The sequence below is a fragment of the Mustela nigripes genome, chromosome 2 (genome assembly GCF_022355385.1).
Source record: "Mustela nigripes isolate SB6536 chromosome 2, MUSNIG.SB6536, whole genome shotgun sequence".
Taxonomy (NCBI): Eukaryota; Metazoa; Chordata; class Mammalia; order Carnivora; family Mustelidae; genus Mustela; species Mustela nigripes.
The window spans coordinates 211,575,432-211,719,610 of NC_081558.1; the positions used below are offsets into that span (position 1 = coordinate 211,575,432).

Sequence of the window (144,179 nt, forward strand, 5' to 3'; positions counted from 1 at the left end):
CCTGCTAAGGATGCATGACTCTTCTGGAATCTTCACTCTGGCTGGTTGGAATTCACGTGCACTGTGTCAGCTCTGGAAACATTTTTACATACAGATACCTGGTATTTCCTTGCCTTTTGGAGTTTCACTGTACATGCATATGGCTAAGTTTTCAGCAACAGATTCAAGGGGACTCTTCAGATTTCTAGAGTTCTTTCTCTATGCATCTTTCTCTTCTCCAATATTCTAAATCTCAAATTCCAGCCACTTTTATTTTGTTCAATTTTCTATTTGTTTTTGAAAGGAAGGCAAGTCTGGTACCAATTGCCCCCTTCATGGATACGAATAGAAGTTCCTAAACAATATTTTAAAAATTTGTATCTTTCATTATCTGTAATTATAAACCCCATGAGGACATACATGTTGATCTGTAAACAAAAATCTGGGATATGTTTAGGCTTAATGTGTAAAACACTTTAATTTCTTCTTTTTTAAGATTATTTTTTTATTTGAGAGAGAGAGAGAACATGAGTTGGGGGGTGGGGCGGAAGAAGAGGGAGAACCAGACTCCCAGCTGAGCAGGTTGTTCAATGCAGGGTTTGATCCCAAGACCCTCAGATCATGACCTGAGCTGAAGGCAGACAGACGCTTAACCAACTGAGCCACCCAGGCACCCTTACAACACTTTAATTTCTTTATAATATATCTATTATACTTCTGAAAAGGGGAGATGATAAATCACGAGAACAATCACAGAAAAATGGAAGCTTAATGGAGACCAAAGAAACCATGAGAAAAAATGTGATTTCATTTATTTTTATTAAAGATTTTTTATTTATTTGACAAACAGAGATCACAAGTAGTCAGAGAGAGGGGGTGGGAAGCAGTCTCCCCACTGAGCAGAGAGCCTGATGCAGGGCTCGATCCCAGGACCCTGGGATCCTGACCTGAGCCAAAGGCAGAGGCTTTAACCCACTGAGTCACCCAGGCGCCCCTGTGATATCGTTTGTAATTGAGGTGAAAATAACAAACATGCCCCTGGATGGCTCATTTGGTTAAGTGTCTGCCTCTGGCCCAGGTCATTATCCCAGAGTCCTGGGATCGAGCCCCACATTGGGCTCCCTGTTCAGTGTGGAGCCTGCTTCTCTCTCTCCCTCTGCCCCTCCCCCCTACTCATACTCTTTCTCTAATAAATAAATAAAATCTTTAGAAAAAGAAAATAACAAACATACAATTCACAAATGAACACTACCTTATTTATATTTCTTAAATTTAAAATTTGAAAAAAACAAATTTTCTTGTGTCAAACAATTGATTTAAGTCAAGAGGTTAAAGAATACATGGCAGGTGTTTAAAGATTATTTGTTATTTTGTAATACTGCTTAGCAAAAAGGCACACCACAGAAAATTCAGTTATGATGGAGCCAAGCCAGGTTTTAGGCTTATTTAGTGTTCCTTGCTTGTTTCAACCTGATTCATGGACAACAAGTTTTTTGTTTATCTCCCTGAGTCATAAATATTTTGTATCCTTAGCTTCCATTGTGAGGAAAGAACAGAAATGGGTAACATGGAGCCTGAACAAGCAAAGGATTATTAGACCATGTGATTGGCATTACCGTTTTTCTTTAAATGAGACGATTCCCACATATCTGATTTCATTCATTTCTGAATCATAGAAAGCTTATATAATTTTGTTCCCACATTTCTCCTTTTTTTAGATTTGTATTTTATTGCTTTTCTGTTTTCTTTTTTAAAATTTTTTCTGTGCTCCCAGATTCATTGTTTATAGACCACAATTCTCTTAACACAGAGAACTTAAGACCCTTTAGCTTTCACAGATGCTATGCTTTTTACCCTTTTCACTACGTATCTTAAAACAATGGCTTATAAGTAGTATTCCTTAATAGAAATGTTTCATAAATGAAGAAACTAATGAGGCTGACTTTTTTTTTTTTTCATGAGTTTACTGGCTACATGCTTTTTTTCCTTTGGTGAATTGTCTATTCAGATCTTGACCTATTTTCTTTTGGGGTGTTCATTTTTTTTTTTTTTTTTTTTTACTGATCTGTAGGAGTATTTTATATGTTAATGATATTAATACATTTAAAGTCACTATGTCATAAATATTTTTCCTAATTTGTCTTTTCTCTTTTAACTTTCAGAAAATTTTTATGTACTGAAGGTTTATCATTAACATTTTTGCTGATGACTTTTGTCCCTGATGTTATATTGTAAAAGTTTCACCATATGCAAGTTCTATTTTATCTATATCTCCTTTTTTTAAGGTTTTAATTTAAATTCCAGTGAATTAACATACAGTGTGGTAGTAGTTTCATGTGTGGGTTTTTCACTTAGTATATCTTGTGGTATTACTAGGTCATTATTTACTTTCAGATTTTTATACCTTTGGAATTTACTTCCCTTTGAGGCGACTAGTGCCAATATAATTTCTAACACAACGTAAAATTTTCATTTCATTTGCACCCGGTTTGAAGTGACATTTTTACTTAGTGTTCCTTGCTTATCTCATATACTAAATTATTTATACACCTGAGTCCAATTATGGCTTTTATATTTGTTAAACTGACTCTTAAAAAATTATTTATTTGTTTTTAAAGATTTTATTTATTCATTTGAGACAGAGAGATACATAGAGAAGATGAGCAGGGGAGGGGCAGAGGGAAAGGGAGAAACAGACTCCCTGCTGAACTGGGAGCCCGACACGGGGCTTGATTCCAGGACCTGGAGAACATGACCTGAGCCAAAGGCAGACGTTTAACCACATGAGCCAACCAGGCGCCTGGACCTGTCATTTTTGACATAACTACCATGCTGTTATAATTTTATACTTTTATTTTTTTTAAGATTTTATTTATTTATTTGACAGGGAGATCACAAGTAGGCAGAGAAGCAGGCAGAGAGAGAGGGAAGCAGGCTCCCCACTGAGCAGAGAGTCTGATGTGGGGCTCCATCCCAGGACCCTGAGATCATGACCTGAGCTGAAGGCAGAGGCTTAACCCACTGAGCCACCCAGGTGCCCCAGTTTTATACTTTTAAATATAATTTATTATCTGGTTTGGTTTTACCTTTTATTCTCTCCTTCATTTAAAAAATGTTACTGAATACTCTAGCATACTTATTTTTCTATATAAACTTAAGAGCCAAAGAAAATATTACATTAAGATTTATATTAGAATAATGGGATGCCTGGGCGGCTCAGTTGGTTAAACATCTGCCTTAGGCCCAGGTCGTGATCCAGGATCATGATGCTGAGGAGGAGTCTTGCATCGAGCTCCTTGCTCAGTGGGGAGCCTGCTTCTCCCTCTGCCTGCTGCTCCTGCTGCTTGTGCACTCACTCTCTCTCACACAAATAACTAAATAAAATATTTAAAATATTATATTAGAATAAGGTTAAGTATTAAAATTTTTAAATTAATTTGGTCACTGATATTTTTACAACTGAGACTTCCTATATGTTATAATTTTAAGAAGTATTCCTAAATAATGTTACATAGATTTCTTTAAAAAGGTCTTACATGTTTCTTATTAATAATTTAATTTTGTCAATGTTTACCTCTATTTTTTTGGAAAGCTATCTTTGTGTATTTATAATGGGCTATCTTATTGAATTGCCTTTACAATTATAATCTTTTTAAATTCAATTGATTTTCTGGGATTTCCAGAAAATTCAAAATTTAATTTAAAATTTAAATTTAAAATTAAATTTAAAAAAATTTAAAATTTTCCATTTTTAAATAATGTCTGCTAATAATGATAACTTTTTATATTTTCCTTTGCAATGTTCATACCTAGTGCAAGGAACAGAAACTCACTCAGATTAGCTCAAGTAGAAAACTAAGTAATTTTTTAAAAAGATTTTATTTATTTATTTGACAGAGAGGGAGTACAAGTAGGCGGAGTGGAAGGCAGAGGAAGAGGGAAAAGCAGGCTCCCTGCCAAGCAGGGAACCCGACATGGGGCTTGATCCCAGGATCCTCGGACCATGACCCAAGCTGAAGGCAGCCGCTCAACTGACTGAGCCACCCAGGCACCCCCAAAACAAAGGAATTTGTAAGGATACATTCAGACAGGAAGGCAAAAGCTATTTGGATCCAAGGAAGTCTAGAGACTTCTATCTTCTGTGCCCACTCCCTCAGTCCCCTTGGTCTCCTGTGGGCTATGCAAAAGTATCTACATCCCTTTCCCTAAGCATGAACCTACAGAAGGGCTCCAGCATTGACTTAACACCAGGTCACCTGGTACTGCCCTCCTGGGCTTTCCTAGTTCAAGTACCTGGTCCAATCAGTTCAATCCAGATTAAAAGGGGTTGTTTTGTTATAAGCACATGTAACCATCACTAAGAGGCTTCCTAGTCTATCTAGTGAACAACTCCTTTTTAAAAAATCTTACTGCATTGGTCAAAACTTCAACAGAAAAAAGATACCCTCTTGCTCTAAAAATTATCAAGATATCCCCAACACTTTGTTATACAGAGTATTTCCTAATAATTTTTATAAATCCATTTAATTACATTTTTAGAATTCTGTATTTCCCTAGTTTAAAAAGTTTTTAAAAATCAAAATAGATGTCTTGTATAACTGGTCTTTTGAATATATTAATATAGACACAAAAATCCTGAGCAGAATACTATCAAACCAAATCCAGCAACATATGAAAAGGATTATACACCTCTGACAAGTGAAACTTGTCCCAAGGCTGACTTAATATTTGAAAATCAATTAATGTAATATACTTTAGTAATAGAATAAAGGGCATTTCCCACAAGACCATTTAAATAGATGCATAAAAATCATCAGACAAAATACAACACCCTTGCATAATAAAAATACTCAACAAACTAGCTTTATAAGGGAACTTCCTCAAGCCCATGAGAGCATCTATGAAAACCCCACATTTTAACATCATACTTAATGGCGAAAGACTGAAATGTTTCTCCCAAGATCAGGAACAAGACAAGGATGTCTACTCTCATTATGTGTATTTAACATTTACTAGAGGAGCTAGCCAAGGCAATTAAGTAAGAAAAAGAAATAAAAGACAAAATTTGAAAGGAAAAAGTAAAACTATTTGCAGATGTCATGATCTTGTATATAGAAAATCCCAGGGAATCTACAAAAACAAAAACTTCACAAATGTATTAGCATTTAAATAGCCTATTTTAGTAATTAACCTATTAGTAAATAATGTCAGCAAGGTTGCTGGATACAAAACAATATATAGAAATCAACCATATTCTATACACTAGTATAGTGTACACTGTAGTGTACTATAGTACACTAGTAATGAACAACCTGATATTAGGAAAACAATTCCACTTACAATAGCATCAAACATAATGAAATATTGGGGAACCTGTGTAGCTCATTTGGTTGAGTGTCTGACTCATGATTTCAGCTCAGATCATGACCTCAGGGTGGTAAGATCAAGTCCTGTGTCAGGCTTCCTACCCTCAGCAGGGAGTCTTCCCTCCTTCGCCTCTCCCTTTGGTCCTCCCTGCACTCACACTCTCTCTAAAATAAATAAATACTTTAAAAAAAAAAGATATTTATTTATTTATTTATTTATTTGAGAGAGAGAGAGAGATCACAAGTAGGCAGAGAGGCAGGCAGAGAGAGAGGGAGAAGCAGGCTCCCTGCTGAGCAGAGAGCCCAATGCAGGGCTCGATCCCAGGACCTTGAAATCATGACCTGAGCCGAAGGTAGAGGCTTAACCCACTGAGCCACCCAGGTGCCCCAATAAATAAATCTTTTAAAAATAATGAAATACTTAGAAATAAATTTAACAAAAGAACAGGAAGACTTGTACAGTGAAAAGTATAAAACATTGTTGAAAGAAAAACGGGGTCTAAATCAATGCAAAGACATCTCATGGTCATGGATAGGAAAACTTGATATTACTATGATGATAATACTCCCCAAACTGATCTACAGATTCAATGTAATTCTTACCAAAACCCTAGGTAACTTTTTTGCAGAAACTGAAAAGCTGATCCTCAAATGCATTTGGAAATGCAGAAGACCCCAAACAATTTAAAAACTGAAAATAGAAGTTATAGGACTCACCGTTCACAATTTCAGGACTTACTGCAAAGCTACAGTAACCCAAGACAATATGGTACTGATATATGAATAGACATATCGACTAATGGAAAAGAATCCAGGATCCAGAAACCCAAATATTTATTGTTGATTGACTGTTTACCAGGGTGCCAACACAATTCAATGGGGGAAATAATAGTGTTTTTTGACAAATGGTGCTGGGACAATGGGATACCCAGACATAGTAGGATGAGGTTAGATCTCTACTTCACACCAGGCAAAAAAATTAGCTCAAAATTGTTCAGAGACATAAATCTAACAGCTAAAACTATACATGTCTTGGGAAAAAAAGCCACTGGAGTAAATCTTCATGGCCTTTGGATCCCAGGCAGTAGGTAGGTCCTTAGATATGATACCAAAACTCAAACAAGAGAAGAAAAAACAAACTGGACTACATCAAATTTTAAAACTTTCATGCTGCAAATTATGTATTAAGATGGTGAAAACACAGCCCACAGGATGGGGGAAAATACTTGCAAACCATATATCTGAAAAGGGATTTGTAAACAATGTACAAAGAACTCTCATAACTCAATAAGAAATATAATCCAATTAAAAATGGGCAAAAGATCTGAATAGACATTTCTCCAAAGATGACATACAAATGGCCACTAGGCACATTAAAAGATGCTCAATATCATTTGTCTTTAGAGAAATGAAAACCAACATCAAAATGAGATACCACTTCATACCCACTTGGACGAGTACAGTAAAAGAGACAGACCATAGTAAGTGGTGATGAGGATGTGGAGAAATCAGAACCCCGATGGGATTACTGGTGGGAACGTAAGATGGTGCAGCCGCTTGGGAAAGAGTCTGGCAGTTCCTCAAAAGATTAAACAGAGTCATATGACCCTGAACTTCTATCCCTGGACGATCTAAGAAGAGTAGAAACATATGTCCACACAGAAGTATGCATGCATATGAGTGTTCATAGAAGCATTTTTCTTAACTGCCAGAAAGTGGAAACAGTTCAAATGCTTGTCAACCGATGAATAAACACAATATGGTATAGCTGTGCAATAAAATGATATTGGGCAATAAAAAGTAATGAGCTACTGACCCACACTGCAATATGGATGAACCTCAACCACATTATGTGAAGTCCAAGAAGTCAGTCATGAAAGGCCACATAATAAATGATTCTATTTATACGAAATGCCTAGAATAAGCAAATGTTTGGAGAAGGAAGGTAGATTACTGGTTTCACGGGGCTGAAAGTGACTGACTGCTGATAGGTTCAGGGTTTCTATAAGATTGAAGAAATGTTCTAAATTAAGATTGTGGTGATGGTTCCACAATTCTATGAGTATACTAACAACTGTGAAATCATACAATGTGAATGGATCAATTTTACGGTAAATTATATCTCAATAAAGATGTTAACAGAAAGAATACTTATCTTTTGGATATGACATAATCTATGTGATTCTCTCCTTTTGTATATGTTGGAAATTTCCAAAATAAAAAGTTAAAATATATGCCTTATGGCATCCATCAAGATGGTTTCCTTCAGGGCGCCTAGGTGGCTCAGTACGTTAAGCATCTGCCTTCGGCTCAGGTCATGGTCTCAAGGTCCTGGAATTGAGTCCCGTGTTGGGCTCTCTGCTCAGCGGGGAGCCTGCTTTCCCCCCTCCCTGCCTGCCTCCTGCCTACTTGGATCTCTGTCAAATAAATAAAATATATATTTTTTAAAAGATGGTTTCCTTCCACCCACTAATGTGATAAGATTTCCTAGTGTTGAACTGCCTTTTCTTACCCCACTCCCCCACCACTTTATGGTCATGACATATTGGTTTTTTAATACAATGAGAAATCAACTTGTATTGGTAAGTGATATAGGGTTATGGGCTTTTTCCTACTGTCAATGTTCAGTTTTCCCTTCTTGTAAAACTTCTGGTATTTCTCATTTAGCTACATGACCACACAGAGTAATGTGTTTCTTGTTTCTCTGCCGCTGCTTGTGGCCACATGTTTCTGATGATCAGATATAGGCAGAAGTGTCATACGGCAGTTCTAGAAACCATCCTTAATAGAGCGAGCACCTGGCCTGCGCCTTTTCTCACCTTCCCTCCGTCGTGCTTGCTGGGACACAGAGTAATGGCTGCAGCTACTGTTACTGCCTTACACCGTGAAGACGTGGTGGCACCGCAAGCCAGAAGTGGGCCGGATCGCTGAGGCCATCATGGCTCTGTGCTGACCAGCCAGCTCTGGGCTACCTGCCTGTGGATGTTTACGTGAGTCTTAGTTAAGTCCCTCCAACCGTAGGGCTCCCTCCCTCCCTCACAGCTAAATCTAATTCCACCTGCTACGTTGGACTTTGATATTAGGGCTACACTGGCTTTATAAAATACACTGGGAGCTTTTCAACTTGAGCAGAAACAAAGAGCAGAACTATCCCGATCCTTGAAGCTGTGATAGAAACCCGGTATACAACCATCTCAACCCGGCACCTTTTTAGTGCCATTTCTTTGCCATTTTTTTCTCAGTTTCTTCCCAAGGCTATCGTTTTATTCAGGTAGGCTATATTTTCTGGAGTCACTTTGCGTTTTATAAAAGTTTGCAAATTTATTAACACGGGAGGTACATACTGCAATATAACTTATCAGGCTTTTTATCTGACGTAGTTCCTGGTCTTATGTATTTTTCTCTCCTTGTGTTTAGTTTGTTCTATTAAAGATGTGTCAAATGAACCAGTCTTTTCAAAGTACCAACTCATGGACTTACAAATTTAACAACAGTTTTGCTTTCATATCAGTTAATTACTGATTTTATCATCATTCTTATTTTGTTATACTTTTCTAGATATTTGGGTGCCCAGCTCATTAGTTTTCATTCTCTCCAGTATAATAATAAAAACACGTAAGGCTGTGAATTAGCCTCTGACTGCAGCACTGGCCACAACACAAAGCTCTTTGCCATATAGAAATGTTCATTTTCATCAAATTTTAAAAGGTCTGCAAATGAAGTTTTGGTTTCCTTTGTGAAGAATGTTATAAAATTTAAGGGGGGGGGTACCTGGGTGGCTCAGTCAGTTAAGTGTCTGCCTTTGGCTCAGGTCATGATCCGAGGGTCCTGGGATTCAGTCCCATTTTGGGCTCCCTGCCCTGCTCTCCCTCTGCCTCTCTCTCTCTCTCTCATGAATAAATAAAATGTTTTAAAAAACTTACAAGTTGGGGAGTCTGGGTGGCTCAGTGGGTTAAGCCTCTGCCTTTGGCTCGGGTCGTGATCTCGGGGTCCTGGGATTGAGCCCCACATTGGGCTCTCTGCTCTCTACTCCCCCCCTCTCTCTGCCTGCCTCTCTGCCTACTTGTGATCTCTCTCCTCTGTCAAATAAATAAATAAAATTAAAAAAAAATTTACAAGTGGTTATACTGAATTTGATTTTCCCATTGGTATTAATTTCTCACTTTATTGCAATATGGTAGACTATGTGGCTTGGGCAGTTTCTACTTGTTAAAATTTTACTGAGACTGTCTTTCTTTTTCGGAAGAACATAGAACTGATTTTTGCAAATTTTCCATGGATTAAAAAAAATATGTATTTTCTGTAAGATATAAAGGAAGATGGTGGTAAGCACTTTAGGAAGTAAATGCTCATCTCTTAACATGTTTCTCTTTTTATGTACTGGATTCTAAATTGGGGTTTTAAGCACCTGGGTGACTCAGTGTGTTAAAGCCTCTGCCTTTGGCTCAGGTCATGATCCCAGGGTCCTGGAATCGAGCCCCGCATCGGGCTCTCTGCTCAGCAGGGAGACTGCTTCCCCCTCCCCCCCACCCCGACTACTTGTGATTTCTGTCAAATAAATAAAATCTTTAAAAAAAAATGAATACTTGATTTTATTTTTCTGCTTTTTTCCTACCATCTTCCCAGACCTAACGTGAGCGCATCCTTTTCTCAGTGCACCAGGATACGGTATGTCGAGGGTGCTGGCCCGGCCTCCACGTGGCCCAGTCAGTGGTTGCTCATCTGAAACAGGAAGCTGGTCTCATCCCATCACTTAAGATCCAGAGATGATGGTTTCGAAGCTCTAGTCCTTGTCCCCCAAATGGCAACCCCCAAGAAAAGAAGTGACTACATCTCACCTCGTGGGCCCTCACTGAACAAACCCTGCGTCAGGGAACTCCAGCTTCCTGCCCCGTCTAGACATTGTCAAGGGAACCAAACAGAGGCGAGGCGTCACTGGAGGAAGTGACAGTGGACACTGATCAAAGGCAAATGAGACATTTTGGTGTTTTCTGCTCCTTTGGTCTTGGTCAAGCAGGTGCTCCTCCAGATGCGACAGGAGTTTCACGGGCCCAGGTGCAATGTCTTCATACTTTTCTAAGTACTTACGCCCTCCAGAGTAGTTCTTATATGTTGCGTGCAATGCTTTGGAAGGACTGGCTGAAACCCTCACGACACTTAGAATCCTGTCTACGCGGACGGGGTGGAAGGTGTCCCCATTTTACCAGCAACATTTACAGGAAGAAACAGTGGGCATCAGGGGCCTCCCTGAGTCTTCATTCCCGCTTGCCCTTACTCCCTCATTTGACTGCACTTGTGTTAAGTGCAGTTGGATCAACCTTGAGTCTACAAATTGGGTGCCCTTAGGTTTCTTAGTGAAGTCACGTTCTCTGGATATTTCAGCCACTCAGACAGTCTGGACCATGAATAGTCTTTGGTGGTCACAGTGGAGAAGACACCGATGCAGGAGACTCAGTCTCACCTCCACTTTGTAGACCCACAGCCGTAACTTTTTTCTACTCATGCCTTCCCTCCACAGAGCACTTCCCCAAGCAGTTGTGCTACTTTTGTGGATTTTCACCTCCACACCCCGAGCTCCGACATCCATTAGCTTGGATGAAACTTACCATGTTTCCACACAGAATGTTCTCCGAGCTCGTGAACCACCAGTGGGAATTATGAAGACCGGCTCTGACAGCAGTGGTTCCTGAAGGAGCGTGGCTGCCCCAGGAACAAGATCACGCACACCTTGGGCAATGGCTGTCTATTCCAATTCTCCCCTGGTATGGGAAGTTGGGCCTGTTCGGGGGTATCAGGCCAGGGAGTCAGCAGAGCACTGTGGCTTGGGCAGGTCACATCTTCCCTGTGCCAGAGCTTGCCTAGCTGTGAAGTAGGGATAACAAAACCCCCTCAGAAGGCTACTGTGAGGTCATTACTAAAGGACATTCTAGTGGCCTGAGCTGGTCTAGAACATTCCCTGATATTTTCACTTTCCTTAAAGGAACTGAGGATTAGACTATGATTTACCTTGGACTTTTGGGTCTTTAAACACTCACCTTGTTCCTAGGCTGCATCCAGCTGCAAACGATTTCCTGTTCTATGATTTCGTCTTCCTGTGATTCCCCACACCAAAGCCAAGGCAGTCGCTGTGAACACAGGTGGCCCTGGGCTCCCAACAGCTACGGTGGCATGGCCAACGTGTGATGGTGAAACAGGGGGTGACAAGCAGGAAAGCATGTCGCCGACACAGCCAAGTGAAGCCCAAATGAAGCGGGGCGAGGGCATCCTGGGCTTTGGTGCCCGTAAAACCTGGCCACACTGAGCGAGCTCGCTGGGACCGCGGGCAGGTGCGTGCCCACATGGACTGGTGCCTCCCATCGACGACGATCCTGTCCGCGGTAATGCGGGTACCGTTCCCTCCTCACAGCATTCCCACAGTCCTGGGACATGTGCCCTTAGAACAGGGCCGGATCCCAAACAACTAGGAATGTTCTTGTAGTTCTCACTTTCACTGGGCCCAAAGCCGGAGATGGCACCTCGGAACCGCCAGGGTCAGCTCCCGAGCCGGGCAGCGCATGGCCCATCCCCCGAACCCCAGGACGTCCCGTGAGCCCAGTGCAGCTCTTCTCTCCAAACGAAGGATCGAGAAGGGAGACACCACAGTTGTCTTCTCGGGACTTATTCGCAGTATGGATACTTATCTCCGGGAAAACCAAGAACATGGGTTTTTTAAATTGCCTGACTAGTACCAGTGGAAACAGCCCATTTTCCTTCCACTAGAGTCCGGGACGTTCTTCTGGGTCCAGCTCAGTCCTGTGGCCACCAGACAGGGGTCGGTGGTGGCTGCAGGGAGCACTGGACCTACACCCACCCTGGCACTTGGCCAGCTGGATCCAGCAAGGTTCTGGACCCCTGAGAGTCATGAAGTCCCTTCTCGGCCCAGCGGATGGTCATGAAGACGGGAGGAGTTGTTCCCTTGTAGAACACATGTTCTACACACACGTGTACGTCAGGCTCTACGAGGCACTAGGCCCCGGTTTGGTTCTGGGCTGCCAAGACCCCCAGTAATCCGGTGGCTCAAGACAAGGCCCTCCCTTCTCTCTCCTGTGACAACCCAGGGCAGGAGGTGAGCTATTCTGCTTACACATGGTGGGAGTGGGGGTGGGGGTGTCCCGCTGCGCTGTCATCCCCGACGGCACCGAGCTCCGGCGCCGGCCAGGCCAGGACGCCGGCCTCCTCCTGGTCCAGCCGTGCCAAGGGGCCCCTGTCCTTGTCACAGGACCACACCCAGCCCCACAGGAGTCGGAAGTAAGTCCCTAACCGGAGGGCCATGGGTCACAGAAGCACAGCCTCATTTGGGAGAAAGAAGGGGGCATCTGAAAGGGATCGTGGGACCCCACATTGGAGCGACCCGTCGCAGCCCCGTCCTCGCCCGCGTGCGGATGTGATCCCAGCCCCGAAGTGTTAAGACACCATTCAGACTCGGACTCGAGACCGCGAGCAGCAGTGAGGACGCGGAAGGGAGACCAGGGTTCCGCTGCCACCAGCCACGGGGCCGGCGGGCTCAGGCCACCAACTGCGCAAATTCTGGCACAAACGCTTCTGCTTTTCTACATCTGATTTCTGATTTGCCTCTTGCCTTTACTCCGGAACGGACGCCCCGGCCGAGCGCGGGAGCCAGGCCCCGCGTCTGCGGGAGCTCTGACAGCCCAAGGGGGCGGCTGCCTACGGGGCACTTCCCGAACACGGCAGAGTCACACGGAGTCACGCTTCAGACCCCTCCCTGCCCCTCCCCGCTCCTCCCCGTCCTCTTGCTCACATGGGAGAACCCGGCAACCCTGAGCCTCCGACAGTGGATGGTCCCCAGCCCCGGCCACACAGCCGGACATCTGTGATCTCCTTAACCCCCGACGGGAGGGACTGGCCAAGAAGGGGCAGCAAATGGCAGCCTGAGCCCCTCGTCTGGGCCACTCAGGACCGAATGACACGAAGGCGAGAGCACCACGGCGCCGGCGGGTCTCCAGTTAACAGCTGCGCCCTGAGAGCACTCGTCCTATTTATATCCGTAAAAGCGCTTTACTGAAGAAGTGATACAGCAATGTACCTCCCAAACCTTTGCTCAAAATTCTTATTTAGCTTTTTTTTAATCATTAAAACTGATTTCTACCTTTGAAACGCCCCACAGAGTACGGCCTCTCTGTCTCCCGATACTCTGAACACATCATCAAAGACAGATCACTGCTGACGTCCGGGGACCATAAAAGGAGATTTATAGACCAGGAACGTATTCTCCGGGAGCCAGACTAGAAATGACCCCGTGAGTAAGTTGTATCGGTTTCACTGGTGAAGCCCCGCGACAAAGCAGGGCCTGCGTCAGGTTGGTTTGCCCTCCGCGTCACATGTCACCAGATGCGGTCCCAGGGCGATGGCAGCACGGCCAAGCGTGGGGGCGCGGGAGGGACATTGGCCCGGCCACCTTGCTCAGGGCTGCCCGGGGAGAGGGACTGTCGGGGAAGGCCAGGTGGCGTGCAAAGCTCACAGCTTATTCCTGAGGCCGCGGCCACTGTGGACCAACCGGATCAGACGGAGGAAACGCGCTGCAACAGGCTCTCCGCACACTGTGAGCCCTGGTGGCTTCACCTCGGGGGACAGGCCACGCCACTCAGAACCCACCACCAGCAACAGGTCCCCCTGTGACAGCCAGGAACGCTCTGTTCCGGTTCCCTCGATGTCCTGGAGTCATCACGAAAACCGTGATAGAAGAACTACAGAACAGAGTGGAAAACGCCACACGGTTCCAGCGGACGCCGCCCGGCAGCCCTCCTTGGACGGTGCCTACAGACGTCATAGACAACCGTCGGCTTGTCACTGTCCCCCACACAGCCGCTTTCTGCTAGGGCTCTTAGCGACACCCACTGGCCCGTGCCGAGGGTTCCCTTTGCCCCCAGACCCTCACTTCCCAGCCAAGTGCTGCCGCGGTCACAGTTTTACTGCTCCTTAACAGGCCCGGTGGGCCGGGAGTCCGAGGAAATCGTGCTTTCTGTGAACCGATCTCGCCACCCACAGTTAGGAGGTCCTGATGCACTGTCCGGACCAGGTCTGATGAGACGCGCCCCACCGGAAGCGGAAGCCTCGGGGAGATGACGAACACCAGATGATTGTACTGAGGGGTCGGATTCATTTCTGATACAGAATCACCTCGAAAATAAGCCTATGCTGCTGGCTTCGGCTCCCATGAGCGCTGGCTACCCACGGCATGTCCGCTCGGCCTCGCTGGCTGTCCACACCGCCTGCTCCTGGGCTACACCCTGCAGAGCTTCAGCGGAAAGTTCTCCGTGATGAGGTGATCCGCGTGAAGCAGCACAACGATGTTGACCTCAAATTCTGAGAAGAGAAAGAACGAGCGTTAGGCTGACCCGGCCCGGCGGCCGATACCCCGTGCCCACTGCGCTGCGGGGGGCTCCGAGAGGAGGCGGCACGTCCGTGGTCCGTCACCCCAGGCTTCCAGAGGAACCAGCGAGGACGGGGCACTGGCCTCTGAGCACCCCTGGTGCACTTGCTCTGAGGAAACGTGTCTCCTTGCCTTGCGAGAGGAAGGGGGTCTGCTTCCCAAGGACACCTCATTGTCCTCCGTCTTTACTAGAATCTTCTAAAATTCCTTCTGTTCTTTCATACTCTTGCTTTATTTTTCCACTTGTTACTTTCTTTCTTTTTTTTTTTAAAAGATTTTATTTGTTTGACAGAGAGACACACAGCAAGAGAGGGAGCACAAGCAGGGGGAGTGGGAGAGGGAGGAGGAGGTTTCCCACTGAGCAGAGAGCCCGATGTGGGGCTCGATCCCAGGACCCGGAGATCATGACCTGAGCCGAAGGCAGATGCGTCAGGACTGAGCCACCCAGGCGCCCCCAGCTGTGACAGTTCTTACTGAAAGAACCTCTCCCTCTCCCCCTGCTTGTGCTCTCTTTCCCTGTCAAATAAATAAGTAAAATCTTTAAGAAAAAAAAAAAAAAAAAGAAAGAAAATGACCGAGACATCCTAAGCTGGTGGAACTGTGGCCTTCGCGATGGTCGCGCGGGCCCTGGACTGTGGCGCTGCGTCTCTGCTCAGACGCCGCCCGTCCGACGAGCCTCCCTGACCCGCGCGCTCCCCGCTGCCTCGCTCTGCAGCGTGACTGTCCCTGCCCCAGCCGCGCCGACAGGGTGGCGCTGTCTCCGGTGGCTTCTCGGGGAGCTTCTGTTGCGCGACCCGGGGACCGAGTGCCCTGCGCTGAGCCAGCCCCAAGCAGACCGGCCTGTCCGCCTCGGGGGCGCTCGGGGGCCCCACGCTCCCGGGCGAATGGGGCGGGCCCGCGGGCGCGGGGAGCTGGCGCGCTTACCCACTTTGAAGTTGGTGGTCTCCAGCGTGGGGCAGGTGAAGAGCCGGGGGAACACCATGTGGATGGGCACGGAGAGGCTCCGACACACATCCCCGTCGGCGATCTGGATGTTCTGAATCTCCGTGGCGTCGCGGGCGTAGCCTTCTGCACACCCTGCGGGAGGCAGCGCGCACGGTGCGGTCGGAGAACAGGGACCCTCCCCACGGCCCCATCGGTCAACAGGCCGCTGGTGACACCTCTGCCATCTGCTCCACGGGATCTAGGGCTCCCTCCCCTCCACGTCTCACTTTCTCAGACGCTTCTTGGAATCGAGGGGCGCCCCCCCCATGTCCCCCCACGGGCCACCCTTACCGCAGGTCTCCACGCGGACCAGCTGCAGCTCTATGCTCTTGATGGCAGCCTCCGAGCTCTCGACCACCAGCTCCCCGGTCAGCGGCTGCGTGATGACACAGTTGGTGGAGTTGAGGTGCCCTCTGATGAGAAATTTGGGGAGCAAGGCTCTCTGGAACGAGACAAGGGACGGGGGGGAATGGAAGGTGCCAAGGGAGCTCACTCCAGAGGCAGTCATTGGGTACAAAGAAAAACTAAAAACAAAGTTGGGCAATTTTTATAAAACCCGCTGGGCCCCTGTTTTACAAAATGGTAAAAAGGTACAATAGTCCTTATATCTCCTGTCAAGTTGATGAACAGACTGAATTATTCAACAACCGCCTGCAGACACCCGGCGCCGACGCTGCCTGGCGGAACAGCCAGCTCCCCTAGAGCCGTCCCGACTGCCTGGGTCAGATCTGGAAGCTCCTTCTCACCAAGCGACACGACCTAGAAACTCCTGAGCAAGCTGCCAGCAGTGTTTACAGGGAACCGGTCACACACACCCCAAAAATGTCTTAAAAGAGAATCAACTGAAAAATGCTCCCAATTAAACAATTCTGAAAAGCTAAGATTCTTCCTTTTATTTCAAGAACATTTAGAGAGAACAATTCTCATCAGTGCTTGACTAAGACCTTCTAGACCTTTCCCCTGTACACCTAGGAACCTGGTCACGGTTAGATGATGATGTTTTTGTGGGACACGGATCTGAGGCATCAGAGGCAACTGTTCTAGCACACGTCGCCCAGCTGGTCCCACGTGACAAAGCTATGTCAGAGTTTAAAACACCACCATCTCACAGAAGCAAAATGTGGCCACAAATGTGAGCCACAGATGTAATTTAAAATTTTCTAATAGCTATTTTTTTTAAGATTTTTATTTTTTTATTTATTTGACAGAGAGATTGAGATCACAAGTAGGCAGAGAGGCAGGCAGAGAGATGGGGGGAAGCAGGCTCCCTTCTAAGCAGAGAGCCCGGTTCAGGGCTGGATCCCAGGACCCTGAGATCATGACCTGAGCCAAAGGCAGACGCTCAATCCACTGAGCCACCCAGGCGCCCCTAGTAGCTGTATTTTAGAAAGTAAAAGGAAACAGCTAAAATCAACCAATATATCCTAAATACCACTTCCACATGTGATCAATATTAAAACATTACGCTTATATTCTCTTCCTCTTTGAAACCCAGTCAGCACCTTACACCTATGGCTCAGCTCGGCTCCGACCAGCCACACCTCGAGGGCCAGTGGTCACTGTGGCTGGTGTTTGCCCATCGTCGGCTCTGGGACTGGAGAGCAGGGAGCTCTGTACCTCATGGCCCCAGAAGCAGAGAGGTCTTGATTCAAGTCAAAGAGAAAAGTCTGGATTCAAGACAAAGTTCTAACAACAATGAAAAAGTAAAGTAGCTATTTGTTTAGAAAAATAAAAAGCAGTTGCAATCTATATTAAAATTCTTTTAGGCAACTGGTGAGAAAGAAAACTTTCAATATCCGGCCGAAGATCCTGACTGAACATTCAATTCACCCTCTCCTCCCAGGGCGTAATGTTAACATAGACAAATAAACTACGCCAAGAAAGTCCATTAGGGTCGCCACGAGGAAACACCCCAGTGAAGAGTTTCTGTGCATGAAAGTGCTCAGGGAGGCTCCCAAGAGCTCAGGGGATCATGCCTTGAGGTTGGGGGCACAAGAGTGTCCCCAGCAGGGGGCAGCCCTGAGATCAGGAGTGGCGCCCACCCAGGGAAGGAGCAGTCACCGAGGGGGGCACGAGTGGCCTCTGGAGTCAGCACGTGCCCAGGCTGCCACCACAGCTTTCCTCAAGGCAACTCCCCCGCCAGGACACTCCCAAAGCAGGTTGGGCAAGGCAGGGCAAGTGTCCGCAGTCATTTACAGCCACAACGCAAGGTGACGCCCTCACCCCCAAAGCTGAGCTACCAGCACACCCCAAAAGAAAGCCCACAGGGTCAAACACATGTTCCCCAGCAGCAAAGCTCTTGTCAGAGTGCGTTCATAACCAGAAGTCATTCGGGCTAAGGACAGACACTCTAGTCAACAAGGCCATACGTATTCGATCTTCATCTATAATTATAAGCTGGCAACCAAGAATCAACAAACAGCTGAGAAAAAAAAAACAAACCCTCTGCAAACAGAATAACCAGCCCTAGAGAGAGACGAAGGGCTGTGCATCTGCAGTAAAAGAAGGGGCTATCTTGGAAAAGAAACCACTTGGAGATGAATGATGCTCTTGCTGAGGGAAACATGTCAACAGTCGGGCGACACACCAACCAGAGAGTAAACAAGTGAGCTCAAAGACTGTGCCAAGATTCTCCTTGAAGCCTCTGAGAAACAATGAGAGAAGTTCACAGAGCTGAAGGAAAGATGGCAGGCACACTGACTAATTAAACACCCAAATCTGGCAAGGGCTTTGAAATTCCAGAATGGTAAGGATGGGGGGGGGGTGCTGGAATTTTCTGGGCTGGGGGGAAAGGAGAAGGAGGAGAAACAGGAGCTCACAAATATTTGGGGATCAGATCATCAGTATCACAAGGTACCAGAAAACCAGGGAGCTCCTCTCCCAAGTTCAAAGGGCAAATGAAATTGAAGCCAGAAGCTTCCACCTACCTAGACAAACCAGGGTTCAGTGTGAGAGCAAAGACAGGTGTCTATTAGACACTCAAGGATGTAAGTTCACTCCTCATCCTTTCAGAAAGAATGATTCTAGGATGTGCTCCAGAGGCACAAAAAAATACACTGAAGAAAGAAAAGAAGGTAAGAGAAAGCAGAGGAGAGCAATGACCACGGTGAAACTTGCAGTAATTCAGTGTTGGCTAAATCATGACTGTTTACTTCGGGCAACTACGAAAAATCATTTCTAAGCCAACAGAGGCTTCATACTGGGAAAAATAAAACAGATAAACTGGAACTTAGATTTCAGACCATTTCAACAAACAAGAGGGGTATGGTGGGAGGAAAATGCAAAAATGACTTGATACCCAAGGGAAGAACTGGGCCACGGGGCGTCCGCGGGACGCAGCGGCTAAGCGGATACCCAGGCCCGCAGAGCCAAGGGGAGCCGTACCTCTTTGACGTTCTGCAGGGTTTCAGGTGTAATGGTGAAGTCCACGGGACTCGGGGTCAACTTCCCCTTCTGAGGCTAAAACAGGAGGCAAAATCCAAATCAGCTGCTTGAAGCCAAGAGCCCCACAGGCCAAACTCCCCTTTCCCCTTCTGGAGAAACAAAGGGCAGCATAATGAACTGGGAAGGACTTAGTACTAGACGCAGGTCGTGTGGGGTCCAAATGCACAGTTTTGCCAAAAATCTACATTGTGTTCTTTGTCAAATTTCTTCATCCCCTGTGACTCAGTTTCCTCATCTGTAAAATGAGGGGACTGCTAAAAAAAATAAGATAAAATTAAAAAAATAAAAATAAAATGCTTTCTTAAAAATCTCTTGGGGCCCTTTTGGGTCCAGAAATGAAAAGTTAGACCTAAGAACCGAGAGTAGCATTCATGGAAGGTATTTATTTTAAACCCCTCCCTTAGAACAAGAGCTGACACTGAACTAGCATGATGACCGAATCAGGTACTGTCCCTGTCACTGGTCCCATTTCTCAGACACGGACAGTGAGGCGCGGCGAGCTCCCATGGCTTTCTCCGGTGGTTGAGCCGAGATTCAAACCCAGGTGGTCCGGCTCCAACACCTGTGCAGTTAGCCACTCAGCTGTCCACCTGGAAGGCCCGCTCCTCTAAACTAGAAACGTTACCATAATTACGAACGATGGTCCTCGCCACATCACGTAACCACAGAAGCCACCTGGGCGGCCAAGCGTCACCAGGGCCTGCCTGGTGTGGCGCGCTCGGGTGCCGGGACCCATAGGCCGGGGGCCGCGGTGGAGGAAAGGCACCGGCCAACCCACCGAGTTTACTCATTTACCGAAGCACATTCTACAGCATTCTTCTTCACAGGTTCTTGAACACACGCTTTGGGGGACACATTCTTCCTTACAGCATTTAAAGGAATATTTGAGTTGGCAACTGGAGATCACACACGGTTTGGCCTTCTCTGAAATCATTCACAAAGAACAGGCTTCTTGGGAGGCTCTGTGTTGTCGGTAAGCTGTTGAGAGGGGGCCCTGGGACCTCTGCCCCTGCTGCGTACCCTGAGCTGGCCCCGGGGTGGGGGGCCTCCAGTCCTGAGTGGGCTGTGGGCCCTGGGTCGGGGGCCATGGGTTGTCCTCAGCTGTGCCTCGCCAGGGAGAGAGAGGCCTCCCCCACTTGCTGGTCAGCAGGGTCCAGAAATGAAAAATTAGTCCTAAGAACCAAGAGTAGCATTCTCGGAAGGTATTTACTTGGGGCCCAGCTCTGGACAGGGAGCTGAACTTGGGCTCACTCTCCTTCGCAAAGTTAGAGGCTCTTTTTGCTGAAAACCTAAAAGGGTGTGTCTCTTCTCGGGACTAATCCACATGAAAAAAACTTTTTTCCCTTCAGTTTCAAGACCCTTCATAAAAAATGGAAAATACCTAAATCACATCACTTCCAAAAAAGATAATTATTTTTAATATTTTACATGTTTGTCACTAAAAGAAACAATGAAATACAGTAATTATTATTAGTAAGAGGAAAACTATAAATGTCGGAAGTCCCAAAAAGTCACAAAAATGATGCAAATAAAGGACATCAGTGATTTTGCCAATCTTATCCACCGGAGACGTAATCTCCCATTTTTCCTGAACCATTACTAAAAGACACCCGTGGACATTCTGTAACAGTGTAAAAGAAATCCAACTGCAAATATTCCACAAACACCAACCTACCTCACCAGAGAGCTCTGGAGAAGCCCCACTTCCTAAGGCCCATGGCAAAGACTATGGGACCCGTGTGGGGTCCCCAGGTCGCTGAGCCCGACTCAATGCCAACGAAGCTGTAGGCCACACCGGGTACATGACCCAAGGAAAGCCAGTGGCTCTTGTGTCTGTCCAATCTGGATGGCACCTCAGACACAGCCTGCAGCCTCACGGCACCATACACACATCCAGTCTCTGTTCACCTGGGCACCTCCAGGAACCCCAGTCTGGCTCTCTCCTGTCCCCAAACTGCTCAGAATTAAATCAAAGGCAGATGGACCACATTCTGAGTCCAGGTGGCTCTTCAAGGAGGGAACCAGGCTGCAGCCCGAGAGAGAGGGGGCAGGCCAGCCCCGAACCAGAGGTGTGGGCTACAGCCCCGGGAGGGCAGGGCAAGGCCCGGCAGCTGCTCTGATACCGGACCTGGAAAGCCAGGGGACACAAAAGAGGGGAATCCAGTGTGGTGGACATCTGTCACCACGTGACGCACCTGGGGCAGGCGCTGCCCGTCACTGCTAATTTCTGCACGATGACCGAGTCGTCGAGCAGATGGGCTGCAGAACGAAGTCTCTACCTTGAATTCACCCTGGGTCGCCTACAGCCGTGGCGAGGGGGGCCCCATTCAGCTGACATGCGAAAGTGATTTTTTTTTTTTTTTTCAAAAGTATCCCTCTGGCTTTTCCAGCAGTCCACTGCAGGGGTTCCTGGTCGGGCGGCTCCTAGAGACACACAGCTCTCCTCCAAATTGCAACTCAAGCCTCAGCCTCCTTATATGTTTGGCTTATTCATCCTTTAGTTCTTTTTTTTTTTTTTTTAAAGATTTTATTTGACAGAGAGAGATCACAAGTAGGCAGAGAGGCAGGCAGAGAGAGAGAGAGAGAGAGAGGGGAGGAAGCAGGCTCCCTGCGAAGCAGAGAGCCCGATGTGGGACTCGATCCCAGGACCCTGAGATCACGACCCGAGCCGAAGGCAGCGGCCCAACCCACTGAGCCACCCAGGCGCCCCCTGAAAGTGATTTTTTAAGAACATTCTGTCACGGGAAGATGTGAGCAGAAGGTGTTGGGGGAGGCAACCACCCTGGCCCCAGGTGTCCCCACTGTCCTTGTCGGGCAGAACAGGACTGTGGGGCTCTGACCATTCTTCAGCGGGGCCGGGCCATGGCTCTGGGCTGCGTTTGCCGCAGCAACCGTGAGGAGGGGTGTGTCTCTCTGAAGCAGACTTGCTCTCTGCTCACTTGCTCTGAGGGGGGCTCCCAGCCTGGTGCTCCTCGGCTGAGGCACGAGCCCCCCAGGGGGGTTCTGGGCCTTGGGGAACGAGGCACACGCCGATGCTGGTGCTCTGACCCGGCCCGGAGAAACAAGGTCCCTCGTGCCCCACCTGGGAGTCTCTTTCCCCAGCAGCCACGACACGGCACCAGGCTGACGTGTCAGCTTTGAATTGGGGTCAGACACCAGACCCTACAGAAGATTCCTGTGATCAAGCACGGAGCCCCCCAAATACAGCTTACAGCAGAGTGAACGATGAATTCGCAGGTCTTGGTCAAGTCCTTGGCCAGCAGAGACCGCCGCATGTCACAGCGCAGGGTGTACTGCAGGGAGAAGTCGGAGAAGACATCACATTAGTGTGACCTGCTTTCATTGTGGAATTATATTCGGAGAGACAAGGAAGTCAACGTACTTTAGGGAAACTTGGTCCAATTACCGTGTTGTTTGAAATTAATATATTTAATAGGGGGAGCCAATGCTCACATGAAGGCATTTCTACAAAAAGACCAAAACTAAGAACACTTAAGGTGGTTCCGCAGCCTAGTCCCACAGTTGGACCCACCGGTACAAAGGCACAGTCTTAGCTGTAACCCAGGGAGAGAGCGGGGGGCGGGGGCCCGTGGGGGGGCACAGAGCAGAAAGAACACGGCCACAGAAGCGAAAGCCAGCTCCAATCCGGTGACCTGTCTCACTGCGCGAGCCCTGGGCGGATGAGGCAACTCGTGTGGCCTTCGGCCTCCTGCCCTGTAGCAGGGGGACGTTATGCTTCAGCAAGAGCCAAGCGAGATGCTCGCTGCGTGCTGGGCACTCAGCAGGGCGTCTGGCGGAGAGCAAGCAGCTCTCGGTAAAGCGGCAGCTACTTTGTCATTAGGACGAGAAAGCGCTCAGGAAGGACCGGGAGCCCCAGGACCGCATCCGGCATTTCACGGAGCAAGGTAAGGCAGGCGGCACCACACTAGCTTCTAACCTGGCTGTGTTCAGTCTCTCTGCCATCCCCGTGCTCGTTTTCTGAACAAGCCACTGCCGGCGTACCACACCCCCCAGCCTGCCCCGGGGAGAGCCGGCAGCCCCAGAGCTAAGGGCTCTGACCTAGGACTGCTCCTTCACACTCCTGTCTGTGGACCGACAGACTGATTGGTAACAAAATTCTATAGTGCCATCACGGTCTTAATGCTAGCCTTCCAAAAAAAAAAAAAAAAAAAAAAAAAATCACATAACCCATACTGAATAAAGTTAGCTGTTTTTTTTTATCATCCAGGGAAAACTTCAGAATTCTGTTAAAAATGATTTCTGTATCTGGGACTAAATGCATGGTTAAATCAAGAAGCTACATTATTATGAACAAACTAATACATTATATGAGAAGTTACTAGACATTTAAGGTACCATCAGGAGATTAAAACACTTTTTTAAAAAAATATTTATTTATTTATTTTGGAAAACACTTTTTAAACAGAAACATTCCTTGTCTGCAAGGACCTTTTCATATATACACACACACACATATATACACATATATGCATACATACATACACATACATATATATATATACACACACACACCTATATATATATATATATATATATATATATATACATATATATACATATACACCCTTCTGAGATTTCTACCTGGTCTCCCCAACCTAACAGGCTCAGTGAGGCCTGGTGCTGTCAGATCCGTACAGGCATGTGTGCATACAGGTGTGTGTGCACGCAGGTGTGTGTGCACACAGGTGTGTGCACGCGCAGTACGTCTATGTAGGTGTGTATGCACGGATGTGTTTCGCCGTTCTTCTGCACAGCTCCCATGCTGTCTGGCACGGGCGACATTCTGTTCAGGCTTGCCTGGTGTCTCGGATTCTTGTCCCGGGGGGAACTTCCCCTTCCTCGTTTTTCAGTCTCAGGGGTTTGGCGGGGCTGACCCCCTCCTCCCCGAGCCCTCCTGGGCAGAGCTGCTCCAGGTACTGTTGGGAAGGGTTCTCTCCACCGAAGGAGCCGGCCCAGGAGATGGTAAGCCTGAGGCGGCTTAGCCCTACCAAGGCCAGGAAGAGGTCTAGAAGAGAGCCCTAGAATGAAAGAGGTCTGCACAGAAAGCTGAGCTGGACCCGAACCCAGCTTTGGCTTCCCCTTCCCTGGAGCCGCTAGCTCTGTGGTCCGTGATACTCTTTTTAGGCTAAGTCAGTTTGAGCTGGATTTCTACAACTAGCAAAGGAGTGAGAACAACAGGCATCAACTTCTGGTTACAAAATGTTTCTGAGCACGGAAGCCACCATCAGTCATCCAGGGCAGCTGCTAAGTGACGGTGGGGAGAAAGGTGGCCAGAGAGGAACACGCTGGCATTCTGTTCCACGAGTGACGTGAGTTCTCTCGCATGTACCATCTCAGTGGATTCTAAGGATGGTCGCTGATGCAGCCACTTGGCAAATACATCCTCGGGGCATTCTACATGCCTGGCACTGTGCTAACGAAGCGTTCAAGCCAAGATCTCATTCATCTCCTAGGAGGAGAGGTCATGAAGGCTGGTCGGGGTCACAGAGGTGGGATTTCAACTGACACCTGCCAATTGCCAAAACCAGGCTCTGAATCCTTACGCAATACTGGGACTCAGGCCCGGATCTGCCTGCTGCGAAGTCCTAGATCTTTTCATTTTATCGTGATCTTGCCCAGCGGCTAAGGAGGAACTCGGGGGTGGGAGGTCAAAGGGGGTCAGGACGGACAGACCGAGCAGGGCGCCAGGAGGAGGTACAGACAGGATTGGATCTTAGGACCGTCCGTAAGCACGAGGCCAACAGAAAGAAGAAGGAAGAAGCACGTCAGCAGACGCAAAGCAGACTTCTAGAAAGGATATTCGCAACTGTGACGAAGAATGACTAGCATCTGGACACATTAATTCTGAAATACAATTCTGCAGACAAGTTGCGACTGCTGTAATGTTGGGTTACAGTATAAAGCCTTGCTACTATGGCCGCAAGACTAGAACAAACTAAGATAATTTGCCTCCGATTTACGTAACTTGTAAAAGCAAAGGTATTTGCACAAAGGGCAGCTGGGAGAAGCAGGCTGCTTCTGGTGCACGCGATCTAATCACAAAGGCAAGAAACAAACACAACGTGCCCGGGAAGAACAGGACCAACCAGCACCAAGCCTCCACCTACAGAGTGACAAGGAAACCCAGACCCTGCGAGCTGGAAATGTAATACTCACTATGCCTTAAATCCTTTTTTCTGTCTTAAGGTTTTTACCATTTTTACATTATGTTACTACAATACAATTCAAACCATCCCTGTAAAATGTCTTGGCGCCCACATCATTTGAGGAAGAGGATGTTACTGGGTTTAGCAACACTTTCTGTCCCAAGTAATGCACCTGTGAATCTTCAGGGAAAGCACAGCAAGCAAGGGTGGGGGGTGGGGGGGAACGCCCCGTGGGACCCCTGCCGAGGCCAGCCCTGTGATCCCACAGTCACCGTCTAAAACTAGAAGGCTAGCAAAAGACCCTTCTAGAAACTGAATGAATGAATCAATGAATGAAACATAGATTTTTTTAAAACCACCATCCTGGTTTCTCTCTAGAGGTATATTTTCAAGGAGCCCCTGGCTGGCTCAGCAGGTGAAGCACGTGACTCTTGGTCTTGGGGTTACGAGTTCGAGCCCCATACTGGGTGCAGAGTTTACTGAAAAATAAAATCTTTGAAAAAGAAGCATGTTTTCTCAAAAGGAGCAATAACAAATGTGAATACAACTGGGAATGAGAAGGTATTTGAGAATTTTTGTTAATCTGGATAGGCGTGAAAATGCCAGCGTTGACTACATGGGAGAATGTCCCCACTTTCTGGAGACAGATATTGACATAGCTCATGATTCTGTAACTGACTTTGAAATGACTCAGGAAAGATAAACACAGATGAAACAAAAATGGTGAAATTCTAATAAATGCTGAATCTAGGTGATAAGCTCTTCTAAATCAGAGGTTAGGATGAGAAGAAATCTCTTCATCTTTAGGAATCTGTGAGATATCTGGGGGGCAGGTAGAGAATTCTAGGTTGTAGCACTCTGAATTAACCCTACAGGGGTGAAACCCGATGACCAGAACAAAGGTTGGGTCTGGGTGACCATACACTGTACTGAAGAATTCGCCACCTGCTAGCCCTCCCGACAGCATTGTAAAGCATTTCCAGTTTACACACAACCAGGCAGGATGCAGGTACACGGCTTTTTATGCACAGTGGACTCTTAACAATGTGGGGTGAGGGGTACCGGTCCCCGCACAGTCAAAAATCCATGTACAACTTGTGACTTCCCAAAAACTGACTACTGAGAGCCTGTTCTTGCCCAGAAGCCCGACGGGTAACACCAACAGTCGATTACCAGGTGTTTTGTATGTTGTATGTGTCACACACAGTATCCTTCCAAGAAAGTAAGCTAGAGAGAAGAAAACCACAAGGAAGAGAAAATACATCTGCACTCTAGAAGATCCAGGGAAAGGGACCCGCACAGTTCAAACCCATGTTGTTCAAGGGTCAACTGCACATCTGCATGCCCTCCTTGGCAATATTTGGAAAAGGATGAGATTTCCAATTTGATTTAAAAAAAAAAAAAAAGACTTTTTAAAAAAAGCAATCTCTGCACCCAACGTGGGGCTGGAACCCACAACCCTGAGATCAAGAGTCACGGGTTCTGCTGACTAAACCAGCTAGACGCCCCTCCAATTTGATTTGAAACAAATTAATTTCTTCTCTCCTTTTTTGAAGACTTTATTTGATAGAGAGAGAGAGATCACAAGTAGGCAGAGAGGCAGGCAAAGAGAGAGGAGGAAGCAGGTTCCCCGCTGAGCAGAGGGACCGATGCGGGGCTCGATCCCAGGACTCTGGGATCATGACTCGAGCTGAAGCAGAGGCTCTAACCCACTGAACCACCCAGGCACCCCGAAACAAATTAATTTCTTAACAAGAACAATGAGCACAGGAGGAAAGCACAAGGATGACCAGTGAAACCCGAATGGTAGTCTTGCCGGTTTCTCATGAACATCCGGATGCTCATGTTATTAAATAAACAGTATTGAAGAGCTACGGTGTCGGGAAAGCAAGGCGATGCTGCTTCTGGAGAGAGAATAAGTATGATGTTCGAATGAGACGTTTGAGATGCCGGCAGTCCTGCTAAGAAGGCATGCTGCCGGGAAGGACTGCGGTGAGGGCACCGGGCCGTACGCGGACCTGGGAAGCTGGTCGTTCCTGTCACTTCCTGGGCGCTGTCCAAAGCCCTCAGTGTTCAGATTGCCTGAAACAGGTGCACCCAGGACGCAGGACTAGATGTGCTTTTTCGGGCCAGAAAGACAGCGCCTGCCGTGCAGGATGTCAGGCGGCCTGTGCGTCTGCTCACCCCATCTTGCCGGCGCTGCGCAGCCCTCGCACGCACACAAACCTTGAGTTGAAACTCTCCCAAGTGTTTCGGGGATCTGTATTTTTGGAGGCAGGGGAATGGTCTCCTGCCGAGACCAAATTATCAGCGACAACTTCATCAATCAGGAAACTTCCCAACTTTCCGCCCTGCTGCACGTACGCAAGACAAAATGGTTTTGTCTCGCGCGGCAAGGGGAACCCTGCAAAGCTGGTATCACAAAAGTCCCTTTCTTTCCACTGAATAGAGGAGAGGCTCTCTCTCGCCCGCTCACTCTGAGTCATGACTCCGCGCTGTGGCGCAGACAATAGCGGCTGTGAAAGGCGGCCTGGGCCGGCGGAGGGAGACAGGAAGTCATAAATTCGCTTCCCCTCATTTACAAGGTTTGTTCAATAAAGAATACAAGCCTATGTCAGAGTAGTAGCCTTTGGATATCTAACAAAGAGATATTTATACGTTTCAAATAGACAGCGCGGGTGCCCTAGAGGAGCGCGGGCCTAGCTGTCCCCGAACATTGACAGCACCCCTCGTGGTGCCAACGTGGCCAGAACAGGGGCCCCAAGGAAACAACAGAATTTTTTAGAAGAAGCTCTAGCCGGGGTCCTCCGGGGGTTCCTATCCAAAATAATGGCCACACATAAAATGCGTTCTGCGAAGCAAAATGAGAAATCAAAACAGAAAGTGCACGGGCGGTCTTGGCATAATTACAGTATTAAACTCTTGGGTCCATCTATTAATTCTGCCGCCAAAGATAGACGGAGCCGTTTTTGCAGAAGCCAGGCCAGGAGATCCATGGCACGGGATTGGGAAACTCTCACCTGAATGTTGACAAACACGCCGTGGTAAGTCTCGTACAGAACTTTGTTGCCCTTCACGTGCAGAGGAAATTCAAAAGGAATTTCTGTTTTGCCGCTGGGAAATTTCCCTGGCTTCACCATTTCGATGGTGCTGTTGATAATCTGGATAGGCTGTGAAGAAAAAGCAGTTCGATCTATCAGCACGCACTTCGGATGCATTGCCCAATCACCCTGTCTATTAATGATCTCCCAAAAGACAGGCACCTCGGGCCCTTGGAGCTGACCCGGCCCATGCCCTGGCCGGCCCAGGGCTGAGTCTGTGGCTCAGGACCCGGTGGGCTCGAGTTTCTGGCACAATTACGGTTTGTTCACAGTACCAGATGCTTAGGTGTTTGGTGCACATCCAAAGCCATATTGCCTATCCTTTCCCCCAAAAGCTCATTTGCTGTCCTAACAATGCTCCTGCCAGGCACCCCTCCCTTCAGAATGAAGCAGCAGGCGCCGCACAGTCAAGGTGCTGGGCCAGGAGGGCCACCGCCGGAACCCGGGGGTCCTCACCAGCCCGTGGGTGCTTTGGACCCCATCCGCGGGGAGGAGTGAGCCCGTCCTCGGCCCTGTGCGCCTCCGGGGTCCACTGGGACCCACCCAAAGGCAGCTCTCACCCCTCAACTAGTTCCCGTATTCAAAGCCTCAGAAAATCTACCACTTCTGAAGTGAGTCTCTGAGTGCTTCTGGAAGAAAACAGGGAGACGGGGAAGGCCCTGAGTCTGAATGTGGTTCCTGAGAACCTTTCTTTCCTCTGACCTTCGTCCCCCTCGAAACTCACAGTTAATATGGCCCTCCGGAAAAGGTATAGAAAAAAAAAAGTATAGAAGAAGAGTTTATATTCTGGAACACATACCTCTACCCAAAATGACAAAAAGGAGGAAAGGCCACGGCTCTATCTGAGTCTTACTGGAGTGTCAACTCCAAGAGCTGCTGCGTGCACCGTCCCAGCAACGGTTTTGCTTTTGGAAGGGCAGTGCCAGAAGCCACAGGCACTTCTCAGAAGGGCTCTGTTCTCTTTAAAGGCTGAGTTTAGTGCACTTACAGTTCTCCTAATCCTATCTTATAGGAATAAAAACAGGCAGACTTGCAATAGAATATAATCAGAGGGAAAATATCTGAATATTTCTGCAGTTTGATCAGCAAGTATTATAAGCAGGACCACCACTAGGCCTTGCAAAACACCCACAGGTAAAAATAAAGCCAGAAAACAAGTAAAAACAACCACACGCATCGGGATAACGAACTAAAAATGTGCAACGTCAGCACTCTTACCTTAACGGAATTATAGAAAGCCTCGAACACTCCCACGCTCTTGGCACTGAGCTGGAGGTTCACGCTCCCTTCCACTGTCAAAGACACTCCCTGGTGCTGGATTGAGTCCTTCCCAGATATGACCACCACGCCCGAGAGCACTTCCTAGGAGAGCAGAGATAGCAGTCAAATTAAGACGTTTTTGCATTCACCTTATTTATGAGCAGAAGTAGGTCATCTTATGGAGCACTTTGTTCAAAGGTACAGAGAGTCACTGAGCCACGTAGTACAGACCAGAGACCCGGACGCTGGGATGGAACAGCCTCAGGGAGGAACCGAGGGTGTAGGGCAGGGCCAGACCCTGGGGGAGCACTAGGGCGAGTGGGCAGCGGATCTCAGGCATCGCCACCTGCCCCATAAATGTCTGATTCCACAAAAGGCAAGGAGCTGGGTCAGAGGCAAAAGGCAGATTCATCGCCCCACTGCACACAACGATGTGGAATGACCTCTTCAGAAAGAATACAATAAAATCCTTTCCTTTGGGTTCTTTCTCAGTTATGCTAAAATGTCTAAGGATTTTCTTTTTTTAATTTATTTTTGATTTTAAAGATCTTATTTATTTATTTGACAAAGACAAAGGCAGCAAGAGAGGGAACACAAGCAGGGGGAGTGGGAGAAGGAGTAGAAGGCTTTCCACAGAGCAGGGAGCCCGGTGCAGGGCTCGATCCCAGGACCCTGGGATCGTGTCCTGAACCACCCAGGAGTCCCATGACTACGTGTTTTCAAGTGCATAACGTAACCCAACTACTGGCCCGGTCCTCTCTCTGCCAAGGAAGCCTCACTGAGGAGGGGTCTAGAGCTTGTCCACGGAACCCGCGAGGGCACCCCACCACTTTTGCTAAGTCTTCCCCGTCTCTCCACAGCCCGGGTCACTCTGCAGACACTCAAGCCCAGATTTCCCCAGGTCACAAGTCATTTAGGAAAGATTTCACAACAGATCATCTATTCATCTATCTGAAGATAATTACAGAGTCACAGAATATGGACATTATCCTCTCTCCTGGATGGCAGTCTCTTCCTGTCACCGATTTGCTATGGGGGGTTTGGGGTGGAGAAGGAAGTTCAGGAAGACAGCAGTGTCCTCCAGAGCGGAAAGAGAATCCATAGTAAATTCAAACAACATGTTTGTGAAATGACCTTCAGAAGTGGAGCACGACTGCTGTCAAACAGTAATACGATGGCAGAACATTACTGACAACCAAACCAAAAACAAAAACAGCAAAATTAAAAGGGGCCTGCAGATCCAGGCATTAAAAAACCATCTGTCCTATTGGTGTTTAAATCTTTTTATTTCCTCTAGTCATCCAGTGAAAAAACTTTTACCAAGTTCTCACAGTATGAGGAATTTGGGGAGCAGGGAATAGTCTATGTCCCTTAAATGTGCTAAGTATTTTGTCTTTGTTTCCTACTCCCCCATAAAAAAGTGCATAAACAAATTTAAATGAAAATTCCTCTGAAATAATTTGACTTTTAAACTTAATTAATTAATTAATTCTATTACTTCTTGTATAACCCAAATTAAATAGAAGTCTAATTTTTAAAAAATTTAAATTCACTAGTATATTTTTAAAAATTTACTTGACCAGTGTGTCCCAGAATAAAATGAGGCAAAACAATTGCCACGAACTTTATCACTTGTGCAACACAGCAGCACTCGGGACACTCTGCTCCTATCTAATCATATTTTCAGTTAATCTCACGGGAGCAGGCTCCGGGCTGACCACTGACTGGCACATTATAGCCCTGACATCAATACCACCTTTCCTTCTCTGCTACCCATGGCATAAAAAGGAAGCAGAGTAGCCGGGAAGGAAGCAGAGTAAATAGTTTATGACTCAGGGGACTCTTTTGTCATTCTTTGATTCGATTAAGAAAGAGTAAGCAGAGGGGCGCCTGGGTGGCTCAGTCAGTTGAGCATCTGCCTTTGGCTCAGGTCATGATCCTGGGGTCCTGGGATCGAGCCCCGTATTGGGCTCCCCCTGCTTCTACCTCTCCCTCTGCCCATCACTCCCCCTGCTTGTGCATGCTCTCTCTCTCTTACTCTGTCAAATAAGTAAAATATTTTAAAAAGAAAGAATATAGCAGAAATACGTCATTAATAAAGTATTTGTTGGTCAGTCTGGCAGGTCTGTTCAATCCCCACCAACAAAAGAGGGAAACGGAATTTATCCAAGTGTAGTCCAAGGAAGCAAGCTACAGAATTCCTTCTTCTTCTTTATTTATTTACTTATTTATTTTTAAGAAACAGAAGATAGTTCAACAAAGAGGTAAGGCTCATAGTGACAGGAACCAATTCTTTTATTTGTTTTTCATGGAAAGATAACTGACATATAACACCTTATTAGTTGTAGGCACCCCAGACAATGCTTGATTAACTCTGGCAAAGGAGCACAGATGAGCTTGAATAACTAAAACTAGGGGAAAATTCAAGGCCTCGCAGAGAATGTGCCCCCCCCCCCCGACTTATGTCCAGAACTCGCAACACGGAGAAGGATGATGCTGATATATCACCCAATGTCCTTAGCAGTGGTCGCTCATGGACTCAGGCATGGGAGCAAACCCCAGATTTTGATGCACAAAATCACATGCACAGGTGCTAATTTTTGGAAGAGAACTGGCTGTCGTCACAGCATCAAGGGGGCCCTGGGCCTGAGAAAGGCCAAGAAATGCAGGCTTGAGTGCTGCGGGCCCCACACTTGCACGCGTGGAGAAGACTCGAGGGGACAGACCCTGCTTTAGCTGGCACAGCTCCGCTGACGGGGACTCATGGCCATGCCATCAGCCACAGTGGCACAGCACAGATGTCCACGGCCACCGCAGGCTGGACACCTGCCCCTCTGTGAGGTGACATGCTGCACCCCAGCTCGACTCTGGCCCAGAGAAGCCAGGTCTGGAGAAAGGCCTAGAACAGCTGTCTTGAGCCGCACACGAAAGCTCAGGCCGGAACAAGCTCCGAGAAGGTAGTGATCACACCCATCTCAGCCACACTGAATTTCTGGGCACAAACTACCCCAAGTCCATTCAGACACTTCATTCTTCTCGAAGGGAAAAAGGCCACTACCAAACAACACAAACTTTTTCTTTTGTGTTCCCTGGAATGAAATACCAAACCCGTAATTTGGACTCTGGGTTTGAAGATGGTGGCGTCAAGTCAGCATCCCTGCTCCAGCTTCCTGGAAGTCGCCCAAAAGAATAAGAACTAAAACCCACAGACTCCATTTTTGGTGAAGCAAGGAGACAGGGGAGGACCATGCCAAGGAGGAAGGGCTGCCGAGGAGCGAAGACCCCGCAGGGGCACACAGCAGAAGCTGAAACAAGGCCCCGCGGCTGTGGAACTCCGCTTCTGGAGGGTGAGGGCACCCCTGGGAGCAGCAGCCCTGGTCGCCAGCTTGGTTGGAGCTGTCGGGGGGTCTACGCGGGAAGCAGGCAGCCCATCCCACTGCGAAACCTTCCCCAGCAAATGAACAGTAAAGGATGAAGAAACTCACACATCAAACCTCAGCCAGCCTGGCCGAGGGATAAATTCAAGGCCTACAAGAAGAGATATAACTGATGTGAACGTGAGTGAGGGAGGGACGAGAGAAAAATCCAAGCAGCAGAGGATGAATCCACACAAGACAGATCATGTCGCTCTTCTACCTCAAGGGACTTTATGGCGCTCCCCATCTCACTCAGGGTAAAGGCCAAAGTCATTTCTACAAAGGGGTTCCACCCCTCCTTTGACCAGTCTGGCCTCATCTCTTAACCTTCCCCCTCAGTCACTTCATTTCACTCCTTCCTTCCTCCCTGGCACCCCTCCGAGTTTCTTAGGTGCCTGCAAATTCCAGCCTCAGAGCATTTGCACATTTCTTCCCTCAACCTGGATGCTCGTCCTGCAGGTACCCACATGGCGTGTGACAAAAATTATCTTCCTCGAGCCTTCCTAGAGCTCTTTTTCAACCAAGCCTTGACTTCTGGACTTCCACGTTCATCTCTGCATGGTCCAACTGTAGCAAGAATTCTGCTAGTTGCTTTAGCTGGCCCCCATATCTGATCACCCTTGCTTGGGTTTCTCATCCTCCCCCAGTGCCCCATTTGAGGTTGTCACCTGGCCTGCCTTCAGCAAGAATCCTGTTGGGTTGGTTTAGCCAGAATCCGCTCTTAGACTTTGAGCCCAATGTCTCTTCTCTGTAATTTTCCACACACTGACGCATCCTTGCCTGTACTCAGAGCTGAGACTCCCTGCTTGGCGGGGAGTCTGCTTCTCCCTCCCCCTCTGCCCCTACCCCCAATTCATGCTTGTGCTCTCTCTCTTTCTAATAAATAAAATCTTAAATACTGAAAGGGTAAATGTATCAGGAATGGTCAAGAAAAGGACAGATTTTAGTAAAATTATTCTACCTCGAAAAAGAAAGAATCCTTTAGGAGTCAGGCCAAAAGATAACTCACTCACCAAAGGGGAGAAAAACCAGACATTTCCATAGCAAGACACAATTCAAAATGAAGGTACAGCAATGCCCATTATGCTCAATGAACACAGCGTGATCACAGAATTTTATACCCACCTAAACAGTCACTCTACTATAAAGGAGTTTTAAATGTGCAGAAATAAATCCCAAGCAGTGCTGTGTGAAAATCCTCCTCGAGGAATTTACTATATAGTGGACTATAAGCATCCATGGGATGGCTAGAAAAACTGTTTAAAAAAAAAAAAAAAACTACTTGTAAAGACTGAATCCATTTAACTCTAATAAGACAAGGAGATACGTGATGATGATGGTAGGAGAAAAGAATGCAAAATACAAGGCCCCAACAGTGTAGAAATGACTGAAGTAATAATGCTAGCTGGGAAAGGAAGGGAGCGAGAATGTGGGAGGTAGCACAATGAACCTGCTTCCCCCCAACACACACCTCTCACAGCTGCGGCTGACAAATACTCCATGAAAACCATGCTCTCCAGGGTGCCTGGCTGGCTCGGTTGGAGCAGCATGTGATTCTTGATCCCGGGGTCATGACTTCGAGCCTCATGCAGGTGTACAGATTACTTAAATAAATAAATAAACTTAAAAAGAAAAAAGACAACCCATGCTCCCCAATTCGGCAGCCACTAGCTATATGTGGTTATTTAAACTCAAATTTATATTAAATAAAATTTAAGTTCAGCCCCTCAGTTGTATCAGCCACATATTCAAGTGCTTAAAAACCACTTTCTTGCCAGTGGCTATCACAACAGACGGCAGATAAACAGGACCTGCACATCACCGCGGAGAGCTGTACTGGACAGTCCTGATCTAAAGTTAACAAATCAAATCACAGAGTTCAAATAAACTTCACAAAGGTGAATACCAGAAAAGGTGGTATTTGTAAGTAACTTAGACGCGTTGGGAGAAGAGAAGAAAGGAAGAAGGAAAGAAGAGGAAATGCAGTGATTTCATCATTGCTCTCAGGAGGGGGTTAATAACTAACATCTAAAACAGAGCAGATGTAGGGCATAATAAAAAGTTGTGAGGGTAACAATTATAACAAATAAAACTCCAAAGTATTAGAAAATCATATAAACAGCATAAAGCCAAGCAAAGAAGGCTGGAGAGAGGAAGAAGTTTTAAAAGCTACTTAAAAAAACCATCCCCTCAAGTGACACCAAAGCAGCAGCGACAGAAGTAATGCCAAACACATGTCATATTAATGAATGGGCTAAATTAACATCTATCAGAAACAGACATTGAGATTCTATCTCAAAGCAAAACCCAGTTTTCTGTTGTATGACAGAGAAGCACCTACAAGAAGAAGAAAGGCTAAGCAAAGGACCAGGAAGCGAGGGCGAAGCAATCAATCGCAGGCTGTAATCTTCACATCGGACCAGGCTGAGTTCAGCGCAGGAAGGACGGAAGGAGACAAAGGAGGCACTGTGCCGTTCCCAGCAGCTCCATCGCGGTGAGGACCCGCGGCGTGATTCCCAGCGACCGAGGAGCGTGGCACTGACATCTGAACGCAGAAACCACAGGGGACACCAGGAGAAACTGAGGAAAACACATCCAGTGCACGAGATGTTAATTTACCCCCTTAGCTCAGTACAGATAAAAGGACAAGAAGGAGCAAAGATATAAAGGACTTCCGTGACATGTCAATTACGTATGACTAATCGGCGCAGGTGGAACCCCCCCCCCCCCACTCCGGCGGGGCTACACTCCTTTTTGTGTCCATGGTTCATGCACAAAAATTGACCAGGCTGGCCCGTAAATAAGTTCAACAGTTCTTTTTTTTAGGGAAAAAAATAGCAAAGCAAGTTATTCAACTAATCAAGAATAAAGAAAGAGGAAAGCACACATAAATTTCCAAAATAAGAAATAAGAGGGAAATATCAGAGATCTAGAGGAAATTAAAAGAATAAAAGAATGCGTTGTTCAGCTGCATGTGAGTCAATGTGAAAAGTTGAAGGAGTGAGTTATTCTAAGAAAATATAATTAACCTAAACTAACCATAAAGGAATCATGAAACCTAAGCAAATTGGTCACTGCAGAAAAAATAGAGAAATTTGAAAGTAAGTCCTGCACCATACCCAGAGAGCTTCAGAGATCATCCCCAAATATGTAAAGAACAGAAAATTCCAATATTAAACTACTCCAAAACAGACAAAGGAAGGAACTTCTTTAAAAAAATAAATAAATAAACCAAATCACGGGGCACCTAGGTGGCTCAGCTGGTTAAGTGTCTGCCTTCAGCTCAGGTCATGATCCCGGAGCCCCAGGATTGGGGCTCCCTGTTCAGTGGGAGGCTGCTTCTCCCTCTCCTTCTGCTCCCCTGCTCCTGCTCTCTCATTCTCCATCGCAAATAAATAATAATCAAATCTTTCTTAAAAAATTAAAATTAGGGGCGCCTGGGGGGCTCAGTAGGTTAAAGCCTCTGCCTTCAGCTCAGGTCATGATCCCAGGGTCCTGGGATCGAGCTCCGGATCGAGCTCCGCATTGGGCTCTCTGCTCAGCAGGGAGCCTGCTTCCTCCTCTCTCTCTGTGATCTCTGTCTGTCAAATAAATAAATAGAATCTTTTTAAAAATAAATAAATAAATAAAATTAAAAATTAAAAGTTAAAAAATAAAGCAAATATAATAATAACACCAAAAGACAAAACCTATACACATACCCATTTCCACAGAAAGCTAGACTTTTCTCACTTATAAATGTCAATGCAAAGGTCCTATATAAAATATTAACACATACAACCTAGGAACAACTTAAAGGAATAACACACCATAATCCCATGGGATTTAGTACGGGAAAGAATGGATAGCTCAATTATTAAGAAAAACTATTAATACAACTCACTATATTAATAGCTCTCCAGAGAAAAATCATAGTCGTCTCTAGAGATGCTGAAAAGTCAGTTGCTAAAATGTAATATCCATTCTTCATAAAATTCTCAGTAACATAAGGATACTTCCTCAACGTGACAAAACAGATCAATCTTTCCCAAAAGCCAGCATCAAACTTGATGGGAATTGAGATACACTACATTTAAATCAAGAATAAGGATGAACCCTGTCACCACTATTAATGGACTGTAAGTACTAGTTAATGTAATGAAACTAGAGAAATAGTAAGAAAATTGAAAAGGAGAAAGTAAAATGGTCATTATCTGTAGGTCATACGACTGTATGCCTGAAAGAACCCATGAGAGTTCACTGAAGACTATCAACACGAAGGGGATAGCAGGAAGACAGCTGGTATAAAATTAATGCACAGAAATTAATAAGGCATCATGTACAAAACAATGAGAAAACAGTTTGAAAGAAAAGTCTTAATTTTCAAAAGCAACTGAAAGTTAAAATATCATAAATTAACGGGAAATGACCAAAACACTGATAAGACAAAAAATTTTAAAACATAGCTGAGGGGCACAAAACAAATGGAAAGCCATACCATGTTTCTTTCTTTTTTTTTTTTTTTTTAAGATTTTATTTATTTATTTGAGAGAGAATGAGTGAGAGAGAGCATGAGAGAGGAGGTCAGAGGAAGAAGCAGACTCCCCAAGGAGCTGGGAGCCCGATGTGGGACTCGATCCTGGAAGTCCGGGATCATGACCCGAGCTGAAGGCAGTCGCTCAACCAACTGAGCCACCCAGGCGCCCCCATACCATGTTTTTTAATACAGGGTTTTTTTGTTTGTTTGTTTTTTGTTTAGATTTTATTTATTTGAAAGTGAGAGAGAGAGAGCGAGAAAGCATGGGCAGGCTCCCCACTGAGCAGGGACCCCCCCCCACCCAAGGAAGGGCTCCACCCCAGGACCCTAAGATCATGACCTGAGCTGAATTAACCAACTGAGCCACCCAGGCGGCCCTGAATACAAAGTTTTAACACCCTTAGTGTGTCTACCTTCCTTAAGTTAAATAAAATCTTAAAAAAAGGTGGGGGGGGGGTCGCCTGGATGGCTCAGTGGGTTAAAGTTAAGTCTATAAAGATAATAGAATCCTAAAGAAAATAATTCTTTGGGGGGCTATGTGGAGGGATGATATAGACCAGATAAATGGATTTGAAAATTCTTATAGAATAGTCAATGAATGTTGAAGAGAAGAGGAAGGAGACTAGCTCTGTAAGATATGACATCACCACGATAATTTACAACGTGTGGTGCAGGGCACGTGCAGCGTGAGAGGTCAACAGAACAAAATGGAGGAGTCCCGAAATAGACCCAGATAGTAGGAGAATTTAACAGGTGATAAAAGTAGCATTTTAAATCCAGAGGAAAAGAGGGAAGAGTCACTAAATGATACTGGAAAACTGGCCAGAGAACTGGAAAAAAATAAAATAAAAATTAAGTGGGAGCCATACTGCAAGCCTTCGTACATGGGGACTTCACAATGTGTCAAAGACTTCAATATTTTTACACAAACAACCAAAATGTTAGAAGAAACCATTCGGGATAGCTTTTATCATACCCAAGTGACTCACAACTCTGAATAAATAAATACTACTACAAATACAATGCCAAATTAAGTTTGTTTCTTAAAAGTGATCAGGAGTTAAAAAAAAAAAAAAGTGATCAGGAGTGATATCACTTATATAAATGTTAAACCAGGGAATTTGTGCAACTCAGTGTAACAGGCAAATATGAAAATATGCCCAATCTCAAGAATAATATGAAAAATAACAACTAAAACTATCATACCTATCAGATTACCAAAGACTAAAATATTTGAGGATATTGTGTTAGGGGAGGTGGCTACGGGCACTCTAAGATGTTTCCGGCAGGAGTCTGGAATACCATGACCTTGTAAATAACATCTGGCGATACCAAAGGCATTTTACAAACACCTGGGCCCAGCAATTCCATTTTAGGAATTTTCCTCAAATATACTGGTACAGGTGAAACGACTTATGAACACGGTTATTCAGGACAATGCTGTTTGTAGTAACAAGACTGTAAACAACCTAAATTCCAACAATGGAAAATGGTGGTTCTTCCCTTGAATGATTTCCTGAAGATCGTTCACATTAGTACATACATGTTCTTTTTTTTTTTTTTTAATTTTACTTATTTATTTGACAGAGAGAGAGACCACAAGTGGGCAGAGAGTCAGGCAGAGAGAGTGGGAGAAGCAGGCTCCCCGCTGAGCAGAGAGCCCAATGCAGGGCTCGATCCCAGGACCCTGGGATCATGACCTGAGCCGAAGGCAGAGGCTTAACCCACTGAGCCGCGCAGGTGCTCCCACGTTCTTTTTTTTTTAAGGCTGCATATTACATCACTGTGGGAAAAAAATGTTGCCATTTGTACATATTTAATACTTATACATGCATAAAATATCTTTGGCAGGAATCACAAGAAACTGATAGCTTTTGGTTACCCCATGGAGAGGACCATGATGGATGGTGAGGGGTAGATGTGTCCATCTTAAAACTAATGAATTTAAGCCATGTGAACTGATTAACTATTAACATAATACATAATAAATCAACTATAAAGTAAGATTAATTCCAGAATGGGCGGCCTCTGGACCTAAATGTACAAGGATCTAAGTGCTTTAAATTCTGATAACCCAAGGGCATATTGCTCACCTTGGGAAAAGATCTAAAGACTGTGCTAGAAAGTCCCATTTCCGGGGATTATCTCTTGCTTTGGACTTGAACACAACTGCTGAAGAAGCAAAAGCCTCTTACTTAATGCCTCAGCCGTTCTCTCTCCAATGTCTCTCCTTTCTGATGGTCCCAGCAGCACGAGAGCTATCACTGTTCCCAAGAATCCCCTGCATTCCCAAACAAGTCCCTCCTTCCTAACACTGGGCCAGTACTCAGAACCACCTGGGATCCTCCCATAGTTGGTCTGGAGATCCTGTACACCAAGAGTGGGGTGCCCCTCCATATATCCACAGAGAAATCAAATGCACAACAAAATCACAAGATAAATCAGTGATCTGGGCAGGAAACCAAAAGTTAGACTAACTAATTGCTAAGACAACTGTTGAAAGACTAGTCTTTCTTAGTTGCACTCAAAAGATCCGTTTTGGTTGGAAAACAGAAATCAGAATCATTAGAGGGATTTCAACTTGTTAGGTACCCCCATCCAGCTCACAATTCTGTATCACAATTGTTTTCTGTCTTGTTTGAAAAAGAGAACAAATCATCACCAGATATTTTTCCACATAGTCAATAATGGCCAATAGTATGTGGTGTTTACTGAAACTTCCAGAAAGGAGAAATTTGAAGAGACTGTGTCATCTCCAATCTGTCACTGAAATCCATAATGGTACTTAACAATCCCACTCCTAGATTTTAGTCAAGTGAAATGAAAGATTATGTCCACACAAAAAATCTGTACGCAAACGTTTCTAGTAGCTTTATTCCAAATCACCCGAATGTCCTTCAACAGGTGCACGGCCGAACACACAGTGATACATTCATACCAGAGAAGACAACTCAGCAACAGAACATAACAAACTAGTGATACGCGCAACAATCTGAGAGTATCAAAGGCATTATGCCATGCGGTAAGGCCAGATTCAAAAGGCTACTTATTATATAATCACAGTTATGCTACTCACAAGATACTATGGAAAAGGACAGCCAGACTGACTGAAAGTCGATCAGAAATTGCCAGTGACTAGGAGGGGCGGAGGATGGGGGGAAAGCAGACTATAGGGGACACAGGGAATTCGGGAGGGTCAGAACTGTTCCACATCTGGACTGTGGTGGTGGTTATGGTCTCCAAAGAGCTCTACACTGGAGAGTAATCTATTGTGTGTGATAGCCTCGATTCAGAAACCTACAGAGATAATCAAGTATGGCAGGAAATACGGTCATCCTACTTTCTTGGTGACAGGGTCACAGTCTGAAAGTGGCTAATATTTAAGTAAAAATCTATGAAAAGCAATCAGTTTGCTAGCAATGGAACTGTAACAAAATACTGAGATCCTGATTTTGTTTGGCTTACGTATGCATGCCGCCAAAACAGCAGGCATAATAGCAACACTGTTCCCGGTACTAGGGACAGGGCAGGGGACAAAAGAGACAAAGCTGCTGCTCTCAGGGGCTTACATTTTATTTATTATTTATTTATTTATTTATTTAGGGAGAGAATGAGCATGACTGGGGTTGGGGGAAGAGGGCTAGACAGAGAATCCCAAGCAGCCCTTGTGCTGAGTGTGAAGGCCGACGTGGGGCTCAGTCTCACAACCCTGAGATCACGACCTGAGCTGAAACCAAGATTCGGATGGATGCTTAACTGCCTGAGCCCCCCCAGTGTCCCAGGGGTTCACATTTCAGTCCTGCATTCTGACGCTGTTCTACTATGGTGAAAGACAGCAGGTTTCTTCTAGGTATAGCACAGTGTAAGTACAGGTGCAAATACTAAGTAAAACGAACCAACAAAATTCATGGCAATTGTCCAATGTAGGTATCTCTGAAATTTCTAGTTCTGAAACTTTCTTCAGAGTCTGCGAAAGAAATCTGAGCCCTGAGTGAAAGTTTAGAAGGGGCAAAATAAGATTGCCCAATACTAGTCACAAAAAAAACTTTTTTTTTTTTTAAGACTTATTTATTTGAGATCTAATGAGCAAGACAACACGAGCAGTTGTGGGGTTGGGGGAGGGGAGGGCAGAGGGAGAAGTAGGGGACGCCCTGCTGAGCAGGGAGCCCAATCCTAGGACTTCGGGATCGTGACCTGAGCGGAAGGCAGACACTTTATCGACTGAGCCACCCAGGCGTCCCAAAAGTAAAACTTTTAAAAGTAAATATGTAGTCTTTTGCGTGGGAGTGTTACATTAGGTTCCTGGTGTGCTGTGTGGTTGCAGGGCTTGGATACTACCTATTGGTAAAACTGCGAGTTAACAGAGATTACTGGATTTCAGATTTTAATAACATAAAACTCATGGAAAGTTTGGAACGCTGACATTTGTTTGAACTACTGGTGTAAGTGAATGTGAGGACTCGGGACTGTAAACCGAGAGTTTTGGGGAGCTCCAATTACAGGAGGCTGGGAGCTGCCCTAATTATATGCCAAAGTAATGACCGTGGAACACAGGAAGTTGGCCAAAGAAAATGCTTTGAATAGCCAGCCCACTTACATAATGAACAACTCCAACAGCCACCGAACTGAATCCCGGTCAGAGTGAGCTCACGTATGAAAAACCGCAGATCACCAAGTCCAAGGCAGAGCCTGCGCCCAGAGGTGAGTGGAGCAAGGCCCATGGGGCTGCTGACAGGCAGGCGCGGGACCAGAGAGCACAGGGCCGACCGTGCTCCCCAGCGCGGCAGCGGTCTCTGCTCCAGGCGGCCCAGTGGCGCCCGGGCACCCTGCCCATGGCGGGCATCCTGCCCATGGGGACCCCAGGACCAGACTGTGGGAGGCTGGGAATGTCCAGTGCCAATTCTCAGGCACACTCATGGAGCAGTGAAGGAGGGGGTCACTCCTTCCTATTACTCAAATTCTCTCGGCAAGTGAAAACATGGACATTTTTTAAATCTGAAAAGTATGGTCAAATTAACACTACCAACCATTTTTTTAAAAAAAAGATTTTATTTATTTATTTGACAGACAGAGATCACAAGTAGGCAGAGAGGCAGCAGAGAGAGAGGAGGAAGCAGGCTCCCTGCTGAGCAGAGAGCTCTATGCGGGGTTCGATCCCAGGACCCGGGGATCATGACCTGAGCTGAAGGCAGAGGCTTTAACCCACTGAGCCACCCAGGCAACCCCGCCTTTTTTTTAAAGAACACTACCAGATCGTTTTAAAATTTAAGTGTTTCTTTCCTGATTTTTTTTTTAAGAAAAAAAAATTTTTTTTTTTAAATTTTATTTATTTACTTGAGAGAGAATGAGTGAGAGAGAGCATGAGAGAGGAGAAGGTCAGAGGGAGAAGCAGACTCCCCAAGGAGCTGGGAGCCTGATGCGGGACTCGATCCTGGAAGTCCGGGATCATGACCTGAGCCAAAGACAGTCGCTCAACCAACTGAGCCACCCAGGTGCCCTCTTTCCTGATTATCACTGAAGAGAGCAATTTCTGCCCTTTTATCCCTTACTTTTCATTGATGGGACTTCTCTTCCTTTCCCAAAGAAGGCAATTTGGGTTTTTGAGTATGGTCTTAAATGACATTCTTTCTTTTTTTTTTTTTTTTAAGTTTTTATTAATTTATTTGAGATTTATTTATTTGAATTTATTTACTAATTTATTTGAGAGAGAGAGCACAAGCATGGGGAAGGGTAGAGGGAGAGGGAGAAAGCGACTCCCCCCTGAACAGGGAGCCCAACCGGGACTCGATTCCAGACCCTGGGATCGTGACCTAAGCCCAAGGCAAACACTTAACTGACTGAGCCACCCACACCCTTAAATGATCTTTTCTGATAAAAACAAAGGCAGAGGGACGCCTGGGTGGCTCAGTTGGTTAAGCAGCTGCCTTCGGCTCAGGTCGTGATCCCAGTGTCCTGGGATCGAGTCCCATATCGGGCTCCTTGCTCCGCAGGGAGCCTGCTTCTCCCTTTGCCTCTGCCTGCCACTCTGTCTGCCTGTGCTCGCTCTCGCTCTCGCTCGCTCTCTCTGACAAATATATAAAATCTTTAAAAAAAAAAAAAAAAAAAACAAAGGCAGACCATGCTGTCTTGGTGATCACAGCTTTGTAATAAAGCTTGAAATCAGGTAACGTGATGCCCCCAGTTTTATTTTTGTTTTTCAACATTTCCTTAGTGATTCGGGGTCTCTTCTGATTCCATACAAATTTTTGGATTATTTGCTCCAGCTCTTTGAAGAATACCGGTGGAATTTTGATCGGAATGGCATTAAAAATATAGATTACTCTAGGCAGTATAGACTTTTTAACAATGTGTATTCTTCCAATCCAAGAGCATGGAATGGTCTTCCATCTTCTTATGTCTTCTTCAATTTCTTTCGTGAGTGTTCTGTAGTTCCTCGAGCACAGATCCTTTACCTCTTTGGTTAGGTTTATTCCCAGGTATCTTATGGTTCTTGGTGCTATAGTAACTGGAATCGATTCTCTAATTTCCCTTTCTGTATTTTCATTGTTAGTGTATAAGAAAGCCACTGATTTCTGTACATTGACTTTGTATCCTGCCACGTTGCTGAATTGCTGTATGAGTTCTAGTAGTTTGGGGGTGGAGTCTTTTGGGTTTTCCATATAAAGAATCAGAAGAGACCCCGAATTGCTAAGGAAATGTTGAAAAACAAAAATAAAACTGGGGGCATCACATTACCTGATTTCAAGCTTTATTACAAAGCTGTGATCACCAAGACAGCATGGTACTGGCATAAAAACAGACACATAGACCAGTGGAACAGAGTAGAGAGCCCAGATATGGACCCTCAACTCTATGGTCAATTAATCTTCGACAAAACAGGAAAAAATATACAGTGGAAAAAAGACAGTCTCTTCAATAAATGGTGCTGGGAAAACTGGACAGCTATATGTAGAAGAATGAAACTCGACCATTCTCTTACACCGTACACAAAGATAAACTCAAAATGGATAAAAGACCTCAATGTGAGGCAGGAATCCATCAGAATCCTAGAGGAGAACATAGGCAGTAATCTCTTCGATATCAGCCACAGCAACTTCTTGCAAGATATGTCTCCAAAGGCAAAGGAAACAAAAGCGAAAATAAACTTTTGGGACTTCATCAAAATCAAAAGCTTCTGCACAGCAAAGGAAACAGTCAAAAAAACAAAGAGACAACACACGGAATAGGAGAAGATATTTGCAAATGACAGTACAGACAAAAGATTGATATCCAGGATCTACAATGAACTCCTCAAACTCAACACACACAAAACAGACAATCATATCAAAAAATGGGCAGAAGATATGAAAAGACACTTCTCCAATGAAGACATACAAATGGCTATCAGACACATGAAAAAATGTTCATCATCACTAGCGATCAGGGAGATTCAAATTAAAACCACATTGAGATACCACCTTACACCAGTTAGAATGGCCAAAATTAACAAGACAGGAAACAACATGTGTTGGAGGGGATGTGGAGAAAGGGGAACCCTCTTACACTGTTGGTGGGAATGCAAGTTGGCGCAGCCTCTTTGGAGAACAGTGTGGAGATTCCTCAAGAAATTAAAATTAGAACTTCCCTATGACCCTGCAATTGCACTATTGGGTATTTACCCCAAAGATACAGATGTAGTGAAAAGAAAGGTCATCTGTACCCCAATGTTTATAGCAGAAATGGCCACGGTCGCCAAACTATGGAAAGAACCAAGATGCCCTTCAACAGATGAATGGATAAGGAAGATGTGGTCCATATACACTATGGAGTATTATGCCTCCATCAGAAAGGACGAATACCCAACTTTTATAGCAACATGGACGGGACTGGAAGAGATTCTGCTGAGTGAAATCAGTCAAGCAGAGAGAGTCAATTATCATATGGTTTCACTTATTTGTGGAGCATAACAAATAGCATGGAAGACATGGGGAGTTCGAGAGGAAAAGGGAAATGGGGGAAATTTGAAGGAGAGGTGAGCCATGAGAGACTATGGACTCTGAAAAACAATCTGAAGGGTTTGAAGTGGCGGGGGGATGGGCGGTTGGGGTACCAGGTGGTGGGTATTCTAGAGGGCACGGATTGCATGGAGCACTGGGTGTGGTGAAAAAATAATGAATACTGTTATGCTGAAAATAAATAAAAAATAAATTTTTTTAAAAAGCATCATCGCTTAAAAACAAAAACAAAAACAAAAACAAAAACAAAAAACAAAGGCAGACCAATTTTTGGCTGCCATCATGCCAGATGTGTGACAGAAAACCATAAGCACAGAGAAGAATGTCAGCACAGAGGACACAATGGTGATAGGGATGAACAGAACCCAGTGATCATTAGAAAGCACATGTGTCTGAGTCAGAAACCAGGAGATCCTGCCCAACAGCCAGGAGGACAGCTCATGTAAGCCCTCGGTTTCTCAGAGGCACACTCTTTCCAAGCTTCAGCATCCAGGGTCAGAAGAGTATGAACAGGTACAGTATCTAGCAAGAATCAAAGGCCACTGACAACCTCAAATTGTCCTTCCCAAGGCAAGTTCAAACACCAATAAGGAAACCAACTACAAGGGTGGCCAGATCCCACTGGCTTCTGCTGGGACTTCCAGCCCAAGTGAGCAGGTTGTCAAGGAGGAACTTGGCAGAAGCGAGGTGACAATGGTGGGTCTGTAATCTGTATGGAGTAGGGGCCCCTGTTCTTTGATTTAAATCCTCCAGTGAATAAAAGCAAAATGTTTTCAGCCTGGTGGCAGGCCCTGTATTAAACCTGGAAGTTAACAGAGCTTTTAAATTTTGGCATAAGACAAAAGAAAATGGGATGGTATGAAGAACTCCAACCTTGTTGGCTCTGGCCGGTCACTACATCATACAACCAGTACTTTCCAAACTGTGAGCCCCCGGGACCCCAGGCCTGTGCAGACACCTCAGCAGCCACTTTGGGATTTGAGGATGAGTTGGGGAAGGCAGGGAGTGGGGGGGAGGGAGTTGCTTCAAATGGAAAAGCTCTCATTTTATATGCCTATAAAACAAACTACTTTGAGGGGCTCCTGGGTGGCTCAGTGGGTTAAGCCTCTGCCTTCGCCTCAGGTCATGATTTCAGGGTCCTGGGATTGAGCCCCACATCAGGCTCTCTGCTCAGCAGGGAGCCTGCTTCCCCCTCTCTTTGCCTGCCTCTCTGCCTACTTGTGGTCTCTGTCAAATAAATAAATAAAATCTTTAAATAAAACAAAACAAAAGACTACTTTGATATTATAAAAATTGGTATATTAGAATTCTATATAAGATTTCATTTACTAAGAAGAGTTCCACTGCTTACATTTCTGGGGGAAAATCTTTATCCTAAACAATGCTGTTCATCTTCTCAAGCTGTTTATAAGGAAACACCCACTTTGCTTTTCGAAGTGAAAGGTAATATATATTTTCCATCACCTGGAGAAAGGCACCATTGCTCTGAGCCTGAATGTTCTTCTGCCTGTGAGTGAGAAAGTAGACTTTCTCTTCAATATAGACAATGGAAGACCAGGACAGTCTTTTGAAGAGTTGCTCAGCGTACAGATGTGTCCGGAAAGTCTTGTGTGCAGGTGGAAGACAATAACCGAAACTGATAGGAACTTTTCCCTCTACAAAAGTATTTGCACAACAGCTGGCTCTTTACCTGTTTGTGTCTGTATGGAAAGCATCTCAAAGGACCCACACCCCATGGCCAGAGAGCAGTAGTACCCACACACCACAGAGCCCCACACCCTGGATCTCCCACCACACACTGGGAATGCTGGTGGCTCTGAAGCCAGCCACTGTGCTAACTGAAGGCTCCTTAAACTCTCCATCCAGACAAAACAACGTTTATTTCGGAGCTTCGGAACACTGTGATTTTCTTGTTGGCACGATACTCTCGGGCATGATGCTCTTCTGAAATTTCCACGTCTTCACCTGCTCACAGGGAGGGGAAAGGGGTCAGCCCACCTGCCCAGTGGCTACCAAGTAACTGTTTTCTGAACAAAAGTTGAAGCCAAGAAAAGGAAGCAGGGGTGGGGGTGAGGTCATAGGTCTGTCTACGAAAAGAACTCCATTCATGCCAGGACTACTTGATGAAAAAGAACACTGAATGAGATGAAGAGATATTTGGAGCTAGGGGGTTAAAAACTCCCAAAGTGTAGCTGAAATGACAGCGGAAAGCCGATGGAAAACGGACTTGAACTTACAACCTTTCCAGAATATGCCTGCGCTAGGAGGGCAGAGAACAAGCAGGGTGGGCAGAGGTGCAGGAAGAACAGTGGAAGCAGGAGGGGCCAAGGACCGCGGGGAGGGACAGCCAGGAGTCAGGGCAGCTCGGCCTAAAGCTGAGCGAGTGAGTGAGGCATGGTTCACAGGAGCTGGAGAAGGAGCTCTCTGATAACTCAGGTTGGAGCAGTCGTGAAGAAGGAGTCAAGAGGGCGAACAAGAGAAGAGAGGTGCCATCTCCCTAAAACCTGCCTGTGTCACTGGCTCTCCAGACCGGGAGGTCAGCGCTGGGGGACAATCACCGCTGGAAGCAGGGTGGGCTAAGGGCAGCGTGAGCCCACGGGGAGGGTGTGGCTAGCTCCACCGGCAGACCCAGGATGCTGCAAGGTCAGGAGATCCACACCCGGAACTCAAGGTCAGGAGGTCCTAACTGGGGACTCGCAGCAAGAGGAAGGCAGAGGAAACCCAACCAGCCTGCTGGAGTCAGAGCAGCCTGCTGGGAGTCAGGGGTGTCCCTGGTGTCCCCCTGCTGCAGTCCAGAAACCCCCACACCCACAGTGGCCAGGCAGGCTTTACTAATGCTTGGGCCAGTACAAAACGTGCTGTCACAAACACCAAATGAAGAACTACATGAATCATTTTACTGCACCCAGTTTTCAAACACGCTTGGGTAATTCTGAAAATGCCTCCCTTGCAGGGCACCAGGGTTAGGTTATGATTTAGGAGACAGGCCTTTTCAGGAGCATTCGATTATTCAAGAGAAGAGACCCAACTCAAGGTTGGGATGACAGCAATTCCTAAAAGGTTCATAGCTCCCCCAGATTATCCTGGGATCCCTGCTGGCTCATTTTTGTACCCTAAGTACTTCCAACAGCGGTCACCGGGAATGACCGGTGTCACGTGTCAAGAATCCAGCAGTACAAAGCACAATAGTCATTCTTTTTTTCCGTACCATTCTAGTTTTGCAATTTTTCTTCCTAATGATGAACTGTTACATAGAGGATTTTTCCTCTATAATTTTTTTTAAAGATCTTACTTCTTTGAGAGAGAGGGAACACAAGTGGGCAGAGGGACAGCGGGAAAGGGAGAAGCAGACTCCCTGCTGAGTAGGGACCCGCGCCCCCCAGCCACCAGATGGGGCTCAATCCCAGGACCCTAGGATCATGACCTGGGCTGAAGGCAGACGCTTAACCAACTGAGCCACCCAGGCACCCCTCCTCTTTAACTTTTCAACAGGAAATTACACACAAGCCAAAGAAGACAAAATCTAGAGGTTCTTGTAACAGTAACCAGCCCGCTGTGCACAGATCCCTTATCACTGTCACTGGGCTACGCTGGATAGCAAAGCTCTTTATGATTTTCAGAACCACAATATTTAACGGTGTCACTTTCACGAGTACGTGTCAGAATTTTAGAAAGCAAAACATTCCGAATTTGTAAAAACAAATGAATCATATTTACATTACAGTAAGATTTACCACAGGGTTCTTTCAAGCAATAGGTTCCTCCGGTGAACAGAAAACATCACATAATGTCCAATGCTGTTTAGCCAAACTGTTTGATCAGGAGCACGTCTCCTGCACTGTGGGGGAAGCATAAAGGCATACCCGGACCACAGTCAGCTCTCAGTGCCCAAACCTGCCATGCTCCCTAGCAGGGATCCTAGAGCACTAGCCCTCCTTTCTCCAAGTCGGCCATGGGCAGACATCCAATGAGCTGAGAAGCATCTGATACGCACTCACTTGGATAGTGTACTAACTTCCGTATGCACATTGTGGCAGACACAGCAATTCTGAGCGACTAGACGTTACCGAAAGGCACACCGTTATCAACGCTCACCATCTGAGCCCCTGCTAAGGGTCAGAACCTGTAATAAAATGTCTTAAAGCATCATCTTATCTAAACTCACAACAAAACCTTTGCATAGGTATCAGCTCCATCCTACAGATGACCAAAATTAAGGCCTGGGGAAGGCATACAGGGGCATGATTTCAAGTACTTACTCTTCTCCGTGCCCTTGGCATGTCACTGAGTTCTTGGAGTCTCAGTCTTCTGAACCTTAAAATGGAGGGGGGTGGAATTCTTCAGTGTTAGCGGAGATTAAAGCTGTCTGTGATTGGAAACGGGCATACTAGTATATGTTGTTATAAAACAGTATTACTGGGTGCCTGGGTGGCTCAGTCAGTTAAGCGTCTGCCTTCAGCTCAGGTCATGATCCTAGGGTCCTGAAATCGAGCCCCTCATTGGGCTCCCTGCTCAGTGGGAAGCCTGCTTCTCCATCTCCCACTCCCCTGCTCCTGTTCCCTTTCTCCCTGTCTTTCTCTCTGTCAAATAAATAAATACAATCTTCAAAAAAAAAAAAAAAACCACCAGTATTAGTTGTTTCCATGGAATGTTAAAACATTCACTAGAAATATGGAATCAGGACATTTTTTTTAATCACATATTCCTGATGATCTTGTACCATACATGGGGCTTTGGAAACATGGGTCAAGTTTCTGGACTGAATGAGAAGGACTCTCGGAGTGGAAGGGCAAGAATGCTTCAAGCTCTGAGCAAGGTCTACTCACTCTGAGCTGTATAAATTATGATGGAAAATGCCAGGAATTAAATTCTATTATTTTCTCTTTCTGAATTTGAAGAGAATCACACTGACAGTAATTTGGAAGTCCACAATTATTTGAATCATTCTCTTAAAAATGATTGTGCTAGAGCAAATACAAGTAATGGGAAGTTCATGCGTAGCTGTGGGGCTACGCCAAAATAAGAATCTTACCATTACCTTCTGGAATTTATGCCTGGAATATTATTTGTAATTACAAAGGAAAATCTATACAGTACCTATAAGACCTAGCTTTCCCTTTCTGATCAATGCATTTATAAAACTAGTAGCTTTATGAATTTTGTTTAAATGTTTTAAGGCCTCAACTATCAATTAATAAGGTTTTTGAGTGCCTACCAAGCGGGCAGTTACTGACAGGCCTAGGTATATAAATATAAGCAGAACAGTATTTTAGTTAGGCAGACTCAAAGAACAAATTAATTACAAGTTTCATCAGCACAATGACAGAGGAATATATAAAATGTGCTGCTGACATATTACAGGTTACTACTATAATTACTGAAACTTTCCGTGATGAGGCTTTTCCTGACCACTGCACCTAGCACTTCTGGGCTCCACCATGACCTCACATGCTAGTTCCAGATACTTGTCTTATAAGGAATTTCCTAAAATTTATATTTAAATGTAAGTATTATTTTAAGTCTATGAGTAAGAGTTGTTTTTAAGATTTATTTATTTGAGAGACAGTGCACGAGAGAGCAAGTGTGCAAGTTAGGGGAGGGGGAGAGGGACAAGCAGACTCCCCACTGAGCAGGGAGCCTGATGTGGGGGGTCCATCCCATGACCCTGAGATCATGGCCTGAGCTGAAATCCAGAGTGGGTGGCTTATTCTGAGCCTCCCAGGCGCCTGAGAGTTGTTTTTATAACAGAAATGAAAACACACACTTGTAAACAATTCAGGTATCAAACAAAAAACCATAATGTTAATTGGAAGATATTTTGAAACAATTATAAAAATGCCAAAAGTCATATCTCATGAGAAAGGGCAGCAGAGCATTATTTTGGGGTCTTCCCATGTCTCGACAGTGAGGCTGCTGTGCCAGGAGGCCTGAGCAGGGTCCCTGGGAGCGGCGACTCCAGGCAGCGCAGGGGCAGAGCAGTTCCACTTCTTCCTATCTCCCTGGCATTCCTGGCCACGCCCCTCTCTGGCAGGAGCTGCGCAGGGTTACGTGGGGTCCAGTTTACAGTAACTCCACTCAACTGACTAGAAACAAAAGACCCAGGGGGATGCAGCTAAAGCAGTCCTTAGAGGGAAATGTCTGCATTTTTAAGAGGAGGCTACAATTTAAGAAGCTCAACAGCCAACTTAGGAAGGTAAAAGACAACAGGAAGAGAGCCGAATAAATTCAAGGGAAAGGGAAGAAATACCTGGAAAGATGATAAAGTAAAATCCCTCTAAAAAACTGCTGCCAGGGGCACCTGGGTGGCTCAGTGGGTTGAAGCCTCTGCCTTCGGCTCGGGTCATGACCTCAATATCCTGGGATCGAGTCCTACATCAGGCTCTCTGCTCTGTGGGGAACCTGCTTCCCCCTCTCTCTCTGCCTGCCTCTCTGCCTACCTGTGATCTCTGTCTGCAAATAAATAAATAAAATCTTAAAACAAACAAACAAACAAAAAAACTGCTGCCAAATGAGATTCTAGAAATGACTGGAAAAGCCCAGGAAGCAGAGGAAACAAAAGCTTTCACTGGATCTGGACTGCTTTGCCAATGTCCACGAGTTCGAGTTCTCATTCACTCTGCCACCCTGTTTGCTCCACCTGCTGGGAATGAACAGGGGCATTTGTGGTCTCTGGTGGGAGGGAGACCCCAGCCTGGTGCTTATATTTCAAACCTTAGGTTCAACCTCAGCGAGGCTCCAGAGGACCCTGGCTTCCCCCTAAACGTCGATGTCCTGCTTTGTGTGCATCAGATCCCACAGATGCTCCTATTCGAGCGCTGTATCACCTTTTCTTTGTGTGTTTACCTGTCTCTCTCTATGCCCTGCAAGCCTCATGAGATCATCAGACACTGCCCGAGTAAATTTGTTTGCATTTAATAAAAACCTAAAAAAGGATGAGACCGACAGAGGTCCAAGGTAAGGATACACCGTTAAGCAGAAAGAACAAGTTGTGTGTGCGCGTGCGTGTGTGCACACGTACACCATTCCTCACAGGAAGTGCCTGGCATAGTCTTATGAAGTGTCAGGGAACACCTCCAGGGACAGAAAAGGAGAAAAGAGGAGGAAGAACTTACTTTTCACTTTCTAGCCTTCTGAAAATGTTAAGTCATTCACACGGCATGTATTACATTTATAGTTTTTAAAATGATTCAACAGTGATTTTTTTTTTAACATCCATCATTTTGTCAAGAAGCACTTTATTTCTAAGAAAAGACCCAAATGCCAATTTTAAACCCAAGTGTAACTTAGGTTCTCTGGTATCCACAGAATGAAAGCCATTTTCGAATGCTTTCATGACAGCTAAAACACTGAAAAGCACAGTAACAGAATCAGTACATTTTCTGAGTAGAAGTCATAGTTTTTAATTTTTTAAGAGATTTTATTTATTTATTTGTCAGAAAGAGCCTGTGCAAGCACACAAGCAGGGGGAGCATGAGGCAGAGGGAGAAGCAGGCTCCCCGCTGAGCAAGGAACCCAACGCGGACTCAACCTGGGATCAGGACCTGAGCCAAAGGCAGACGCTTCACTGACTGAGCCACCCAGATGTCCTGAGAAGACTGCTTTATGCAGCTACACAGGCAAATGTATTTTGCAAGAAAGACACTCATCTACCACCTGAAGATCAGGCTACCATAGATGGCGGCCACATCAAACCAACTACGACAATTACAGGTACCGGCTGAGAAGTCAGATCCTTCGTAAAGGAATCTTCCCCAGTGCTGCTGAGATGTACAGAGAACATGGAAAATGTGGACTAGTTCCGCTTGCATCACAAGCACTGAGCCCATCAAGCAACTGGCCAGCTACAGTCCTGCCCCTAGAGTTTAGGAAGCAGCCACGGCAGCACGGGCCACCTACTCCCCCTATCCTGAGCCACAGATCACAGAGTCTAAAACCTGACTCATAGGCAAATGGGTCCAAATATATACTTGCTGACTGATTAGACTTACCTGTCTAGTAACCTTCTTTTTGGGGGGGTGGGGGGGGAACTCCAAAATAATACATAGGAGAAGTTTAGGTTTAGGAGAAGTTACGCTGATTTTTTTTTTTCATAATCGCCGCATAAGGTTCCCTGACACAAGATTAAGAAACACCGCCAGAAGCCAGCCACTGCAGATTCTGTTCCCATTAATGGCACCAAGGGATGCACGCTGGTTACGCAAAGCTTCGCCACCTTCAACTCTGTCAACCACGGGGACTTAGAGCTGCGTCAGCTTTAGGATTTCAGTTCTTGCAGCTTTTCTAAAGGTACTTTCCGTTACTTGTGCCATTATTTAAAACCACAGAAAACAATAAGTTGAGTTTTTGATGAAATAATAATTATTAGAGGAAAATGTATATAGTCTCCTATCACTGCCTCCACCAATTCTTATTTTGAATTTCCAAGCTGCAAAAAAGTTATGAGAATACAAAGTAGAAAGAAAACCTGAGCCCTCGGGCGCCTGGGTGGCTCGGTGGGTTAAGCTGCTGCCTTCGGCTCAGGTCATGATCTCAGGGTCCTGGGATCGAGTCCCGCGTCGGGCTCTCTGCTCAGCGGGGAGCCTGCTTCCTCCTCTCTCTCTCTGCCTGCCTCTCTGACTACTTGTGATCTCTCTCTGTCAAATAAATAAATAAAATCTTAAAAAAAAAAAAACAAAACCTGAGCCCTCACACACTATTGGGGGAATGTACAAGAGCGCAGGTGCTTTGGAAAACAGCTTGGTGGGCCTTCAAAAAGATAAAGACAGTAGGGCGCCTGGGTGGCTCAGTCAGTTAAGTGTCTGACTCTTGATTTTGGCCCAGGTCATGATGTCAGGGTCATGAGACAGAGCCTCCTGTTGGGCTCCGAGCTGGGCGTGGAGATACTCTCCACGTGCTTAAGATACTCTCTTTCCCTTTGCCCTCCCAAGCCCTCCAGCTCATGCATGTGCTGGCTCTCTTGAAAAAAAAAAAAAAAAAGTTGGGGCGCCTGGGTGGCTCAGTGGGTTAGGCCTCTGCCTTTGGCTCGGGGTCATGATCTCGCGGTCCTGGGATCAAGCCCCATATCAGGCTCTCTGCTCAGCACGGAGCCTGCTTCCCCCTCTCTCTCTGCTGCCTCTCTGCTTACTTGTGATCTCTCTATGTCACATAAATAGATGAAATCTTAAAAAAAAAAAGTTAAATATAAAGTGTCATATCACCCAGCAATTTCACTCCTCTATTTGTATCCAAGAGAAATGAAAACATGTTTACACAAACACTCATACTAGAATGTTCATAGTAGCATTATTCATATAAGCCAAAAAGTAAAACAACCCAAATAAATGTCCTTCAGCAGATGAATGGGTAAATAAAAGATGGTCTACCCATACAATGGAATATTACTCAGGCTTAAAAAGGAACCAGGAACTGATACATGCTACAGGTATGAACACTGAAAACATAATGCTAAGTCAAAGAAGCCAGTCACAAAAGACCACATATATGAAATTTCCAGAACAGGCAAATCCACGGAGACTGAAAGCACATCTGTGATGCCAGGAATATCTGCTAACGGGTACAAGGTTTCTTCTTGGGTGGATCAAAATGTCCTAAAATTAAATGGCGGTGATTATTTGAGCAACTCTGTGACTATATTAAAACCACTGAATTCTATACCTTAAATGGGTAAATGTTATGGTATCTGAATTATATCTCAATAAAACTGCTATTAAAAAAGAATACAAGGGTGCCTGGGTGGCTCAGTTAGTTGAGCGTCTGCCTTTGGCTCAGGTCATGATCCCAGGGTCCTGGGATAGAGTCCTACATCAGGAACCCTGCTCAGTGGGGAGCCTGCCTCTTCTTCTCTGTCCCCTACTTGTGCTTTACTCTCCAGTGCTAATAAATAAAATCTTTAAAAAAAAAAAAAAAGAATACAAAGTAGACACATACAGCTTTCCATTAGAGTCGTCAATTATTAACACTTGGCCCTGTTTGCTCGCTCTTCATCTCACATGCGTATTCACACACAATCTGTGGTTGATTATTCAAAATTTAGTTATTGCCGTATTTTACTTCTGAATCCTTCAGTATGTGGCATATACTCCTACATAGCCAAAATACAAATATCACACTAGGGAAATTTAGCACCAAAACAAAGCTACTATTTAATATATAGTCCATAACCAAATTTGTCAACAATTATGCACAGTATTTGGTTATCATATCCCTTTAGTTTCTTTTAATCTAGAAAACTTCCCCTTTTCTCATGACATTCACATTTTTAAAAAATGCAGGCCAGTTATTTCAAAGTGTTCCTCAATTTGGAAATGTCTGATTGCTTCCTTATGAGTTGATTGAAGTTGAACCTTTTTGGTAGGAATACTACATGGAAGAGTTGTTCCCTTTTCAGCGCATCAGGCCAAACCCTCTGTGATCATGCTAGAACATAATGTCAGTAGTATCAGCAGTGATAGTGAGGTGATGCTGTCAGTCGTGGCCAGACTGGTGATGACCTGATTCCTCCATTATGAAGGCAGCTTTTTCCCTCTGAAATTAGTAATTTGGGAGGTGACCCTCTGAATCTGTGTAAACATCAGGTTTCCCCTGTAATGTTGCACGCAGAAGGGTTTAGCATCTGTTCATGATCTTTGCCCTGTATTCAATCCCTTTTGAGGCTGCTCCGCCGGTACGGGGCCAGCCACTCCTCTCAGTTTTATTCCAGTGTGCGCCAGCTGTGATTTCAACACTGGCTGCACAGTACAATCAGGGATATCTCTGGGAGTGGGACCCGGGCAAGCACACTTTAAAATTCCCAGGGTGACTGATTCGGATGTAAATTAGGGAACCTTGAATCATCCGCGTTTTGCAAATAAGGAAACTGAGGCCAGAGGAGGTTAAATGATAGACGAGTGGCACAAAATCTGTTAATGCCATCATTACGATTTTTATTTTTTTTTTGTACTTGCATTTTAATATACCATGCGTTCTGAACATCAGAGAACACACAAAAAAGAGTAGCTTCTGCATGGTGTTAGAGCTGGCCGGGCCCTGAAGTGTTTAGTTCTGTTTTCGAGGCGAATTTTGCCTTTCATTCATTAAGACCTCTGCAGTCGCGTGGGGAGTGAGGGAAGGGGGCATGTGCACACCAAGCTCCCCAATCCTCAATGGACAGCTCAAGCCCTGGACCCAAGGCCGAGCGGACGTTCCGAGGGCCAGACGGTTAACACTGCAGCCCAGGCGCCGGCCCCTCGGCCCCCACCCCGGAGGACGTGGCGGGGACTCCGCCCGGGGTCCTGTAGGGCTGCGGGCCGCGCGCTGGGCACACCTGGCGGGGACGCACCTGGCAGAGCGCTCTGCCCGGCCCAGGGACACCCAGGAATGCGCGGGGCCCTGCCGACGACCGAACCCGCAGGACCGCCCACCCTACTTACCCCGGCGTGATAAACCTTGTTCGCTCTCTTAATCTTAATGTCCAGGGAGGTCCCCATTTTCGATTACTCCGCTGAGGGAGCGACTTCCTGACGCGCGTGACCCGAAGGGAAGGCGAGTCGCCCCGCCCCTCCGAGCCGGCCCCGCCCCTTTCTCCTGGCCGCCTGCCGCCGTTTCTGGAGACCTCGCTCGCGATTCCGGATCGACTCCCCCGCCTTCCTTTTTCCGGTGCAGGGGCGGGCCTTAGGGCAGGCTGAAGATCTGTCACTCTTCGCCCCGCCCCTGCCGGACGTGAGAGGCGGGACCAGGTCAGCCCCACCCTTTCCGTAAAGACGCTAACACCGGAAATGCCCCCCTCCCTGGTTTACTGAGGCGGGGGGAGGAGGAGGAGAAGAAAACGGCTATCTCCCGGCATGCCCCGCGGTGGTGGGCGGTCTCGTGGCCGCGGCGCGGGCCCTGCCTGTGCCGGAGAGGTGAGGCTCTCGTCAGACTGCGCGGCGCACAGGCGCTGGGCTAAGGAGTAGGCATTAAGGTCGTCATAGCTTGGGAGTGCGGTCCCGCCCCAGTTTCCTTCCTCTCGTCGTCTCTAGTCCTCCCCCGGTCTCTCCCGGGGGTTCTGAGGACCGGCGTCCTCGGCTCTGCGGCGCGGCCTCCCCCCCCCCCCCCCCGCGGCTCCCGCTCCCGCTGGGCCGGGAGCCAAGATCTCGGGGAAGCGCCGGATGGCCTCGCCCGGCTCCGAGCCGCAGCGCCGCGTACCCGGGAGCCGGGGCCGCGGGGGCTTGTGGGTACTCCCCCGGCGCGCGCCTGCGACGGTGCTGAATATTCATGGCGGTGCGCAGAGTGCTGGAAGGCGCGGCCCGCGGGCCCTCGTCCCGGCGGCGGCGCGTGGACCGACCGCACCTGCCGGGCCTCCTTTTTATTCCCGGCCAGAGCTGTCTGAAGCAGACACGAGACACAGCTTGGTTTGGGGGCAGAGGGGCCTCCAGGCAGGGCAGCAGTACAGAGTTAGGCAACACACTGCTCTGACTGAACTAAAATTCCCCGTAGGTGTTTTAAACCAGGACTTTTCCAGTAAGCCCGGAGGTAACATTTCGTGATTTTGGTAACAGGCAGTGCGGTGGAGAACTTTTTGTTTTTAAATTCCTTATTCTGATGTCCGTGCTTTCAAGTGCATCACGTTTAAGATTGCCTTGGAAATTTTCAATAAAACAGTTTCCTGAGTCAGTACCACGGGCGCCTCCCTCTTGAGAATTTAAGGCATTTTATAGGACGACAGGGGTGGTGCTGTAGCTACAATTGCTTTTGAAGGGTGACACAAGGTGGTATTTCCCAATACTCAGGTCTCCGGTTTCAGCTCTTCCTCTGCCCCCCGGGGCTTCAGTCTCTTGGGTGTCTTCCTGCGACTCAAACTCCGCAGTTCTAAGAACAATTCATTAGGGATTAAATAATCACAGTCTAGTATCCTTGCAATTCAGGAAATGAATCCCTCTCCACTAGACTCACCCATCATTTCCAACTGGTAAAATACCAATCTCTGTAAAGACAGTGCAGGGAAGCAGGAAAAGAAACAAGGATCCCCGTTCTAGACTTGTTGGCTCAGCAAACCTGCTTTATACTTGGTTTACAACAGAACATTTCTTGTTCCGGGAGGTCAGGTATGCCATGTTTTACTCATCTTCGTAGATTGCACACTATCTTTATGGAATGCTAGTGCAGGGCAAAGAGCTTTTGTTCCAGCAATTACCAGTGTAATCAGTTTTTTAGCCCTCTCTGTGTGATGGCTTCCAAACAGGAAACAGTCCAGTTTTCTCCAATCACTGCTCTTTAGAATCTTTCCATCCCTTAGGCACACCTTAGGCCATATCCCTAACTTCCTGGTCAATTTCAGTTAGTAAAAATCAGACCACGTCAAAGGGCCAATCTCATGACTTGAGTGGCGGTGGGAGGGTACGAGTCATGGTCCTGGCTCTTGGACACTTCTTCAACGTCCTCTTCAGGCCTGGCTTCTGTGTTTAGGCAAGCATTGGGTAACTGGCCTCTGCCCAAAGTTCTCTCTTGACTGGTTCCTGCTCGCATGGATAACTGGCCCTTGCTGGAAACTTTCAGGGGACACCTACAAGGAGGTCTTGTGGGCTTTTTCCCTTCCATACATTTCCATGGGAGGTTGATCTCCAGCCTGACCTTTTCCATCACCCCCCTGCCAACACCCACTATTGCACTCAGCCTTTTGGTGAGGGTTCAGCAAGACAGCTCAAGACAGTCTATCTTCCACAGAGTCCACGTGACTCATAAGAAATACACATCCTTACCACACAAAAGGGCTGGACTGGAAGCTGACCCAAGGCCTCTCCTCTCCACTCTGCTCTCTCTCTCTTCAGTGTCCTTGCTCCCTCATGAAATGCAGACAGGAATAACTCAGTGAGAATGCTGACTAGACAGATTTGCAAGGAGGGAATGGAAGACCAGCCTTGCCTTCCAGTAGGCCCAGCCGATACCAAGGAGAGATTACCTTGCAGCCTCCCACTCTGCACCACTTCCCAGGAGAAACATTGCACTCTCCACAAGGCCAACTGCCTCCTTTCATTCTTTCCTCTCCCTCCCTATGTAGAATGAGATGGAGAGGCTTCGAGAAGCATTCAGTGGAAGCAGGGGTTAATCCCTGGGGGAGTGTCCAGCTCTAATTGTAGGCATCTTCTGCTAGAAGGGAAGGCACCGTGCTTGTTTCAGCTGTGAGCCTAAATCCCATTTCAGGACAGTAGGAGAGGCCCCACTAAACATCTTTCAGTGGAGGCTGTGATGCTCCGCTCAGACCTTTTGGGACTGAGGGACATGTTCCCAAGCTGCTGAGAGTTCTGCTCTCAAGAGCTTGTCAGCTCAGCCACTCTTCACAACTTGGCCTTAGGTAAAGAAAACTGCTTTGCCCAAAGTCATGGTCTTTTGGTTGGAGGGGGAAGGTTTGGGGGACAGCCCACATCTAATGACTAGTCTATTTAGGGTATAAAGACCTCTTCCAGTTTGGAACAACTCTGAAGGACAGGTCAGCTCCCTATATTAGTTACCTACTGCTGTGTAAAAAATTACGTTCAGCAATTAATAGTTTAACACAACAGACATGTTTGATCTCATAGTATCTGTGAGTCAGGAAATCAGGAGCAGCTTCCTTGGGTAGTTTTGACTCAAAGGCTCAGGTGGTCACAGCCAACATGTTAGACAAGGGCACAGTCATCCAAGGCTGTATTGTGCTGGAGAGCCAACTTCCAAGATGGTGCCCTTATGTGGCTATGGACTGGAGGCCTCAGTTCCTCACCACTGGAGACTGCCCAGAGGCTGCATGAGAGTCTTCACAGCACGGCACTCTGCTCCCAGTGGCTGGGGAGCCTTGGCTGGGATTGCATCACAATTAAACTTCTTCCTCTGCCCAACCCAGTCCTGCTTGCTTCACGTCCACGCCCACACCTATTGATCTGGAGAGTACCCCCTAATATTTTCCCTGCACATTAATCTCCATCTCAGGGCCTGCCCCTGGCAGCCCAGCCTTTAACAATCCTGTCACACGAGCTTCCTGACTTAACTCCTCTGAGCCTCTGTAAAATGATCTCTATCTTCATTATAAAGTTGACAGAATTCATAATGACTCACATATATGTTAAGTACTTGTGGTAGGCCAGGCACTGTTGTAAGCGCTTTAAATATTTTAATTTGTTCTATCCTTAGAACAAATTACATTTGTGCAACAGTTACATTTCCCTCACCTTACAAAAGGGAAAAAAACTGAGGCACGGAAGGATTAACGAACTCACCCAAAGCCATGTAGCGACTAAATGGCGGCCACTCATTTGGATGCAGAGCTCCCATGTGCCATCACCAATCACCATGCTCCATATGTGCACGTGACAAATGTCTGGGCTGTGCAAGGGGACACAGCATGTTAATGAAAAGACCGGACAACAGACTGCCAATCCAATGTGAAAAATCAAGCGGGGGTGCAACTTCTGCAAAGGCAATTTTGCAGAAACTGATAGTGAAGACACATGGTAAGAGCCATACGAGAGTTGTATGTCGTATGAGCTTACTGGGGCCGCCATCACAAAGTAGTACCGATGAGCAGCTCAGAGCAACAAACATGGTTCTCTCGCTTGGTTCTGGAGACTGAGGTCTGGAAACAAGGCGTCAGGAGGGTCAGTTCCTTTCAAGAGCTTCGAGAGAAAGTCCTGCTCCTACCTCCTCTCCTTGGCTTGCATATGGGTGTCTCCTGCGGCTCTTCACTTTGCTTTTTACGTGTCTTCATCTTCACATCACTTTCTCCCTGCATCAGCATCTCTCTCCAAGTGCTCCCTTTTCGTAAGGACACACTCATGTTGGAGTGGGGCTCGCAGTAATGACCTCGTTTTGACTTGATTGCCTCTGTAAAGACCCTGTTTTCAATGACAGTCACGTTGTGAGGTACTGGGGGTTAGGAGTTCACTAAATGAATTGAACCTGTAACGTATAACAACAATATATATTCAGCGAAAATAGTTAAATAAATGGACAGTTAGTAGAAGATTTTATTTTATTTTTTTAAAGATTTTATTTATTTATATGACAGAGAGAGAGATCACAAGTAGGCAGAGAGGCAGGCAGAGAGAGAGGAGGAAACAGACTCCTTGCTGAGCAGAAAGCCCAATGTAGGGTTCGATGTAGGGCTCAATCCCAGGACCCTGGAATCATGACCTGAACTGAAGGCAGAGGCTTAACCCACTGAGCCACGCAGGCACCCTATTAGTAGAAGATTTTAACAACTCACTCTGTCAGAGATTGAGTACATGAACAATAAAGGGATAGAGGATTTTAACAAAGTAATTAAGAAGTACAATTAAATATAATGCAATCACAGGGGATTCACCTTTTCAAGTGTCTGTATGCATTTATAAGCATTGATTATATACTGTGCCACAAAGAAAATCTCATATTCAATTAACTAAGTACAGTCCAGATCCTTTAACCACCCCAATTTTAACTATTTCAAAATTTAGACAATCTCCGCCAAATACATTAGGTCAAGGAGCAAATAAAAATAAGGTAACAACTAAAAATAAGAAAGTGTGAATGCTTCATGCCAAAGCCTGTGGGAAACACCAAAGAAAGAAATCTCTGAAAAATTATTAGAAAATACTTTAAATATTTGGCCACAGTGAAATGACATGATATGTGGAATTTATTTTAAATTAATTCCAGGCGGAAGGGAAGAAAAAAGGAGAGAAAAGCTGTGGTTGGGGTAGGGAAGTAGGTGAGAGATGTTGATAATGACAGGCTGAGTGATAGGGACATGAAGCTTTATTATACAATTCTCTGTGCTTTTCAGTACGTTTGAATTCCATGGTAGAAGCAGACAATATTGTTGAAATATTAGCTAAGGTATTTTTTTTATCCCTTGTAATTTCTGGTAGGCTCCCCACTCCCCCCAACTCTCCCTCCATCAAATTTATGCCCCGGGTCACGAAATGTTTGATAAAGAGCACTTTGCCAAAGACACGCCCTGTGTCTGATCTAGAAGAAAAGGCACAAAAAGAGAACAGAACGAAGGACATCTTAGGGCAGGGTCTGGCTGCCCGCCCATCATCTGGAGTTGCCATGCCAGCCGAGGATGGGAATGGGCCAGGTTAGAGAAAAGGACAGAGAAAAGCAGAGAGCCTGAGAGAAAGAGCCCAGGATTAGAAGACCCCGCAAGAGTGAGTTGCAGGTTGAGTCAGCACTGGCTTATTCTAAGAACCTGATGGTTCTTGGCGTGATGTTGCCTATGCCGGAATGGGACTGCAAACTACTCCTGCTGGGATACGGGCCAAGATGTATGGCATTTTTGAACCATATACCTTTCCCATGCCAGACAGAGTGTTTTAGGGAGAAGGCAAGAAGGAGAATGGGGCTGGGCAAAGAGAAGGTAATACACTCTCAACTGATTTCCAGCTAAATAGTAACATTGATTTATTTCCCCCACCCTCAGCAGAAATGGTTGCTGGAGAGCTAAATTGGGTTAATCTACAGAGAAATGAAGACTGTTATTTTTTTTGACCGGTTATGTGTTATGCCTGCAGATTTTAAAACAGCTACGTATACAAAAATTAATAGACATTTCTATTTAACAGCAGTAACCAGTTGGAGAATAAAATGAAAATAAGGATTGCATGTTCAATAGCAATAAAAATATAAAATACTCAGGGTAATTTGAATGTAATATATGATTGAGTTACATGTATAAAACTATAAGGCTGAATTAAGAAATACAAAATATGAAAAATGGAGAAATGTACAGTATTTCTGAAGAGGAAATCTAAATTTTAAAAATGTCCAGTCTTATAAAATTAATTTTTAGGCTTAATTCCTCTCAGCAAAATTTTTAATGAGTAAACTTATTGAAAATTTTCTTAAAAAATAATGGAATTGATGTATCTTTTTAAAAAGTTAATTGTAGGGAAAAGAGCTTTACTAGGCATAAAACATAGTAAAGCTAAAAGAGAACAAGATCATTTTGGCATAAGATCAATTGGACAGAGAAGCTCAGAACAGATTCCAATTTGTTAGTATATGAGATTTTAATATATGGTAAAAGATACCATAAATCTGTAGAGAACAGAAGAGAAAAAAATTGGTAATATATACCAAAGCCTGTAAAATGTTTATATTCTTCCACCCAGTAATTTATCTCAAGAAAATAATCCTAAATTTGGAAAAGAAGAAAAAAAAAAAGGTCTTTAAACTCCATGACATTCACAGCCGATTATTAATACTAAAAGGTAGAAATGGCCTAATTGACAAAATGGGCATGGTTTGGTAAACTATAACTCCAATTCAATGAGATATTATCTGTCACTAAAAACATGACTATACTGAAACAAATACAATAAATTATAAATTGATGGAGTATAAGACTCAATATTATTAAGATGTCCATTCTTCCACCAGTGCAATCCCATTCAAGAAGCCCAGCAGCCTTTTGTTAAAAATGTACAAACTAATTTAAAAATTTATATGAAAATGCAAATCAACTAGAATAGCAAGTATAATTTTGAAAAAGAAGAACAAATTTGGAGGATTTATACTGCCTGGTATAAAATACTGGTCAAAAAAATTAAAAATAAAATCAGTGGTCAAGCCTTAAGGATCGACAAATACATCAATAGAATGGAGTAGGAAGCCCAGAAATAAACTCAATAAATATGTAGTCAACAAAATCTTGTGAGTTTTAACAAAAGTGCCTGGGTAATTTTGATGGGGAAAGGGAAATCTTTTCAACATACAGATTGGAACAACTAGATATTTGCAAAATGATGAAAAATTGATTTAAAAAAAAATTAACCTCAGTCCTTACCTCACACCATATACAATAATTAACTTGGAATAGATCATAGACCTAAATGTTAAAAGGTTAAATTTTCTGAAAGAACACATAGATGATATTCCTGACATTGGAGTAGACCAAAAAAGTCTTAGACTAAACATAAAAATCCTGAATTATGAAAGAAAAAAATGGTAAATTATACTTCAGCTGTTCCAGATATACCAAAAAACCAAACCAGATGTACCAAAATTCCAGAAAACCAAAAGGCAAGCAACACATTGGGAGAAAATATTAACAGTACACATATCTGACTAAGTATGCATATCTGACTAATATATAAGGATATATTTTAAAACCTCCTGAAACCCAATGAGACAAACAGCCTAATTAATAAATGGCGCAGCATGTTCACTTTCAGTGCTTACCCAAGAAAATGAAAACATATGTCCACACAGACTTCCACTTGCATGTTCATAGAAGCATTATTTATAACCGAGAAAAACTGGAAGCAACCCAAAAGTTCACCAAGTGATGAACGGATAAACAAACTGTAGCCACGTCCATACACTAAAGTACTACTTGTCCATCCAAAGAAGCAAGCTACTGATACAACAGCATGGATGGGTCCCCAAGACACACTGAGCAGAGGAAGACAGCTGCAAAAATGATATACTTAGTGCAGGTTCCAAGTAGGCAGAACTAATAGATCATAATGGACACCAGATGAATGGGTGTCTGAGAGGTGGCAGCACGGAGGAGGAGGAGGCGGACTGCAGAGGGTCAGGAGGGTGCATTTAAGGGGATAGAAAAATCTGTGCCTTGAATAGGGAGGTACTTGCACAGGTATTCCATGTGTTAAAACTCATTAAAATATATATATATATATATATATGTATGCATATATATATACATACACAGACATATGTGTGTATATATATATATATATGGTTTTAAACTATGTGTGGTTTTAAAACTATATATACACATACAGTGGATGTGTTTAATTTTCTTATTTTTACAAAATATTTTATTTTGGGGGTGCCTGGGTGGCTCAGTGGATTAAAGCATCTGCCTTCGGCTCAGGTCATGGTCCCAGGGTCCTGAGATCGAGCCCTGCATCGGGCTCTCTGCTCAGCAGGGAGCCTGCTTCCCCCTCTCTCTCTGCCTCTCTGCCTCCTTGTGATCTCTCTTTCTCTGTCAAATAGATAAATAAAATCTTTTTTAAAAGATTTTATTTATTTGAGAGAGAGTCAGAGAGAGAGCAGGGCAGAGGGGCAAAGGGGAAAGTCTCAAGCAGATTCTGAGCTGAGCTCAGAGTCCAATGCAGACTGAGATCATGACCTGAGCTGAAACCGAAAGTTAGACGCTTAAGAGAGTCAGAGAGAGAGCTGGGCAGAGGGACAAAGGGAGAGAGAGTCTCAAGCAGATTCTGAGCTGAGCTCGGAGTCCAATGCAGACTGAGATCATGACCTGAGCTGAAACCAAAAGTTAGACGCTGAGCCATCCAGATGCCCTGGCTGTGTTTTATTTTATATAAGTTATACTTTCATATAAACTATACTTCCATAAGTTGACTTCAAAACTAAATTGTATAGTTATAAAGATCATATCCTAACATTAGAAAATGATTGTGTTAAAATCAAAGATTAGAAGGAATACAGAATTTTATCTGTATGATTACTGCTATGAAAAACAGGCAAACAAAAATTAAACAAAACACGTGCAACGTAAGTCTCTGACTTAAACAAAAAAGCAGAGAATCTAGCAGAAAAACAAATGCCCCCGACTATCAACAGTGCCTGTACTGGGATATTTAGGACATGGGGACCTTTTGTTTTTCTTCGCTCTTCTCACAAATATGCATGATTTCAAAATTATTTGCCATCAGATTTAAAGTATTTATTGTTACGGTTAAGAGCACCCAGCTGGCTCAGTTAGTGGAGCAAGAGACTCTTGATCTCAGGGTTGTGAGTTTGAGCACCATACTGGGCATAGCTATTACTTTGAAAAATAAAACAAAATCTTTGAAGTATTTACTATTAATGTTAAATATATATATACATATATATGTGTATATATATATATATAATGACATATATATATATATATATATATATGTCATTAAAGCTTAAGAAAGGAAGGAGGAATTCATTGATAAGGGCAGAGTCAGGATTCTTACAACTGCCAAGAGTCAGAAACCAATTTAAATGATCTGAAACAAACCACGGATATATTGGCTCTCCTAACTGCAGTCATGGACAGAGTTGTTTTCAATTACATACAAGATTAATTTACTTATTGCTGGATGTTCTTCCTTACGAGAGATCCTCACCATTTATAGGGGAGACATTTTAAATTTCTCTCCTATTAATAGGCAAATCAGTGAATACTACATGATAAGCACTTTCGGCATTAAAAAGGCAGCACGGGTAGGGAAACATGTTAAAACCACATATTTTATCTCTTACATTAATTTCATTTTCACAGCCTTGGAATAATTCAGTTTTGGTAAAGTGAAGATGTGGTGCCACCCGGGGGCTTTTCCTGGGTTGTGTTGTTGGCTTCTATTCATCTGCAGTGACGCGGGGTATCATTTCCCACAGAGAAACTGTCCATGCATCATCTGTAAACTTCCTACAGCAACGCCACCATGCACCACCATGTGCCCTGAGAGTTTGTGTACTGGAGTCACCCAAAACTCTAAAGTGTAAATCCACTTAAAAAAAAAAGGGGGGGGGTTTTGTTTTTGTTTTTGTTTTTTTAAATAACAAATGTAGCCAGAACTTCTGCAAAACAAGCCTCCCAGAATGTGTACTATGAAGTAAAGATAATAGCTCTGGAAGGAGTAGAGCAAGATGATGTCAGGGAGGAAATCACAGAAACTGACTTGGTTTCCTGCCATTGCTCACGAAGGTCTAGGGCACATCAGGGATGGGGCTTACTATGGTTTAGACATGATGGTGGCCCCCTTCCCGTGCTATCTCCATTATCAGCTGCAGGAGTGTCCTACTGGATTTTCCTGGAATCCCACGAGGGCTGGGGTGGTCTGGAGGGATCAGGTGCTACCACAACCTGGGAGGGAAGTTCCACAATTTGGTTCACCCTCTCTGACCCCTCCTGAGCCGGACAATGGCTGCACACCCCCCCCCAGATGAGGTGTCCTCTGTTCCATTTCAGTTATGGACCCATTGATTTAGCTTCTCAGCCATCACAGAGCTCTTCTTGGTTTACCTGGGCAATATCTATATTAATCTTAAATATACACCTAATCTGAAAATAGGTAAGGATTGAGAATCAGGGAAATACTTGATATTTCTATAGAACTCCACCTTTAAATTCCAGTTATAAATCCATATGATCATGGCATTAGCACAAAGGACTAAGGATATAGTTTCAGGAATATTTGTAGTCTGCTGCCCTGGGGATATCTACTAAACTGAACATGCATGTTTCCCAGAGGCCCTGGCGTATCTATGACTTGAAACTCATAGTCAAATAAGAGATATTGGTGGGTGGGTAGGCCTGTGATAAAACAAACATAGCCAAGCATTAATTCTACAATCTAGGTGTTTCATATATGTCTATTCACCCTATACTTTTTTCAACTTCATTCTGTGTTTGAAAATTTTAAAACAAAAGTTGGGTTAAACATGAAAATAGAAATATACAATTTACACGGAAAATATATCATTCATTCATTTGACCAGTTGTCCCACATCCATTTATGGGTGCCAAGTATACATCATGCTAAATCTCAAGGACTTCCTGGGGAACAGCAGACAAGGTTTTTCCCTTCCTGTAGCGGACAGCCTAGAAGGGAAAAGAGGACTGAGGAGCTAATTCCAGCAGCATGAAGAGTTATTATTGTAGGGCCTCTAATGATCTTGTCTTACTTTGACCACCTCTGTCAAGACCCTATCTCCAAATAAGGTCACATTCTGAGCACCTGGAATTAGGACTCTACCACAATTTTTTTGCAGAGATGCAATTTAAGCTATAACATGAGATGATCAGCTTTGCATTCTAGAAAGATCCTTCTGGCTGTAATGTGCAAAATGTATTGAAGAGTAACATCTCACCAAACATCTCAGTTTTGTAGAAATCTTTGTAGAAGTCTTTGCAAGAGACAATAGTGACTGGATGATAATCATGGCAATAATGTAGGAATAAAGAAGTGGGGCAAGAGAGGACATCTCAGGGCCTATCCCTGATGTGATTTGATTAATAAGAGGTGTGAGTTAGGAGAGCCAGAGGGCTTCTACCTGTAGATGAGAGGGCAGGATCCCCAATAGGGTCTCATCCAAAGCCCATTCCCAAGAGGTATGCCCATGCAGCCTTCAAGAATCTTATGGGAAGCTCAGGGAATCATCCCCATCTCCTGCTTCTCCATCCCCTGGTGTCTTACTTCTACTCTGAGATGCACCTCCTCCAGCCACAACACCCTCATTCAGTAAGAACTCAAATTACCCACTTACTGGTAATCGGTAGATCACTCAGTACACTCAAAGTTCTGGAGGAAAAGCTCTTTTATTTACTTCTGAAATCATTGAACTTCCATTTTATGTTCTCTCCTGGAAGGTATTTATATGAATGTTTCTCTCCCTTCCTTCCTACTTTCCTTCCTTCCTTCCTTCGGAAACATTGGTCTCAGGGCTACACAGAGAACTTGCTACATTACTCCAAAGATCAGCATGGGACTAGTAGCTTTTAGGTAAAATCCATCTGCTTCTGGAATTTAGCACACTTGCATGTGAATTAAATTCATTTTCCACCCAAAATGTACATACAATTTTAGAAAGTTAGAAATACTGGAGGGACTACTGGATGTCCCCCAAAACATATCCTCCTTTTCCCTTGTAGTGGTAGAAACCCCAATTTCTAAAAAAATTTTATTTATTTATTTTAGAGAGGTGAAGGGGGGAGCAGCAGAAGGTGAGGGGGAGAGAGAGAGAGAGAGAGAAAGAGGGAGAATCTCAAGCAGACTCTCCACTGAGCACAGAGCCCGATGCAGGGCTTGACCGCATGATCCTGAGGTCATGATCTGAGTTGAAACCAAGGGTCAGATGTTCAACCAACTGAGCCACCACGTGCCTGAGCACCACCCCCCTCTTTTTTAAGCTGGGCTTGGGTCTGTCCAGAATAATGTCTACACTTCTCAGTCACACTTATCACTAGGTGTGGCCGTATGACCAAGTTTTGGCCAAAAGGATGTTCATGGAAGCCAAGAGTGCAACTCTCAAGAAGTATGTTTGAAAAGAGATTGCAAGTCCTTCTTTTTCCCCTTGCTTGTCCTGCTGGTTAGAATTTGGCTGTGCTGGCTACAGTCTGAGGGGTCCTCCTGGATCATACGGTGGAGGCTGCCTCCAGATGATGGAAGCAGGACAGGCAAAAGCAGCCTGAGCTCCTCATGATCGTTGCCTCCCCTGTACTGACAATGACGGCCTCCATTTAACTGAGAGAAAAATAAACTTCCTTGTTGTAATAGATAGAGTAGTACTCCTTCCGTACTTCCCCCCAAAAGGGAAATTCACTTCCTAATCCCTGGAAACTGTGAATATGTTATCTTACAAAAGGGATGTTGCAGATGAGTTGAGAACATTGAGAGAGGAAATGATCTGGGTGGACCCCATGTCAACAAAAGGCGGCTTGTAAGAAGGAGGTAGGAATGTCAGAGACGGAGAGTTTAGAGGGATTCAACTTGAAAACAGAAAGAAGGGACATAATAAACCAAGGAGCATGAGTGACTTTGAGGAACTGGAAAAGTCAAGGAAACAGATTCTCCCCTAGTTACTCGAGAAGGAACCAGCTTTGCAGGTCCTTGACTTTAGTTCCAGAAATCTCATTTCTGATGTTGGACCTCTAAAACTATAAGAGAATAAATGTGCATTGTTTTAAGCCACTAAGTTCGTGGGAATTTGTTAGAGTAACAAAAGGAAACTAATATAACCTGCTTCAGTGACTACTATTTTGTGACTTCTGATGCTCACACCTGACTCCAGTCCTAACAGAACTGAAGATGCTGCACTGATCAAGCAGCTGAACGCCAAGGACTCCGTAGGCAGGTAGGAAAAATGATGACCCTTAGGATGGTCATGAGACATTGGGTAGCACATTCCCATTGCTAACTTAGAAGGCATACTGCCTCTGACCGAGGCAGAGCATCCGGAAAAAATGGTTGGGAAATTTCAGAATTTGGGTCACATTCAGCTGCTTCTTGCCACTTCCTGAAAAGTCCAAAAAAGAGGTGAGCTTGAGGGGAAAAGCCAGGCAGCCTGGAAACAGAATGAAGAATTTGTTCTGCCAAGGAAGCCCTTTCTGTCTGGAGTCTCCAATGTAATTTGACTCATAACCTGATAATTTGGAGTCTTGCTGAATTAAAAAACCCAAGCCCCTACACTCCATGCAAAGGCAGCCTGGGTAGGCAGTTTCACTGGGGCCTCGTGGTTTCACAAAGCTTCCTGTCTCAGTTTTTCTGTCTGTAGACGGTGAGAGCCAGTCAAGAGGCAAACATCAGTGTACGGGCGTTGTCTTCCTGTCTGAGGGCAGTGGTCATTAGATTGAAGACAAGCAGGTAGGAGAGCAGAGCAAGTAATTTTTAGGGTAAGGCTGTCTCAAATATTTTACCTCTAAAGTATCGCTGAATTCAGGCTTCACTGGGAATCCTGTTTTCTTAGGGTTTGCTAAATCTGACAATCCTGAAGAGGAACAGACCATAAACAAACATATCAGAAACCCGGAGGTTTGTGAAGATATTAATCATGTTGATAAGAAAACTGCAAACTAGCCCCAAATTGCAGGATACTGACCATTCCCTAAAGCAACTCCCAGGACCCTGTATCTGTTCAGTTCCCAGGCAGCAAATACTCTTTCATGCTCACTTCTGATGGGGCTTTTTTTTTTTTTTAAAGATTTTATTTATTTATTTGACAGGCAGAGATTACAAGTAGGCTGAGAGGCAGGCAGAGAGAGAGGAGGAAGCAGGCTGCCTGCTGAGCAGAGAGCCCGATGCGGGACTCGATCCCAGGACCCTGGGATCACATGACCTGAGCCGAAGGCAGAGGCTTTAACCCACTGAGCCACCCAGGCGCCCCCTGATGGGGCTTTTAAAGATGAGTGACAAGGAAGTCCTCCTTGAGGGCAGAGACAGGAGGATACTGGGCAAAAAGAATTGTTCCAGAGCCAGAGGTATTCACATGGGCCAACCAAATCACTTACTCTGTTGCCAGAGAAGGGGGTCCTCACCATTCCTGTTCCCATAGGATTTGATCACTGCTGTGGGCCAAGGACAGCTGGGTGTTCTTCTTGACTCCCCTTTCCAAATGGGGGTTTTTACTATAACTATTTTTCCTACTGAACCTTTGTATATTGCTCATTTTGAAGCAGAGCTTTTCTTTAGGTGCATGGGTTTCCAAACCACCAGGAGCCCCTCTACACTGATGAATAGCTCTGGACACCATCCACGAAGCAGGCTTTGGAGCTGAAGGGTGTGCTTGAATGGGACTTTGAGGTCGTTGCTTTTGCAAAAGGGATGAATCAGTACTACATGTTGGAAGATAGGTGTATAGATATTTGGGTGGTTGAAAGGGCAAGTTCGATTTTGTGATGGCTTACTTTTCTCTTCCAACATTCTCCCCTTCCTTGATAGCAGATGTCTTTTGTTGCAGTATGTTGGGATGTCCTGACTGAATTAAAAGTTTATTCAGATCCTAGAACCTCAGGTCAGACAGTGAGGCTTGGCGCGCATAGAGCCTCTGGCTAGAGGCAGGCCAGCCCTTTCGTTCCATTGTGCCTTTACCAGGGAACGGTTGCGAAGCTATGCAGGTAGCATGAACACAGTCCACGTCAAACCACTCTCACTTCTGAGACCAGTTACAAGTTTGTGGGATTCCCCAAACCATCCTCAGTTTCAGTCATTCACTGGAGAGTCTCACAGAACTCAGTAAAAGCTGTTGTACTCATAGTTACAGTTAATTAAAACAAAAGGATACAGATTAAAATCAGCCAAGGATAGAAGTACAGAGGGCAGAGTCCAGGAAAGTACCCAAAGTGAAGCTTCCATTGTCCTCTCCCTGGGGAGTCACGGGCGGTGCACTCTCTTGGCATCGATGAATGGCAACGTCCATGGAGTGCTGCCAACCAGGAAAGCCCATCCAAGCTCTGAGACCAGAGTTCATAAGTCCTGCTGGTTTCCCATATATTGATTCTCAGTCCTGAGCCCTCCTTGAAGCTGTACTACTACCTCATGACCCAAAGACCCCACCCTGAGTGACCTTAAATCACATGGACTTGCTGACATGGCAGCTCCCAGTCTAGACACTCCAGTGGAGCTTGACAATCTATCGGAAGTAGAAGGCAAAGGCCAGAATGCTCTCGGGGCAGGGTTAAAGCCTCTGACACACCGCGGTACTCTTCTGTGACAATAGAACCCGAATTTTTAACTGAGCACAAAGTACCCAGAATCAAGAAACCCAACCTCCACCAGAATCCCTACCTCCCAAGCATCTGGTTGTGACCATGCGACTTAATTCTAGGCAGTGGGATGGAAGAGTTGGTATTTGCCACTTCCAGGAAGTATCCTTAAATAGAGAAGCTTGTTCTCTTCTCCTTTCATTCATTTTGCTGCCTAGATGGGACTTGAAGAGCTGTCTTGGCCCATAAGGTGAAGCTTCACATTGAGGATGTGAGCAACCAGGTAGAAGGAACCTGGGCTTCTGTTGGTCAGGGCACCTTTCACACAACTGTTTAGAGAAAACATTTGAATTGTGTTTAAGCCACTGGACTTTGGGTTTTCTGTCATTTGCAGCAGGACCTAATTTGCTTGAAATTTACTCTTTTTTTTTTTTTTAACTTACTTTTATATTGTGTTCATCTAGCCTTGTAAAACTCTATGCCCACTTGTTACTATCTAAATCACCCGCGTGCTATCAGAGCCTTCCTGGTCATTGCCTCTCTGTGTCTGGGCTAGCTCCTGCCTCCCCACAATTCTGGCCTTTCATCCCAAGCCTGTATCACATGCAGGCACTTTATTTTCCATTTTCAGCTGAGGACAGGAAGGAACTGTTTTCTGATTATATGATCATCACATTTTTCCACGACTAATGAAATTGGAGATTTGACTTAACACCTAAACTTTACCTAAATTTTGAGGTTGATTTTCTTGATACGCCTTTTTTAAAATTGAAGAACAGATTCTTTGTTTCATGAGAATGAAGACTTACAGATCTTTCTAAGGCCTGATATTTGAATTTTATCAAAATGTACCAGGGTTCCCTATGCCCAGTTGTTTCACATCATGTTTCCAGAAAGCAGGAAAAACACAGAATCTTCAATTTTTATGTTTTTGGTGTTCTGTGGTTCTTTGTTACGAAGAACATCCTTTGTTCTTCACCAAGACTGTATCACAGCTTTTTCAGATAACTGAGAAGTAATCCTTAAAACTTAAAAGATGAACAAATACTACTTTTTACATTATAAAAACAGGGACTTTGTCCTTTTTATTTAAGAATGTGGGACATTGGGATGCGGGTGTCATATGACCTCTGTCACCATCTTCATGGTTTATCACTCTTGGAATTGGAGGTTGGAGGAGGACAGGAGAGATAACACTAAAAATCCAAAGTCTCACTTCTGATTTGCCTACATTAATGATTTGATTTTCTCATTTTCGTGGTAGAAAGGGTGTGTGTGTGTGTGTGTGTGTGTGTGTGTGTGTATAACACAAAAGTTTGGGATGCCTGGGTGGCATAGTCAGTTACAAATCTGATTTGATTTCAGCTCAGGTCCTGATCTCAGGACTATGGGATCGAGTCTGTGTGGGACTCTGAGCTCAGTGCAGAGTTTGCTTAAGACTCTCCCTCTCTGGCCCTCCTCAAATAAATCAATCTTTAAAGGGGGTTGGGTCAATAAACCCAAACCAAAAAAAACAAAGACAAAAACAGAAAACACAAAAGTTAATTTTCTCATTACTACTTAGGCAAAAATCAATGTTTAAAACCTCGATACATATCAGTAACATGTTTCTTAACTTTGCTCCATTATAAACCTAAAGAAAGAAAAAATGTGCACCACCTGCAGACTGGAAAAGTCATAAAGCCTTAGGAGGGTTACCTAACAGTAATTATTAGACAAGGGCTTGCCAGGGATTTGTTTCCTCAGTGAAAAAAGCCTCATGGAATTTTCTTGCTGAAAGGGACCTAAAAACTTATCACCACGAGTGTCCTCCTTTTCTAGATGAAACAACCAAGACCCCGGGGAAATCAACGTTAATGCCAAAGATCACCTGCTGATTAACAGCAAAGCCAGAATCAGCACCCAGGTTGGGTCTGGCTCCTGGTCAAGGCCCCTTCAGAACCTGCTGTGTCCCCTCAGTGATGGGTACAGAAGTTTGCTACCATCAAGGTTAAGATGAAAGATCTCATAAGCTGCAAATGCACCTTCACAAAATCAACTGGATCCACTTAACTCATGCTCTTCTGATCAAAAGAAACTTGTGTTCAGGGGAAGCAAAAGGTTTCTGTCTCCAGAGTAATTCAGAAATGATTTTTCTGCCAAACCCAACCAAGGAAAGAACATGTAGGTTTCCAAAGTTCATCAGCAAACACAGATCGCCTGAAGAATAACACCCAGCTCCTGTTTCCTCCGAAGATGGTAACATGCTTGAAGATGAAAATGACTCAACTTCCTATCTCCCACCGCACCTAGCCCATAGTTGCTGTTAAAATTTCTTTTTAATGAATGAAGTATATAAATCATTGCTTTATACCCTGGCATTGTGCCCTTTTCCAAAGAAGCACTTCATAAACATGTGTCTAATTTCCTGTGCTGTCAGAAATATTGTTTAATCATACTGTTAAAAATAAAGACCTCCAGGGCCCACTGAACTAAATTCTCCAAACCACTAGATACTCTTTCCTCTTTGGGCCACTCAGCTGTGCAGCCGGAAATGGATCATGCGGGGAGAGCGGTAGCTCTTCTGCAAATACCCCGGAATGTGGGCTATGTCAGAAAGTGTTTGGAGAATGCCTCCAAAGCTGAGAAAGTATTTCCAAAGCAATATACACGCAAAAATATTTGAACCAGAAGCTATGCACTCCAAAACAGATGCATTGAGCACATTCACAGAATATCACATCTTTATCACGTTTAGGAGCTGCAGCCCATTCCTGTGAACCCAAGAATTAAGGTGATTATAAAACATGTGTGCCACAGACTGGTATGCTTGCAATAGATCATGTAGTTTTACATGGATCTTCCTATACAGTAAAATACATATGAAATGGTGATTAAGCTCACAGGCATATGATAAATCTTACCTGATCAATGACATTAGCAAGTTTCAGAAAAAAAACCTGTTTTCAACAATTGCATCCTATAAAAGACATGCAATGCCTTTTCACTAAAAAATATGTATCATCAGTTGAAATATGAGAACAAAGGTTGAGTGTTGAAGCAACGTTCCGTAAACTATCCTCTCGTGTTCTCTGCCAGCTGACAGAGTGGAAATGACCTGCAGGTTTCCTCTCCAATAGGTGAAGGGAGCCTTTTGGATGGGTGGGAGTGTTGGAAAACGGGATTCATTCACAATATACATGTAAATACAGAGATCTGCTAAAACGCATCTACCATAACCTCACAACGGGTGAGTCTACTGTATGTCAGTTTTCTTCAAGCAAACACTGTGTCCAACACGGGACTCAAACTCATGACCATGACCCTGAGATCAAGAGTCTCATGCACTACAGACTGAGCCAGCCAGGCACCCCTACTATGTAAATTATATCTCAACAAAAGCTGTTATCAATTTATTGTTTTAATTATTATTGTTGTTATTATTATTATTTTAAAAGATTTATTTATTTATCTTAGAGAGAAAGAGACAGAGAGCATGAACAGGATGGGCAGAAGGAGAAGGAGAGAAAATCTCAGGCAGACTCCACACTGAGTGCGGAGCCTAATGCGGTGCTCGATTTCATGACCCTGAGATCACAACCTGAGCCAAAACCAAGAGCAGACACTTAACTGACTGAACCACACTATTATTATTTTTTAAGAAGGCTCCATACCCAACATGGGGCTCGAACTCATGACTTCAAGATGGAGAGTCACATGCTCTGCTTACTGTGTCAGCCAGGCTCCCCAACACCATCACAAGTTTGAAGCCCCCGGAGGGGGATCCACTGTTTCTGGAGGCCCTGCAATTCCAGCTCAATGCATGGAGTAGACAGAGCAAGTTCCTACCCCATCTCCCTGCTCCTAAAACCCATTTAACATATTGTCCTCAGATGAAGGACATATCAGATATTAAACTGATAAGAACAGATGCTAGATCTTAGCCAAAAGACTGAGCATAAAGCTGTTTCTGAAAATAAGAACTGAAAAGAAACAGTTCCTTCAGGCCCAGCCCAAGATGACCTTATACACCCAGGTTGACTCATCTGTAAGCCCAGGGTAGCTATGATACTTTCCACACTGGAGACTCTCTTCTAGTAAGAGCATTTTGACATACAAATCTAGATACCGTTATATCAAACCAGGCTGGTGACATTTCAAAAATTAGAATTTACAATTTCTATGTAAACAGAATTATTATTTTGTTAGCCAACTCACAGTACCGATGCCATGTTCAAGAGTGTGAATACATTATTGAATCGAGGGAAGCAAACAAACCACTTCCCTAATCTGGGGAGATGGTGGCATGACTGGCAGCCCAGGAGAGCTTCAGGAGCTTTTCTTGAACCAGGCAGCTGTTAGGGCAGCTCCTGGGGCAGGACGAGAGGTATTTAGGGTGTAGACTTAAATGCCTCTGCTAACAACTGCAGTATGCTGCCTACACACATCTCCATCACCACAGAAATGTAGGGAAATTATATTAGGAAAATTCATCTTGTTTAAAGGCACAGGAATGAATGGAATATTCTGGGGTCAACCTGACTAATGTTTCTGCCCATAGCAAGTGGTGCTCCAACTTGGGTGTGTATCAAAATCTCCTGACTTGTGAAAAAGGCAGATTCCCAGGCCAGGCCCCAAGGCTGCCAGATTGAATGTCTGGGAACCAGGTCTAGAATCTGAATCTTGAAGGAGCCTCTGAAGTGATTTGTGCTGATGGTCTTCAAAACACAGATGGAGGAACATTGAATAAAGAAGGAGAAAAAGAGGGAAGGAAAGTGAGCAGGAAAGTAGTAGAAAAAGGGAATGAAAGGAGAGAGGGAGGAAGCAAGAAAGGAAGGAAAGAGAGAAAGAATAAGGAGTTAAGAATAAGGAGGGCCCAGTGAAGAAGATGAACACACCTAGTCAGGCCTTGCCTCGAGCACTTCGGCTGAATTTAGTCTTTGATTCTTTTCCAACCTCTAACTTTGTCTCGTCTCTACATATTGTACTGTGCCTTCATCTTTTCCTGCCTCTTAGCCTTGCTTTTAGGTCCTGTGGTGGATGGGGGACCTAGTTTTAAAGGGTTTTCTCTTGCAACCCCACAGCCCCCCCCTGCCATGGGACAAGACAATTAGAGGCAGACTAATCCTAGCTCACTCACTGGCCTGTAGGGTTGTTCTCACTTTGGGACCTGGAGAAAAACTTGCAGAGTCTGTGTTCTAAAACCCTCAGGGAAAGAAGCACAGAGTTGGCTGAACTTGACAACTTGACAACCCGTCCCCGAATGGAATCCCTTCCCTAGTGAGGACATCTGTCCACTATTGCATGGGGAGAGAGGAATGCCCTCCTGTCTGAGACCCTACACATGGTCATGCACCATTGACTCCTTAGCTCCAGAGATGCTCCTGCTCTCAGTCTTCCTTGGCAAGAACCCAGACCATGAGCAATGGCCCTTAGCTTTCTCTGGGAGATTCTGACTCCTCACCAAACCAAATGGGTAAACTTTGACAGCCATGTTTGTGACATGTAACCCGTTCCCTCAGTCACTGCTGACCAGACCAAAAGTGAACATGTAACCCCAACTGACCTGATCAGAGCCCCTTTTCCTGGAAACTTGCAATTATAACTAAAATATTCTCATCCCAGCATTGGCTGGTTTCTTTTACAGAGAAGTAGAGAAAATTTGGGGGCTTAAGCATAGCTTTTTCCTACACATGAGGAATGAAATATAGGTGAGAGAGAGGAGAGTTGTATGATGGAGAGGGTTCCCCAGGGGGGGACTCCACCCCATTTCCCAGTTCAGATCCTTTCTAGGCCCCTGCTGACTTCCTGCACCTTGGTTCCATCAGATACTCCAGTATCATTGAAATAAAGGGTCCTTTTACCATTTATTCCAGCTCTGACCTGCAGTCAGAGCCCTCACTAATCCAGGTATCAACCAGGAACGATCACATTTCCCTTTGCCTATCTCTATCCTTGTTTTAACTCAAATCCCTTCCTTCTGTAGACGGGAAGGCAGACCACATTGTCTTACTTACAGTACAAAAATGAGAGCATTCCTCAAAAACTGATTTGGTTTGAATCACTGACTATAATATAATCCGTTGACTATGTTCAAAATGATAAAATATTGTTCATTTTGAAGTGCAAAATGGAACTATGGTTTTGTTTTATTTTTAAAAAGAACCCTTGGGAAGCCTGGGTGGTTTAGTCGAGGGGGCATGTAACTCTTGATCTCGGGGTTATCAACTCATGATACATTGGGTATAGAGATTACTTAAAAATAAAATCTTTAAAAAATAAAATAAAAAATGAAAAAGAATCCTTGGGCACCTGGGTGGCTCAGTCGTTAAGCATCTGCCTTCAGCTCAGGTCATGACCCCAGGGTCCTGGGATCGAGCCCCGCATCTGGCTCCCTACTTGGTGGGAAGCCTGCTTCTCCCTCTCCCACTCCCTCTGCTTGTGTTCCCTCCTCACTGTGTTTCTCTCTTTCAAATAAATAAAATCTTTAAAAAAAAAGAAAAAGAATCCTTGTCAGGGTGCCTGGTTGGGTCAGTCCGAAGATCATGCGATTCTTGATCTTGTAGTCATGAGTTATACCCTCACATTGGGAATAGAGATTACTAAATTAATTAAATACATACATACGTACATAAGAATCTGAATCCTTGTCTTTTAGAGTTACATATTGAAATATTTATGCCTGAAATTATAAGATGTCAAGATTTGATGCTAAATAATACTAGAGGGCCAGAAGTAGGTGAGGGAATAGATAAAACAAAGTTCACCTTGAGCTGATAATTGTTGAATACGGGTGACTTGGGTTCATCATACTAGTCTGTTTGCGTTTGCATATATTTTAAATTTTCCATAATAAGAAACTCTAAAAATAAGGATGGAAATTTTTTCAGGGGAATACCTCTGAAATAACATGAAACTATCAACATTCAAAAGTAAGAAGAAGCTTCTTAAATTAGTGATCTAAAAGTAAGACTCTAAAGTCAGTTAGCCACAGCGTGAGTGGGTCTCGTGCAGCATGTAGTTAGTATGTGAGTAAAAACATGCCATGTGCGTATGACCCCATTCCCTTGAATGATAATAGCATCTTGTGTTCAACTCATCACAAGATACCATCATGACGTTATCAACTTCAACTCATGATACCATCCAAAATAAAATATTCTAAGATCTATAAATTTCCTTTAAATTTAAACAAAGCACATTTAACTATATACTGAATAGGTTTGCATGTCTTTCTTGCACAGAGATCATGCTAATCTTCTCTGGATCGTTCCAGTTTTAGCCTATGTGCTGCCAAAACGAGCACAAGATACTTAGTAGTTTTTATTTTATTAAAAATTATTTGGTGTATTTCAGAGTAAGAAACATTGCTCAAAGTAGAACATTTTCCAAATAGGTTGAAAGCATGTGTGTCAGAAAATAAAGCATCTTGTGAATTCTCCAATGTCTCCAAAAAGCTCACTGTGTCTGTGCATACCTTCTTATTTAGAGGAGTGAGTAGGAGGGAGGAGGAGGGAGGATGCTTGTTGAGTATTCAAGAGTGGCTGATGATTCTTTATATATTCATTATGGTTAAGAGTGTCTTTTCAGGGGGGTGTGGATCTTAGGAGAAATATTTAGTTTTCCTTTTAAGTGTGGTTGTCCATTTCACCCCCATGCCAACCCATTTTCAAGGGGACCAAAGTATGTTCTCTGTCAGAGGACCCAAAGGGACCATCTTCTCCTTGCATGACCCACAGCTGTCTTGATTTTATGATTACTCACACTGTGGACACATTTGGGGGCCCACATTTGAGACTAGAAGTCCCCAGCTTCCCTTTTAGCTTCTGAGTGCCCACTCCTTTATCATTTCCCATCCACAGCACGACTTCCTAGATCGAGGGTGGTGCTTACTTTGATTGGACTTTCGCAACACTCCACTCCCAATGGATCTTTCCATGGTAGGATTTTGCTCTGATAACACCTGTGTACTCAAAGCAATGCATTCTATGGTCTAAGTTGTAGCTCCATTGGTTCCAAGCACTAAAGACCCACTCTCTACCTCATGGAAACAAGAAGTCATTGTAAGAACATTTTTTTTCATCAAAATGCATCAAGACTAAAAAACAAAACCATTTCTCCATTCAAGAACCTAATGACCCCCTTTATTACATCTTCAGGTGTTCATGAATTAAATGAAGCTAAAGCTTTAGAATTATGCAGATGGGATTTAAAATTATTTTTGTTAATATAAAATATTTACACCACAAAAAAATAAGGCAAATAATATAGCTGAATCAATAAACCAATCAATAGTTGGCATCATTTTTCCACAGAGCCGTATTTTTTTACAGACATGGTGATATAATAAGAAGTAAGCGCTATATCAAGCCCCCTTCACCCCCAAGCCAAGCTAAATTTTAGGTAAATTGCAAATTTCAGACCTTAAAATGATGTCTTAAAGAAATTTAAAAATATAAAATATTTAAATATATATATATTTAAATATATTTAAATTTTATTTACATATTTAATAAATTTAAATGTTTTAAAGAAAAATAGGAGGGCTTTTCAAATCAAAAGTTCTTCTGTGGGTTGTATTTCTGTAGATATGACTGGCTATGGAATAAAGTCTAATATTGTTATACATATTTAATTGTTTAAGACTAACACAGTAAAATTGTTAAGGTCTGATGTAAGAAAAATTTGATGTCACCTCGTTAGTATGTTTGCACAATAATTTCAGATATTAAACAAATGGTTTTGGAATATTTTGGTCTAGGACCCTCAAAAAGAAATATATTTTATAAATCTATACAGTAAATCCTGTATGAGCAAGGGCACTCTCTTTTTGTTTTAACTTTATTTTTTCAGTGTTCCAAGATTCATTGTTTATGCACTACACCCAGTGCTCCATGCAATATGTGCCCTCCTTAATACCCACCACCAGGTTCACCCATCCTCCTACCTCCCTCCCCTTCGAAAACCTCAGTTTATTTCTCAGAGCCCATAGTCTCTCATGCTTCATCTCCCCCTCTGATTTACCCCAATTAGCTTTTCATTTCCTTCTCCTAATGTCTTCCATATTATTCCTTATGCTCCACAAATAAGTGAAACCATATGATAATTGACTCTCTCTGCTTGACTTATTTCACTCAGCATAGACTTCTCCAGTCCCATCCATGTTGATACAAAAGTTGGGTATTCATCCTTTCTGATGGAGACATAATGCTCCATTGTATATATGGGCCATATCTTCTTTATCCATTCGTCTGTTGAAGGGCATCTTGGTTCTTTCCACTTTTGGGCAACTGTGACCATTGCTGCTATGAACATTGGGGTACAGATGGCCCTTCTTTTCACTACATCTGTATCTTTGGGGTAAATACCCAATAGTGCAATTGCAGGGTCATAGGGAAGCTCTATTTTTAATTTCTTAAGGAATCTCCACACTGTTTTCCAAAGTGGCTGCACCAACTTGTGTAAGAGGCTTCCACAAGGGGCACTCTTGGTCAGATTCCATTGCTACGGATTGACCGTATCCTCAACATTCATATGTTGAAGCCTAGTCCCCAGTGTAATGATATTTGGAGGTGGGGCTTCTGACAGTCAATGAGGTGATAAGGTTGGAGCCCTTACCAATGGGATTAGTGCCCTCAAAAGAAAAGACATGTGAGGGATGTCTCTCTCTCTCTCCCCGATGTGAAGTTCTGACAAGAAGGTGGCCCTCACCAGACACTGGGTATGCAAGTGCCTTGATCCTGGACTTCCAGCTTCCAGAACTGTAAGAAGTAAATTTTTGTTGTTTAAGCTAGTCAGCTTGTGGTAATTTGTTATAGCAGCTGGAACTAACTAAGACACTCATCACACCAGATGGAGTGACCAGTGACAAAGTCTCCGTAACATCAACAAGCTGAATAATTTTGTTGGACTTGATTGTTTAGTGTCTCCTCTGTGGTAGACAATTTCTTCTTTCTTTCCCCTCACAGCATTAGTTTTTCCTCAACAGCATTACTGAGGTATAACTGGTGGACAATAAACTATAAATACTTAAAGTATAAAATGTTGTTTTATATATCCATTTATATATCCATTGAAACAACTAACCACAATCAAGATAATGAACATATGCCTCACTCCAAAAAATTTCCTTGTGCTCTTTTTAATCTCTTCCTGCTACCCTCCTAAAACATTCTAAGAGACACTTGTTGGGATGTGATTGTTGAAATACAATCTGACTCAAATACACAGTTCAGAGAAACCACATGTCCCATACATGTGAGCATCACCATATGGCACATGGAACTACCAGAGGTATATTCTCTTAACTAAAAATTTTATTTTTATAATTCACATACCATAAAATCATCCTTTCAAAGTAAAAATAAATTTAATTTCAGAGTATACTCACAAAGCTGTGCAACTATTGCAATGATCTAATTCCAGAACATTTTTGTCATTCCCAAAGAGAAATTCTGTACCCATTAGCAGTCAGTGCCCCACCTCTCCTCCTTCCAACTCCAGGAAACCACAAATCTGTTTTCTGTTTCTATGCATTTGCCTGTTCTGAACATTTCATATAAATGGAATCGTACAGTATGTGGCTTTCCTCACTTATCATGTTTTCAAGATTCATCCATGTCATACCTTATATCAGTATTTTGTTCCTTTTTATGGCTGAATATTTTTTCACTGTATGGATAGGCCAACTTCTCTTTTTTCATCCATCAATTGATGGACATTTAGATTGTTTTCACCTTTCAACTATTATGAATAATGCTTTTATAAACATTCATGTGCAAGTTTCTCTGCAGTCGTATTGTTTTCATTTCTGCTGGGGGTATACCTAGGAAGGGAAATGCTAGGTCATATGGTAACTCGATGTTGAACTTTTTGAAGAATTGCCAGACTGTTTTCCAAACCAGCTGCAGCATTTTACATTCCCCATAGGTAAATTATGAGGGTTCCAATTTCTTCACATCCTGGCTGACACTTGTTATTACTTGCCTTTTTTTTTTTTATAACCATCCTAATGATGTGAAGTAGTATCTCATTGTGGTTTTTATTTGCATTTTCCTAATGGCTAATGATGTCAATACCTCTTTTCATGTGCTTACCAGTCATGTGTACATCTTCTTTAGATAAATGTCTATTCAAGTCCTTTTCCCATTTTAAGAGTTGGGTTATTTATCTTGTTATTAAGTTTTGAGAGTTCTTTACATACTCAATGTATAAGTTTCTATTTGAAATATGATTTGCAAGTACATTTTCCCATTCTGAGTTGTCTTTCGAATTTCTTAATAAAGTTCTTGGAAGCACAAATGCTTTTTATTTTGATGAAGTAAAATTTCACTGTTTATTCTTCTGTTGTTTGTGCTTTTGGTATCATATCTAAGAATTCATTGCCAAATCCAAAGTAATGAAGATTTACCCCTATGTTTTCTTCTAGATGTTTTATAATTTAGCTTGTAAATTCAGCTCATTGATCCAATTTCAGTTAATTTTTATGTATGGTATAAGTCAGGGCTCTAACATCATTCTTTTCTCTGCCCTATTTGTTGAAAAGACTATTCTTTCCTCATTAAATTGACTTTGCACTCTTGTTAAAATTGACCACACGGGTTTGGGTTTATTTCTAAACCCACTAGAGACTGCTTCTCTAACAATAGCAGAATACATATTCTTTTCAAACTCACATGGAACATTCACTAAGATAGGCTATGTATTGAACCATAAAACAGACCTCAACCAATTTAAAAGAATAAAAATCATACAAAGTGTCCTCTCAGGCCACAGTGGAATTAAATTTGAAATCAATTTAAAAAATAACTAAAATATTTTGGCATTAAATAACACATTTCTAAATAACACATGTGTTAAAGAGGAAGTCCCAAGAGAAATTTTAAACAAAATAAAAATGTAAATACAACTTACCAAAATTTGTGGGATGAAAGAAAATTTATAGTATGAACTATATATATTAGAAATAAAGAAAAGTCTAAAATCTATAATCTAAGCTTCTACCCCAAAGGAAGCTGAAAAGAAATAATAAAAACAGACCAGAATTCAATGCAATTGAAAACAAACAATAGAATCACCAGTGCCAAAAGCTGATTCTTTGAAAAGATTGGTAAAATGATCAACCTCTAGCCAAGCCAACCAAGACAAAAAGGGAGAAGACACATATTACTAGTACTAGAATTGTGAGAGTGGGACTTTTCCAGTTTTGCATGTAAGAAGTTTGGAAGTCACCACTCCTTCCTAATAAGTAAAAAGCTGAACAGACTAAAAAATCAACAACTCTTCTTGGATCCATAAAAAAGGGGACAACACGGGGCCACTGGGTAGCTCAGTGGGTTAAAGCCTCTGCCTTCAGCTCAGGTCATGATCCTACAGTCCTGGGATCAAGCCCTGCATCGGGCTCTCTGCTCAGCAGGGAGCCTGCTTCCTCCTCTCTCTCTGCCTGCCTCTCTGCCTACTTGTGATCTCTGTCTGTCAAATAAATAAATAAAATCTTTAAAAAATAAAAATTTTAAAAAGGGGGACAACATAGGGCAAACTGCTACTGTAGGTTAGAAACAGGTGAATACAAGGAGTCAAAACTTACTGGAGTGGAGACTCTCTGAAATGCAACTCTTGAAGAGAAGATCATGAAAGATAGAATAAAAGATGTGAGGTGGGTCTCTGGGAAAAGGTAAGGCTCAAGAAACATGGACAAAGGCAGGGGAAGACCAAGAAGACCATCTACAAAGGTAGAGAGTACTTTGTTGGGAGGGGGGGACAAGAATATTTCAGTGGGCACTTGCATCACTCCTGGTTCCTGGCTAATAAACCAGCTACTCATAGAAAGAGAAGTGTCAAATGCAAGGAAACAAATACTACAGTGTGAACCACTATCCATTTGTGCCAAAGTATTCACCCATTAGGAAAAAAAAATGAGAAAAATCAGTGCACCAAAGTGAAATTATCATAAAGGGCAATTAAAAGAATAGTCTTTTATTGGGAAAAGTTTTGAAGTTAAAATGTCTCTTTTTTTTAAATCATACACTAAAATAAACACAAAAGGGATTAAAGACCTAAAAGTGAGACCTGGAACCATAAAAATCCTAGAGGAGAGCACAGGCAAAAATGTCTCTGACATTGGCCATAGCAACATTTTTGTAAATATGTCTCCTGAGACAAAAGAAATAAAAGCAAAAATAAGCTGTTGAGTTTTCATCAAAATAAAAAGCTTCTGCACAGAGAAGGAAACAACAAAACTAAAAGGCAACCTACTGAATGGGAGAAGATATTTGCAAATGACATATCTGATAAAGGGTTAGTATCCAAACTTTATAAGGAACTTATTTATACAACTCAACATCAAAAAACACAAAAATCCAGTCAAGAAATGGGCAAAAGACATGAACAGACATTTCTCTAAAGAAGACATACAGATGGCCAACACACACATGAAAAGACTCTAAACATCATTTACCATCAGGGAAATGCAAATAAAACTACAATGAGATATCACCTTACACCTGTCAGAATTACAAAGAAAACAAAAACAAACAAAAAAACAAAAGAAACAATAAGGGTTGGCAAAGATATGGAGAAAAAGGAACCTTCATGCACTGGTGGTGGGAATATAAGCTGCTATTGCTACTGTGGAAAACAGTATGAAGTTTCCTCAAAAAGTTGAAAATAGAGCTACCCTACAATCCAGCAATTGCACTATTGGGTAGATACCCAAAAGTGGTAGATACCAAAAGACAAAATTCTAATCCAAAGGGATTCATGCATCCCTGTATTTGTTGCATCATTCTTTACCATGGCCAAATTATGGAAACAGCCCAAATGCCCATCAATAGATGAATGGATATGGAAAATGTGGTATATAGATGGAAAATGGAATATTATTTGACTATAGAAAAGAATGAAATCTTGCCATTTGCAATGACAAAGATGTAGTCAGTGAGTATAATGCTAAGTGAAGTAAGTCAGAGATAGACAAATACCAAAAGATTTCACTCATAAGTGGAATTTAAGAAACAACAAAAATGAGCAAAGGGAAAAAAGAGAGAGAAAGAAAGAGAGAGAGAGAGAAACCAAGAAACAGGCTCTTAATTATGGAGAACAATTTGATGGATACCAGAGAGTAAGTGGGTAGGAGGAAGGGTGTAATAGGTGATGGGGATTAGGAGTGCACTTGTCGTGATGAGTGCTGAGCAATGTATAGAATTGTTGAATTGCTATACCGTACATCAGAAACGAATATAATACTGAATGTGAACTATACTGGAATTAAAACTTTAGAAATATCTCTTTTAAAAGTGAAACCCTGAGATATAGGTGATTGTTATGACTTTTAAAATGTCATAATTGGGGTGCCTGGTTGGCTCAGTTGATTAAGCATCTGATTCCTGATCTCAGCTTAGGTCTTGATTTCAGGATTGTGAGTTCAAGCCCCACACTGGGCTCCATGCTGGGCGTGGAGCCTGCTTTAGAAAAATGTCATACCTGGCAAAGTAAAAATTAATAAGCAAATACCAAACAATACAAACAATGTTTGGTTAGCATATTTTTCTGGTCTATAAAGCAAAACAGTTTGGGAAATACTAATCTAAACTTTTCATTATTATATAAAATTCCTTATAATTGTAATAGTGTAAGATATTTCTTATCTGGGGGCGCTGGAGTGGCTCAGTGGTTAAACCTCTCGTGTCTTATCCCACAGTCCTGGGATCAAGCCCTGCATCAGGCTTCTTGCTTGGCAGGAAGCCTGCTTCTCTCTCTCCCACTCCCCCTGCTTGTGTTCCTTCTCTTGTTGTCTCTCTCTCTCTGTCAAATAAATAAATAGAATCTTAAAAAAAAAAAATATTTGTTTATATTTAATTTCAAAGCTGAGTGAAGACTAAAAAAATATGTGGATCTATATCATGTATACATGTAGATGAAAAATTTTAAAGTACCATCAAATATAACTCATGACTATTTTTACTCCTATGCCTCATGAATGTACTGTAATAATATATTTATGTGTGATAAAACCTAGTAATGATATATTACCTATTTATGTATTTCTGGATGATGCATCCCTCCTTTTCAATGGATATCTGAAGCTCACTTTTTTCTTTTCTTTTAAGATTTTATTTGTTTATTTCTCAGAGACAGAGAGAGAGAGAGAGAGAGAGAGAGCAATTGCACAAACAGGGGGAGAGGCAGGCAGAAAGAGATGCAGGCTCCCTGCTGAGCAAGAAGCCCATGGTGGGACTTGATCCCAGGACCTTAGGGTCATGACTGGAACCAAAGGCAGATGCTTAACTGACTGAGCAATCCAGGCATCCCTCTTTTCTTTTTTTTAAGTTTATTTATTTTTAAGTAATCTTTACACCCAATGTGGGGGTTGGACTCAGGAACGTGAGATCAAGACTCACATGCTCCACTGACTGAACCAGTCAGGTGCCCTCGAAAGTCACTATTTTCATCTTGAACTTATCACAGCCCACCTTCAACTGATATCATACCACTTCACTTATAATGTAAGACTTTTATGGAAAGAAGCTTCTGTTTCCCCCCTCCATCCTCTGTGCTCTTAATGTTCTACATTTTGCCTCTGTGTGTATTATTAACTTCACAATATGTTGCTATCAGTTTTGTGCTAGACCATACATCCTTCATAAGAGTGATGTTGCTCCCCCATCGTGTGATTAGATCAAAATGCCTGAAAAGGTAACTTAGGAGGGTGGTAATGAAAAAGTTGGGAGTCACTGCTCTAGGTAGTCAGTTACCTTTTAATGAAAATTCAAATGTAGAGGAAAATCATATTTAATTCATACCCACATATTTACCATTTCCAGTGCTTCTTATTCCTTTGTGTAGATTACAGTTTCCATCTGGTATCATTTTCCTTTAGTCTGAAGTGCTTTCTTTTTAAACATTTCATGCAGGTGTGCAGGTGACAAGTTTGGTCAGCTTTTATTTGCCTGAAAAAGTTTTATTTCACCCTCATCTTTGATGGATATTTTTGCAAGATGTAGAATTCTGCATTGATAGTTTTTAAAAACACTTTAAAGGTACCTTCCCTGGCACCTGGGTGGCTCAGTCAGTTAAGCCTCCGACTCTTGGTTTCATCCCAGCTCATGATCTCAGGATCATTAGATTGAGCCCTGCATCAGTCTCTGCACTCAGCAAGGAGTTGGCTAGCGATTCTCTCTCCCTCTTCCTTTCCCTCTATCTTTACCCCTCCCCATCCCTCTCCCGCCCTGTGTTCTCCCTCTCTCTCCCATCTCTCTCTCCCTCAAATAAATAATTAATTAAGTCTTTAAAGGGGTCTTCCAGTTGCCTTCTGACTTCTAATTTCTGACAAGAAGTCCTCTGTAATTTTACCTTCTGTCTTTTGTCTCCCCCCCCCCTTTGTTTGCATTTCAGATATTCCCTCCACCATTTGTTTTTAGCAACTAGGTTTTGATGCATTTGGCTTGATGTGTGTGTGTGTGTGTGTGTGTGTGTGGTGTGTGAGTGAATTTTATTTAGAGGTCATTGAATTTTGGGGATCTCTGTGTTAATAGTTTTCAAATTGGAAAATTTTTCAGCCATTATTTTTTTTTTAATGTATTTTCAGCCCACTACTCTTTCCTCTCTTTCAGGGTCTCCAATTAAATGTGTCTTAAACTGGTTTATATTTTATATTCCCTGCAGATCCTAAAACTTCATTATTTCCCCAGTCTTTTTCTCTATGTACTTTATTCTTGGTGGATTCTGTTTCTGTGTTTTCAAGTTTCCTGATCTTTTCTTCTACAGTGTCTAATTTTGCATTAATCCAAGACAGTGAAAATTTAATTTTGTATATGGCATTTCTACCTCTAGAAGTTTCCTTTTTATCATATATTTCTTTCATATAAATTCTTAAACTTAGTTATATTATCTGTTTTAATATCTACTAGTTCCCTTGTATCTGTCATTGTTAAGTCTCCAGTGACTGATTTTGTTGATTTTTTTCCTAATTTTAGGTCACATTTTTCTTACATATGTTATTTTAAATTGAACGGTGGTTATTGTCTGGATTGACTTACCTTTAAAGACTGATTCAGCAGGCAGTTTTTTTTTTGAAGCTATCAGTTTGATACCCTCCAAGGCCTGTTTTTAAGCTTTGCTTAATCTATCTAGATTAGGTTTCTTCCAGAACTAGTTCAGCCCCAATGCTGCTCTTGAGTCTGTGGTGAATGCTGCTGATGTTTCTAATCTGGCTGGCTGAGGAAAATGTCTTCCAGCTCTGTGTTGCCTCTGGGCATTGTTCAGATTATAATTCTCTGGCCACTCTTTGTGTAGTAGGGGGATTCAGTCAAGCACTCAACAAAGACTCAACAAGGCCTTCACACAAATCTCAGGAGTTCTTTCTATGCATAGAAAGAACAAGTGCTCTTCCCTTGCTTCAGCCTTCCTGAATTACAATCCATGTCTCCTTCAACACAGCAAGTCCATCATAACCTACTTTCCCCCCTCTTAGCACCATGGCTCATAACAAGCTTGTTTTCTTTCTTTTCTTTTTTCTTTTTTTTTTTAAGAGCTCACAGCCCAGTACATTCTGTCATGTGATATCTGATAGCATTTGGTTTATATATATTTTAAAGTTTTCTAGCCCCTTATGGTAGAGTGGGAAGACAAGACTGGAACCACTTATTATATCATGGCATGATGCAGAAGGATCACAAGTTTTGATGTACACTCTTTGTTGTAAGATCATGATTGAAGTGATTCAGATTTTTAAAATTACAGTATTTTCTAATTCTTTGTGATTTCTTGTTTTGGTTTATTAATTATTTAGAAGTGTGTTGCTTACTTTCCAATATATAAGGATGTTCTGGTTATCTTTTTGTTACTAATTTCTAGATAAATTTCACAAGAGGGCAGCTGGCTGGCTCAGTCAGTAGAACATGTGATTAATCTCAGGGGTCTGGGTTTGAGCCCACATTTGGTGTAGAGATTATGTAAAATTTTTTAAAAATATTTTTTAAAAAAGAGATGAATTTCATGAGGGCCAGAACACATTCTCTATATAATTATTATCTTCTGAAATTTGTTGAGATTTGCCTTTTTGGCTCAGCTTAATATTATCACTTTTGGTAAAGATATCATGGATACTTCAGAAGGTGGGTATTTTGTACTTAACAGTCATATATATACAATGATCTATATGAGTTAATTACATCATTTAAATTGCATTGTTAAAATCTTCTCTATTATTATTGATTTCTAATTTATGTCATATATTGTATTTTCCAAAGATAGCTCCAAAAATATCTTCCTTCTCACAGGATATTCTAACAATGTGACCAAGCTGGTATTCCCATCAGAAAGTGAAGTCTATCCTTCCCTTTGAACCTAGTAGGTCTAGGATGGCTTTGACCAACAGATATGGAAGAATTTTACTGTGTGACTTCCAGAGGTGGTCCTAAATGGTGACTTCATTTCAATCTTGTTTGCTGGCACACTCACTCGATTTTTTTTAACTGTTTCCATGGTTTTGTCTTTTCCAGAGTGTCATATATTTGGATCATGGCATAAATAGCCTCTTAAGATTGGCTTTTTTTTTTTTCATTTAGTAATATACATTCAGGGATCCTCCATATATCTTCATGTTTAATAGCTTGCTTATTTTAGCATTGAATAATTAATAATTGAGTAATAACCAGCACAATATTCTCAAGGTTCACCTGTGTCATGTGTCAGAATATACTTTCTTTTTAATTCTTTATGTATAAACCATTATATTACATTGTATGTATATGCTGTATTTTGTTTATCCATTCATCTATCAATGAATACTTGGATTGCTTCCATCTTTTGGCTGTTGTGAATATGCTGCTATGAACATGGGTGTGCAAATCTCTCTTTGAGACTGCTTTCAATTCTTTGGGGGTATATGGTAGAATTATAGTAATTCTATTTTTAGTTTATAAAGAACTGCCATACAGTTTTCTATAATTGTAGCATCATTTTATACTTCTGATGACAGTGTCCAAGAAGGGGAGTGGGCCCTAGAGGTTGAACTGATTGATCACCAATGGCCAGTGATTGAATTGGTCATGCCTAGTACTGAAGTCTCCATTAAATATCCAAATGGATGGAGTTTGGAGAGCTTCTGGATGGTGAACACTTGGAGATTTGGGGAGAGTGGTATTCTTAGAGCCTGAAAGCTGTGAGACTTTTCCTGGTACTTTGCCCTTCTACCTGGCTATTCCTGAGTTCTAACCTTTAATAATAAGCCAGTGATCTAGTAAGTAAAATGTTCCTCTGAGTCTGTGAACCACTCTAGCTAAGTAATAGAACCCAACATTGGAAACTCTCATCTATGGCCAATAGATCAGAAGCACAGTTGACAACTTGGTCTTGTGATAGGCATCTAAAGGAGGGGATGCTAGTCTTATGGGACTGAACCCTTAAACTGTGGGATCTGATACTATCTCCAGGTAGATACTATTAGAATTGAGTTAATTACTTGGTGGTTGTATTAGAACCCCTCCCCACATTGCCCTACATTGGAACTGGGCACAGAACACTTTATTTGTTAACACTTGTTATTTTCTGTTTTTTTGATAGTAGCCATCCTAATGAGTTTGGAAACTTACTCTTTAACAGTGAATTTAACTCATTCACATTTAATATAGTAACTGATTTCTTATGTCTTATTTTATGTTTTTTATTTATATTGTTTTATTTGCCCTTTAACTTTTCCAATTTTTTTATTATATAGATTGAATTTTCTTTTTCTTAAACCTCCTCCTCCTCCCATAGTTTGGAAAAGTATACATACTATTGACATTCTATTGTCTATTGACAGCCCTTAATTTTTAAATCATTATTAAAAATCCATATTTACTGAATATTTACTATATTCTAGTCTCTGTGCAGGTCATTTTATTTTGATTATCTCATTTAATTCTTAACAATAATTTTATTAGGTTGGTTTTATTTTTTAAATGAAATTTTCATTTTAGAGTAATTTTGGGTTTATAGAAAAATGGCAAAGGCAGTACAGAGAGTTCCTGATACTCAATATGGCACATCTATCAAAAGTAATGATCAAATATTGATACATTTGTTAAATGAAATTTCTACTTTATTCATATTTCTTCAGCTTTTCTAAATTGTCCTTTATCTGCTCCTCAGTTGTCCTTAGAATCCTCTTGGCTGTGACCGATTCTCAGTCTCTCTTTGTTTTTGATGACCTTGACAATTTTTGGAGATGATCCTTAATTTTAATAAACTTTTTAGGGCGCCTGGGTGGCTCCAGGTTAAAGCCTCTGCCTTTGGCTTGCATTGGGCTCTCTGCTCGGCAGGGAGCCTGCTTCCTCCTGTCTCTCTGCCTGCCTCTCTGCCTACTTGTGATCTCTGTCTGTCAAACAAATAAATAAAATCTTAAAAAAACCCCACTTATTAAACATGCTTTCTATAAGCATTTAGAATGACTCAATATAACTTTGGGGGGTGGGGGACAAGATAAGATCTTAAGCAACTCATGTTTTGTAGCAATAATCTGAAATTTTAGTTCCAGTATATCACCATGGTTCTTTTCACATTACTCTGTTTTGTCTCTTTAAAACTTTCTTAAAAGTCTTAACCTTATGATTTAAGTATGAATTTTATTAGTTTATTTTTCTCACCACTTCTACAAGCTTTGAATTTTATTCCCTTTCTTGGAGTCCTTGTTTTTTTCTCCCGAAGAATATTTTTTCAGGAAGGATGAATGGGTAATAAACTTTCTGAATCCTGTATGTCCATGCTTTTTTTTAATCTTTAAATTGGTGATAATATTACCTATCCCATAGAGTTGCTGAAGATTAAATGAAGAACAGTTTTAGGCTTTTAGTAGAGTGCTTGGCGCCTGAGAAGCAATGAGTGAATATTAGCTGTTGTTAATCTTGCAAGGAGCACGGATTATTTTGTAAATTAAAAGAGAATTGCTTACAGGCATAAGCAAATAAGAAAAAAAAGTAACTAGGAAAGTTAAAATTAAGAGATTTGATAGAACAATAGAACAGGTAATTAACCCCTGCTATCGACTTGGTACATACAAAAAAGGTCTGAGCATTTTTGCCAAGCATTTTAACCTGGGTTATGCTGTCATCCATGGCCCAGAAAGCCAAGTGAGTGTTGAAAGCCACACTGCCCATCTGTCTCCTCAGAGGTCACTAGAGTTTATCAGCTGTTGTGTACCCTTAGCATGAGTCAGTAGGGTTCTGGGGAAATGTCTTTCTAGTTATAGGGAATGACAATTGAATTCAAAGATTAACAAACACAAAATAACACTTGAGAAGCGTATGTCATGTCAAACACAGAGGGAGGAAAAAAGCATCAGAGTATTCTTTATACAGACCAAAATTTCTCCAATTGATTCTTTGTTATTCATGAGCAAGGAGGGAGAACAAATTGTTATGCCTGACACCAGATTTCAGGGCTGGAATTTTGTGGTGTGATTCATGTAGCTATATTTAATATTTGCAGAGTCATAGAGTGACTCCTGTCTAAGCCCAGGGAAACCTTCACCCAAGGGATCCCTTCTCTACCGGTGCTTGGCTTAAAGACCCTTAAAGGCTGATATTCGTATACCATATAATTTCATCGCACGCTTAAATGGTGGTCCTGTGATTGCATAAAGACCAATGCCTGCTAGGTCTTTCATATTAACTTAGGAATGTGTTGCCCTTGTAAAGATAAGGCCTTTACTGCTCTTGACCTTGTCGAAGGTGTGTGACCAGTTTGGAATTTTTAAAGCCAGAGCCTCTGGTAGTTTCCTGCACCAAGAGGATGGAATCCTGGAACTCCAGGTACACAAAAAAGGAAAAAAGAAAGTGGTATTTTAAAAAATGTGTGTGGTATTTTTTTAAAAAGTCACAATTAGGTAGGATATTGTGTTTAAATCTTCTTGTAAAACACTTGTAAATGTTGATGTGTATAGTATTTAAATAACAAAAGACATGGCTTCATCAATTTGTATTTTAAAAGCTTTCACAGGAAAGAGATGATGGTTAATGTGGCTAATAAAGAAAAAGCTGATAAAGTATTAAAAAGAACAGAACACTTCTGATGGCTTCACACTCCTGCTGGAAGCATGGGAAATAAGGAAACACAAAATAAAACAGCTGGGTGGACTCCAAGGAAATAAGAATGGCTTCCCCCCCCTACCCACTACATTCCCCTAAATAGGAACTAAGAGGAAAAATAAAAAGCCTCCAAATCACAATAGGGGAGCATTTAAGAATTCTAATATTGTAAATAGACATTCAGGCTGAGTTTTCCAGGCAAAACTCAAACAGGAAATAAATCCTTAAGTATCAACTAAGAGACTAATAAAAGAATAAGAATATTTTCAGATTTTTGAAGTAAATCATTAAAAAAAAAACATGAAAACAACACAATGATGATATTTTATCAGATGTCACATATGACAACAAATATACATACCAGGCTTTTTACAAGATCAAATGAGATACTTTGAGACTATAAAACATTATTAAAATGTGTGGCGATATTAGCATTATTGGGGAAAATAAAAGCATCAGGACTCTCTCTTCTTCCTTCTCCCATTTCCATTCTTCACATTTACCTTAAAATACAAGATTTTATTTCTACCCAAAAGCCCAAGGGACTGCCTAGTATAAAATGAACATGCAAAATCTGACTTCTCTTTCTTCTCTTATTGTTCAGTTGTGAAAAGATCTGTTTTCCTGGCAGTTATTTAAAAATTGTTATGGAAAATTTCAAACAGATAATGAAGAATCATAGCATGAACTCCCTAGACTCATTCCGCAGCTTCAGTGCTCATTAGCTTTTGGCCCATCTTTTTCCACATATAACCCCACCCAGTCCCCCAACTCAAATTATTTTGAAGCAAATGCCAGAACTCATTATCATTTCAGTTATCACTTCACTTGGAATTATCTTAAAAGATATATACTTTTTAAAAAGAACATGAACCGCAATAACATTATAGCTTCTTAAAATAAAAATCATTTTTAAATTTCACCAAAGTCTAGTCAGTGCTCCATTCTCCTGATTATATAATTTTTTTAAAAAGATTTTATTTATTTATTTGCCAGAGAGAGAGCACAAGAGAGCACAAGCAGGGGAAGTAGCAGAGAGAGGGAAAGATAGAAACAGACTTCCCACTGAGCAGGGAGCCTGATGCAGGACTCGATTCCAGGACCCTGGTATCGTGACCTGAGCCTAAGGCAGACGCTTAAATGACTGAGCCACTGAGGCTTCACAGTAATCATATAATTTTTTAAACACATTGTTTGAATTGGGATTCAAAAAAAGGTCCATTCATTGTGACTGATTATGTATCTCTTATGACTTTTTAAAATTAATTATTTTTTAAACATATAATGTATTATTTGCCCCAGGGGCACAGGTCCTTGAATCATCAGGTTTACACACTTCACAGCACTCACCATAGCACATACCCTCCCCAATGTCCATCATCCAACCGCCCTCTCCACAACTCCCCTCCCCCCAGCAATCCTCAGTTTGTTTTGTGAGATTAAGAGTCTCTTATGGTTTGTCTTCCTCTCTTAGGACTTTTTAAATCCAGGGGCACTGCCCTGATAAATCTTTCTCTCCTCAATCCTCACCCTTTAGTAGGTCTGACCTAGAACCAGGGACCACCTAGTTGACTCAGCATTTTACCATCTGACTGAAAAAGTGCTATACATCTGAATTGCTTCCTTTTCTTTTTTCTCCAGGATTTCATGGCTCTGAGGATCTAGGAAAAATTCTAGGGTCTAGGAGTAAATGAGATATCTGTTTTAAAGAGGGCTTCCAACATTACTGAAGATATTTATTTTTCCTCACTCCCTGCTAAAGCTTGCACTGATCACTGGTATAAGGGACATGAAAAATACTCTAGTAGAAATTTTTGTGTACATTTAAGGTAGTATTATTGGTAATTTCTCATTCCAGAGTGTTCTACACAGGGAGAACATTGCATGGGGAAGTACAAACAAAACTGAGTCAGGAGTAATCTATGTTATTAACTTCAGGGTATCCATAAGTAAAACCAGGTAATTATTCACAAGCTCAGGAAACTCTCCGAAAAGAAGTCATGGCTATAAGCCAAGAAAGAAAACAATGGTTATTTCCCTAATACCCACTTAAGAGAGGAAAAGCAATTCAAGAGCAGATCGTTTAGAGAAAGGAAGATGGAGAAGCACCAGTCCAGTAGGTATCCAGCCAGTTATTCGATAGGACCATAGTACCAGTGATGCAACAGATCTGATCTCTCGCTTCCACCAGCGTTTCAGGAACTGGCTCATTGAAGGTTTTGAGCAGTAAGGAACTTGAAAGATGACTCACTGTCCTAGACCCACCCCCAGCCCCATCCTTCTCACAGATGAGAAATGGCAGCCTAGAGGGGCTGTGAGATTTGCCCCAAGTCAAAGAGCCAGTTAACTGCAGAGGGAGTGCTAACACACAGGGCACCTGAGACCCATGCCAGGGTGTTCTCCACTCTCCTGCCTTCCTTCTGTCAGGTTTTGAGAGAGAATGTACAAAATGTTGGCAGCCATTTGAAGGAAGTAACACCAGCCATGGAGTTAACCTGATATCACCAACAGTCAGGAACCTGGAGGTTCTCCTGGAGGGGAGGAAGAACTTTCCTCTTCCTTCCTAGGCTCCATAGCTGAGTGTATGAAATAACCAGACAACAGACACATTAAGAGCAGAGAAGGGAGACAAATGTATTCATCTTTAATATTACACACTCAGGGGCATCATAGGGAAAAAGAGAATACCCCAGAATGGGTGAGATTTGAAAGTTTATAGATGTCTTCCTAGGGGAAGGGCAGGCATGTAGCTGACTTGGGGGAGAGCAAATGGTTGTGGGAAAGCAGAAGGGGCCCTCAGAAGACTTGATGGGGGGGTCTGATGGTTTGGGACACAGTGTGTCTAGGTGGGGTGCCGACTTCTAGTCTCCCGTCTCCTGTGATGAGAATCCATCTTCCCTTCTGAAGACATTCTTGGGAGGGCATTGATGATGACCCCAAGGTCCTTTTGGAGGAAATGTGTCCAGGAAGATGAGGGAGAACAGACATAACCTCACTCCCATCTGCTGTTTTCCAGTGCCTTCAGCTCACAGTAATCAATGTACCAAACAGCATGTATTGGGGTGGCATGTCCTGAAGTCCCTTGCCATTAAATTTATTAAGCATCTGTTGCATACTTCTCTGTCACAAGAATATTTTGAGGTTTCTCTTGCTTTTAACATTAGACTTGTTATGCTTGCTTTGGCAGCACATATATTAACATTAGACTTGTTTCTCAGAATATTTTTCTACCTCTCAGTTTATCATCATGTAGATTCCCCTGTAATTGGAGTTTTCTGCCATCCTCCTTAGTGCTGGTAATTTGCACTCTTGCCCCTGATTGGCTCTTCTTGGTGCCATCCCCCAACAACTTGTTGAGTGGAGGGCGTGGCTAAGTTGAGTGGCAAGAGGGTAAAAACTGGCCTATCACCAAGACTACCCATCCTTGAACTCCCTACATGCTTTGAAAGATACTTTTTATAATCAATGTGTTCTGCCCTTTCTTTTTATAGATAAGAACTCTCGAGCCTAGAGAGGTGGAGGGCTTCCTCAAGGTCACCCTAGGTGTCCATGGCAGATCCGGGCACAGAACCCACGTCTCTGCAATGCTGTCTTTGGGTCTTGCTTTATCACACAGAAGAATCAAATCTATTTAGCTTCCGAGGGATTTGGGCAGCAACAACTTTCGATAGCGATTGAGATAACGGATACATGAATTTTCAGTCACAGAATTTCTTGAGGAGATGAGGGGGAAAAACCCGCACTGGGAACAAATTTAAAATGAAAAGCGGAGAAAATGTATGCCTCTCTGAGAAAGGTGTTTAACCTGCTTCCTGGAGTGACTTGTGTTAGGGAACACTTAGTAAGCACCTGCTGACCTAGTTAACACAGGGAAGGCAGCAAACTCCAGCCAAAGGTGACCTGAGAGAGAGAGTTGTCTTCTCAATAAATGTAAACAAATACCATCGCCATTGTTTCCCATTTGAATTTGTTTACCACAGTAATATATGTACATGGAAATAGTTCCATAGGAAGCTGAATCCAGTCCTGAGGAAGCAGGTAGCATGTGAGCCCTTCTACAAGACAACTAGAGTCCTGTCCTGTCTTCAAAAAAGTCATCATGAAAAACAAGAAAGACGGGAGGGGGTGGGGATTATTCTGTAATTTGAAAGTTCAAAGAGATAAAACAACCAAATGCAAACTGAGATTTGATTAAATCCTGTTGGAAAAAAAAGATATAGAAACAGCATTTGGGGGGCGCCTGGGTGGCTCAGTGAGCCTTCGGCTCAGGTCATAATCCCAGGGTCCTGGATTGAGCCTCACACCAGGCTCTCTGCCTGACAGGGAGCCCGCTTCCTCCTCTCTCTCTGCCTGCCTCTCTGCCTACTTGTGATCTCTGTCTGTCAAATAAATAAATAAAATCTTAAAAAAAAAAACCAAAAACCAAAAACAGCATTTGGAGGACTATTGAGGATATTTGACTGTAGATTGTATATCAGACCATGTAGGGGATCACAGGGGTTTGGTGTTCATTTCTTTGGATGTGATGATGATCTTCTGAGCATGGAGGAGAAATGTCCTTATTCTCAGGAGACACCAGCTGGAGTATTTATGAAGGAAGCATTGTGATGTTTTCAACTCACTTTGAGTGGTTCAGAAAAAAATAAGGGAGAGATAAAACTAATGTAGAATCTAGATTAAGAGTATCTAGGTATTCCTTGTACTATTCTTTAACTTTTATATAGATGTGAAAATTTTCAAAATAAAAGAGAGTAAAGGTTATTGTAAAAAGTCTCATTACAAAAAAAAAAAAAAAAGAATGTGGTCTTCTCTTTCTACCTGCTTCCTGTTCCAGGATACCTGCTCTCAATGTTATTTAGCTGCTAATTCTGGTGTTCACCTTCCAATTTAAAAATAAGTGCTGAGGGACACCTGGGTGGCTCAGTTGGTTGGACAACTGCCTTCGGCTCAGGTCATGATCCCAGAGTCCTGGGATCGAGTCCCGGATCGGGCTTCCAGCTCCACGGGGAGTCTGCTTCTCCCTCTGACCTTCTCCTTGCTCATGTTCTCTCTCACTCTCTCTCTCTCTCTCTCTCTCAAATAAATAAATAAATAAATAATCTTACTGATACTGCTATTTCTTGAGTCCTACAATTTTAGATCTAATAACTCTCTGGTATAGTAGGTGACAATGTTAGCTTTTTTGTGTTAGGTACCTTGTTCAACATTTTCACTATTATAACTAGGGCCATATACTGATTAGCAAAAGAGTGTATAAGATTATGGTTCCTGTATTGTAAAAATTACCTTTATTATTGGACTTGATTGGTTTATTTCTTCATTTGCTTTGCTTTTTAGGAGATATTAAGTGTTTTCTCACCTAAAAATAACAGCTCTATAAAATCTCACTCAATGCCATATTTCCCCAGGTAATCTCTAGCAGTAGCATTTTCTTTGTGAGGACACCTGGTGTGGAGTTCTCTGATCACCTGAGTTGGTATATACTACTGCCCCCAGGCCTACTGCACAATTATTAACTAGGACTTTCCTCCATCACCATGCTGGGAATACCCAGGGCCTCTCCTGTGTTGGAGCCCGGTTCTTGGATCGTTTGTGCCTCCTTTTCTTATAGCTATCTGTTTTGTTGCAGAATTGAATTCCATTCCAATTCCTGACTTTTTGTATATGACCTTCTTTTTCTGTCTAAAAACTTGGGGGATGTTTTCTTCTTTCTGATGTCCTGACATTGCACCATGGTGTTCTTTGAAGTTGGTCTTTTTCTATTCATTGTGCTGGACACTCAGTGTAAGTTCACTCAGTTCATGGAAGTTCATTCAGACAATCAAGTTCTTTGGTTCTGGGAAAATTCACTGAACTATTTATTTAATAATTTTCTTTTTTCCCCATTTTCTCTGGTCTTTCTGGGACTCCTGTTAGCCAGATAGTCAGCTTCCACATTGAGCTTCTAATTTTACCTTTTTCTCCTGTGGGACATATTCTTTTTATTCTTTCACAGAGAAATCTTAGACTTAATCTTTCAGCTCTTTTACTGTTTTCTATTTTTTGCACTTATATATATCTATCATATTTTTAGTTTTCAAAGACTCATTTTTATCCTCTAGTCTATCTATTTTAAGCATTCTATCCTTGTTTCATGGATACAAGGTTTCTCTTATTTTTCTGATCTATTTAAAAAATTTTATTAAAATTTAATTTGTACATAATAAGACACACAAACCACAAGAGTACAGCTCAATGAATCTATTCTATTGGTACTATTAAAAATCACATAACCTTATAATATTTATATGTAATATAAATATAATAGTATATTTCACATATATGTGCATATGTTTATAATGAATTTTTAAATTTATATAATTGTATATATTAAATTTTATATGCTACAGTAGAATAAAAGATGTATATCATGTATAACATACACACATTTATAATTTAAATATATCCTTGTAACTACTACGCAGATCAAAATATAAAACATTTCTGGCATACCATCAGCCTGAGTTGTGCCCCCTCTCCCCACAGAAATAAACACTCACCATCTCCATCATATATTCCATTTTTCTCTTCTATTATCTTTTAAGTTAGATATTCTTATATAATTTTTAGGGAGAGGTCACATCATTCATCCTGGACTTACTATAGTTGAGTCTGAATTCGTACTTTTCCCATTTATGAATAGTGCAAGAACCTCATGACACCTTCACTCTTGTGCTACTTTCCTGCTCTTTGTTGCTATTGTGGTCATGTACTGTCCTCCTATGAGAGAGGACACTTAAGACAGGATTATTACTGGTTTATACAATCAAAAACACTTTTTTTTTTTAAGATTTTATTTATTCATTTGAGACAGAGAGATACAGACAGAGAGAGCATGAGCAGGGAGAGGGGCAGAGAGAGAGGAGGAAAAAACAGACTCCCTGCTGAGCGGGAAGCCCAATATAGAGCTCAGTTCCAGGACTCAGAGATCATGACCTGAGCCTAAGGCAGATGCTTAACCCTCTGCACCACCTGGGCACCCCTATATTTTCTTTTATTTAGCCATTCCAGTGATCTTTGGGGCTTCTGGAAGTTCTAGTCTCCTTTCAGGGATCATTTTCCTTCAATTACAACTTTGTATGACAGTTCATTGAATATAGAACTGGTGGTGACAAAGTCTCCCCATTTTTTGTTTGACAATGATTTTGCATTGTTTTCATTTCTAAGGGATATTTTCACTAGGTATAGAAGTCTGCTGTCAGGGTTTCTTCTTTTAGCACTGTGAGGATGTGGCTCCATTATTTTATGGATTCCATAGTTTCATTGAAAAATCAGCTGTCAGTCTAATTGTAGATTCTTAATGATATGGGTTTTTTTGTTTTGTTTTGTTTTTACTCTAACTGGTATTTTCTCTCTGTCTTTGGTTTTCACTAGTCTGGATATAATGTAATTGAATATGAATTTCTTTGTATGTATTCTGCTTGCAGTTTTCTAAGCTTCTTGAACCTGTATATTAACGTTTTCATGCCCAAGCATTATCTCTTCAACTGTATCTTCTGCATGTTGTCTCTCCTTTCCATCTGAGACTCCAGCTGTATAATCATGAGACTTTTTGCTGTGTCCCACAAGTCTCTTATGTCAGGTTCTGTTGTTTTTTCCTCCCTGAGCTTCAGTTTGGATTTTTTTTCTACTGCTCTCACTTTGATTTTATTATTTCTGTCTTTTGCTACATCTAGTCTTCTGTTAAATTCTTCTCTTAAATCTTAAATCTTAAGTTATTAATTTCAGCCATATTTTTCAGTCCTAAAATGTCTATGTTTCTTTTTATAGATTTCAATCTATAAATGAATCCTACACTGAAAGTCATTTTTATCCATTTTTCAACCATTTTATCCATATTTTCCTCCATTTACTTGTACACACTATTCATAGTTAAAGCCCTTGTCTGTTAATTACAATACCTGGACTATTTATTGATCTGCTTCAATTAATCATTAATAGTTTTATCTTCCACACATTAAATAGTCTTGTCTCTTTGAAAATTTATTTTTTTAATTATGTATCAGACATTGTATATAAAAGGACTGTAGACTCTCCAAGTGATATAATCTTCTACCATAGAGGACTTTATTTTCCATATGTGAAATATGCAGGCTGAGGAGCTAATCACCTCAATCCAGTTAGGAACTGAGATGGATCAATCTTGGGTTGCAGGTTCAATAAGATTCAGTTGACCTCTGTTCATCTCTCTATCTTGGTAGTCCCCAACCTGTATTTATTATTATTTTTATTATTTAGTATTTTATTTCTCTCTCAAAAGAGACTATTAAATTTAAGTTTTTTGTTTTATATGTTGGGGCCTCCTAGTTGGTGCCCAGTGAATCCCACACTCCCCTACTTAGCTTTTAAACAGTTTGAAGAAAAACAAGGAAGACCAAACTGTTACCTTTTTTAATAATGCAGACAAGGCTTTAGACTTGTTCAACAAGTTAGCTTTGCAATATTGAATCTCAGATAAGGCAGACTTTCTTACCTAGTACCAGGGGGTCCTGGATAGGATTGAGTCTCCTTATGGAGAAGTACTGTCTAGGCATGAGAACTGAGCAGAGAATAGTTCATCCTCATAAGCAACTACCTCCCAAGAAGAGATAGGGCAGAGCTGAGCCAAGCATGCTAAGTTATATTCTTAAGTTTGATAATTAAAGTAATAGCTCCACCTGTTAGGGGAAGATCATTATTATGGAAAACAAAAGTGAAGAAAAGGTATTCTTCCTTCTAGGAGTATTCCCTGGACTGTGTTCTTGATGGTGCCATGAGGCATTATCACCATCCTCACTTGACTCAGAGTTCCTTTCATGCATTAACTCCCTATTTTAGAGTTTTAGACTGCCTAAAACTTTGTCTTCCAAAGGTTATTGTATTGCCAGCCCTCCACACATTATCTTATAACAACCATGGGTAAACGTACAACCTGTAGGTCAAATCCAGCCTGCTGCCTCTTTTTGTAAATAAAGTGTTTTTTCTGTTGGTTTGTTTGTTTAACATAACCACATCCTCTCACTTATGTATTTTTTTCCTGCTGTTTTCACACTCCAGTGGTAGAGCTGAATTCCTGGGACTGAGCCTGGATGTCTCCCAAAGCCATAAATATTTACTATCAGGTCTTCTGCTGATAAATTTGTTGACCCCTATCTTAGACCACAGCTGGTTTTATACCAACATTTTTTTTCTGTCTTTCTTTCTGAGGTTTATTTAAAAAAGAAAAATACAACTGGATAAAAGACCAGGTACATTCTGTTCTATTTATAACAAAATGCCAACACCTTAGGATCTCTGACTACTTCTCAAAGGTGCTTCTTTCTGCCTTTTAAACAATATAGCTTCCAACTGGAAGAGCCAAGACATGGTGTCAACCTGGGAATTATACATATACAGAGCATCCTTATCCATATCACCCTAGGCTTCCTGAAAAACAAAGTCAAGCAAGGTTACCCATCAGATCTACATAGCAGCTAGTGATCAGCTAATCTCAAACAATGCGATGACCTCAAATTCATTCTTTCTAAAACTGAGAGTCTCACTTTGGACAGCTGGTATAGGTGCTTATTCACACCTTATCATCATAAATATCACTCCATTGGGATAGATTTGTGTCAGTTTGAACAGGAACATCTTCTAGGCTGTTTGACAGTCACTCCGACTCATTCAGCTCATTTATTCTCGAACCCATAGCCAGGTAATACCTAAGCAGTAGGAGCTCTTCTAGTTCAAATGTACTATTTTTCCTTCTGTAAAGACCAGTTCCTGGTGTTAGTTGTGGATTTGGATATGGATTGTCCTCCTCAATGGCTGCTTACTCAAGATTTGTACACCTGCATGAAAACACAAATGCTAAAAAACTGAGTTAATGTTTTTACGTGTTGGGGTACCTACATGTTACTTTTAAATTATCCATTCTTGCGGGGAATTGTCAGCATTAATGAAGCAGTTCTACAGACTTTTGGTTGAGTAGGCACGTAAAACCTCACATGGCATAGCCAGGCATGGTGGTGGTGATGTTGACGATGATACTATGATACTTCCTGAGGTAGACTGAATTCTTGAACAGTGTATCCATCTCCTTTCCTGTAGGGCTCATCCTACAGGAAGATTTTCTTTCTCCTTTTATAGCCCACTGGGCCATAAGACTTGTTTCAGCCAAAGGAATGTGTGTCACACAGAAGAAACATTCAGAGCCATCGATCTCTTTTCCCTCTATCTAGAGTCTCTCATGTCTCAATATATCTTGCTTTTAACCCAGGTCCTAGAATAAAGAACATGCGTATATGATAGACATGCATTCCAAAAGAGAGATTATTTATAGCAAGGCGCTGAGATTTGTGAAAACAAAGTGATGCTGTAGCAATGGGGTGGTTTGTTATTAATGAAAGCCAATAAATATGATGATAATTTGAATTTTTGGTGATTGTTCTGTGATGCTCAGAGCACTAGCAATATTACATTCCCCTGGCCAAACATAAGCACTGTGGGAAAGAAGGTGAGTTACATATTTTATCTTGCTTAATGTTACCTAATCAGTCAATAATTAAGATAACATCTACAGACACCTATCCTCAAAACTCACCAAGATTTCCTAGCATACACTTTAAAGGCCATATTAGCAATATTCTTAAGTCTCTTCTTGGCTCATGAAGGTAAAAACCATTGATCATGTTGCTCTAAAATTGTGCTTTTCATCACTGCTGTGAAGCATCCATTTGATCAGCTGCAGTTACCTGGGGATACAATGAGAAATTTCATTTATATATTTATTTTTTATTATTAAGATATAATGTATTATTTGTCTCAGGGGTACAGGTCTGTGGTTCATCTTATACAATGCACAGCATTCACCATAGCACATACCCTCCCCAGTGTCCATCACCCAGTCACCCAAAAATTAGAAAGTTTAGACCCACAAGTATAGTACAGCTAAATGTATAAAATTTAGATAAATGTTGCAAATGTAAAGGAAACATCAACATATTAATTAAATAAATATATATTCGATTTATCATTGGTTGCAGTAAAAATGTACACAGGAACTGGGGTGTCTGGCTGGCTCAGTCAGTGGAGCACATGAACCTTGATTTCCAGGTTGTGCATTCAAGCCCCATGTTGAGTGTAGAGATTACTAAAAATAATAATAATAATAATATTTGTAATATTTATATAGTAACATATAAATATTAAATATAATAATTATAATAATAAATATATATAAACTTTTAAAAATAGAGAATTGTTAGTTACAAAAGGTAGATAGTAACAAAGGCTATATGACTTGCAGCAATGATAAAACAATAACTATAGAAACACACAGCATAGAGTGAAAAAATCAGACAGAAAAAGTACAAATTGTATGATTCCATTTGTGTGAGGTTCAAAAACATGACAGAAAATGGAGCAAGGTGGGTACCCAGATACTGATTGGAAGAGGGCAGGAAGGAGCTTTCTGGAATTCTGGAAATGCTCTATGTGCTCATCTGAGCGGTGGTCAGACAGGAGACACACATGTGAAAATTCATCAGGCCGGCCACTGAAGACTTGTGGGCTGACCAGGTGTCTGTTATTCCTTTAGTTAAAAAAAAAAAAGAAAATTAAGGTAACCTGCTTTAAGATTCACTGATGAGAAATTTCCAGTGTGAGCATGGAGTATTTTGTGAATATTGATTATAAAATTCATTACTCCATCATGAAAACATTTAAAACAGGCATTTAAGTTCACTGGGCTCGGCCATAAGCTGACATCCAATAGTAGAGTCAAACAGTTATGAGCCCGCATGTGGCAGGATATAAAAGAGCCCTAATTGATGAATAGGATGTAACCTTTACATTTAAATACTTCAAACCTCTTTTCTTCCCCCAAAGGGATATCATGGTAGAAATAGTAAAATTCAGATTCTTTGATCAAGATTATATTTGATTCTTCACATTAGGAACTACAGTTAGAATATGGAATGATTCACTGACATTAAGAAGTACTAGAAAATGTTGTTTTGGGGGTGCCTGGGTGGCTCATCGGTTGAGCATCTGCTTTCAGCTTAGGTCGTGATCCTGGCATCCTGGACTCCCTGCTCAGTGGGGGGCCTCCTTCTCCCTCTCCAGCTCTCCCATGCTGCATAGCTCTTGCTATCTCTCCCTGTCATGAATAAATAAAATTAAAAAAAAAAAAAGAAATGCTGTTTTATATGTTAAGTCTTTTATGGGGAAATTGTTTAGCTAGTTTACAGTGAATAAGGTGTGGTACTGCTTCATGTGAAGACCACAAAGGAGTATGGAACAGGTAGGTGTCCTGTCCTGAATGAGTTTACAATGTAATTACGATTTATCAAAAAATATGTTTAAAGTAGATGACAGATGATACAGGTGGTAAGTCTAGTGAGTATTAGTGCTAATATATCGCAGAAAAAATACCAGAGTGGAAATGATTGGGGAAATTTTCACAGAAGATTTAGGGTTTCAACTTAACCTTGACAGATGGGTAGAATTTCACGTGGGCTTGAAGTTTTCAAGGCAGGAAAGAGAGCAATAGGAACAAGAAATAGAGGTGAGAAAGTATGAAGATAATTTGGCTGTGGTCCATGGTTTGACTGGCTCTGAAGACTGCATGAGGCAAGAACAAGGGACATGACTGGAAAGGTGGGTGGTGACTGTCCCTGTTAGGCTCTTGATTTTGGACTCCTATGTTTGCAGTGTGGGGCCACCAAAGATTTCTGAACTGGCTTAATATGATGAAAAAAATTATATATATATATATATATATATATATATATATATATAATTTCCAGAAGATTGCTTGAAGTCCTGTTTGCAGGACTAATTGGACAGAGACAACCTTCGGATGCAGGAGGACCAAGCCGGAAGCATGAGGTCATCAGGAGAGGAAAGTTCAGCCCCACGGTGGCAGTGGTACAGGGGAGAGGCAGGGACAAGCCCAGGTGCATCCTGTAGAAATGAATGGCACCTCTGGGTGGCTGATGGGGACGAGAAGAACCTAGCGAAATGTGAGAGGGATCATTGTATGATCTACTCTCTTGTGTGTCAGTCTGCTTAGTTGGTGGTGGCTGCTTGGAGTGGTGTAGGGAGCAGGACTGGGAGGTCCCCTCTAAGTCCTCCCAAAAGACCATAGTAGGCAATAAATTGTGTTCTCCACTTTGGGTAGCACAGGGACTGGCGATGAGTGTAAGAAAACTCAGCTCTAGCAGCGGCATGCCTTTGGAAATACCACTGAGTTTCTGACTCATTTCTTCTTCAGTAACTCCAGCAATTCAATTCAATTCAATTCAATTCAATTCAATTCAATTCAATTCAAATGGCACATGTCCAATGGATTTTCATAGTCAATAGAAACAATTATTTTTCTGTTTTAGTATTTTAATACTGTGAATTAATAGATTTTCTAATATTGCCACACCCGTTCGTTTTCTTTAATATACCCCACATGGTCATTGTAAGAGTCATGTAATGTTTACCTGATATTTTATGTAGAATTTCTTTTTTTTTTTCTTTAAGGTGCAACATGGGGCTTGAACTCATGACCTTGAGATCAATAGTTGCACATTCTACCGACTGAGCCATCCAGCCCCACCTTGTCAGTTTTTTTTTCTTTTTTTAAGATTTTATTTATTTACTTGACAGAGATCACAAGTAGGCAGAGAGGGAGAGAGGAGGAAGCAGGCTCCCTGCTGAGCAGAGAGCCTGATGCGGGGCTTGATCCCAGGACCCTGAGATCATGACCTGAGCTGAAGGCAGAGGCTTAACCCACTGAGCCACCCCGGTGCACCCCCCCACCTTGTCAGTTTTTAATGATACTACTCTGTAGTGGTGTTTATGCTATTATGGTTGGGTTTTTTGTTTTAATGTTAAGCTAATGTTACAAAAAAATTGGGGGAGATCTTGTTCATAACCTGGGACAATTTAGATAGCATTGGAGCTATCTCTCTCTTAAAGATCGGGTCTTAAAAAAAAAAAATGATGGGGTCCAAGTGTATGGTGAAACCACTTGGCAATTTGGCAATTTTTTGTGAGAGGCTTTAATCAATTTGGTTTCCTGTCTCTTGTGGAGTCAACTTTGGTAATTTATCTTTTCCATGAAAAGTATCCATTTCATCCTGGTTTTCTATGTATTTGCACAGAGTTGAGCAGTGTATTTAAAGTTATGCTTTTCCTGTGATTGGTGCTATAGCTACAGCTCAGAAGTTCTGACTTAATTTTTTATTGTGATTATTTCTCTAGAGATACAATTTAGATTGTTGTGTCTCTTGCACCCAAATGTTATGAAAGAATTTCTCAACTTCCTGGAAGTAGAAGCCTTTTGAGGTTTTACTCTATTATTTAAATCTAATTATATCACATTGTGATTAGGAAATGGTTTTGGGGGAGGGTTATTGCTATTTTGGCAAATTACTGGTAATATGGGGAGAAGAACTGAGATGTTATTTGTGACCTAATATGTTATTAGTTTTTGTGAATGTCCTGTGAGCACTTAAAAAGCAGTTTATTTTAACAACAGGGTATATGTATCGTCTTCCTCTACCTCAATATTTATGTTGTTTAGGTCTTTTACATACTTACTCATTTTTATTAATTTGACCTGTCATGGACAAAGAGAGTCTCCTGGCTCATTCCTTATGTTTCTCATAATTTTTGGTTTGTGAGTGCCAGTAATTTCTTAAAAATGTTCTTTATTGTCTCTTCTTGCCTTGACTTGACCAATGTGTGATATAAAAATCCTGACACTTGCTATCTTTCTTTAGCACTCACCTCATATTCCTTTATTGATTCTTTGATTTGCGATGACCGTGTAAAACCCTCCAGAGTGTTCCGTCTCACAGAGTCTTTCTGACAGCCTGCAGAGTTCTGTGTGGCCTGGCTTTCCCTGACCACCCCATACACAAGAGCCCTCCTCTATCCCTTACCTACCTGCTGGCACTTCTTTATCAGCTTAAGTTTTCTCTGTAGGACTCCTTGCCATCGGGCACACCATATATTAATTGTTTCTTTCTTTCCTATCCATCTCCTTCTCCTAAAATAAAGCATTTTTAGGATAAGAGCTTTGTCATTTGGGTTCATGGGTATTTTGCCAAGACTTACTATACACCTGGTACATAGTAGGACCATAAATACTTATTAACGAACAGGTAAACCTTGCTGAGTCACTACATTTTAAATGTTTCTCATTTGTCTTAATGATCCAAATTGAGGTGATTTTTTCCCTTTAGATACCATGTTTGGCCTCCTTGCCGTAAGCAATGTTGGAATTAATATACTTCCACTTCATCCTATTTCCCTTTCCCATCTACCAAGCAATTCTACTTCATTATGAAGGGGTTCTGTTTTTTTGTTTTTGAAGCTTATCTTTATAACTTTATGCTTTAACTTCATTTATTGGCTTTAAATGGTATCTTTTTATTTGTGGTTATAAAAAGGAAAAGAAATATTTCCCACCCTCTTTCCACATGCCCACAGATTTTCTGAGTTATTTCATTTTTACATTCTCAGAAGTTTTAGTTTTATTATTCTGGTTGGTAAACACAATCTCCCAATTTATCATACTGTTAAATGCATTTAATACTCATCAGTGCTTTATATGTGGTTACATTGTCTTAGCTGGATAAATTGCATTCTGTAGTAATTTCTTTAAAAAGTGTTCATGACGGAGCACCTGGCTATCTTAGCTGGTTAATCACCTGGCTCTTGATCTCAGTTCGGTCTTGATCTCAGGGTTGTGAGTTCAAGCCCCACAATGGGCTCTGTGCTGGGTGTGGAGCCTACTTAAAAATACATTTAAGGGGCGCCTGGGTGGCTCAGTTGGTTAGGCAACTGCCTTCGGCTCAGGTCACAGTCCCGGAGTCCCGGGATCGAGTCCCGCATCAGGCTCCCAGCTCCATGGGGAGTCTGCTTCTCTCTCTGACCTTCTCGCCTCTCATGCTCTCTCTCACTGTCTCTCTCTCAAATAAATAAATAAAATCTTTTTAAAAAATACATTAAAAAAATTTTTTTAAGTAAATAATTTAAAAAGTAAAAACACATTTTAAAAGTAAAAAATACAAAGTATCTATGGGAACTGTAGTCCCGGTGTGAAATTCCGAGGTTACACACAATTTCTTGAGAATGCCAGGAATGCTCATTGATTGCCATTGTGGAAAAGTCTGGGATTAGCCTGACTCCTTCCTCCTTACAGGGAAAATGACTATACATTTATTTATCTGGTTGCTGAGGACAACCCCAGCTTAAGCTGTTGTACCAGTGTAATGACTAATAATACCCATTTTCACTCTGTCAGTTGTTCCAGTTAAAACAACAAATTATATGATCATCTTACTTTTGGAAAACTTGGTATTTTTTACAGGATGTCTTCAAAGTATCTTTGAAGAACAGAAACTTTGAGATAATATCTTAATGTTTACCCTTTTATGTGAGGTGTTTTTTTTTTTTTCTGGAATAAGTTATTTCCTTATAATCTATAGATTAAAGTTCTGTTTTATTTTTAGAAAGTTTTCTTGAATTGTATCTTTAAATATTTTTCCTATACTCATCCACTCTCCACTTGCTTTTCTGTTGTTGTTTTCTTCTAATGGGATGAAGGTTATGCATGTTGGATCTTATTGGTCTTCTATATATAAAACATATTCTCTCTACTCCATTAAAGTATTTATTCATGTTTATTTTATTTTTTCTTGCTCTTCTCTTTCCTTTGCTCCATTTCCATTATTGTGTTTTCCACAATATTTTTTTTCATGTTGCTTTCAATTTGATCTTCATTTCCAGGATTATTTTTTAATTTCCTTTTGAAGCTTTCATTTTGGGGGCTTGTCTGTGCATTTTTCTGGTCTCTTGTATCTCTATTTGTGATTTTGCATTGTAGGGAAAACAAACTCATTGAGCTTTTGTGATTCAATGTTATCTGTTCAGCTTTCATCTATTCTGTCACAATTTTCATCTTCTTTATGACAATACTTTTCTAGTTAATGTTCATTTGACATTTTTTCTTTTATCATGTATTTCTGACAACATTATATCAATTCTATTTTAAATTAAGAATTTTATATGAGTAAACTATGAGCAAGAAAATTTCAGAAGTTTCAGACAGAGGAGGGGCCAGGGTTATGTTCCTGAGCATTGGATAGTGTATCTGAATGCACTCTTTCTGCCTTCATTTGTCCCAGTCATCAAAGGTCAGCTCTGCAGTGCTCTTCTTTGTGGTGAGGCTCTCTGCTCTGCCTTTTCTCACCAACAAGATGCTTGTCCTGCAAATATGGCCTTTCTGTGTGATTTTTATTCAGTACCATATTCCTTGCCAATCAAGAATCTGTGTCCATTTAAACTATTAAAGTTAGAAAAATGTAAGGTTGAAAAATACTAAGTACAGTAGAATTTAGAAATTTATTTGATTTATCTAAGAATGGAGTAAAGAAAAACACAAAGGGACAAAGAACAGGTGGGAAAAGCAAATAGCAACATGAAGGCATAAACTCAGTCATGTCAGAAATTAAATGAAAATAAAAGGGATCAAATTATAACATAAAGGCAAAGATTATCAGACTCTATGTGAAAATACCCAACTATGTACTATTTCACAGAGTCACACTTTAAGTACAAAGGCAGAAGTATAAAGATAAAAAAAATCACATATTATAGAAATGTCAGCAATACAAGGTAGGTCTGGCAAAATAATATCAGAAAAAAAATAGGTAGAAAGGCAAGAAATACTATTAGTGATAAAGAGGGAGATTTCATAATACTAGAAGGGTGATTTCAACAGGAAGACAAAAGAATCATAAACATGTGAATCTAATAGCATATCTTCAAAATGTGACAAGAAAATTTGGCTGAAATTAAAAAGAAATAAATAAATCCACAATTACTGATCTCAGTAATTGATAAAAGCAAACAAACAAACAAACAAATGAGAACAACTAGTAAGGACACAGAAGATCTAAACAGCCTTAATAGACAAATTGACCCAACTGACATTTATGAATCATTTCACTTTCTTTCTTTTCTTCCTTTTCTTTCTTTCGTTCTTTCTTTCTGTTTTTATTTGTGTCTTTCTTTCTGTCTTTATTTCTTTCTTTCAGAAGGAAGGAGAGATAGAGCATGCATACAAGCAGTGATGGGATGGGGGGTGGGGTGTGGGGCAGGGGACAGGGAGAGAGAATCTTATGCAGGCTCTGAGCCTGATGAAGGGGTCAATCTCACCACTCTGAGATCATGACCTGAGCTGAAATAATAAGTTGGACACTTAACTGACTGAGCTACCCAGGCACTCTTACTAACACTATTTTCAAGCACACATAAAATGGTCGCCAAAATAAACTATATACTGGGGCGCCTGGGTGGCTCAGTGGGTTAAGCCGCTGCCTTCGGCTCAGGTCATGATCTCGGAGTCCTGGGATCGAGTCCCACATCGGGCTCTCTGCTCAGCAGGGAGCCTGCTTCCTCCTCTCTGCCTGCCTCTCTGCCTGCTTGTGATCTCTCTCTGTCAAATAAATAAAAAAAAATTTAAAAAAAAACAAAAACAAAAACTATATACTGAGCTGTATGATGATGCAAAAGTCTTAACAAATGTCTAAGGATTGAAATCACACAACGAATATTTTCAAAGAATATAGTCACTGACTATAATGACATTAAAATTAAAATAGATAACAAAAAATAACCAGTAATATCTGAATATTCAGCAACACACTCCCAACTAACCCATGAGTCAAGCAAAAAGCAGGATGAAAAGTAGATATATTTTAATTCAAATAATAATTGCTAATACAATCTAGCAAAATGTGGAGGATGTAGCTAGAACAGTGCTTAGAAGAGAATTTATGGAGTTCCTGAATGGCTGAGTTGATAAAGCATGTGACATTTGGTGAGTTTGAGCCCCACATTGGGCCTAGAGCCTACTTAAAAAAAAAAAAAGTTTATTTCTTTAATGAAAAAATTAGAAGAAACACTGAAAATCAATTATTTAAACCTCCATCTGAAAAAGCTAGAAAAATATGACAAAATTTAACCCAAAGTAACTAGAGGGAAAGAAATACTTAAGAACAGAAATCAGTGAAATAGAAAAATATACTGACAATAGACAAAATCAACAAGACCAGAAGCTGGTCTTCTAAAAGATTAATAAAAACGATATACCACTTATCAGACTGATGAATTTAAAAAAAAAGAAAACACAAATTATCTTGACTTGAAAACTGAGATATTACCACAGATCCTACAGATATGAGAACAGAATAGAAGGAAATTCAAAACAAAGTTAACTTGACAGGTTAGTTAGATTAAATGGAGACATTTTTTGAAAAAAATCTGTTTATCAAAATTGATACAAGAAGAAATGTAATATCTGGTATTCGCATATCCTTTTTTTTTTTTTTTTAAAAGAAATAAAAAGACGGCAAGGGAGGGGGGGCGGGGGGGGGGGGGGGGGGGGGGGAAGCAGGATCCCCAAGGAGCAGAGAGCCCAATGCAGGGCTTGATCCCAGGACCCTGGGAACATGACCCGAGCCGAAGGCAGAGGCTTTAACCCACCCTCATATGATATGAGAGGCACCCCTCTCATATCTTTTTAAAAAATGGAATCTGTTATTAAAAATGGTCCCTCTATAAGAACTCCAGGCTAGGATGACTTCACTGGCAAATTCTTTCAAAAATTTAAGAGAGAAATGATACTAATCTTATATGACTTTTTCATAGAAATGAGGAAAAAGGGATATATGCTAACTCACTTTATGAGGGCAGTATAACTTTAATAACAGAATCTGACAAAAATATTATAAAGAGAGAAAATTACAGACCAATATCCCTGATGAATGCTAAGATCCTAAACAAAATATTAGCAAATTAATCCAACAATTTATTAAAGGGTTAACACATCATTACCAAGTACATTTAACATTTAAAAAGCTATTATTAACCAAAAAGCCCTAGCAAAAGAAAAAAGATAGAAACAATGGATCATCTCAATAGATGCAGAAAAGTCATTCAGTGAAATTCAATACCTGTTCACCACAAAAATTGTAAGTAGGAAGAGAAGGGTATTTCTCAAGTTAATGAAAGTACCTACAAAGGCCTTTGGCTAATATAGAAAATACTGAATTGTGGGACACTTGGGTGGCTCAGTGGGTTAAAGCCTTCTTGCCTTCGGCTCAGGTCATGATCCCAGAGTCTTGGGATCAAGTCCTGGGTAGGGCTCTCTGCTCATCAGGGAGCCTGCTTCCTCCTCTCTCTGCCTGCTTCTCTGCCTACTTGTGATCTCTGCCTGTGAAATAAATAAATAAATAAGAGAGAGAGAGAGAGAGAGAGAGAGAGCACTACTCTCTCTGCCTAAAAAATAAAAAAATACTGAATTGTAAAGTAGCAAATGCTTTTCCCTCTGGGGTCAGAGAAGAAAAAATGTTTGCTCTCACCACTTACATTGAACATAATACTGAAGGTTCAAGTCAATAAAAGAAGGAAAGGAGAAAGAGACAAATAGCATATAGTTTGAAAATGAAGTTAAAATTTCATTTACACATGATTATATGTATAGAAGATCTGAAGAAATTTATACACAATCTATTAGAACGAATCAGTGATGCAGCAAATACATGGCCAACATACAAAGATCAATTGTTTCTATATACTAGCCACCAAAAAAACTGAAAAATGAAATGTAAAAAGTGAGAAAACTGTTTTAAAGAGGCCTTCCAACATTACTAATATCTTACTTTTCCTCACTCCCTGCTAAAGTCCTCACTGATCACTGGTATAAGGAACATGAAAAATGCTCTAGTAGAAATTTTTGTGTACATTTAAAGTAGTATTGATGGTAATGTTTTCATTCCAGAGTGTTCTAGACAGGGAGAACTTTGCATGGGGAAGTATAAACAAAACTAAGTCAGGAGTAGTCTTTGTTATTAACTTCAGGGTATCTATAAGTAAAACCAGGTAATTATTCACAAGCTCAGGAAACTCTCCGAAAAGAAGTCATGGCTATAAACCAAAAAAGAAAGCAATGGTTATTTCCCTAATACCCACTTACGAGAGGAAAAGCAATTCAAGAGCAGATCGTTTAGAGAAAGGAAGATGGAGAAGCACCAGTCCAGTAGGTATCCAGCCAGTTATTCGATAGGACCATAGTACCAGTGATGCAACAGATCTGATCTCTCGCTTCCACCAGCGTTTCAGGAACTGGCTCATTGAGGGTTTTGAGCAGTAAGGAACTTGAAAGATGACTCACTGTCCTAGACCCACCCCCAGCCCCATCCTTCTCACAGATGAGAAATGGCAGCCTAGAGGGGCTGTGAGATTTGCCCCAAGTCAAAGAGCCAGTTAACTGCAGAGGGAGTGCTAACACACAGGGCACCTGAGACCCATGCCAGGGTGTTCTCCACTCTCCTGCCTTCCTTCTGTCAGGTTTTGAGAGAGAATGTACAAAATGTTGGCAGCCATTTGAAGGAAGTAACACCAGCCATGGAGTTAACCTGATATCACCAACAGTCAGGAACCTGGAGGTTCTCCTGGAGGGGAGGAAGAACTTTCCTCTTCCTTCCTAGGCTCCATAGCTGAGTGTATGAAATAACCAGACAACAGACACATTAAGAGCAGAGAAGGGAGACAAATGTATTCATCTTTAATATTACACACTCAGGGGCATCATAGGGAAAAAGAGAATACCCCAGAATGGGTGAGATTTGAAAGTTTATAGATGTCTTCCTAGGGGAAGGGCAGGCATGTAGCTGACTTGGGGGAGAGCAAATGGTTGTGGGAAAGCAGAAGGGGCCCTCAGAAGACTTGATGGGGGGGTCTGATGGTTTGGGACACAGTGTGTCTGGGTGGGGTGCCGACTTCTAGTCTCATCTATAATGAGACTCCATCTTCTCTGCTGAAGACACTCCCAGGAGGGATTGATGATGACCAAGGAGCTGTTTTCAGGCAGATGATGGGGGGCAGACATTCAACAGAAACATGTGGAGTCAACGAACCGTTATTCACTTCACTCTAGGAAACTTACAACTCCATTTGTAAAAAATGGCAGCTATATCCATGAATATGACCTCTAAGGGAGAAATATAGAAGAAAGGTAAGTTCTGGTTTAATAAGTTGAGACTCTGGTTTTTTTGTTCCATTTACTTCTGTTTAACCACTTACTGTCTGAATTTCCTTCTTGACAAAAATATAATATACCAGGTTGTGAATGATATACTTACTTGCTTTGTTGCTGCTGGGCAAATGATTTCAGCCCCTGTGGAGATCCGAAAGTAGTGATCAGAAAGCAGGCTGTACTCTAATATAGCATTATGGGTTTGATGGAATGATTAACTCCTGACTGGCTTTTATATATCCTGGGGTTTTTTTTTTTAAGCTTATTTATTTATTTATTTGACAGAGATCACAAGTAGGCAGAGAGGCAGGCAGAGAGAGAGAGGAGGAAGCAGGCTCACTGCTGAGCAGAGAGCCCGATGCGGGACTCGATCCCAGGACCCCAAGATCATGACCTGAGCTGAAGGCAGCGGCTTAACCCACTGAGCCACCCAGGCGCCCCTATCCTGGGTTGTTTTTTTTTTTTTTTTTTCTGGCTTAATACTACAAAATGCTAGAGCTGACATTCCTTTTATACTTTTCTCCTTATAGAAATAGTGTCTGCTTTTAGTGGTTGGAGCCAGTGTCTATCAGGGCCCTCCAGTCAATACTTGGACAAAGCTGGAGGTATGGAAATGTCACATGTAAAATTGAAATCAAGTTATAGAAAGCAGATAAGAGAAAGTTTACTAAGAAGGAATGATAGGAAAGTAGTTCTTAAGAACGCAGGGAAGTAAGCAAGGCAACGAATAATTAATTGTTGGATGTCTGCTAGGTTCCTGCCATTCTGGGCTCACTGTTACGTATTTTTTTTCTTCAGAAATGAGAAGTGGGAAGATGCCTATTTTATGATATTCCAAAGATTTAGAATCTGGGCTATTATGGAAAACTATAGGGATATAGGGCCAATTTTTTTTTGCTGATTACCAATAATCAATTGTAAATAATTTGAGAAAAAGTGATAGAGAAGAAAAATATCATTTGTAATTTTATGACCCAGTGATAAATGTTATAAAATTTATTTTAATATCTGCACTTTTTTTAATTTTTTAAATTCAATTGACATATAATGTATTATTAGTTTCAGAAGTAGAGGTCAGTGATTCGTCAGTCTTATATGAATACCTAATGTTCATTACATCACATGCCCTCCTTAATGTCCATCACCCACTTACCCCATTCTCCCACACCCCACCCCTCCAGCAACCTTCAGTTTGTTTTATATGTTTAAGAGTCTCTTAATGGTTTGTTGCTTCTCTGGTTTCATCTTGTTTTATTTTTATTTTTCCCCCTTCTTCCTTTATGATCCTCTCTTAGTTTCTGAAATTCCACATATGAATGAACTGTATGATAATTGTCTTCCTCTGATTGGCTTATTTTGCTTAGCATAATACCCTCCAGTTCCACCCACAGTGATGTAAATGGTAAGGTTTTATCCTTTTTGATGGATGAATAATATTCCACCATGTATATATACCACATCTTTATCCATTCATCTGTTCGTGGACATCTGGGCTCATTCCACAGTTTGGCTATTGCGGGTACTGCTGCTATAAACACTGGAGTGCACATGCCCATTGAGATCACTACATTTGTTTTGTCGGGGTAAATATCCAGTAGTGCAGTTGATGGGTGGGTAGTAAGGTAGCTCTATTTTCAACTTTTTGAGGAATCTCCACACTGTTTTCCAGAGTGGATGCACCAGCTTGCATTCCCACCTACAGTGTAAGAGGTTTCCCCTTTTTCCACATCCTTACCAACACTTATTGTTTCCTGACTTGTTAATTTTAGCCATTCTGACTGAGGTGAGGTGGTATCTCACTGTGGTTAGGATTTGTATTACCCTGATGCCGAGTGATATGAAATGTCTCTTCATGTCTTCTGCCCATTTCTTGATGGGATTATTTGTTCCTTGGGTGTTGAGTTTGATAAGTTCTTTATAGATCTTGAGATTCTGGCCCTTTATCTGATATGTCATTTGCAAATACTTTTTCCCATTCTGTTGATTGTCTTCTGCTTTTGTCCACTGTTTACTTTGCTGTGCAAAAGCATTTTATCTTGATGAAGTGCCAATGGTTCATTTTCATGTTTGTTTCCCTTGCCTCTGGAGATGTGTCTAGCAAGAAGTTGCTGTGGCCAAGGTCACAGAGGTTGCCACTTGTGTTCTCCTCTAGGATTCTGATGGATTCCTGTCTCACATTGAGGTCTTTCACCCATTTTGAGTCTATTCTTGCGTATGGTGTAAGGAAATTGTTCAGTTTCATTCTTTTGCATTTGACTGTCCAATTTTCCCAACTCCATTTTTTTTTTTTTTTTTTGGAGAGACTTTCATTTTCCCACTGGATATTCTTTCCTGCTTTGTCAAAGATTAGTTGACCATAGAGTTGAGGGTTCACTTCTGGGTTCTCTATTCTGTTCCATTAATCTACGTGTCTGTTTTTGTGCCAGAACCGTACTGTCTTGATGATTACAGCTTTGTAATAGAGGCTGAAGTCTGGAATTCTGATGCCGCCAGCTTTAGTTTTCTTTTTCAACATTCCCCTGGCTTTTGGGGGTGTTTTCTGGTTCCATACAAATTGCAGGATTATTTGTTTCAGCTCTGTGGGGAAAAAATGGAAGGTGTTTTGATAGAGATTGCATTAAATGTGTAGATTGGTATAGTTAGCAAGACTATTTTAACAAAATATGTCCTTCCAACCTATAAGCATGGACACCAGAAAGCTAACTGCACAAATGTGCCTTGCTCACTCACACTAGGCTATTTGGTGCCTGATGTTTTTGCCTGTGTGTGCTTTGTACCAGAAATGCCTTTGCCCCCTCCAGCTGCCCCCAGTCCTATCCTATCTTCATCTAAGGACCCATGTTCCTCCCCGTCTGGTCCCAGCAGAGACAACACATGGGAGCTGTGCAGGGTCTCCGCTCCATGACCCGAGGGATCTGAATCTTTCTATGACAAGGTCTCTAAGAGATTCCCATGCTCTTTATATTTTATTTTATTTTTTTAACATTTTATTTATTTGAGAGAGAGAGTACACATAAGCAGGGGGAGAAGCAGGCAGAGGAGGAAGCAGTCTCCCTGCTGAGCAAGGAGGTTTATGTTGGACTCAATCCCAAGACTCTGGGATCATGACCTGAACCCAAGAGCTGCTTAACAAACTGAGCCACCTAGACGTCCGGATTCTTATGGTCATTAAGGTTTGAAACCTTCACCATCAGTAACTCCTGCTCAGTATATAGCTCAGAAGCCTCTTCCTCCAGGGAGCCCTCCTGCCACCCCACAGCAGCCTGTAGCAGAGACAATTAGAAAGCTGGGATGACCCACCGATGAGGGCACACACCACATTGACGAGCACTGCCCATCCATGAGCCTCTGTCTCCTACTGCCTGGGACTCAGTCGGGGGACATATTACCTGTCGGGGTTCCGACTGGTAGCAGCGTCGACTCGATCAGGGAGGACGTGAGTCCCCTTGGGAATCCTCTCCCTGCACTCCACCTACTCCCGAAGCTGTCCTTGAGGTCTGTATGTGGGAGCAGCTGGGAGGTGAGACCACCTGCTCACGAGGGCCTTCAGGGATGGCGGAGACCTGGTGGCAGCCCAAACGCACAGGCGTCCTCCACGCCTGACTCCTCAGACAGCAGCTGCCCGCTGGGTGGAATGGGTCCACGCCTGCTGACCTTCCTCAGGGCCCCGTGCAGAGATTCGAAGCATTCTTCAAGGACGCCCAGACAACACACAGGCTTCTTACCAAAGGTGGGGGCCTTTCTTCCTGCCTCTCCTCTGACCCCCCAACTGTCCAAACTCAGCCCCCGTCTGTCCGCCTCCTCCATCTCCACGAGGACCAGCCCAGGGCCAGCCCCCAGTGCTCCATGCGGACCCTGTGAGCCCCCTCCCAGAATACTCCCCACCTCCCCTACCCCCGTTCCCCTGTCCCCACCATCACGCAAATCCGTGCAGCACACACATCACACCCGAGCCCACCAGCGCCCTGTGTCTCCAGGTCTGCACCCTCCCCTGGTGTCTCTACCCTGCCCTAGGGAAGGGCGGTGCAGCAGCCCTGCTCCCTGCTCCCTTCCCCCTGTCCTGTCTTCTTTGCCCTGGTTCCCCAATCCCCCTAGGGGCACAGCCCTCAGCATGTATCCTCCTGTGCTCCCTGCCTAGATCAGTCCGCCCCCCAGACTGCCTCCTGTTCCCCTCATCTCAGACTGTCACCTCTAGCTCTGGCCCCTGACCCCGTTCACCATCACACTATTGGAATTCTCTGCAGAGTGATGACGGTCTTCCCTGTCCCCTTGTTCATGATTCCCTGGCCTTGCCTCTCCCTAGGACAGAAGCACTGGGGGTCCTCCGGTCTCCCTGGGTTGTTTTTTCCATCACTGCCCCACACCCGCCAGAACAGTGCCAAAGACATAGGAGAACCTACAGAGATACTCCATGTGTGGGTGCGAAGGAAGGCAGTCAGCCCCAGGCCTACTTTGGGTCAAATAGACTCAGCAGCCCTGAGCCCACCAGCAGGCGTCCCCAGGTCCCAGGCCCAGGGATGGGACCGCCTCCCCCTGTGGCTGGAGCCTGGGAGTTCCCTCCTGGGTCCTGCCCTCCTCCCTCCTGTCGCTGGGGACTGTCCCCCCCCACCTCCTCCTCTGCACCCCGTGGGACAGTGCTCCCCGCTGCCACCTTCCCTGCTCCCTCAGGGCACTCTGCTCTCTGGGAGGAGGAGCACGGAGGCCTTCCTCTCCTTACACACGGCACACACACGGCATTTTTCAGTCATTTATTGATCTATAGATACATTTTTGAATTTATTTAAAATTGAAAATAAACCTATTTTAAAATTTCCTACTGTATTTTTGCATTTTTCAGGTCCTCAGAAAATAACTACAATCGTCTAGATTTGGCGTCATGGGATGTGAGCCTATGCACGCACCCTCGTGCGTGAGCCGGTGTGTCTGTCGTCCAGAGAACCCTCGGTATTTGGACCGCTTAAAATTCCTAAGTGGTAAACCAGAAACAGTATCTTCAACAAACTAACGAGGATGAAGGGAATGTATTACAGAACAGGGAAGAAATGGCTGCAAATTCTTACGATTTCCTAGCAATCAATGGAAGACTGCACTACTACTATGAATCCAGGACTAAACTATGCATGGAGGACTAAAACTGGGGTTTAGGACTAAGATTTGACTTAACGACTAAAATTTGGATTTAGGACTAAACTACGAGTTCAGACTAAAATTTGAGAAGTACACTAACGATTTTTGACAGTTGTGTGGGATGTTGTCTAGTTGAAATTTTCTGCTCTTTTTCTTTCAAGCAATTCCACGTTATTCCCGGAGATACCGAGTTGCTTCTGCACATCCGTGAGGCTAGTCCTGACCCACAGAAATGGTCGCGTTTGGAGTCTCTGTCCACGTCCACAAGAGAGGATGTCTTCCGTCCTAGTGACGGGGATTTCAACGCCAGCACGATCCTCCAGTGCACCGTTGTAGAGGGTCTGACGGGGACAGTCCGGACTGAGGACAATATGCCCGGAGGGCTGTCCGGATGTGCGGCGGCAGGGTGAGCGGGCTACACGGCTGAGCGTCCCTGGGGCCCCAGGGGAGACCCAGGCGCCTGCCTAGAGAGCGAGCCGGCGGCCATCCTTCCCGGGCCTCCCCGCAGAGGCTGAGCCGGGCTGTGGCTGTTGAGCGCCCAGCGGCCCTGAGCCCAGTCCCACCCGCAGGCGACCCCGGATCCCGGAGCCCTCACGGGGGGACCTCCCCGCTCCCCGGGGGCCCGAGGACCCCAGGGACCCCCCGACAATTCCCCAGCTGCGCGGGCTGCAGGCGGAGCCGCAGGGGCAAGAGGGTCACGCGGGCAAGGCAGGCGGTGGGCCTCCAGGCCGGCCAGCGTCTGCCTCAGGCGGTCATGTTCTCTCCTCAGCTCCCAGAACTTTCTCTCGCTGGACACAGCGGCCTCCCAGGCTCTCGCGGCTCTGTTGTGCTGGAAGAGGACCAGCTCGCGGCCGTGGGAGCCGTGTCGCTGCAGCTCTCGGCGCACGTCTCGGGCCATCTCCTGGTGGAGGCTGCGCAAGTGGCAGGTGAGCTCCAGGTCCCCGCGCGGGCCGGCCAGCTGGTTCTGCAGGGCCTCGCGCTGAGCCGCCCCTCGGAACAGGGCTTTGTGCAGGCGCAGGGCGAGTTCGTCCCGCTCGTCCAGCGGCTTCTGCAGGCTCCGGCTCAGCTGCTGAATGTCGCGGTCCAGCTGGGCATGTTCCCGCTGCAGAGCTGCCTCCCGGGTGTGCAGTCGGTGGATGTGTCGGGCCAGCTCGGCCATCTCTCGCCTTTCTGCCTCCAGGCGTGTGGCTCTGTCCTGCGGACCCGCTTCGGGCCTTGGAGGGGACACAGGGAAGCCAGTGTCCTTGGTGATAGTCTGTGGCTCAAGGGCTGCCCGGCGGGCGGGGTGGTCAGCATTCCGGGCTCCACTCTTTTGTGGGACTCCGTGGGTCCCGGCACCCGCGTCACCTGCTGGTAGGTCAGGCGGGGGGCCGGCCTGCAGCCTGGGTCCTGCCCTGGATGGTAACCTCTGATCCTTCTTCAGGACGTCAGCAGGGCCCTGGAGGACCAGCCTGCTCAGCTGGGGACTCATGGCTGCCAAGCACAAGGTCTGTAAGGAGGGAGGACTGGCCATCGCTCCGGCTGGCCCGCAGGTGTCCTGGGCTTGGGTGATTGGGCTGGTATTCTGGCAGCCCCCTCTGTAGACTTGGGGGCGGGCAGAGCACCTTTGACCCGGCGCCTTCGCTCTTTTCGGAGGGAGTCGTCTCCTCCGCAGGAAAAGGAGCAGCAGGGTCCCTAGCAGCACCGCCCAGGACCACCCAGGGATACGTGTCCAGCTTCTGGACGTCAGCAGCAGCACATCCCACACGTGCTCCAGGACCACCTGGCACGTGGATCCGCTGGCCGAAGGAGGGGCCTCCATGGCTGCGTCGGGCTCCATGGCTACGCCTCTGAGTGCCAGCGTCCTGGGGCCCCAAGTGACCACTGAGAACCCTGTGGAGAGTTCCGTGTCTGAGGTCAACCTGTGCATGGCAACCAGGACAGAGCAGTTGGGCTGGGGGAGGGGAGGGCAGCCAGGTTCTAGGAAACAGTACTGGACTTTGCTGTCCAGGACCAAGTTGTTTCAATCACAGAAGCCCTGGGCTTGTGGGAAGGGCTCATCCCCGCCTGGAGCTCAGTCAGCCTCTCGAGGCCCACCTGGCCACCCAGCCAACCTAGTGGCTTGAGGCAGGGCTGGGTCCCTCTGCTCCGTGCCCACCAGACAAGTCAGGGCAGATAGAGTGTGAAGGACTCCTCCCCGGTTAAGGCCCGTTCTGATCTGCCACTTCCCTCTGCTGCAGGGACTCTTGTCCTGTCCGCAAAGGTCCTGGGTTGTCCCTTCTCTGAGGCTCCCTGCCTTGTCTGTGTCATCACTGTGGGCAGGCAGGTGACTGTGGGTCTGAGGCCAAGGGTGTCCTCAAAGGTGTCAACTAAGAAACCGGGATTCCAATCCCAGTTTTATTTTTCCTTTTCAGCATTCCTCTGGTTATTTGGGGTCTTTCCTGGTTCCATACAAATTTTAGGGTTACTTGTTTCAGCTGTGTGAAATAAGTTGATGGTATTTTGTTAAGGCTTGCATTGAATGTGTAGATTCCTCTGTGTAGGGTAGACATCTTAATATTTATTCTTCTAATCTTTGAGCATGGAATATTTTTCCATTTCTCTGTGTCTTCCTGAACTCCTTTCATGAGTGTTCTGTAGTTTTCTGAGTACACAGCCTTTGCCTCTTGGGTTAGGTGATTCCTAAGTGTGTTATGTTTTTGAGTGCAGTTGTAAGTGGGATTGATTCCTTAATTTCTCTTTCTTCTGACTCATGGTTAGTGTATAGAAATGCAACTAAATTCTGTGTATTGATTTTGTATACTTTCACATTGCTGAACTCCTGTATGAGTTCTAGCAATTTTGGGGTGGAGTCTTTTGGGTTTTCTGCATCAAGTATCATGTCATTTGCAAAGAGGAGGAGTTCAACTTCTTTGCCAATTTTGATGCCTTTATCTCTTTTTGTTGTCTGATTGCTTAGTACCATGCTGAAAAACAGTGGTGATAGTGGAGATCCCTGCTGTATTCCTGACCTTAGGGGAAATGCTCTCAGTTTTTTCCCATTGGGAATATTTGCCATTGGCTTTTCTTATATGGCTTTTATGATATTCAAGTATCTTCCCTCTATTCCTACACTGTGGAGGGTTTTAATCAAGAAAGGATGCTGTACTTTGTCAAATGCTTTTTCTGCATCTATTGAGAGAATCATATGGGTTTTGTCCTTTCTTTTTTTAATTTAGTATATCACAATGATTGATTTGTGGATGTTGAACCACCCTTGCAGCCCAGGAATAAATCCCACTGGGTTGTGGCAAATAATCCTTTTAGTGTACTGTTGGATCCTACTGGCTAGCATTTTGGTGAGAATTTTTACATCCATGTTTATCAGGAATATTGGTCTGTAAATCTGCTTTTTGATGGGCTCTTTGTCTGGTTTTGGGATCGAGGTAATCCTGGCCTCATAGAATCCTGGACTCCAAACTACCTGTTTGGAAGTTTTCCTTCCATTTCTAGTTTTTGAAACAGCTTCAGAAGAATAGGTATTAATTCTTCTTTGAGTGTTTGGTAGAATTCCCCTGGGAAGCCATCTGACCCTGGACTTTGTTTGTTGGGAGATTTTTGATGACTGCTTCAGTTTCCTTGCTGGTTACGGGTCTGTTTAGGTTTTGTATTTCTTCCTGTTTCAGTTCTGGTAGTTTATACGTCTCTATGAATGCATCCATTTCTTCCAGATTGCCCAATTTGTTGGTGTATAGTTGTTCATAATATGTTCATGTAATTGTTTGTATCTCCTTGGTGTTGGTTGTGATCTCTCCTCTTTCATTCATGATTTTAATTTATTTGGGTCCTTTCTCTTTTCTTTTTGATAAGTCTGGCCAGGGGTTTATCAATCTTATTAATTCCTTCAAAGAACCAGCTCCTAGTTTTGTTGATCTGTTTTACTGTTCTTTTGGTTTCTATTTCATTGTTTTCTGCTCTAGTCTTTATTAATTCTCATCTCCTGTTGGGTTTAGGCTTTATTTGCTCTTCCTTCTCCTTTAGGTGAAAGTTTAGTTTGTGTATTTGAATATTTTGTATTTCTCTATACTTCCCTCATAGGACTGTCTTTGCTGCACATCAAACATTTTGAACAGTTGTGTTTTCATTTTCATTTGTTTCGATGAATTTTAAAAATTCTTCTTTAATTTCCTGGCTGACCCATTCATTCTTTAGTAAGGTACTCTTTAGCGTCCCTGAGTTTGAGTTCCTTCCAGATTTCCTCTTGTGATTGAGTTCTAGTTTCTAAGCATTGTGGTCTGAAAATATGGAGGGAATGATCCCAATCTTTTGGTACCTGTTGAGACCTGATTTGTGACCCAGTATGTGATCTGTTCTGGAGAATGTTCCATGTGCACTAGAGAAGAATGCATATTCTGCTTCTTTGGTATGAAATGCTCAAAATACAACTGTGAAGTCCATCCGGTCCAGTGTGTCATTCAAAATCCTTGTTTCCTTGTTTATCTTTTGCTTAGATGATCTGTCCATTGCAGTGAGTGGTTTAATGTTCCCTAATGTTGTTGTATTATTATCAATATGTTTCTTAAATTTTGTTATTATTTGATTTATATAATTGGTTGCTGCCATATTAGGGGCATAAATGTTTATAATTGTTACATCTTCTTGTTGGATAGACCCTTTATGTATGATATAGTGTCCTCCCGCACCTCCTATTACAGTCTTTGGTTTAAAATCTACTTTGTCTGATGTAGGGATTGACATCCCAGATTTCTTTTGATGTCCATTAGCATAATAAATGATCCTCCATCCCCTTACTTTAAATCTGGAGGTGTCTTTGGGTCTAAAATGAGTCTTTTGCAGGCAGTATATTTATGGGTCTTGCTTTTTTATCCAATCTGAAACCCATGTCTTTTGATCAGCACATTTAGCCTATTTACATTCAAGGTAATTATTGAAAGATATGAATTTAATACCATTGTATTGCCGGTACAGTCACTGTTTCTGTGTATTGTCTCTTTTCCTTTCTGGTCTATTTTACTTTGGGGCTCTTTCTTCACTTAAAGGATCCCTTTTAATTTTTCTTGTCAGGCTGGCTTAGTGATCACAAATTCTTTTAGTTTCTGTTTGTCCTGGAAGCTCTTTATCTCTCCTTCTATTCTGAATGTCTCTAAGTATTCTTGGCTGCATATTTTTCTCATTTAGTACCCTGAATATGTCATGCCAGTCCTTTCTGGCCTGCCAGATCTCTGTGGATAGGTCTTCTGCTGGTCTTATGTTTCTACCTCTGTAGGTTTAGGATCTCTGTCAAGCGCTGCTTTCAGGATTTTCTCTTTGAAATTTGCAGTCTTCACTATTATACATCAGGGAGGTAATCTATTTTTACTTATTTTGAGGGGGTGTTCTTTCTACCTCCTGGACTTGAATGCCTGCTTCCTTCCACAGATTTGGGAAGTTCTAGCTCTACTTTGCTCAAATATACCTTCTGTCCCCTCATTTCCTCTTCCTCTGGGCCCCCAATTATTCTAATGTTATTTCATTTTATGGTATCACTGATCTCTTGAATCCTCCCATTGTGGTCCAGTATTTATACCTCTCTGTCTCAGTTTCTTTATTCTCCATAAGTTTATTTTCTATATTACTGATTCTCTCTTCCATCTTATTTATCCTAACAGTACGAGCCTCCATTTTTTATTGCATCTCATTAATAGCCTTTTTTATTTTGACCTGATTAGATTTTATTTCTTTTATTTCTCCATAAAGAGATTCTGTAGTGTCTTCTGTGCTTTTTTCCAGTCCTGTAAATATCTTTATAATTGTCATTCTAAACTCTAGTTCTGGCATCTTACTTTTCTCCATACTGACTGTGTCCCTGGCAGTCAGTACTGCCTCTTGTTTTCTTTTTTGAGGTGAGTTTTTCCATCTTGTTATTTTTGTCCAGAGAAGAATAGATGGACAAGAGAATAAAATACTAAAATGGCAACAATGACCCCAGAGAAATACACACTAAACAAATCAGAAGAGATCCAAAACTAAAGAAAAAAATTAAAATTAAAAAAAAAAGAAAGAATTTAATCAGAATGGTGAACAGAATAATGCAATACACTGGATCCTGTGTATATTTTGGTCTGTGTGTTAGGAAAGTAGATCCCAAAGTTGTAAAGAATGAAAAACTTATATATGTACAAAAACACAATTAAATATATTGAATGGATGGAATGTAAATGTGAAAATTAAAATTAAAGGAGAACGAAAAGAGGGGGGAAAAGAACACAAACAGACAGGTGAACAGAACAAAGCAATACACTATATCCTGAGTATATTTTGGTCAGTTTGTTAGAAGAAACTACATCTCAAAATTGTAAAGAATGAAAAACTCATATATAAACAAAAATCAAATACATTGAATGAATAGATTGTAACTGTAATGGTGAGAAATTAAAAAGGCTTTAACAAAGTAAAACAAAAAAAAAAAGAAGAAAGAAAAAAGAGCAAATATGATTAGAGAGGTGAAGAGAACAAAGCCACACACTAAATTCTCAGTGTGGCTTTTTTTTTTTAGAAGAAACTGCATCCCCCAATTGTAAAGAATGAAAAGATTATGTATACAAAAAGAAAATTAAATATAATGAAAGTTTATAATATAACTGGAAAAACTAAAATAAAACAGTTTTAAAAGAGTTGATAAAATAAGAAATTTATTGAAAAAGAAAAGAGGAAAAAAATTAAAATTGAAAGACTAAAGAATCGTGGAGAAAAGAACATGAATTCTATATACTGCTTTCCTCTAGGGTTGGAGTTTTGCAGTTCAGTATAGCATGTAAACTTGGTCTTAGCCTGATGTTCTTGCTGATCTTCTAGGGGAGGAGCCTGTTACCCGGATTCTTAAGTGCCTTTGCCTCAACAGAGTTGTACCACCCTTGCTAGGGGCCAGGCTAACTAATCTGCCCCTGATTGCGCTATGTGGCTTTTGTTAGGCACTCGATGCTCACCTGGACCATGACCAAGATTTTTTTTTTTTTTTTTTAAGATTTTATTCATTCATTTGACAGAGAGAGACACAAGGAAAGACGGAACACAGCAGGGAGAGCGGGAGTGGGAGAAGCAGGCCTCCTGCACAGCAGGGATCCTGATGCCGGGCCGATCCCAGAACCCTGAGATCATGCCCCGAGCCGAAGGCAGATGCCCAATGACTGAGTCACCCAGGTGCCCCTCGAGTGTTTCTGTCTCAGGCATGTGACCCCATTTTAACCAATTGCTATTATGACTCCTAAGGTCGCCAATCCCTTCTAGAAAGCTCACATTTACAGGACAGTGCCTGTGCCCTACGTCACTGAAAGAAAATGAAAATCTTCTCAATGACTAATGTGAATGGAATGTCACTGTACAGTAAACAGATAAGGTCTCCTGTGTCATTTCTACCCCATAGCAGCAACTTCATGATTAGGGTTTTGACAGGTGAGGGTTAGGCTCCTTCTCACTCTAACAGCCTATGAGTTTATGATGTCTTGTGTGTCTTCTGCTGAGGACAGGGCCCCTTTCTATAGTGGTCTGAATTAATGTACCTTGAGTATGTCGGAATTTTTCAGGTCAGGACCCTGGAACACTGGGCTTCCACCATCCACTCTGTCTAGCTGCCAAGCACGTGGCACAGGCATTTATTCCTGTTTTCTGTATCTACTCTGAATTCTTGCCTTCATCCCTGTCCTTTTTGGAGTAGACAGTCTAGAAGGAAATTTCAAGGTTCCATTTTGGCAACACCTAAGTGTGACCAGCTCCCTACTGTCCTCCAGACCCCACCCCTCTCCCCTGGCCACCAGTCTTTCCAGCCAGAGCAGGTCAGAGGGTCCCGGTGACAATCAATGACACCCTCCCCCCACCCCCGCCAAGTCACCTCATTCAGTGTTTCACTAAAGCCACTATAGCCCTTCCTCTGGGTTTACCACGCTCCGAGTCAGGCTCTCCACAAATCTTCAGGAAACCCACCCATTGTGGGACGGAGAGGAAATCCGGAAGCAGATGGCCACCCCCTTTCAAGCCTGGAGTTAAGTATATTCCTCTTGCTTTTAACCGTTTCCTGCTTTAGCTGCTTGCCTACTGAAGCCAGCCCTTGCTATTTTGCAATTCTATGGTGGCTTTATTTTTACCCAAACATTTATTGGGTACCCATATATGCCAAACACTGAGGGTAAAAAAAAGCCAAGTGAGCTAGGTCTCTGGCCTTGCAAGGCCCTTTTCTCCTGGCTGAGGGAAAAAGGAGCTTGCAATGGAAATGCAGGGAGATAAAAGTTTTGATAAAAGTTTTGACCAGGGAATAAGGCCTTCTAGGGGAGAGAAGAGTGCACAGGAATGAACCAGTCATGTTCTGGGGGCTCAGCAGGTTGAGAAGGACCGAGGGGTCGGATCAGGACTGGGTGAGAAACCAACGGGTAGGACTGTTATCCCCCTAACAATGGACCTCCTTCAGGTGGTTCGGCAGGCAATGTTGTGATTCTGCATTTGAGAAACAGTCCTGGCAGCCCCAAGGAAGAGGGTGACAAAGAAAGGAAACTGGGAAGCAAGAAGGGAGCTTTGGCTCTATTCTTTTTTGTTCTGTTTGGATTTTCAACCCAGGTACTTGAATTGTTTTTATTTTAAAAATTAAACATTTGTTTTCTGGGCAATGGGATTAGTGGCTCCTTTTGTCTTATGCTCTCTACTCTTGATGGTCTATGTTTAGAAGAAGATGTGATGAGTAATTTTTGCTTCTAAAAGTCTGAAAGTAAATTCAGATGTGGGAATGGACAGACATGTTTGTTTTCCTCCATAATGGACTTTTGACTGTTTGGCCCTGCCCTTAAGCTGCTAATAGTACATGAAGGTAGAAACCTATTATTTTTACTTTGGGGATCTAGAAAGTAACTGACTCAACAAGTTCATCATGATGGACAACAGATAAATGATTAGAGATCTTTTAGGGACTAGGGGTTGGGGGAGACAGTGATGGCAAAGAGATAACATGAGAGAGTTTTTTGGGATGATGGAACTGGTTTTTATCTAAATCCTGGTGGAGGTTGCATGAATTTATACATGTCGAATAAAATTTGTGGAATTATATATATAGAAAAAGTAAATTTTACTGTGTTAATTAAAAAATAAAATTAGAACACACACACACACACACACACACACACACACACACACACAAGTTAAAAGACTTAGCAACACAGAGGTCTTCCTTAGATACTCTGTCCACTAAGAATGCCCAAAGCTATAGTTTCTCAAACTGGAGGTACCTGGGGTGAACTGCAGACTGTGCAGGAACACTGGTTTGGGAAATACTGCAGTGGTAGAACTAACTAGCTACAGGGTAATCACTAGCATTATTGAATCCCTTCCATAGAATTTTCTTCTGGCTTTGCTGACTGAAACAATCTTTCCTCTGGTGCTAGAGGAATGCCAGCCATTTTAAGATCAGAAGAGAACATTTCCTGCTTCTATACAAATCATTGGACAGTTTCCCCTAAAGTTTTATGATTGTCTAAAACGTCGTACAGGATGGAGGGAAAGAGAGGAAGCAAATAGCAGGAGCTCATCATTCATTTAAAAAACAACAACCAAATCGTACGTATGGTGTGCCAGATGTGATGTAGTGATGTTAGGGCAAAGATATAGGATGCTTGCCCTTAGAGTACTGATAGGGAAGAAACAGGCATGCAAACACAAGATAATAGAGTAATACCACTGCCACAACCACATAAATGTCTTTTGAAGTGAGTTGAAGCACAATAGCAAAAATGTTGAAGATAGTAGCAGTAAATGCACATATTAATAAACATTCTAGGAATATTACATGATGTCCATTACATACCTACATTAGAAAATCACGAAAAGAAGCCCAAACTCAAGAACTTTTGAGCTAATGAAGCGTTGAAGTAAGTGACCTTTGTAGATTTCTGTACCTTCTACCTAATTTTTAATTCCCTCTACTTAATTGTTTTTCACAGTTTCATTAGGGCATTTTTTCCCAACCTGCTAAATTTTGAGGAAGCTATTACATAGGTATGAATCAATATATTAAAGTGTATTTCTTTTCAAGTCTTGCCAAAATGTTGCAAAATTCTGTTTCAAGCTATTCCAAAAATCAGGGCAAAATATATACTATTACATTTTCTAGTTAATCTTTCATATTTTTCTATTTAACATTTACCTTGATGTCATGGGAAAAGAAAATGTTAACTATAAGTCATGAAATAATATTAGTAAGCATTCTTATATGATAGGAAAGTGGTGAATATGTCCTCCTTCCTTTTTAAAATCTTTTTTTTTTTTTAAGATTTTTATTTATTTGTCAGAGAGAGAGAGCACAAGCAGGGGAAGTGGCAGGCAGAGGGAGAAGCAGGCTTCCCGCTGAGCAAGGAGCCCCATGTGGGACTGAATTCCAGGACCCTGGGTTCAGGACCTGAGCCAAAGACAGACACTTAACCGACTGAGCCACCCAGGCGTTCCTATTGTCCTCCTTTTAAAAAAATGGCACGATCAGAACCACATCTTGACATAGAATAACCTTATAAGCAACGTCGTGTTGGTGGCAGGACGGAGGCAGGGCACTCAGTCAGGTGCCTGGTAGGGAGGAGGTCAGAGAGTGAGGGTTGAGGAGGAGGCAGGGAAAAGATCCGGGTTAGATCCCCTTGGAACAGTGTTTCTTTTCTTTTTTCCTTTATTCTTTTCTACAGTAAAAATGTTTAAAATCTCAAAATTAAAAATAAAAAAATTAAAATAACGTCAATAAAAATCTCACTTCTCTCGCAGATGAGCATGCAATGTACACAGGCAGGGCATAAATAGCCTTTAATAAACTTATATAAAAACAGAAGACATCATATAGTCAAAGAAATGCAAATTAAAGCAAGAGAGTGGTAGGGTGTGCGGAAAAGTCATTCTCACTACTTTTAGGCCTGCAAACTGGTGAAATCACTTCTGAGGGATATTTCGGCGATGAGAATCAGCTTTTTAAGGATGCACACATGCCCTTCCCTTACCCTAAGGAATAGCTGGACAGGTGTGTAAAATGGATATATGTGATGTTTATGCAGGTTTATTTGTAATAAAACAAGGGAAAACTTCTTTAAAAATAGAGAAGCAGTGAAATGAATTATGACCCACTCAACTGATAGAATACTTAAGAGTTGTTAAAATAATTACCTAAATTTTACTTGATTAACAGAAAAATGTGTTCATAATTATGAGTACAGGAGGCATAAAATGTACCTATATGTGTCATATGTGTGTGTTTGTGCTCATGTCTCCCCAAGAAGGTCTGGGAGGATACATGCCAATATGAAAATATTAATAAGGTTTATCTCTGGGAGGTATCTATAAATAATCTGTACCTCTTTATTGTTTTGCGTATTGTAAAACCATTTGTAAAGACCATATATTACTTTTTTTTTTTTTTGGTTTTGGACCTCAGGTGTAGAGAACTGAGTGCAGTTGATCCTAGAATAACATGGGTCTGAACTGCATGGGTCCACTTAGACGTGGATTTTTGTTGGCTATAAATGTATTTTGTCTTCCTTATAATTTTTTTAAACATTGTCTTTCTCTAGCTTACTTTGTTGTAGGAATACTGTACATAATCTGTATGACATACAAAATATGTGTTAATCATCTCTGTATATTATTGGTAAGGCTTCTGATCAACAATAGACTATTAACAGTAAAATTTGGGGGGAGTCAAAAGTTATACACGATTTTTGACTACAGTGGGGAAGGGGGTGTCGGCACCCCAACTCTGTGTCGATCAAGGTCAACTGTATTAACTTCCTGGTTCACAATGTACTACCATCGTCAGTTTAAATAGTGCCCCTCTCTTGTTTTATTTTTTTTAAGATTTTGCTTATTTGAGAGAGAGAGAGAGGGAGAGGGAGCATGAGGGGGAGAGGGAGAGTGAGAGGAACAAGCAGACTCCCCACTGAGCACAGAACCCATTGTGGGCTCCATCCTAGGACCCTGAGATCATGACCTGAGTAGAAACCAGGAGTCCATGCTTAATGGACTGAGCCACCTAGGCACCCTATTTTGCTTGTTTTCAATCTTTGATATACACGAATTACTATTAAATCCAGATCAAACAATAAAAATTGTATAATGGGATGAATCCAGGACATTCACTCAGAAGTCTGTAAGAAGAGGAAGAGTGTCAGATTCTAGCTACGCCACTGTCCGGGGCTGAACTGTCAACTGTTCACCTTCTCAGCTGGTGTGAGGGGGCAGAGATGGGAATAGTTGTTAGTTTGTTTTTGGAAAGTTTGGGTTAGAATTCCAGCAAGACTCCAACTACTGAACTTTTGGGCTTTGTATAATGCACTGCCAAGATTGGTCATTAACTCATGTGGAATCAAACAAGAAGACCTGGCATTGTGGCTTGGATCTGTGTTATTCGTTTTCTGAGGTTGCCAAAACAAAGTACCACACAGCAGGGGGCTTCAGCAACAGAAATTTACTGTCTCACGGTTCTGGAGGCTACAAGTCCAAAATCAAGGTGTTGGAAGTTTGGTTACCTCTGAAGGTTGTGATAATCAGTTCCAAACTTCTCTCCTAGTCTCTGGCAGGTGTTTCTTGGATTGTAGAATGCGCTCTCTCTGTATTTTTCCTTCATCTTCCCTGTGCATACTTCTGTTTCTGTCCAAATTTCCCCTTTTGGTAAGAACAGAAGTCATATTTTATTAGGGCTTACTCTAATGACCTCATCTTGATTACCTTTGGCAAGATCCAATCTCCTAACACTTTTTAAACAAATTTTATTTATTTATTCGATAGAGAGAGAGAGATCATAAGCAGGCAGAGAGGGGGGGGGGGAAGCAAGCTCCCTGCTGAGCAGAGAGCCTGATGCAGGGCTCGATCCCATGACCTGAGCCAAAGGCAGAGGCCTAAACCACTGAGCCACCCAGGTGCCCCTCTCTTGACACTCTTGAACTGTGGTGTATGTGCCGCGGTGGAAAGACCATGGGCTTTGCAATTACATCTAGATTTCAATTTTGATTTTATCACTTACTGGTGGTATGACCTTGGGAAAGTTATTTCATTATTCAGGACTTATTTTCTCATCTGTACCATGGGGATGTAATGTTGCTATGAGATCAGAGATACCTTAGCATTTACTGGGTAAATGGAAGCTGTTCGTGTGAGTTGAGGGAGGGGGTCTTAGCCTTTAGAGGTTTAGTTCTCTGGATAGATACATCTGCCACTGGGTCTGATAGGAGGGTCTCAGGTGACATTGGTGGACCTGGGCAACATTAAACTGGTTTTTCTACCAGAGTCCTTGCCTACCTGTGTTCGTTTGTATGGAGACAGTACCATTTATAGGTGACTTTTAAGGTGAAGCCTCCATAAAACGAATTTACAGCATTTCAACCTGACATGAGCGTTCACTGATCACTGTTGTATAAGGCTGTCAGGCTGCCAGCGGGGGTGGGGGGGGGGGGGGGGGTGTTGGGGAGGAGTGGTACAGCCCTCTAGAAATATGGAACCAGCAATGCCTTCTATTATGTAGGATTATTAGCTCAAGATTCTGTCTCAACCTTCCAGATTGAGTTGAGAGAAGACAAGGGCACATTTCCAGAGACATTGTCATATTTTTTTTCCAGGTTACCTAGAAATTTAATTATGCAAGTCTACTTTATTACCAGTAATAAAAAATGAACTCAAATCTAGTGTTACAGGTTGCAAATGCTTGTGACATTGTGGTGAATGGGCTGGCGTGGGGAGCAGGGAACGAGGAGCCAGTGAGGAAGGACTTGATTGTTTAAGTTGTGGAAGTGGAAGGGTCAGCTTGGGAGGAGTCAAGGTAGGATCTCTTGTCTTAATAGGGCCACCCTTGGCCACTTCTTTCAAAAACAAAGTGGATTTTAATTACATTACCTGGGCATTTTGGGCGGCAGTAATCCAAAAGAACTTTGGGCAACATGGAGAATCAGTCTGAAGTAAGCTATTTGCCTCACTACTTTTTAGCTAATTTATTTTAGGTTTAGTCTGCTTTAAGGCCTGTGCTAATTTGAAATGTTGCCTTATATCAATGTTCTAATAACTGTAGGAGGAAAATACTTGTAAATAATTTAAAGCAAGTGTCTTTCCTTGAGTCATATAGGATAGAGACCAGTATTTATTACGGGGGCTTTTCTTTATACCTCTGAGATCCTATCTGTTGCTAATGTATTCCTGGACAGTTTAAGAAAAAGCTGGTAGGAACACTATTATATGATGGGGAAATAAGCTTAGGCATCAGTCAATGAATTAGTGACTTGGTGTAAAATAATATCTACATTATCCTTTTCAGCGTAACATTTATTAAATGCCATTTTATCAGGCGTGGTACAGAGCACAATTCCTAGCCAGTGGTTGTCTGCTAATTACAAAGTAGCCAGCACGGTATGGCTACTAGCATACCTAGATTTTAACGCCTGGGAAGCACACCTAGCGACATTTAATCAGGCAGACGGGTAGATAAAATACAAATAAACGCGAGCCAGAATATTGAATGGTGGGCGAATTAAGAATCGGGAGGCTGAGCTGGCGCATCAAAGAGAAAACCAGGGAGTTGGGCGGCAAGGGTATACAGTAAGAGCTCAGGAGGATTAATGTGAGGGGCATTCCGATCGGGAAGGCAAGGCTGCGCCGGAAAAGTGGGGAGGGGTTGAAATCGGCGGTAAAGCCTGGGAGAGCGTGCACAGCCTAAAAAAGTTTTTATGATGGTTCCGTGCATAAAATCTCATCGTTGGCATTGGTTGCTGCAAAAATGGAGAGGCAGGATTTAATCAAGGTGTCAGCCGCAGGGGCATCCCGGATTCGGGCGAAGCGTCCGGAATTCCTGAGATGTCTGAAACGCGGAGGCGGCCTCTTCCCCACCCCCGCCGCGGCCTCCGTGGGCATTTTCCGGCGAGGGGGGCACGCGAGCCCTTCGAAGAACAGTTGAAACGCGCGGCCCTGCGGTCGCCCTCCCGCGGCCGGCGCGCTCCCCGGAGATGAAGGTGAGAGCCCCGGCCGCGGAACCAGGAGGTGGGCTTCCCGGGTCCCCGCGCGGCCGCAGAGCCCCGTCCCCTCCCCCCCCCCGGCGCGGGCGGGGCTGCGGGCGCACGACGCGGAAGCGCGGGGTTCCGGGGGCGGCGGCGCGGAGGCCGCGCGCGCTCCCCGGGCCGCAGTCGGCGCGGGCGCGGCGCGGGCGCGGGCGTGGGGCGGGGCGCGGCCGGGAGGCCTGGGAGGCGGCGGGCGCTCGCGCACACGCCGGGCCGCCGCCTCACCCCCACCTTCCCTATCCTTCCCTTTCCTCCCTCGGCCTGGCCGTCCCCCTCCTCTCCCCTCCCCCGAGCGAATCACGCGCCCTCCTCTGACACTCGTAGCGGGCTCGAGCTCCGAATTTATCCTTCACGTGACCTGAGGGGGTTGGGTGGTTGGTTGGGGACGTAGGGGGAGAGGGAAAGGAGGGAACGGAATCTGCCGTTGCCCGAGCAACAGGCCCCGCCCGCCGGCTTGGGGCCGGGGGGCGGGAGGAGGACGTCAGCACGTCAGCCGGGGTTTTGCGTTTTGATTGACAGTTGCTATAGCGACCGGGTCGGTCCGTCGCCATTTTGTTGGTTGGTTTTTTTTTAAACCCTTTCGCTTCCCGCCCGAATAATAATAAAAAGCCCCATTGGAGTGAGGCGGGGGTGGCGGCGGCAAGAGCGGCGGGGGGATCCGGGGAGACTGCTGCCGTCGCTGCTGCTGATCGCGGCCCAGGTCGGGCTCAGGGAGCGGACACCTCGAGCGGGGGGTGCGGGCGCCGCCGCCGCCGCCGCCGCTTCTGCTGCTGCTGTTCCTGCTGCTGCTGTTGGTGCCGCTGCCGCCGCCGGCGAGCGGGCGGGACCGGTGTGAGTGTGAGAGTGTGTGTGTGAGTGAGCGTGTGCGAGGGCGAGTGTGCGTGCGTGTGTGTGTGAGTGTGTGTGTGTGTGTGTGTCTGTCTGTGCGGGGACTCGGGGGCGGGCGGTTCGGGCTCTCCTGGCGGAGGAGCCGCCGCCGCCGCCGCCGCTCGGGCCCCGGCGCTTCTCGCTGCGCAGGTTTGGAGCGCGCGCCATTTTGTGAGATTTACAAAATCCTCCTCGGGAAGAAGCCGCCGGGAGCGGCCGCGACTCGGCGCCCGGCCTCGCCGCCGCCGCCCTCCGCGCCGGGCCGGGCCGCGCGGCCCCGCCGCCGGGAGTCGGGGTCCGGGGACTGCGGTATTTGCCGGGGAGGGGGCTGTCGCCTCCTCGGCCCCGGGCGCCGCTGGAACCGCGGAGCCGGAGAGAGACTGAGAAGGCTGCGGCTCGGCCGCGGAGCCGGGAGCGCCGGGGGCGGAGAGAGGCGGCCGGGGCGGCGCTGGCTGCGGAGGCCGCGGCGGGAGCGCAGCGGCGGGAGCCCGAGGCTGAGACTCACCGGAGGGAGCGGCGCGAGCGCCCCGCCATCGTCCCGGTGAGTGTCCGGCCCGGCCGCGGCCCCGCCCGGCCCGGCGCCCGGCTCCCCCCGCGGCCTGCAGCCGGGCCCGCGCCGAGGCCGGCCGGGCGGAGGGAGGGACCTGCCATTTTAGGAGGAGGCGCCGCGGCCCGGGGCCGGCCGCCGGGGGAGGGAGCCCGACAGGCCCGGTCCCGGAGGAGAGGCGGGTGCGAGCGGAGGGAAAGTTGCGGAGGGTGGGAGCTGGGGCCGCGGCCTCCCGGGAGCCGGGGGCATGGGGGCCGGAGAAAGCGCCAGACCTTCACTGGTCGCCCGAGCGGAGGGGAGGAGGTTGTCTTCCTCCTCCTCCTCCTCCTCCTCTTCCTCCTCATCCTCTTCCCCCAGCTCCTCCCTCGTCCCTCCTCTCGGTCCCCACCAGTGTGGGAACCGCCGGGGTTCTCTGCAAGGACAATGCACGGGTTAAGAAAACGGGGCTGGCTGCTGGGCGAGGCGCCGGGGAAGGTCGGGAGCCGGGTCCCTCAGCGGCCCTTTGGGGTGTGTGCTGGAGCGAGGGCACTCGGCGTGCTCCGAAGTTGTGCAGTGAGTGCAAGTGATCCCGGCCACTGGAGGTGGAGTAATGACCTGTTTAGCAGCCGGAGGAGTTGGTGGTTGAGAATGCGTAAATTATAATTGATACCTGGCTATTGCAACAAAACTTCACAAGTCTATTTACAGGCGCAAACCCGCTCTCGCTTAGATCCACCAAAGCTGCTGAATATCTTAGCGCCTAGCGAAAGGCCCCTCCCTAGTCTGAAATAGTTAAAAATGGCAAAAATCAGTGAGTGATTCCGACTGCTGGTCTGTGCTTTTCGTCCATCCCTAAATTATACGAACCTTGTAATCTAGGTGCAGCCCTTGAATGCCAGCACCGTTTGGTTTTTGAATTCTGCCCAAGTTGTCAGGGTATACCCTTTATAGCATTTTTTCACTCGGATTTTTTAAACAGGAGGACAAAGAGTGCCAGGCAGTCTTCGCAGGGCTTCACACGTATGAACTCGCATTTCCTACCGGTAGGAACTGTTAACCCATTTCACAGATGAGGAAACTGAGCCGTGACTCATCCAAGGTCATACAGCTGGGACTCCAGGAGTCGGAGTCTGTAGCTAGCCTGGGCTCATAATCACTAGGTTATAACTGATTATTACAAACACTGGCAGATTTGGAGCGATCTGTGTGTAATGACTCAGGGTTCTAACCTAGAGACTTTGACCCTGACAGTGTTGAGCGTGGAATTAACTTTGTCATTTGTGGAAATGGAAAGATGGAAAAGAGGCCCTTTTAATGAAACTTGTCATTCCTCCCACCCCCCAAGCTATGTGGACAGTTACTGAATAGAAGGAATTAAAAGATACTTATTGGTGCGTTTTGTTCTTAACACTTAATTTTAATTGTAGGCACTGCTTAAGTATTGATGAGTCATAGCAAAGTTTTGTGTAAAAGTTATTTTTAGGCATTTAAAAATCTTTGAATACTTAGATTTCCTGTATGACCCCTTGTGCTTTACATATACAAAGTGTTTAAGGATGGATATATTTAATACTTTGATTTTGGGGAGTTTTGTTAAAATTCTTAAATTCTCACATTTTGATTGTTTACCTTGAGAGCGAGTATTTTCAGATAGACTATAAATGTGACACTAGAACTGAAATTTCTTGTACTGAAATTTTAAACTGAAGAAGATAGTTTCAAAGAAACACCAGTTAAGAAAAAGTTTACTTGGTTACAGTTAAAATTTTTAATATGCACATGACTTACACTTCAAGTACCCCAGTGCTTTTGGAGGATTGGTCTTGAAATAGCCCTGGTGCTTATGCTGGCTGCCCAAATTCATTTAGAGTTCAAACCTTATCAGAAAAGTTAAGGACTCCTGTTAACGTGTTTACCAAGTTCTAAAACAGTATAAAAAGTTGATAAGAGGCATAAGCTCAGAAATTAATTATTCTGGGGTCACCCGTATGTAAGGGGAAGGCACACTTTAAAATCTAAAAATGATTTTGATTCGAAGGAATAGACTTGAATGATCATTATTGGTAGGGGTGGGAAGTGGACTGAATGACCTAGTGAGATCTTTGTTATTGGAGTTTGTAAAATAGGTATAAGACAGCTTCTTAAACATATTTTAAAAACATTTTGGTGGAACCTGTTAGAAACTTAAGAGCTAGAATTACTGTGTGCTTGAATTAAAAATGTAACCAGTTAGTCCAGTCTTTAGGAGAACTAACATTCAAAATAAATGGAAATATTCCATTTTAATGCGGTGTCTTGGTTGGGAATATATATAGTGAAGAAGACCCTTGGTTCGAAATTTTTCCCCCCTCTAGAATGTTGTCAGATGTTTGTCCTGTTAGTTTTAGTTATGGAGAGTTACTGTGTTTATGATTTAAAGATGAGGGGGTAGGGAATGGTAAGTGCAGCAACTGTAGTTAAAGAATTTACGTACATAGGTTTTTATAGTACCATGAATATTGCCCTGCAAACGCAAAATTCAGGATGACTTACAACACAAGATATATACAGTGACCTTTGGTATGCATTTTGTTTTGAAACTAAAAGAAAATGCTAATTTGTATCAAATCTTGGGTATTACTTGAAAACTTGTTTTTTTTTTTTTTAAATAAGAATTAGCTTAGCTAGTTAGATTACTCTGGGGTATTTTCATGTGTGTTTATGGTTGGCAAATACCTAGTTTTGGGAAGAAAATTTGGAAAGAAGTAGCTTTATTATGAGTATGAAGGGAATTGCCCTATATATATGAGACTGAGAGTAAGGTGCGTAGAAGAGGGGGCGTCATTGGTGACTTTCTTGGCACATGTGGTAAAGGTGTCCTTGTTTCTGCTTTAGCGTTAGCTTCTCTCTTCCTCAAAGAACTTTCACATTTCCTACACCCACACCCCCAGCAGTTTCTCTCATTCCTCCAAGAAAGAAATGAACCATCTGAACCCAGCACAACCTGAAAACTTCCAGGAAGAGTCCTTATAAAGAACTTAGTTCTTCCCTCACAAAATTTTATTACTCTCACCATTTTGTTGTATTCCTTGTAGTAGTTTCAACTGTGAGCCAAGAGCCTCTACTTTCTGTTGAGTGTTTTGATAGTTTTCCATGTTTTCTATTTAGAAGTAAAGCTACTACTTGAAGTCATCAAACATGGTCCCCTGAAACTTGGTATAAACACAGTTTGCCCTGTCAAGAGGTATTGTATGACTGACTTGTTTAAGAGCACCTTATGTATACATAGTGATTATGTTTTTAAGAAGGCTTCTTACCACATATTATTTTAACCATTGGGCAATGTTTCGATGGCTAGAGAAGTTATAATTCATAATCCGTGGCTTGCACAATTTTTGAGGATGTTATAAGTTTTTAATTACTTGGAAAACATCAAATTATTTTAAGTTACCTAAAACTTCTCCTCAGTTGGCCCTAAATGAAGAAATTTTTTGAAATCTTGCCTCCAATGTTAAGCTAGAGCCGTAAGGTTTATCGTTCATTACATGAACATGAGATTTTGGGTTCACGGGAAGAAAGTACTTAATCTAAGGTTTATATTAAGTAATTAAAGGCAAGTCTTGTTTCCTCTTAGGGGCTACAGGCAGCTTAGTTTCTTTCTTTCTTTTTTTTTTTAATTATATGAAAAATGACATGATTTGGAAGTATTGCATTGTGTAGGCCAGCTAAATGTTTTTCAAAAGTTATGCTTTGGCTTTGAAATCCTACTTTCTGAACTGCATAACAAGGTAGAATTTTCTATTGGTGGTAATAACTTACAGTACATTGCATATCTAGAGTGTGATGTCGTTCCTTGTAGACATACTTTTTGCTAATGTGGAACCACTTGGTCTTTTTGACTACTTATTCTTATACCGGAGCTACATACCGTCTCCTCTAGAAGGGGATTTTTAAAGTTCATATAATACTATTAAAGTTTTGACAACACATTTTTTGTTTGAGGGACATATGCATGTATCTAACATACATGATGCATGATAGCTTAAAATAGATTTTTATTCTTGATGAATTGTTGTGAATTTTTATGTTCCCATAGTTAAAATGGTTGTATAAATCAGTGGGGGAGGAGCTTAGGGAACTGGTTTAACATGGAATGAATCTGGTTTTCAACATTACCTCTATTTTACACAACATCCCTGTTCATTAAACAACCCTGTAATTTTTCTGAGTATATCAGATTTCCAATGACAAGAATTTAATCTTTTTCTTTTTAAGGTTTATGGATATTTGTGGTTAGAGTTGGCATCCTTGTATATGTGTTTTGGTAAGAAGATGCTGTGATACCCATCCAAAATCTGCATAATATCTAGTTGTAGATGGCAGTTAAGGCAGCATGATGCTTACAGGCCTGTGAGATGATGCTGGGCAGAGGCTCCAGGGTCAGGCTGATCTGGAATCTCAACAGGGCCTGACACTCGCTGGCAGTGTGATGTTGCCAAGCATTGCTTTCTTTATCTGTAACATGGGGTTGGTGGTGCTTACCATAGGGCTCTGGTGAGGATTGAGGTAACATATACATTTCTTATAGCCGCCTCCTCTCTGTTCTCCCTTCTTCTTCCTCTCCATTCATACTCATCCTTGTGGTCCCCGGATAAATGCTGCTTCTTGAGAGAGGCTTTCCCCAACCTCCAAAACCTCAGTCTAGGTAAGGGTTCTTTAGCTATGGATTCTTATAGGACTCTGCTTTTTTTTTTTTTTTTTTTTTTTTTTTTTAAATAACTCTTACTGCAAATAGCTGTGTATGTTAGTCATACATATTACCAGATAGACTTAATGTCTGTGTCTTCTCTCCTTTAGATTGTGAAGTCCATCTAGACAGGAATAATTCTTTTTTTGATCACGCTTCCAAGACAGCAGGGGTAGATAAGTGTGTATGTTCGCAGAGGGTGGAATGAAGAACCTATATGCCGAGTCCTGTGCTAGTACCACTCCAAAATTGTGCAGTGTTGAGTAAAGTCACTTCTCTGAGCTTCAGTGTGTTATGTGCCAAATGTGCATAGCACTAGCTGCCCTGCCCAGGCTTTTGAGAATGTGGAGTGAGATACTGGAATGAGGTGCTTTGCAGAGGTGTAAAATGCTGTATAAACCTAAGTTGGTACAGTAGCAATAATTTTAGTAGTGGGATTACCCTAGAATTTATAGAGTTTCAACTTTACTGAATTAGTAAGTAGCTATTACTTAATATTTGTTATAAATTTAGACTTTATGCATTAATTAGAACACAAGATTGGGTCTTTGTTCTGATTAAATACAGTAGGTTAAACAAGTTTATTTTTCTGTCATGTAAGTAAGTTTAAAGCTGATGTAGTGGCTCTGTGCTGGAAGGGACCTTGGTTCCTTCTGTCTTGTTGCTTTCCTTTGCTTAGGAAACACCATTTTCTATGTGATTCCAGACTGTTTCCCACCATATCTACCATCTGGAAACAGTTGTAGGGAAAGCACATCCCCTCTTTTAAAAGATAAACCTGGAAGTTGCACACCTGACTTTGTTCACATATGTTGGTCAAAACTTGGTCAGGTGACCACATATAGCTGCAAAGGAGGCTGGGATATGTGGTCTCCGGTAGGTTGGCTATTGGTTGAAAATCTGTTTCTACGGAAGAAGAGGAAAATGGAGAATTATGAAACGTTTCCTGTCTCACTTTGAAATGTTTTGGAAGAAACGTACAGAAAT

The 144,179-nt window shown here is 43.0% G+C and overlaps 2 protein-coding genes and 2 non-coding genes across 8 annotated transcripts in view; 1 reads left to right on the plus strand and 3 right to left on the minus strand.

Annotated features, from left to right (window-relative positions):
- Window positions 1-13,577: 13,577 nt before the first annotated feature.
- On the minus strand, window positions 13,578-57,222 carry VPS26C (VPS26 endosomal protein sorting factor C). The gene is made up of 8 exons (XM_059392342.1): window positions 57,066-57,222; window positions 29,690-29,833; window positions 28,391-28,540; window positions 22,416-22,496; window positions 19,144-19,218; window positions 16,051-16,201; window positions 15,700-15,852; window positions 13,578-14,708 (listed from the first exon to the last, which is right to left on the minus strand). The coding sequence occupies exons 1-8, from the start codon at window positions 57,120-57,122 to the stop codon at window positions 14,626-14,628; spliced, it is 894 nt and encodes a 297-aa protein (XP_059248325.1). The 5' UTR covers window positions 57,123-57,222; the 3' UTR covers window positions 13,578-14,625.
- Window positions 57,223-76,547: 19,325 nt separating this feature from the next.
- LOC132012782 (U2 spliceosomal RNA) lies at window positions 76,548-76,733 on the minus strand. The gene has a single exon (XR_009402758.1). It is a non-coding gene; the product is annotated as a U2 spliceosomal RNA (small nuclear RNA).
- Window positions 76,734-79,967: 3,234 nt separating this feature from the next.
- On the minus strand, window positions 79,968-80,075 carry LOC132012700 (U6 spliceosomal RNA). The gene has a single exon (XR_009402697.1). It is a non-coding gene; the product is annotated as a U6 spliceosomal RNA (small nuclear RNA).
- Window positions 80,076-137,607: 57,532 nt separating this feature from the next.
- The window catches only part of DYRK1A (dual specificity tyrosine phosphorylation regulated kinase 1A), a 144,041-nt gene continuing 137,469 nt past the window's right edge, over window positions 137,608-144,179 (plus strand). For 3 of the 5 annotated variants that reach the window (XM_059392343.1, XM_059392345.1, XM_059392346.1), the window contains exon 1: window positions 138,205-138,481. The gene's annotated coding sequence lies outside the window, so the exon portion shown is untranslated. Of the gene's footprint in view, window positions 137,774-138,204; window positions 138,482-144,179 lie in introns of those variants that run through there. The other 2 variants (XM_059392348.1, XM_059392344.1) reach the window with 2 other exon arrangements.

Coding starts and splice junctions, on each gene's coding strand:
- VPS26C (XM_059392342.1), bottom strand. CDS start 57,122: ATGGGGACCTCCCTGGACATTAAGATTAAGAGAGCGAACAAGGTTTAT. Junction 28,541..29,689: donor CTTTCTATAATTCCGTTAAG/GTAAGAGTGCTG, acceptor TTTTCTTCACAG/CCTATCCAGATTATCAACAG. Junction 16,202..19,143: donor CCCTGCAGAACGTCAAAGAG/GTACGGCTCCCC, acceptor GTCTCGTTCCAG/AGAGCCTTGCTCCCCAAATT.